This window comes from Anomalospiza imberbis, chromosome 3, assembly GCF_031753505.1.
Source record: "Anomalospiza imberbis isolate Cuckoo-Finch-1a 21T00152 chromosome 3, ASM3175350v1, whole genome shotgun sequence".
Classification (NCBI taxonomy): Eukaryota; Metazoa; Chordata; class Aves; order Passeriformes; family Viduidae; genus Anomalospiza; species Anomalospiza imberbis.
This window is the reverse complement of record NC_089683.1, coordinates 43729550-43873728: the sequence shown is the minus strand read 5'-3', so window position 1 is coordinate 43873728 and position 144179 is coordinate 43729550. Positions and strand designations below refer to the sequence as shown.

General features: G+C 40.3%; 2 protein-coding genes across 7 annotated transcripts in view; one reads left to right on the top strand and one right to left on the bottom strand.

The window, feature by feature from the left end:
* The window catches only part of BVES (blood vessel epicardial substance), a 21219-nt gene extending 5968 nt beyond the window's left edge, over window positions 1–15251 (top strand). Inside the window, exons 3-8 of one of the 4 annotated variants that reach the window (XM_068184160.1) lie at window positions 1673–1860; window positions 2773–2881; window positions 4856–5023; window positions 7189–7330; window positions 12373–12476; window positions 14940–15073. In XM_068184160.1, the coding sequence (XP_068040261.1) occupies window positions 1673–1860; window positions 2773–2881; window positions 4856–5023; window positions 7189–7330; window positions 12373–12440 (675 nt within the window). In that variant the 3' untranslated portion in view covers window positions 12441–12476; window positions 14940–15073. The other 3 variants (XM_068184159.1, XM_068184162.1, XM_068184161.1) reach the window with 3 other exon arrangements.
* A 15516-nt stretch (window positions 15252–30767) lies between these two features.
* Window positions 30768–130304, bottom strand: LIN28B (lin-28 homolog B). 3 transcript variants are annotated; one of them, XM_068184165.1, is made up of 5 exons: window positions 129862–130304; window positions 119917–119965; window positions 113074–113258; window positions 73463–73647; window positions 30768–35912 (listed from the first exon to the last, which is right to left on the bottom strand). In XM_068184165.1, exons 2-5 carry the CDS (start codon window positions 119948–119950, stop codon window positions 35543–35545), a joined length of 774 nt encoding a protein of 257 aa, XP_068040266.1. In that variant the 5' UTR covers window positions 119951–119965; window positions 129862–130304; the 3' UTR covers window positions 30768–35542. The 3 variants fall into 3 exon arrangements, with proteins under 3 accessions (XP_068040266.1, XP_068040267.1, XP_068040268.1); XM_068184166.1 differs by lacking the exons at window positions 119917–119965; window positions 129862–130304 and adding an exon at window positions 114217–114668 and having other exon boundaries at window positions 113074–113261; XM_068184167.1 differs by lacking the exons at window positions 119917–119965; window positions 129862–130304 and adding an exon at window positions 114217–114667.
* Between the last annotated feature and the right edge of the window lie 13875 nt (window positions 130305–144179).

The window sequence follows — 144179 nt, the reverse complement described above, 5'->3', positions numbered from 1 at the left end:
AGGAAGGATGGAGAGGGACATTTTATGTGGGCATGTAGTAACAGGACAGGAGGGAATGGTTTCAAATTGAGAGTAAGTTTAGATTAAATATTAGGAAGGAATTCTTTACTGTGAGGGGGGTGAGGCACTGGAACAGATTGCCCAGAGAAACTGTACGTGTGCAATCCCTAGAAGCGTTCAAGGTTAGGTTGAAGATCTGATGCTACCTGGTCTCATGGAGGATGTCCCTGCCCATGGCAGAGGGGTTGGGACTGGATGATCTTTAAGGTCCCTTCCAGCCCAAGCCATTCTATGATAACCTTCCACAATTAAATGACTGGCCAGATAGCTGAGAATGGTTAATATCCTCAACCTTAATTTTGGTAGGGTTTTCACCAGTGTCTTGTATAAAATCCTGATAGAGAATCTGTTGAAGTGTGGCCTGGATGAGGACACAGTGAGATGGATTGAAATCTGGCTGAATGGCACGTAATCAGAGGTAAGAAGTCCAGTTGGAGCTGTGCACTACACATATGTTAGTGTGTGGTGTGTAACCCTGGGGCCAGTGCTAGTCCCAGTGCTGTTTGACATCTTCATTCATGGTCTGGGTGGTGGGGCATATGTAAGCCCTGATGACACTAAACTGTGAGGAGTGGCTGATAGGCCAGAAGGTTGGGAAACCATCCTGAGGGTTCTCAGCAGGATGGAGAAATGGACCAACAGGAACCCCGTGGAGTTCAACAGAAAGTGTGGAGTACTACACCAGGGGAGGAATAAACCATGCATCAGCACATGCCATGGACTGACCAGCTGGAAAGCAGCTTTGTAGAAAAGGACCTGCAGGTCCTGGGGGAAGAGTTGAACATGAGTCAGAAACTTAGCTCTTTCTCTTCTTTTCTGCCATTCTTTCTTGGTTGTTTTTCCTTATTCTCTCTTCTATGCATATATTTTTTTCATTATCTGATGCTTACTGTTCTAATTTATCTTCCTCATGGCAAATATGCAGGCTTTATTCAGGCTGCCTCTGCTTTCAGGAAGGCTGTAATATTGTCTCATCCCCTGCTTCCTTCATTCAGGGAAGACTTCCAGGCTTAGGATTTCAGCCAAAATCCTTTCCCTCATTGCTGCTGCCTGAGTTTGGGTGGGCTCTTAGATGTGGGATGTTCAGATGGCAATGTTTTTGGGGTTTTTTTTTTCCCTCCCTCATCACATGTGGTTTCAATATAATTGGTTTGTTTTTCAGGACTTGCTTTCCTACTGCAAGTAAGCCAAGAAGCTCAGGGTTGAGAGGGGCTCCCAGGAGAGCCTGAGGGATAGCCACAGTGATGTGTGCATGTAGTGTGAAAGACAACCTCTTTTTTTTTTTTCTCTGCATAATTCTTGCCCAAGTCCTTCCTATTCACTACTGCATCAACAGACATCTCAGAGGGCTCCTTGTATGTGATTTAATGTGCCACTTGGATGGAACAGCACTCTAAAGCACCAGTGTGCCATCCTGGCTAATTTTAGATAAGGTTTTGGTCACCCTATCATAGGCAGTGTTTGTGTATAGACATCACACATTTACCACTTCTTTCCTTCCTTAAGCATACTGAAGCCAAAGATGTCCCTCAAGCTAAAGCATGTGTGCAGTTTTACCCGTTTTTAACTAATGCCTCTGTGTTTATTGATGTCTCTTGTTTTTCCAATCTAGATCAAGATAGAGAAGGAGCTTAGCAGCCTCTACAAGAGAATGTTTGAACCTCTCCATGTGCCTCCAGAGCTCTTCCAAAGACTAACTGGACAATTCTGCAACATTCAGACTTTGAAGACAGGTCAAGCCTATGCAGCAGAAGATAAAACATCAGTTGATGATAGGCTAAGCATCCTGCTGAAGGGGAAGTAGGTTCTATAAAAGCTTGGGGACAGTCATATGCTTTGTGTCATGGCTGAATAAATTAGAAAATAATTGAGTTTGCAATTGTTTGTAGTGTGTTATGGTCTCTAGTCAAATAGTCTATACTTACAGTCTATTTTGTGACATCATTTTCAGGTGACAGTGATATCTCTTACTGGGAACATATTGTGTATCCTCTTACATGTGCAGCTGCATGGATTTTAGTGGGAATTTTATTTGTGTAATACCAAAGGCAGTGTCTTGCAAAATAAGCAAGAGATTTGTTTGAGCCTTAGATATCCTGGTTTTCCCCTCAGTCCATTCTCAGGTTTTGAGGTTAAAAAACGTGGTACATAAGGGAAAAAGTATCTCTCCAGTAGGCTTTAAAACAGCAGGCCTTTGGAATTGATTCATTGCACCTGAACATGCAGCAGAGCGGGGCAGGTGCACTGCCCAGAGGCAGACAGAATCCAGGTGAGAAAGGGTAAAGTATATGCCAAGGCCAAGCTGTAATCTTGAAACTCATGCTAAATTCTGGCCAATATTTTAACCAGTTTCTGTTGACAGCAACAGCAATGTCAGGCTTCATTGCTTTTCTTACTCACTACCACAAAGCTACTTACCTAAGGGAAGCCTGATTCTGGTCTGGCTGTGTAACATGACCTTTCTCATATTGAATAACAATGTTTTGTGGATACATGCCACGTTCATCAATTCTCTATTTGTCTGGCAGCCTGTTCTGCTTGGAATCAGTTAGGCAGAAAACAGGGTAGCTCTGGGAGTGATGTTCCAGAAGATGAATGTATTTATTCCTGTTACCTACTGCTTTACCATTGTCAGTAGTCCTACCCAATTTTTGATTAAATTAATCAGCCTCCATGATTTTAAAATATTGTTTCATACATTTTTATTTCCAGAATGAAGGTGTCTTATCGAGGGCATTTTCTGCATAATATTTACCCCTGTGCCTTTATAGATTCTCCTGAATTCCGGTCGACGCAGATGAACCGGGGTGAGAAATTCCAGGTACATTTTGTTTTAAATGTCACTGAACATGAGCTGGTGAGACCATTAAAAAAATAGAGTATAAATTTGATCAACAGTGAACTGTTTGACTTGCATAATTTTGCTATCATTCTAGTATAGGTGTTTGAAGATGGACCATATCAAGAATAATTTTTAAATGCTGCAAAACAGTATTATTGTAGGTGTGTATTGAGCAGTCTGGCTTTTGCTATTTTGTTCTCTTTTACTGTTTCCAAGTTTTTGTGTTAAGAGATTGTTCAGGACAAGTAATTTAAGAGGCAGTTTTGATGGAAAAAGATGATATGAACAGGTCTCATGACTGGTTCAATAAAAAGGGAAAAAGAGCTACTGTAATAATGAAAGTCTAGAAGTTCTGGCACTGGTAATTAGAAGTTGGTATTTATAAAAGTGTATTAATACTTCTGTCATTTTACAATTTGTTAAAGAAACATAAGCTGAAAATTATCTCAGTATTTTGAATAAAAATATTCATATGGGGAACAATAAGGGCATATTTCTCTAGCAGTGTAACTATACTGGTATATTAAATATATTTTATTATAGTTTGGGGAGGTGGAATACTTTTAGAGAAGGGTGTTTTTTTTTCCCATAGAAATGGCTGTTTTGCTACCTCTTGCTTGATGTTCCTTAGCTAGGTGTGTATAATAATGACCAGACTGTGACTGACTGTTACATCCACACTGATACCGTGGCAGAAGGGGAGGGAGGCAGAGCAGTGCAGACTCTAAAATCAGTGATTGATGCCATATGTTCCAGTCAAACGCTGGCCTTGGCGCCAGGGGGAGAGACTTGTCCAGATGCGCTGCGAGGCCTCCCACAGCCCGGCTGCCCTCTTGGCACAGCCCCTTTCTCTTGGAAGCAGCTGGATAGGAATCGGTCCCTCCCAGGGGAGAAGGGTCATGCCTCAGCTTCTGCCTGCCTTAGAAGTTATTGTAATCTGGAGCAGTGTACATCCTTCGTTCGTGGGTTCTGCTTGTTACTGCCCTGTGAATACCAGCAGCCTTGCAAGAGCACACAGATCCGGTCTTAAGGACCCCATCTGCTGGCAATGCTGGAGAATACTTCCTCAGCCTGTGCCCACAGGCTGTATATATTACAGTCCGTGAGGTTAAAAATCCATGGATATATGACAGTATTTCATTGCTTCTAGGACTTAATAGATTTTTAATTTTTTTTTCGGGATGTAATGTTATCTTGTAAAAGCAGAGAGCACCTGATTTTGATTTATTCATAGATGCCTGACTTCCCCTTGCAAAACTGGCCCCTGGGTATGACCAGTGTGGGTTTTGGTGTGGCATTGCCCTCTGCTGGCACAGGGGGATGAAACCTGGCAAGTCCATCCTCCCATGAGATGAGAGATCCCCTGTGACTACCCATAATTGGCTTATCAATAACTGAGCAAACAGAGCCTTGGCTCAACTGCTACAAGGTTGTACTTGTGGGATCAGCAGGGCTGACAGTTATGAGAGGAAGATGGAAATATTTTTTTTAATCTAAAAACTAAAACTCTTTGATGGAGACCTTTAGGTGATACCAGTTGCTCCTATTTGGTGACAGTGATGTAAAATAAAACCAAGCTACATATGGGCCTACTGCAAATGCTTGTCATCACTATAGGACTGACTTAATATATAAATTTCCTCTTACATAAATGCTTTTATGGTTTGGGAACTCATGACATATTTTCCCCTGTTATTGTCCCCCAGGTTTTCTGTAAAACAAACTGGCTACACATATCAATTAAAAATACAATGATAATATATTGCTGAGAATTCTTACATTTGTAAATATCACATTCATAACAAAGGGATACCAACAAGCTTTATGGCTTTAAGAGTTATTTTAACTGGAATCACAAATAAAATGGTATCACTTCTTCTAAAGCATGTTTAAGTGTGCTCATCTTAAAACATTTTTAAATGTACTTATTCTGAGCGTTTTATTTTCTTTCAGGTCACCATTATTGCAGATGATAACTGCAAGTTCCTGTGCTGGTCCAGGGAACGGCTGACTTACTTTCTGGAGTCTGAGCCATTTCTTTATGAGATCTTTAAGTACCTTATTGGCAAAGATATTACAAATAAACTTTATTCATTGAATGACCCAACCTTAAATGACAAGGTAAGCAACTTCAAGTTTTGTTTGGGAATTTTCATCCTACATACAAATGTGTTTTTACTTCAGTTTTGAATGCTCTTAAAGCACCTTATTTTAACCTGCTGCCATCAGCTAATGAATGCACACTTGTGGCGTTTTAGTGCCAAGGTGTGAGTCAGTGCAACATTTCTGTCAGAAGCAACATTTGTTAAAGCTAGTACAGTAACGTACAAGAAAGATGAGTAACTGAGATTCAGAACTGATCAGCTTGTGGAAATATTTCTGCCTAACTATTAGACATGATGGCCAGTAGCTAAAAAGGTGCTTCTCCCTGGATATCCTTTCTCACTAACAAGTTAGTGCCTTGGTAAAAAGAAGCTTCAGAGTTTTTTTCTTTAAAAAAATTTCTTACTGAAGGCAAACTATTATGTAGTACTGATTGCTAGGAAGAATAATTTCAACATGTCTTTGAGGGTTGCAAGTGCAAAAAAAAAAAAAAAAAAGCAAACGTTGATATGATGCAATTAGTGGAAGGAATCAGAAAATACATATAAAATATAAATGAATATAATTAAAATATAATTTATATATTTATAAATATATAAAGCATTAAGTGGTCTGGGTGTACTCATGGATATATGAACTATCTTGCTTTAGTTTCATTTTGTCTCCTTACTTATTCCTTATCAAAAGTTTGAACAATTAAAAAATTCAACAAATTTTGCCTCTCTTTTGACTTAACATCTGCACACTAACTTCAGTTTGTACTGAGTCCTTGTTTGTTGTTGCAATAGTCACATAAATTTAAGATTATAGTAGCTGGTTTATTACATAGCTGGTAAGTTTTAAAAATGTATGTTTTAAAAATTGAATGAGCATTTGGGAAATTTGTAGTATCTTTTTATTCTTCCTAAAATAAAAATCCTGTTGCATGAGCTCTTCCTGCATAACTTGACATGAGAACTGTTAAATAAATTCTTAATTTTCCCATTGTCAGTGCTCTATGTACATATTACCTCTCACAAGCTTCATTTTCAAGTATAAACATTATATTTGATGTCTTTAAAACTTTGATGTCTTTGATGTCTTTAAATTGGTGTCAATCTCATCAAAAAATGTTTGGGTTAACTTCTGTACATAGGGGACTACGGAAATAAATTGAGTATTGATTATTCATATTCAATATGGTAATAAGGTAAAACTACCCAATAATTTTTTGTTGGAAAACAGAAAAATATATTTATTAAAATAAGTATATTTATATTTTAAAGTATGTTTATTTTACAAGTATATTTATTTTTTAAAGTATATTATATTTTATTAAAGTATAATTTATTTTGTAAGGAAACTTGTGATTTTCTCCTACCTAAGGAGACTTTCACTAGTGTTGGGAAAATAGTCATTCCTTTCTGTGTGAAATAGGATACTAGTTCCTGACTTGTAAAGTTTGGTGAAATGGAGTTATCCATTATAGTTTTGTCATTGATTGCTACCTTTCACATACAGCTAAAATAGCATTCTGACTTGCAGTAGTACCTTACAAGGTACAATGTATGGCTTTATATAAATGTTATAGTATAAAGGCTTCTCAGGAAGGCTACTCAAAGCAAAATGGAAGCTCCTCAGACCGATTGACAGGGAGAGGATAATGTTCACCTGATGCACTTAGTCTGCAGTAGAATCAAGAGCCAAATGGTCATCTACTGGGAAGGAATGATATTTGCCACTTTTCTAACATGATGAAATGAAAAGCCAGGAAAATGAACTTGCTTCTGTTAAGGTATAAATTGCTTCTGTGTGTAGCATGCTGTTTTGTTTAGCAAGGAGGACCAGCCTCATCATAAAGACTACATTTAATTGCAGAGCATCATATTTAAATAATGAATTACCAGATAATAAGCCCCAAGCTTCTGTAAGAAAATACATGGAAATTTCAGTACAAAAGCAATTTGAGATTGAATAATTAATGTGCAGTTTCATACTTGTCAATGTTCCAATTCCAGTATATTACTGTCATTTTCTATTGTCATTTAAATTGATTTACACTGCCTAGAATCTTCTCCTATAACAATTTTCTGGTATAATCATGGCTGAGACCAGAGCATCTATTAAAAGGGAAGTAGTAATTTTCCATTTTTATTTTAATTTGCTTGATGTCTTTTCTTAAGTATTCATTTTTTATTTTTTAGGCTTCAAAGAAGATTGACCGGCAGCCCAGCCTTTGCTCTCAGCTCTCCGTGATGCAGATGAGGAACAGCATGGCCAGCACCAGTGACAGCGAGGATGGCTTGCAGATGTTTCTTCGTGGGACTTCCTCTGCATCCTCTCTTCGTGAGTGCTCAGAAGAGTTTGTGCCAGTTTTGAACACAGCTCAGGTTGACCATTAGAGACCACTGCAGAGCTCCTGTTGGCCTCTCTGGGAGCAGACTGTAGCTTTTTGGGTGCTGCTGTATTGGCCAAAATGAAGGGACTTAACTATAGGGCAGTCATTAGATGCATGAGAGTTTGTGTTTTAAATGCAGATACCTCATGTACATACTGGCAAAACACCCAAACATGTGTAGTAATAATCTTTGGCATAATGTTTATGTTTAGGCATAATATGGAATGTTTATAGTAATGGGGCAAAACTGAAGATACAGTGCCGGTCACAGTAGTTTGTCCTTTGGTCCGTCACTGGTGCTTGTAGAAACTAAAAACCCGAACAAAACATTTTCCCTCAGCAACCTGGTGTCCTACTTTTCCTCCTGAGATAGTTTGTATTGGCAGGGTCTGGAGGAATGTGGTATACAACCGATATTTTGATGTCACCTGGAAAGTCACCAAGTATCCTGTCAGGGTCTCCTCTGCTGTGCTTTGTATGACAGGAGTAGTAGAGAACAGATAAAGTGAAAGAAGAAACCATGTCTGACCTTTTTACTTCTATTCTTTTAATTTATTCCTCTATGGAAACATTCTAAATTATTCTTTCTAGGCTTTTGCTGTCATTTGTTTTTAGATCATCTGAATCTAAAGGTCAACATTAGCCTGAATTCTGAAAGCAGTGTTTCAATAAAAAAGCCCCAGAGGATGCTCAATTTTTGCATTTGGCATAAGCTGTTAGTTTAACAGCATTTAAAAGGATCGTATAGGATTACTTCTTTTGATTTTTGAAATATTCTTTTTTAGTGATTAGAATTCAAATATATGAGGAAAAAAAAAAACACTGTTATTGTTATTTGTTATATGTTACTTATTATAGTTAAATTCTCTGCTAAGAAGAGGAAATATTTCCAAATATTTGCATCTTTCTGTTTAATTATCTGTTTTCCGTTGTGTTCCTCACAGTTCTCATCCAGTAACACCTTCAGACCTGGAGGGCCTATCTGATTTTACTCCTTAACATTGGTGTAGTCTGCATGCCCAGATAGATGAAAGAAAAAGCCCTACTAGTGCTTCACTCTAATAGAAGATCAAGGGTGACACCTGAGATATAGTTTGATGAAAATTCCAGCATTGTTTTATTTTTCTCCTCCATTCCCTGCAAGGACATTCAGAGGTAGTTGAGGTAGTAAGAGACCTCTCTACATTATCAGGTCCAGCTTCATGTCCAAAGCAATATCAGCTAGAGCAGGGCCATGTCCAACCAAGCATTGAATATTTCCAAGCTGGAAGATTTTCCAGCCTCCCTGGGCAACCTGCTCCAGGGACTTTACCACCTTCACGATGAAAAATTTTCCCTATTGCAACTCCTGCTGGTTTTCCTTCTTTCTTTAGTGCATGCCTCTGAGAAGAGTCTGGCTCTCTCTTCTGTGTTGCCTTCCATTAGGTAGCCAAAGACAAGAGTCAGATCCCCTGGGAGCCTTCTGTTCCTAAGGCTGAACACACCCAGCTGCTGCAGCCTTTCCATCACTGCTCCAGCCTCTGGCCATTTGGGTTGCACCTCCACTGCTCTTGCTCCACTATGTCCATGTCTTTCTTGTTCAGGGAGGCACAATACTGATGCAGCACTCCAGATCCCGTCTCACAATTGAGGGGATTAATCTCTTTCAGTGACCTGCTGGCTGTGCTCTTGCTTATGTGGCTCAATATATGCTGCTAATGTGGCCCAATACGTCGATGGCACACTTCACTGCAGGGGCACTCTGCTGACTCAAGTTCTATTTTGTGTCCACCAGGACGCCCAGGATTGTTTCTGCAAGGCTGCTTTCCAACCAGCTGGGGCCTAGGCTGTAATGCTGTGGAGGTGTGTCATGTCCCGGTTTAAGGATTTATGAACTTTCATGAACTTGTAGTTTTTATCAGTTCTTTTCTCTTTTTCCAATGGCTTCTCCAGACTCACTGCCCTACCCTTTGGCCTGTCAGCAGCTTCCCTCACTACCTGGCTCTTGTCTGTGAATTTGGCAGTAGTGCATTCCATCCCATCAACCAGGTCATTCATATCTTGAATTTTATAGGCCTTGGCCCTTGAGAACACTGCTGGTAACTAACCACCTGACAGCTGGATTTTGTACTGCTGTGGACCACCCTGTGAACTTGGCAGTACAGCACATTTTCCATTGAAGCTGTAGCCCATCTATCCAGTCTGTTTCCCATTTGTCTGGAAAGACTCAGTGGCAGATTGTGGAGGGCTGTGCTACCATCCATGTAAACAACATCCACTGTACTCCATTCATACACAAAGGCTGTCATCTCACCACCAAAGAGTGGTCAGATGCAATCAGCATCCATGATGGCTTTCCCAGTCACCTTCCCACCCCTTGTGTGCTTGTACATGGCTTCCAGGAAGACAAGTTCCATAATCTTCCTGGGAAATGAATTTAGACTACTAGGCTTGGGTGTTCCATCTTCCCCTTCATTAAAATGGATGTGATGTTGGTATTTCCATTTGTGTCCCCTGACTACAATCACCTTTCCAAGATGACAGAGTGGGCCTTGCAATTGTATCAGCCAATGCTTGGCACCCTTGGATGCAGCCCATGTGCTTCCACAATCTTGTGTTCACCCTGTGGACTTGAGGTGTTCCTAACTCAGTCCGGGTTTCCTGTCAGTCAAGCATCACACTCTGTCTCTACCACTGGATGCAGAGTCCTAGCAGGCCTCAGGACAAACCTCTAAAGAAAAAACTCATAACAAAAAAGTTCTTGAATATCTCAGGCTTTTTCATGTTCCTGTGTCCTGTGCATCACTGAACTCTTGCCTCACGGTTACCCTGCTCTTTCTTTTGTTGCTGATTTATTTGTAGATGCCTTTCTTGTTGCTCTTCACTAGATCCAGGTCTAGGTGAGGTTTGGCTTCCCTCATTTCATCACCACATGCTTGGGCCATGGTTCTGTGTTCCCTCCAAGGAGCTCATCCCCACTTAAACTTTGTGTTTGAGATCTGTCAGAACTTTCCTGTTCATCTATGCCAGCCTTCTGCCATACTTGCTCAGCTTTTTGTGCACTGGAATGGACTGTCCTTGTATTTTGAGGAAGGTGTCCTCAAAGATAACCATCTGTCCTTAGGTCCTTTTGCAGGCCTTGTCCTATGAGTTCCTGCCAAGTAAAACCCTGAGCAAGCCACAGTCCCCTGTCCTGTAAGGTTGTAATTCTTCTGTTTGTCTTGCACACCACTCAGTATCTTAAACTCCACCAGCTCCTGGACACGGCAGCCAAGATTACCAGCAGCCTTCACTCCCTGATGAGTTCTTCCTTGTTCATCAGTGACAGATCCAGCAGAGCGCCTTCCCTAGTTGACTCATCGATCACTTGCGCAAAGGAATTGTCGGCTACATTCCAGAGATCTCCTGGACTGCCTGCTCCCAGCCCTGTTGCCTTTCCACCAGATACCAGAGTGATTAAAATGCCCCACGAGCACCAAGGCCTGTGAACCAGCTGTTGAAAGAAGGCTCTCTTCTACTTGCTCTTCTTGATCAGGCAGCCTGTAGAGATTCCTGCCACGAAGTCTTCTGTGTTGGTCTGTTCTCTGATCTTAAAACCCTTGAGTGGCTTTTCACCTGTTCCACACGGCAAAGTTCCATGAAATTGAAGCCACTCCTTTGCAAAAAGAGCCTTTGGGTGAATTTGCACACTCAGAAATTGTAAAACTGTGTTTGTGCAATTAGTTAGAGTTAAAATGTCTCTTTCAGGCTTAACAGCAAAACTCTTGCACCAGTATTTCAGCTTTGGGAGAAAGTACTTGAAATGCATGACAAGTTCAGCTGTAATTATATAAATCTCCAAGATGCACTTGTGCTTAGCACATACTTGATAAATACACTTTTCTCTGTTGTACTTTTCCTTTGTGTACCTTTTTTTTTGGTATACAGGGTGTGCTTTACCCAAGAGAGAGGGGTTTATGTGTCTTATTTTCTGAATTTCCTCTGCCCAGCTGAGGCAGCAGCCTCCCAAGTCCAATGCTTTCCCTTACTTTTGGAGAGGCAGAGGGATTGCCCCTATACCAGTGCAACACACAACTCGGGAAGTATTGTTATTTATTTCTTACTTGTATTTTGATTGTGAAATTTCTGATTTCAGTGGAAGGTTTGTTCATCTCCTTGAACTGTAATGCTTCAACCTTTGTTTTTGCCAAGATAGCTTGTTAGTTATTCCTGGGTACTGTCATTGCAAAAATAGGGTTGCTACCAAGGTGAGCTCTGCTTAAAGATCTATATTCAGTGTTGATTTTGGCCATGTATGCACTTTTTTTCAGATCACAGGGAAAAGTGGAAAAAAAAAAACCTTCCATTTACCTTGCCACTGCTATGTTTTAAAAATCTTCTGCTGGGTCCTCTCAGTGCAACAGCTGGGGCATTTTTTGTCTGTTTTTTTTAAGATTTCATATAAGGCACATGCTGAGGCTTATAGTTCCAGTGCTGTTCCTTGGATCCTCCTTCTACAGGCATACATTTGTTTCTTAAGAACAAACAAACACATCCCAAAATCCTCAAAAGATTTTGTGAGAAACATATGGAAATGTCAAACTTTTTTTAAAAAAATTAGAATAAAAAATGAATTGAAGGGAACTTACATGTATGGGCACTCTACAGGAATACTATTTTTGTCATTGCTAGGTGATTGTTATGTGGACAAAAGCCTCCCACTACAAATATAAATTTTGACCACTATAATGCAAATAAGTTTTCTTCTCCTAATTGCTATATTCTTGAAAAAATGAGTGTTTATATTTTTTATAATCCCATCTTTTAAAATTACACTTTTTTCAGTGCTATAAATGATAAGCTTTGACTCATTTTCTCAAGAAATTAATATTAATCCTTTTGCCTTTTAAAATATTTAGTAATAAAGGTTAAAATTACTAATTAGAATGTCCCAAACTACAATTACTAATAAAAGTATGTTTTTAATTTAATTAATTAAGAAACCCAACTAACTGTTTGCTTTTATATTAAGGAAATAACCAACAAGAGTTCTATAATGCTTACGGAGTGAGTCGTTTGCAGCATGATGTTTTCTGTTGATAACATCACATTAACTCAGCAGGCATCCTCAAAAAGGTATTAAAGTGGGGTTTGTTTATCATGTGACACTTGTGCTTGACATCCGTGGTCCATCTGTATGTAATTCATTAGAAAGTGAAATAGAGGTATGTCTTTTTCCAAAATTTGAGTTAAGCAAAAATAGTTCAACCTGATCACAAGCCTAGTTTCACCTGAGTTTCAGTCCTTTAAATAATATTTTGGTATTAGTTTCTATTCTGTAATTCTGTTTGACAGCCATTCACGTATTTATTAGAGATACAGTCTTTTTCTGTGGTACTTGTTTTAGATATCTCAGATTTGCTGGTCTATGCATCTGTGTTTCTTAACTTCTAAGCTGAGCAGGAATGTAAAAAGGTTTTGGTTTGTTAATGCTTTTAGTGGTATTATCAAATTATATGGTCCCTGCTTGTGGTTAAAAGCAGGATTGGATTTCACAGGAATTTTAATATGTATTTTGGCTTAGGCCCTCAAGAAAGGGTAACAAAATGTAGTGAAAGGAAGGTCTGATTCAGTCACTTGAACATCTGTCCAACACTCAATAATGGCATCAGTAGACAAAATTTTGTGTTTGGAGCAAATAAGAGCATGTCTTTGAAACAAACAGGCTGAGTGAATTAGACTTTTTATTGGATCCTGTTGTACAAACTTATGACTGCTTACTTCTGTTTTCTGGAGAGAATTAAGTGGTTTTAAAGAGAAGAAAACCATTTTAAAAATTACAATAAACTACACTGAAACAAAGATCTAAAAAAGAAGCTGGAATTGTAACTCAGCATTTTCAGGCATCATTTTAACTTTGGGTATCTCACAGAAAAGCCACTTATATCCAAATGTACCCACAGACTTTGGGTGGGGCACATAAGCCAATTAATTGATCTAGTTATCCTTTCCTTAGGCCATAAAACATAGCTTTGTGGAAAGAAATGTTTAATAATTTCAGTATCTAAAAATGTGCTTGAGTAACCCTGTATTGTGGCAGTTTAAGTAGTTTTTGAATCTCAGAAGAAAATACTAATACATTTTTAACATAAAAAGTTCTGAAATGCCAATTCCAAACAGTGTCTTTGTGAATGTGACTTAAAAATGCATTCGTATTCTAACTTGCTGGTGCTGCCTGTGCCTGTATATTGTTCTCTGTGTGTAACACATACAGTGAAAATGAGTCTTTCCTCATAAGTGGACTTCCTTAACACAGCACTTTATATCTGATAAATGTTTTTTAAAAATAAGAGTGTGTTACAGCTATCAGTATTTTTTTCAAGAATATTTAAATTTTTAGCTTGTATGCAAACAGTCTGTTAACATGGCATTTATCTCTTGTTGTTTTCTTCTCAAATGGGGTTTCAAAGATTTCCATAATGTTTTTGGTCATCATATACTAGCTGTTTGCAACCTCATACTGTTGCAGTGGTCTAAGTCTACAAGAGGGTACTGAGAAAAATACATGTCCATGTGTAGATTCAATTTCAGAATAAACAATGGAAAACAGAATGGTTCAGCTGATGTCAAAGGAGTTCTCTGGTTTGACCCTCATACTGAAAATTTAACTGCAACAGAGGTAATTTGCAGTGGAAACTTGCACAAATACTCCATTTTATGTCTTGACACTGATAGCTGTGGGTGAGCTCTGCTCTGGCAGACAAGTTGCTGCCTTTCTAAAAGGTAGTTTTGTGGCAGTGAAATCACTGTCAGTTGAAAGTTATGTGGCCTTTGCCCGTAAATCTTGTTTTCTCTGTGGTTGTTTATGGGGATATAAATCTTGTATAAGTTTTACATTATCATGCTGCATAAAACTTACGAAGACATGTCAGAGGAGATTTAGGTCAGTTTTTCAGATAATGCTCTTCACCCAGGGCATGGTTCGGTAGGCTCCCCAGGGAAGTGGTCACAGCACCACACTTGGCAGAGTTAAATAGTGTTGTGTCTAAGCATCTGGACAATTCAGGCACATGGTGTGACTCTTGGGGTGTCCTGTGCAGGGCCAGGAGCTGGACTTGAGCCTGATGAGTTCCTTCCAACTCTGCATGTTCTATGAGTTTATGCTTTAAAGTTGTGGCTTTGATGATATGCCCATCCACGGTTTGCCCAGTGCACTGAGGAACCTTCCCTGCAGCCAGGCCAGTGTGCAGATGTACACACCCTTTGTACTTGGGGCAGCCACTCATGTTGCTGTAGTTGAATGGAGATGAGTCAGTGGGTGAGTGTAATGGTGAGAAAATGATCTCGGAGGAACAAGCGGTGGCACCCCGTGCAGTCGGGGTTTGCATTGAACTTGGGGAGAATGCTGTGTCTGTGGTTAGCAGCAGACATTGCTGGTTCGTAGCAGTGTGGCTGTTCCATGTCTAGAATAACAAAGAAACTTCACTTATGAAGCAGCTAGGGCAGGATCATCAGACTGTGTCCACTTTGTCACAAATAGGTCTATGTAGCAGGTGTATGTTGTTAAATTAACTGGTAATTCCTTTGTACCTGTGACAGGCCCAGGCCGCACATCTCCTTACCTGAGAACTTCAGCAAAGATGAAGCCCATAGAAGAAAGTGTTGAAGATGATGTCTTTGAAGCACCGTCTGCTGATAAGCTTGAACTCCAGCGCCTGCCTTAAACAGTCGTGTCCTCAGGTGTATCAGAGCTTGCACAAAGCTCCAGTGCAACAGGAAGGAGCTGAATTTGGGAGGAATCTGAAAGCAAAGCCCACCTGTCCATGTTTGAATTTACTGCAGCATATGCCAGTGGTTTCTAGATGAAAATATCATGTTTTATTTTACTTCTAAATAAAATAAATAAAAACTTTTGCGGGTTTTTTGTTGCTTCTTTTTGGTTGCTTTATTTCTACTTTGACTTTTGCCATTATAAATTTAGTATTGTGTTGCTGACTAGCCAGAAATTTCTAGATTTACTTGGTGGAGAATATCCCCAGTTTTATTTACCTGTGTTCCTTTGAAGCCTGTGTCTTAGCGTTTTCAGTGGGAGATTTTGAAACTGTTTCCAAAGCCATGTTTTTGTTATCAACCATCATTGTTGTGTCTGTCTCATGTGAAAAACACACTCAGTCTTCTGCCTCAATTTTTTTTTTTTTAAGCTATTTCCCTTCAGTGCTTCCCAGTCTCACTCTTGACTCCACAATTGTAATAATGACTTCAATTTTAGTTTTTCTTGGCCAAGGATTTAAACTTAATGCTGCCTTTTCAACCTTAACTTTTTCTTCTTTAGGTAACTGTATTATATTGAGCTTCACGATTTTCCTTAGCCTTATCCATGGACTGACTGAGCTGTTCTGAATTAACCTTCCCCCAAAGAGGCACACAAATGACACTTGATACAGGAAATTCTGCGTTGTTCAATTGTTCAAACCCCAAAACTGGGTAGCTGTAAGTTTAGTAAAGCCCAGTCTCATAAAGGGAGGCACTGGGAAGCTTTTATAGGAGGCACTTGTAGCAGTCCTGCCTGTGCTATGTGGAGACGTGTAGATGGTAGCTGTACTAGTTAGCTTTGACAACTCTTGAAAATCACGGAAACAAATAGTGTATTTTAACTAAGTATAACAGAAAATAGCTACTCCTCCATTTATTGAATTGCACAAAACTGATACATAGAATAATAGATGTTTGGTGACAACTCTCTAGCAATTAGAAGTGTCATAGTCTGGAGTTTTTTGTTTATATAATTCCATATTATTTTTAAAATTTTTCCTGACAGAGCTTCTTTGAATAAGCCTGCATCCAAGTTATACAACCCACTTCTTCCCTCCTGAAAACTTCATGCAATATCAAGACACACGTTAAGCATTTGGAGGTTTGACCTGTGTTGTCAGCATCCCTGCTTCTGGGAATTTAAATCTAGTGTGTAAGATTGCATCATTGTGTCTCGTGCTTCCGACAGTTTTGCATTATTATAAATGGCACACAGAGCTGAGACATACTCAAATAGATGCAAAATATCTTTAAACCACACACGTGCAAAAGGCAGCACAGTGACTCCTCGTGGAGGCGATGGAATAGTCTAAGAGCATCCTTAGGTCAGTGTCTCAGGGACAGAGGCCATATCTCTGAGGTTGCCCCTTGGCTACTGGGAGAGTAAGAGAGGAAATGGGAACTATTTTACTTTTGAGGAGATACAAAGAGTAATGTCTTTGCCCTCATGTCATTTTCCCAAACTTCTGCTAGAGTTCAAACTCCTTTAAAGAAGAAAACGAAGCTGGTGGAGTAGAACTTGTGCAGTTTAGCAATAACAAGAAGATGCAGAGTGTCTAAAGTAAAAATAGGAGCTCCTACATCTCCTTCTCCACCTGAATAATTTCTTGTGTTTGTTACCAAATCAATTAATATGCAGTGCCTGGAGAGACTGCATCTCCTGAATTATCATAGAATTTGTCTTAATAATCAGAGAGGGCCTGCAGGAGCTGAGCTCTGGGCACCCACTGCACACCCCTGGCTCAGGTCTGTGAACCCTTGTCTGGTGCCTGGGAGCATGAACTAAGTTATCACCAAAGCTAAGGATGCTACAGCAGTAACACTGCACATAATGATGAAGAACTATGTCAGTTTACCAAAAGGAATACATTTTATTACCTGAAAATTTTTAACTGAAAACTTTTAAATTCCTGATAAATGGGTAAAATTAATAGGAAATAAGATTACTTGATAAATACAACTTGCAGAGTCTGTCTGCTTCTGTCCCTTTATTTCAAATAGAGTTGTTCTCAGAAAACAGAAGTTAAGACAGACTGTAAACTGATTTTCTGTATTGAATAAGGTGTCCCTTTTCATTGCTGTTGCAGAAGGTAAAGGAAAGCATCATGTAATCATTCAGAGTTAAAGGATGGCTGGTGCAGAGGAGTAGAAGATGTGCTGTAAACACATGGTTCACTCATTTCAAGGTATAACTAATTTAAATTAGTAAATCAAACATAAAACATACGTTTTTAAATAAGAACACCATCTTCTGTTGATCATAACTGTACCTAAGTAGCCCATGTGAACTATACTGTCAGATTGTTGGCTTTGCTAACCAGAATGCCTGTGGGGAAAAAAATTAAATGTACTTCAATTTTTTTTTTGAGAATTCTGTGATTTCAATGAATTTGTATATATAAAAATGCATCTTGAATACCATGTGTGTCAGGGAGACCGAAGTAAAAGATATCCATTAGCTCTATCAAGGATTGTCTTAGAGATACAGTTAAGGCTCTGTCCCATTCTCATAGCAAAGAACTGTTTGTCTCAAATTTTGTGGAATGAACTTCATGTGGAGCTGACTGAGCTGCAACTCTCATGCAGAGGAGCCTGTGTGCTCCTACACCAGGAGGTAAATCTGCTTCAGAGGAACTGGCAAAAGCTGGAAAAAATTAATTTGAGCATTTAAAGAGGATTCAGAAAATCAGCTGTAGCCCAGCACTCAGGAAGTCAGATGTGTAGTGGCAGAGCTGGTGAACCACTAGACCTTAATTAATATAAAGAAACATGGTACCCATGATCCACATGATGTTTCTACAGGCTGAAAAACAGCTCTCTGGTTCTAGTCCGTGATGGACATTACAGTAAATGGCAAATTTAGAAAAGGTTAATTCAACAACCAAAACTCTTTCAATAATATGAATGTATTTTAGATAACCCTTGTTTTGAATAATTTTACAAACAAGTTAAATGTATTTAAATTAAAAAAAAATATCATGTGTTGAACTGGCATGCAAATACTAATGTCTTCTTTCTTTCCTATGCTATTACCCTCTAAGAAAATAGGACAACAGAATTATAATCTTATGGAAAATAGGCTACTTTACTTGATGTATGCATTAGTAAGCAAAACAAAGATCTATCAAATTGATTTGGTTAAAAAAAATAGTAATACTGATACAATTAAAAGGCAAGGGCTTTGTTCTTCAGCAAATTTTTGGCATCTAGGTAGAGCCTAATTGCAAAAGTACAGACTTGGAAAGTATCTCTGCAGACGGAAGGCAGCAATTTTTAGAGCAACATTTTGCATGACAGGCTATCGCATACACATTCACAAATCGTTTGGATGGAGTTTTGGGAAGTGAAATTGTGAAGACCTTTAATTTTAACCGTATTACTGGAATTACAACAACAATTACTTTAATTATTTTCTCAGAAATGTTGTAGTAAGTGCTTCTGAGTAAAATGCTGGCTTTGCATCTCTGATGCCATGTTGGTCACAGCTGCTCCTGCTCTAAGGGGAATGGGTTTTCAGTACTTAGGGGATTAATAAGGGAAGACAAACCATGCTAGTTAATTAGCCCTGACATGTAAACTTCCTGAGAGCATGCTGATGATAATATGAAAGTCATTAGAGAGCGCAGAGATGCAGTACAAAGCAAAAGTTGTGGGATCACTTGGTATTGATTGCAATATGGTCTCTGTACTGTTTTTTCAGTAGGGAGAGCAATGTGGACTTGCTCAACAACACTGCAAAAGTTGATGGGCTCTTTGTGGGCCATTTAACAGAACAAAATGCTTTTCAGTTGATAAAGTTATTATGACTACAGGTAGAACAAAGCATTTTCAGTGAGGTTAAATATTAGATGGATTTTAGTTCACAAGAATATTTACTTAGCATTTAATGCACATAAGTTCCAAACCTAAGTTACAGCGCTGCCATGTCACGCCTGTGTGTTTGCTAAATACCTCTAGAAGCCTTGAGAACTCTTTTTTCCAGAGAGCTCTTTAAGACCCCTAAGGCAGAGATAAAGTAGATATTAGTACCCCTTTGCACAGGGATGAGTGCAAGTATTACTAAAACCTCCAGTATTACACCTACTGTAGCTGAATACTGTTCAGTCACTGCAATTTACCATGCTTGAATTACTCCTTAGCTTTCTCCTGGGGGATTAATATCTGTTACAGCCACATCCTGATTTCCTGTGCAAAGTGCTTTTGGGATAACAACTCCCTGTCATCCTTCATAGCAAAGAAGAGATCAAAGGCAGTGTCTCTTGACATGCATCCACTTGTGTGCTATTCCATCAACACTCTTGTGTTCGCTGTCACTCAGCGCTCCATCCTGTTCCAGAAAACTAAGGAACTTAATAATAGTATAGACACCGTCTGCCAAAATACTGTGAAGAAATATGAATCTTCTAAGCTTTTAAATGCCTCTTCTTCTGCAGATTTTTCAAAATAATTTCCCTGCTTACACCACGCTTTGGAGATTTACTTTGTAAATTTTTTTATCCTTTAGTGTATTTGGGCTTCTCTTCAAATCTCTATGAAAAGCTTTCTCTATCAAAACTTTTTGTGGCCAAAAATTTCCAGGGTTTCATGACTCATGTCTGCAAGTACTTTGTTAGACTTTCAGGGACACTTTATGAGGACTACAACTTACTTAGAAAACCAAACAGTATGTTTTTCTCTGCATTTCCTCGTTGTTTAATTTTTCAAAAGCTGTCGTAGGTCCACAAACAGACAAGAGAGGAAGGAATCCTTTTCAAAAGGCTGTAAATTTCATCTTCCAGTCAAGTCCACAACCTGGTTCCTTAGTCTACTTCTCTATGCAGGTGTGCTCAGGAAAGCTGGCAGTGACACTGTTCTTTGGCTGGGTTGCTGGCTTAAGTCTTAGAAAGGGCAGGTAACATACCTGCTCCTGGCTAAACTGGACTTTTCCTGATCTCTAAGGGCTTTGGGATGAGTGTGGAGCATGAGGCATGCAGTCACTTTCAGGGGAGAGAGAAAGAAACCTGCTCAGAGGCAGGACTTCAGAGGCATCTTTTTAAATACAAGTTAAGACCACAGCATTACTGCTTTGTGGACATTTTCCCATCACACTTCCACCATTTCCCTTTCCTGAAGCACATCATTGGCCTGTGCCAAAGCACAGTCAGGACTGAGCTGCGAGGTGGATGGGGGAAACAGGCTTGTATCTCAGCACTGGGATTGTACTAGGACCAGTGGAACGGGGAAATCCAGGTGGAGATGGCTGGTTCATTTGGCTGGGTGTGAGAAAAGAGGAGTGAGAGTCAGCAGGATAAAATCAGCATACAGGTGTGTAAGAGGCAATCTCTGTTTTCTTGGAGTCGAGTGAGATCGTTCTCTGGGGTTGGGAAAATCCACTGAAATGCATTTCTGGGATGTGCTTAAGCTGCTGCAGTGGTGCCTGTGGTTGTCATCTGCCAGCTGAGGAGAGGTAAGTGGTCTTGAGTGCAAGGCAAAGAGTCTGCATGCTCCCTGCACCTTACACCTCCACAGGGGTTTGTTCTTCTGAGAATTAAGGCAGGTTTAGTCTTATGTTCCAGGTGGTATTTCATCTCTGTAAGCATATGGAGGAATGACACAATTTTGTCCAAAATACAAAGGTGTTTGTGGTGAGGATGCAAAATTGGAATTGCTCTTCTGAAAATCCCATAGAGAAATGAAGCTCATACAAGCATTGTGGGGATTATTTGGCTCCCTGTGTCTTTTCTGATGCCTTCCTTATTTCCTTCTTTGAACACATCTGGCAATAGAGACAGTTATCAAAGGAAACATCATTATGTTCATTTGTAGCTTTTATGTGCTCACCACTAAACTATACAATTAGCAACAGGAAAAAAAGACTTGTACTGACATAAATTATCATTATATTTGGAGGGCTAAGTGCCTAACAGATTACTGCTTCTTTGACTTAGAGTGCATTGAATAGAAAATGTTTTTTATGTGCACAGGGTATGCTGTAAAACATCCTACAGAATGTGAAAGTTTAAATACAAATCCTTACATAAATGTCATGTCAAAGGGGAAATCATAGTACTTATATAGAAAAAGCAAACAAAAGTAGTTTGTTAAGAAGTTGTGGGTTTCTTTTGGGAGAAAAAAGACTCCTTCCCTGGTATGTCTTGGACATCCTTTAATTGTTTAAACCTACTACTATGAGCTGTAGTACTATTTGAAGAGGGTGGGACAAGTAAAAGGCCAAGAAAATATGCTTCTAATGTGTGATTCCTGGAGAAGCTGGGATTCTTAACACTGCAGCAAATGTTTGCTCCCTCTGCTGCCTTTTCCTAGAAAAGGCAATCTGAAATTTTGCAGGTGAAGAAACAACAGACAAATAAAAGCCCTTAAAATAACCTGTGATAGCAAATCAGTAACAAAATTAGTGGGGTTTGTTTTCATGTTTTGTTTTAGTGGGCTGGGAACCATGGTTTTCTTTGTAGAGCAAACAATGTTTTGGGTTCAGCATATTTAGTTTGATGCTAAATGACACATGAACACACAGGTAGTATCTATTTGTAGGTTATCGCCACAGAATTTTTCTGTGACATTCATTTAAATCAGACAGTTGGAGCTAATCCAACTGTGTTGGAGTGGAGTCTGTCCACAAGTTGTTTTCATTGCAATCAGCTCAAACCAGCTTCTTTTTACATTGACTATCTTAATGGATGGAGCCTGCTTTTAAATCGTATCTCCACTCATCACAAACCTCTCAGGAAACTAATTGCTTTCTGAATGTTGCCTTAAAAACGGAAGGAGCAAAGAGAACTGGATTGGTACCTTTTGTCTGCTGCAGCTATCTCATCAGGGTCAGGGAAGGTGAAGTTGGGAGGCTGTATTGTGGCCAAGCCTGTCCCTGAACTGCTTCTGGAGTGCACTCAGCCAGCACAAGTGTTTCTTCCATTGCAGCCCAATGCAGATGAGCTGCATGAATGCAGATGAGCTCTGACTGACTGTCGGTCAGGGTCAGAAATTAGCTGTATGCTAGAGCACCCTGGAATTTGTGCTGTATTGATTATCAGAGGAGAAATCTTAAAAATTGCTCGTGTTGGAAGACAAGAATGCAGATAAATAGCAGCCTCTGCTGGGGAGAAACTTCCCGTGCTTTTTGCAATTGCTGTCAAAAAGTTAAAAAAAACCCCACTTAATTGGAAAGACATGGAATTGGCAGAGGCTGTGGTAGTGTATGCAAGCTTCAGGCTTGGGGATGAGCCAGATGAGCTTAAAGTGCTTTGGCTTCTGGTGCCAAAGTAAGCAATGGAGGCAACATTGCTCTAGGCTGGGGTGCTTAAGTATAGCTGTGATCACAGACTCTTGGGGGAAAATACTAAGGTGAACAGAATTGTGCTGATACGTGGAAGATCTGTGAGTTGCCCCTGCACAGCTTGCCCAGACACATGTTCCTATTCTGATTCTTGTCTCCCTGTCAGAGATGCTTTCTCTCCCTCTCGGAGATAGGTTCAGTAGAGCCTGCTGAGGAAAGACAAGGAGAAAAAAATCAATTGTGCACTAGCATAATCATGTCATGGAAAGAATGATCGCTCTGCTGTTTGTGTCTTGAAGCAGCTGATCTGAGTTCCGCTCTTGTCCAGCACCATATTTATCATGCTATACAGTGCATTTATAAGCACTAAAAAGTGCTGACTGCTGAAATTAATGGAAATCCCCAACAGAGTAAATCTGAATGAAAGGGAGATGCTGTATATAAATATTGTGGGAAATATTTTAATGGCTCCTGCAGTGAGGAAAAAATGATTCTTCTTTTCCAAAGGGGGAAATGTTTTGGAAGAATTTCCACAATCATCTGGCACTTCCAAGCCCTTCACACTGGAAAATCAAAGCCTCTTATATGCTTTCTTACTCTCCTTTTGTTCTGCTTACCAGCTCTGTTGACTGAATGATATGTACATCAGCTGTAATGCATTAATATCCAAGCCCAGCTCTGGGCTTTACTGTGAAAAGAAAGTGATAACATCTACTGAGCTGTTATTAGAGAAAATTTTGGCATCTGCAGCATAGCTCTTGCAGAGTGAGTGCTACCCTCATGGCCGGATAAATGGGATATTTCTCATCAAAACCTGCCTCATTAGGATTCTGTACACCGTGCAGGTGTAGGCAGCAGATTCTATTTTGCAGCTGCTACTGTGGCAGTCCTAAGGCATTCAAAAGTCCAGCTAGCTCTTCTCTTCCCTGACGGCCCCTATCCCTTCAGAATGGGACGGGGAAAGATAAAACCCTTTCTGCTGGTCTTGTCTGGCCCAACCCAGGGTTCCTTGTAAGGTTGGAGAGGTGGGTGTTTGCTCACCTACACCTGACCTGTTTAAAAGTGTCATTAAAGGAAACTAGGTTTGTTGTTTTGGGGTATTTCCCCTCTTCTTTGGACTCGGAGAACAACTGTTTGTTAATCCCTTTGAGCCAGCCTTCCCTGTAAAAGGAAACTGCTAAAAGAGAGACATTTTCTTCTTTCAGCGCAGCCCCACAGCTGTGTTTTTTTGCATTTATTGCTTGTACCAGAAGTTGTCACCTTATGGTGTGTGGTACCTTCAAGTAGAGAAGCGACTCCAGCTGGGTCCTTGGCACTGATGCCAGAACAGCGCAAATTCCCCCAGTTTTTGTTTTATGATGTTTTGATGTGCATCTTTTCAAACAAATAATCACAGGGTAATTGCACTTTTTCACTAAAGCCTGGGAGATCTTACCTGTACATTTCATATTAGAACTAGTACTTGACATGTACAGAGCTGTCTAACATCCTCTCTACCAACAACAGCAAAATTACACATTGAATTAAAAATAAAGATACAAACAAGGCAGCTGAGCAGATCTGAAACTTCACAAGGCAAGTACCTTGCTATGTAATCTGGAGAAATAAAGCAATGCACTATAAAGAGACTTGGGGTATATTAAGTGTTTTCCTGAGAACCTGAGCAAACCAATTGATGACCAGAGAATGAAGTGCAAGAGCAGGGATTTCCAGACCTGTGGTCTCCTCACCCTGTCACTGCAGGTGTGCTTCACCAAGCCCACTTTTTCAGAAGGGATTGGCACGTTCTGGAAGCTGCTGAAGCTGCACTTAAAACATTTCAATCCTTTTCAGGGAAGCCGGGGCTTGTCCTCCCTGCTGACCTTTGACCTGGCTGCCAAGGCCTTGCTGAGAGCCAGTGAATAGCAGACAGGGATGAGATGGAGTAATTACAGTGGGTGAATGGGGAAAATAAAGATGGACCCCTTTCTTCTTTTATCGCAAACAGAGGAGCTAATTTAGGGAACCTTTCCAACAAAAGCTCACAGTGACCCAAATCCTTCCCCCTTTGACTCAGTGGGGACAAAGCCAGGCTCAGAAGCAATAGGTTAGATGGACACTTAAGAGGCACCGGGTGATGAGTGCGGCCGGACCCGGGCAGTGCCGGCACGGGCCTGGGAAGCTCAGCTGGGGGCTTCGGGTGACCCCAGGAGCCCCTGTGGCTCTTGGGACCTGCCAGAGTCTCTCTGCAGCGAGAGAAAACCAATTGAAAGAGACTCTTGACCTTCTTTATTCTTCTACCAGCCCTTTCTTCTTGTATCCTGTCACTTCACTTAGGCTTTGTGCTAGTAGTGTTCCAGGAAATGGATGATTTTGTTTTGATTTTGAGTGAGTATAGCATGTCCCTGTGTGACTCATGAGGGTGAGAAGGATTTTCTGGTAACAGCTTGTAGCTCTTAGCTGCAAGCTAATAAATACCTTGTGCTACTTAGGGGCTCAAGATCTGTGCTGATTGGTGTATTTCTTCCATTACCTTCCCCGCTCCTGTGGTGTCTATTTCTTGCTGTAGTGCTTCAAATCCATGTAAAAAGAGGCAGGTGGGCTGTTTTCACTGAAAAAATTCACCTGAAAATCAGTCCTAATCCCTGCTGTGGAAAACACTGTCAGTGCTGTTGATTTGAAAAATTTCTTGTTTGTAGAGAAAAATACCTGTTCTAAGCCTCAGAAATAGAACAGCATATTGTCATTCCCAGTCCCAAAAACCTACCAGTTGCCAGAATGCTCAGAAAATATTCATCTTGCAGAAAAATTGTGAAGAACCCTAGGCCTACCTTTGCCACTTTGTCAAGCTGAAGAGCAGGAAATCATGAGCCGACAAAAGAAGGGAGGTTTTACACCACTACCTGTAGAGATGATGCTTTCTGTTCAAACAACTGGAATTTCAGCCCCTCCCTTGCGGTTTCTGGGAAGCTATGTGAGATTTCTAGAAACAAGCTTTTACCTTCCTCTTTGTGGTTCATGGCCTTCATCCAGCAGGACTGTGCTGACTCTTAAGCAGAGCGCAGCACCCAGAGGATGTTCTGCAGAGGTGGCTGTTTCTCACTAGTACTGGCTCAAGGTGAAATACTCTCAGCCTGTCTTGACTTGGGCAGTGTGGTGTGTTGACCCAGCTAGATACCAGATGCCCACCAAAGCTGCACTATTACTCCCTCTTCAGCTGGACAGGGAAGGGAGAATGTAATGAAAGATTGATAGGTTGAGATAAGGACAAGGAGAGATCAATCTCCAGCCACTGTAATAGGCAAAACAGACTCGACTTGGGGAAATGAGCATAATTTATTACCAAACAAATCAGAATAGGGTAATGAGAAATAAAATCTAAAACCAACTTCTTCCCTCCCACCCCTTCTTTCTGGGCTTAGTTTTATTCCCAAAATCTCTCTCTTTCCTGCCAGCAGTGCAGGGGAATTGACATTGTGGATTGTGGTAGGCTCATCACAGGTTTTCTCTGCTTCTCCTTTCTCCTCAGGGAGAGGACTCCTCATACTCTTCCCCTGCTCCAGAGTGGTGTCCCTCTCATGGAAGACAGTCCTTCATAAACTTCTCCAGTGAAATGAATCCTTCCCATAGGCTGCAGCTGTTCATGAACTGTTCCAGTGCGGGTCCCTTCCATGGGGAACAGGGTGGTCCAGTGTGGTTCCTTCATGGGGCCACAGATCCTGGAAGAAGCCTGCTCCAGTGTGGGCTTCTCATGAGGTCACAATGACCTCTGGGCATCCACCTGCTGCCCCATGGACTTCCATGGGCTGGAGGGGCACAGCTGCTTCACCATGGTCTTCACCAAGGGCTGCAGGAGAATCTCTCCACCAGACCTGGAGAATCTCCCCCTCCTTCTACACTGACCCTGGTGTCTGCAGAGCCCTTTCTCTCACATGTTCTCACTCCTTTCTCCAAATGCAGGTGTGAAGAGTATTTTTCCCATTCTTAAATCTGTTACCCCAGAGGTACCACCAGCACTGCTGGGCTCAGCCTTGGAGGTCTGCCTTGGAGCCGGCTGGCATTGGCTCTATCGGACATGGGGGCAGCTTAAAGCAGCTCCTCACAGAATACACCCCTGTAACCTCCCTGCCCCCACACCCCCAAACCTTGCCAGCAAACCCAATATGGGCAGGGAAACAAGGCTGTAGCTTTTATCATTCAGGTAAATTCAGCGCCATCAGTTCTTCATGAGTCATCAGGAGAAACAAACCCAATCCCTCATCTGAAAATTGAGCATTTACTGAAACAGATGGAAGGGCACCTGAACCTATTGCTGTTCTTTGAAGCCCCCTGATAGGCTGTCCTCAAACTCCAGGAGCTGCCACTAATCCTATTTTTTCCAGATTCTTTGGTCAGAGTGGCTAGCAAACCTTGCCTTCTTTTCTTTTCTTCTTTTCTTTTCTTTTCTTTTCCTTTTATTTTCTTTTTCTTTTCCTTTTCTTTTTTCCTTTTCTTTTTTTATTTTCTTCTTTTTTTTCTTCTTTTTTTTCTTCTTTTTTTTCTTCTTTTTTTTCTTCTTCTTTTTCTTTTTTTCTTTTATCACCTGGTGCTGAAACCATACGTCTGTTCCTGCAGTTCTTTTGCTTAAATTCCCCTTGGCTTTTGCTGACAGACAAACAGATCTTAGGGCTCAGGGACTGCTGGCATGGTGCTTGTTCCTGTCCCCCTGTCCCCTTCACTCTCCCACACCGCAGCAGCCGAGCAGAGGGTCTCTGTGGGGGCAGCCTCTGCTCCTCTCTGCGCAGCTTTATGCAAGACAGCTGCTTTTCAGAAACTCTCAGGCTTTAAACTCCAGAGAAGTTACGGTTCAGCAGGCTTGACTGTGACTTTTTGTCACAGCTGTCAGTGTAGGTCAAGGAGAGATGAAAGAAACAGGGGCTGAATGGAAAGGAACTTGCTGTGCTTCAAGCCCCCACCCTTGCTGTGCTGCCTTGGGGGAGAAATGGCATTGCTGCTTTCTTTCATAGGCAACTCCCAAAATACTTCCAAATGTAATTTATTATACATTATTCTAGTAACTTTCAACCAGTATTTCCCAAAATGTCTGATTAGTCTGATTGCCTCAAATATTTTGGATGCTCCAACTGAAGTGGGTTTGGTTGGTCTTTTTATTATTATTATTATTATTATTTTGTTTGATTTGGTTTTGGTGGGGCAGTTTTAGCTAATTGCTTTAAAGAACTCAGTGCATGATAATCCACCACATTTCTAAAAGGGAAAGAAGACAAAAGAACCAGTTTTCTAGGACACTGAAGACCAGCACTGGCAGCTCAATAAGGCTGATTTTAAAGCCAGAGCTGATATGCTATCCCAGCATAGAAGTGAAAGGATTCTGAATGAGGCAAGTAGCAGGTTTCTTAAAATCATGATAAAGGAGGAGGCAATTCTACATAAAATATATATATATATACTGGGTCTTGTCTATTATTTTAAAAACTAAAGAAAGAGGGCTGAATTTCCTTATAGGTGCACACAGGACTTTTCACTACAGTGGACAAAGAGCTGGAAGTTGAAGCCAGTGGAACTGGAAATGAGGCACTACTTGTTAGCAGAAGGTGATTAAAACAAGCTGTCATGGAGCAGAGTCTCTTTTTTTTTTCCTCAAAAGCACTCAGGCCTGATCTGAAGCCCTATCAGAAAATACGCTTAAAGCACCAAGCAAACATGGCTCCAGTTAAAGCCGAGTGCTAAAATTCAGTGCCCTAGTAACTGCCCTGAATTTAATAGCCTGGGTGGTCCAGCAGGTCAAACTAGATAAACAACTGGTACTTCCTGGCCTGGAATCCTGGATTATTTGGAAGTAAATGGGTTGTAAGCATCTAAACCTGGATGGGTACCTAAGCTTAGGGCTTGTCATTCTTTCTGCCTAGTTTGCCTTCTCCTGGCTGGCCCAACATTAGAAACACCACCGGTGTTAGTTTATAAACTGTTTAGCAGAACTAAACTGCTCTAGCCCTGAATATCTAGAATATCTAGGCTAAGAGCTGTGCAGCAAGTAATGCCCATGGCCAAATATTGAACAGCCAGCAAACAAAAATCGACCAGCTGCATGTTAACTGAGCATCAGCAGCCTGAAAAGGTGCCCGGGGCTCGATGGCAGCTACTCGGCAATCATGCAGGCCAATGACTGCAAAAAATAATAACTGGTGCCGAGTAACATGCTCTTGAGGGGACTGCTCATCCTAGAGGTCAACAGCATTGCAGGCAGCAGACAACACTAGAAACAGCAGAGCACTTTGCCGAAATGGTGCTTACATTAATTAATCGGGACATCACCTGAATTATACTAATATCGGGAGAATTTACGTCACATATTCATCCACAGAATGAATTCCCTCCTGTCCACCAAAGAGTGTCTTCCTGTGCAAGTACAGAGGAAGTACGAGGGCTAATTATGTAAATAACTTGAAAGTACGTGAAATGACTTGCATCTGGGATATTCTTGTTACTGGGAAAAAGTCATCTGGTGTTGAGGGAAGGAGATAGGTATGCTGAGTCTACTATAAATTAGGAGTAGTTTTGAAATAAATGGCTTGTGTAAATGTAATGGCTTGTGGGAGTTCTCCCAACAGATTGCAGGAAAAATGCAATTCTTTCAAAAATGGCTACATTTGTTTTGGCACTTAGGGTTACAGAAAGGCTGGAGATAGCTCGGAATCATGCGTCCCAGGACCCACAGAACAGGGAAGAAAATAAACATGCTACTTCTATTGTTATTTCAGAAGGCTTCTGTGATTTTGATGTTACTCTATTGACTAACTTAGAAGCTTCAACCCAAAGATTTCTTCTTGTTGGCACAGAGCAAGGTTGTTTTTAATGCTGTGTGGCAGTGATCACTTCTCTGCAAGGTTAGGAAGGGGGGCCTTGGCTTGCAGCAATGGATTTAGGTACTGCTGATGATCTGTCTTTACCTAATGCACAAGACAAGGCTTCCTGTCTATAATATGAAGACAATAGTTCTAAACTGTCCTGGCAGTTGCTAAAAGGATAAAAATACTGATTTGTAGTGGCTCTGGGAAGGAGGGCTGCTTGTCTGGGAGATGAGGTGGGAAGAATTAGGTGCTGCTGTTCTTCCAGGTGCTTGCTTTGGTCTCAGTCAACATTAGACACTGCTGGAGAGGAAACTTCATTTCACTTGTTCCAAGGATTTCCCACACCTGTACATGGCCAGAGCTGCTCAGTGCTCTCCAAGGTGGCTTCCTCCTTCCTGCCTGTGTTACCTTGCAGGGTGTTCCAGGAGTTAGGTGGTGGCATACCCAAGGTGTCCCCTCCCATACCCTGAAACACTGGGGTAAGGCTGGCCAGGAGCTCATGTAAGCACCTGGTGTGAACCATGCTCTTCACAGAGCACTCGTCAGGTGTTTCACAGAAAGCCTCACTCATGACTCACACCAGAAGTGGGACATGTGTGGGATCTTAGCCAGGGGGATTGAGAGTCACCTCTTCCACATTTCAGAAGAGTGATGAAACCATTTGGCTACAGGTTGGGAGTGAAGTGGGGACATGACTGGATGTGACTGGACATGTGACTGGGACACATCTTCATAGCTCACTCTTTTTTGAGAACATGTATTAGAGGGGTGAGGTGAGGGAAAGTAAATGGAAGTTTTCTGTGACAAGAAGAGTAGTAGACACCCCTTCATGCAGATGTCTGTACAATTGGGAAAAAAAAATTCTGCCTTGTATTAGCAGAGGTTGTTAAATACTGCTATTAATAACTGCATGCAGAGCCCTGTGTTAAAACAAAGCTGGCATATACGCATCCTCAAATATTTCGATACAGAATGATGAGCTAATGCTGTCCAAGTCACTAATAACACTATATGTAATTTAGAGAAGGAATTTCCAGGTAATGAAAAATGACAGCACTTTCCTTTCTAAAATGAAATCTCTCTTCAATTCAGTTTAAATTACCATGAAATAGATATATACAAGCTTACAGATTATGGAAGTAGTAATAAAGATGGGATGAGGCTTAAATACCAAAATCTTTTCAGGCGAGAGAATAACCTAAATGTCTAAATGTCTGATAGCTTTAATGTCCAGTGTATTCTCACAGAGAATAAGTACCAAAAGCTATAATCCTCCAGTTCAATTTCAATAGCTGAATAGGTTTTGGGGTACAATTTCTGCAGCACTGCAACTATGATTCAGGTATGAATGAATAATTTCCTTCTCCCTCCTCCCAACAATGACTTATATAACTAATTTTTTTTTCTGAAGGTAATATCCCAAAACTAAGTGAGCATAGGTGCAAAAGAAAACTCCCCAGTGACATGCAGTGTGTTTTTACCACGCAAATAAAGCAAATCTCAAATGCTCACTGTAAATGCCAATGTTATGTTTTATTTTTAATCAAGTAATTCTTTTAAACCTCACAATATCCATGACTGACAGGAAAAAAAAGACATTAGGCATGAAATGAGGATATAAAATACATGATATGTAGAAAGGCAATCAGTGCTTTAGTCCCTCAAGACAGTAAACAGGTGAAATGACCTTCAAAACTTCAACTCAAGGCTTTTTTTCTTACAACATAAAATTCAAGTGATTTTTCTTTTATTTCACCTTGTAAACAACATACAAGTCACAATGGACAATGAGGTAATCTATACTACAGAAGATAATTTAAAAACACTAGATAAGACACAGTATTAAAGACATATAGAAATCAGTGTTCACTTTGGTCTCTAGTATGGTTATTGTTATTATTATTACAAGCAACACATACTAGTTAAAGCCAGTCTGGTGATGTTTGTCAGACAGTTGTTGCTTAACTTAGTAATCCAAGAGGTAGTCAAAACCATTATCCTTTGTCAAGATATTCATACATTTGGTTCAATGACAATGGTAGCAAATACCTTGCTACTTTTCAACATTCTCAGAAAAATACTGCCACAGCTGCTGACACACAGCTCTGGTTTATACAAAAAAAAAAAAGGTGTGTGTTAATAGATCAACCTCTTATTATCAGTCAAAAGTTATAACAGGAATAATACAACCACTGGATCTTAAAGAGGCTGTTGATAAAACTAAGCAAAATAAGATTGATGCATTTAACAAGGCTCTGCTTGTTTCTAAAACAATACTCAAATCTTATTAAGACTTCTAGGAAATTAAAATCAGTGCATCTGCACCTGTACACATCTTCCCAATTACTTTTATATCTAGCACAGGGGAATACATATATATTTTTTACGATAAACATTTCTTACAGATAAATTAATTAAATTAAATTTAAGACTCCATGCAATTTCCCATGTTTTTTTATAATTCTTCTTACAAAGAATGGTACAAGATCTATAAGAACTTTTTTTAATGGGGTTCTATTAACAAAACTAAGTTAGTAGGAACCAAGCAGGAACTCCAAGATAACACTGGTGCAGAATAAAATGGCTGAAAAAAGGTGGCCTGCAATGGGAAGAGGTAGGATCCAAATGTGGTATTTGGCACTCCCTGAAAGCTGGCTAAAGGCAAAATATTGCAAATGGTATTACAATGCCAGATCTACCATTAACTGTAGCAAAAAGTTATTTGGCTCTTCCTCCAAATACAAGTCTTCCTCATGGCCTATCTTTTGTAATGTGTAATTAAATATCGTGACCTCTCCTTGGGGAAGAGTAAAAAAAATCTCACAATGTCCCTTACAATTAAATCACATTGAGCATTTTGGGGTGGGGGAAGGGGAGGGAGGGAGATTCTTGCTTCAGGTTTAACCTTATCTCCACTATTGTTAGGAGAAAAATACATCTGAGCAGATATTCAAACTATTTCTACTCAAACGAGTTTTATTGTGGAGTGCTCTGGCAAGGACAGGCTGGTGAATAGGGGGAAATCTAGCCTGAGCGAATGCTGCCAAATATTAATTTTGTCCTTAGGCATGAAGGAAAAATCCCAAACTCAGTCTGTGCCTCCTCCTTTTAAAGGTTCTTTGCTTATCTGGAGCAGCCAATTGAAGGAGTATAGCTAGATTTTCTCCTACTGCAGCCCAGTGCTAAGTAGTTACCTGCTGCAGCTTATGCTGCTATATGTTTAACTTAGGCATGTACATTTTTATCTCTTCTGGAGCTGTATTTATTCCCATGAACAGTGCCCATAATCCTTTGGACAGAAAAATAAAAACTTCCAAAGAAATGTTTGGAAAGGTCTCAAAATTTCAAATGGATGCTTCATTTTAAGTAAGTATTTACCATAATGTCTGTAATGGTGAACTAACAGTCACATATTTAGTACAGATAAAAAGTATGTACCATAGATCAACAGCCACCTTTAAGGCCACAGCAGCACAAAGGTGTGTTCATGCAGTAGATATGAGGTAGCCTTTTGCTGTAAACAGAATAATTTTATTGTCACCTATGTAAACAAAGTGGGCTTGATGCTTTTGTGTTTTTATTCTTCCCCCTCCACCCCCATCCCCCATCCCTCCCCTCCTAGAAAAGCCAAGCACCAGCAACTCCAACCGGAAGTCAGTGGGAGCTGTGGTTGCCCAGCATCTCTGAAAACAAAGACCCTGTGAATGTAAAGACACAAATGCTCACATAAGCAACCAGCACATAATACCACTTCATCATTTCACAGGAACTTATAATACAAAATGCTGATATCTGATTATCAGAAACGTAGGTCTACGTCAACTCAGAGGTAGTTACTAATATCAGTACATAATACTTATACAGAGATAAAAAGGTCTAAGACTATTTGGTTTGTTCTGAGTAAGCAGGTCTGTAGACTATTCTGTAAAGAAAAAACATTACATGGTATATTCCCTGAGCAAAGTTCTTTGTCCTGAGTATGTTATGTAACAGTGATAACATTCTAATATATAAAAATAAAACCTTAAGCTTTCAACAATAAGATAGGGTTTGGTATGTGCTCTTAGCAGTTCAGTCTGACTTTGGTGCACACAGTGATTTTGAACAGCACCAATAAAAATCCACATGTTGAAAACATTTCCTCATCTCAGCTCTGAACTTCTTACATATAAACAGGGAATGACCAGTTTTCAAATCCACAGTTGCCTATTTCTATAAGGAACTTTGGTGTAAATTTTCAAAGTGACCTAAGTTTTGCATCTTTGCTGTTTAACCTGGTTTTTACACCGACTAGAAGGTTAAGCAATGCCACTTTGATTTGTCTACATAATTTAAATAAGTTTACTATCCTTACGTAAGGCAAGGACGTTCTCTATAGATATATCACATTCAATATCGTCAAAGGTAAGCTTTGCATTAGCATTACTGAGAACTTCAGTACAAACCTTGAGATTCTTGCAAACACTGGCAAGGAATTCACACAAAATAATTCTCTCGAAATTGTGCCCTTCACTGAGGAGTTTGATGTCTACCTGTTCACTGAAGCAGCAGCAGCACCAGTAAAAGTCTCATCTGCCAGGACAAGTGGGAAGGGGAAAGGCCACGCACTGAGCCAGCTGCATACCTGTTGTAACCATCAGCTGCAGAGGAGTTACCATGCTAAGACTTTGGCTCGCTGTAGCCTTTCATGCAGGCTGTTTCTTTAGTTTGATTATCCGAGCTTAAACCTACCCGACACTTTCAAGCTTTAACAGCCTGTGTTTATTGCCAATGTTAAGGATTATACAGGTTTCTCTAATTAACTTACATCCACAATGGGATTTGTCAGAGTACGTTATCTTACGTATGACTTGGTAATTCAAAAGTTACAAATGGAAAGCGACTTGAAGTTTTGATAGGCTCCAACTCTATTAACCCCGAGCAAGGCCCGCAGCCCAGGGAGTCTCACTCTGAGGCCACCAATCTTCCTCCTCTTTCACACAGAAGCGTGTGGTCCTAGGGCACTCTGGACCAAGGCTGGTCAGCTGCAACCCCCAGTTCACAAGAAGTAGATGATGCCCAGGGCTTCTGGCAAATCTGCAGGTCCCTTCCCTCAGGCTGGTCTGCACCCATGCCGTATCATCATTGAGGGAGGATAGCTGAGCAACTCCAATGCCCATCAACCTTTTGTCTTAGGAAACTATTCAGCCCAGGATCTCATTAGCTTTGCATTTTGTTTTCTTTAAAACTCAAATGGACAAGAACAATAAAAATCCCTAGGGAGTTCTCTCCATGGTATTTCAACAAGAAATAAGGGGGAAAACCCTTCAAATTGAGGGACACTACTTGGGACCAAGAGAAATTGCTGCTGCTGTGGCTACTACTGCCACCAAGGTACCCTAAATGTTCACAGTATACAAATGGCTAACTAGGATGGCATCCTGGCACCACTCAAAAGGATCTGTTTGGTAACAACTTACACATTCTCCCCTACACAACAGACATCTAAATTACAGTTACAGTCATATTAATTTAACAAAACCTTTTGAGAAACCATCACAGAAACTACACATTCATTGTCTTTTCTGGAGCTTTAAACTCCTCACCAACAAAGGGTGGTGGCAATGAGAGTCTTCTTGAGTCATGAAACTGCCCTGCACTGGCATGGGGAGGGGAGGGGTTTTGGTACTTTGTGGAGTTGAAAAAGGAAGTAATTCAAATTGATGGTATGGGGGATGTCTTATTATCTTTAGTACCATATGGCAGCTTTGAAATAGGAAAGTATCCTTTGGTTCACAAGAGACGTAACAGTCTTGATCTCAGTTCTTTGTGTGGTTTACCAGGTTTGGTTTGTTTCTAAGTGAAATTTCAGAAAACTGGGTTTTCTTGTTTGCTTTCTGAACACTTCTGGAAACAGGTTCTAGGAATAAGTTCAGGAACATTGGGTACTGTGACTTTTGCTTCACAGTAATGTTTGGTGGGATCTGGAGAATGGTCTGATGGAAAAATATATATTTATAGATATGTACACATACACACACACGCATGCACACTCACACAGACACACAGAAAGGAAAATGTAATGCACCCTGCTCATATGTATTTTGTTTGGAGTGATTTGTCTATCAAAGGTAAAAAAAAACAAACAACAAAAAAAACGAAAAAAACCAACAACAACAAAACATTCACAGTTCCTCAACAGTAGTTAAAATTCCAGGTCAGCTACTGATAATGAATTATTTCCCCTGTATTTGCATGAGGTAGACATCCCAAGAGGGTAAAGAAAACGGAACATTATGAAAAATGCATTAAGTTTTTTTCCTTTTTTGAACAGAAGGCCCCTTTCTGTTTGGTTCTTCAGGTGATGCAGACAACTTACTCGACGACACTTCCTGTGGTGACCTGCCCGAGCGCTCCGAGATCTCCGACCTGCCTTCCTGAGAGTACGATGGAGACGAGAAGCCGTGCGTTCCTCCCCCTTCTCTCAGGAAGGCAGAAGTGGAAGGCTGTGGTTCGGCTTCATGTCTTCCCTGAGAACTAGTGGGCTGCTGCGAGACAGTTTTATGGGGGCAGTTAGCCACCATGTGCATGATGCTCTGACAGTAATGGCACTTCTTTGGCTGCGGAGGTAGACTACATTCTTTAGCGTGGTGGTCGAGGCCACCACAGTTGTAGCATCTAAAACCAAACAGAGACAGAGATGGAGTTATGCAATGCAGCGTCCAGCGGGAAGGTTTCCTGCGGGCCCGGGCCCGGGCCCACTAGAGGGCACCAGATCTCCAGCCATCGCCGCTCCGGTGTCCCTGCTCGCCCCGGGACCCGCGTCCCGCGGTCCCAGCGCGGCCGCGCCGAGCGGGGATGCTCCGGCTCGGCCGCTCCCGGAACCAGGTCCCGAGGGACGCGGTGCTTGCAGCCAGGGAAGCGCAAGCCCGAGGAGGGCGCGGTGCCCGCCACGAGCCAGGACTGGCTCTGCCCCAGGGCCCGGCTCTGCCCCAGGGCCCGGCTCTGCCCCAGGGCCCGGCTCTGCCCCAGGGCCCGGCTCTGCCCCAGGGCCGGCACCTCGGCTCCTCTGGCTCAGCCCAGGCACGGCGAGCAATGGCTTCGGGCCAGTGGGGACACGAGGTCTGTAATGGCACTTAGGGGTTCGATTCCAGATAAACTCAGTAAAGCCCCGGCAAGAGTCATGAATCTGTGTTGGTGTGTTTCCTCTCAAAACTCCCAGCCCACGTGCACGCGGTTGTGGCCGCGGTGCCGCTTTCCGTGGGATGCGCTGCCGGGAGCCGAGGGATACAGAGGCGCCCCTCCAGCCGCACGGACACGGCTTCTCCCACACTCCTCAGAAATGGCTGAAGCCCACAAAACCTCTTTATTTAACCTTGTTAGCCAGGGGAGTCCTGAAGAACTCTCCAGCAATTGCTTACTGAATCCTTTGTAACACACACCAGGAACACCAGTTATTGGATTACATTATTCTAACATACGATACAAAGAAATAATTACACGCCTTTGGTATGGTGACCTTATGTGCACCACTGAGTTTTCAACTTTGGCTGCTTTTGTATGGTTTCTGTTTCTTTGTTTTATAAAACTTGCACTGAATGCATAGACATTTCATTTCTAAAAACCAAACATTACTGGAAAGAACTAAACCTGTTTTTGTTTTTTTTTTTTCTTTTTGCATTCCCTTAACCAACTAATTAAAAATAATTATTTCACAAATACTTAGGTCTGTGGAGTCAATTTAAGGATTAAAAAAAAAAAGACTGGAACTGTAACTATGAACAAAATACTGCAACGTGCTCCAGATCAAGCCCACATAAAGATATGTTACATTTTCAGATGCCTGAAAAGTAACAAAGCACCGTTTGACTATTTCACCTCGTATTTAGTAGTGTCCCTACTAGTTTATACAATATCAAGATGTTTAATCCAAGCAAGGCTTATGTACAGCCAGATTCTCATCTACTGAATTTGCTTTACCTTGCAAAGAAATGCTATTGATAAAACCATATCTTCATTTCCACAGACAAATGAAAAAACAGTACAAGTTGCTCATGGCTTGCTGCATGTCATCATGTCCTACAAGACTGACCAATAATTTAAAGAAGTTAAATAATGAACAGAACTTCATTATCCTTTCAGAAATCATTGTGATTTATTGTTGTATCTTCCCTAAAAACAAGTAAGAAGAAACCAAGCCCAGTTTGGCTTGGCAATGAACTCTGCACTGTTACAACAACTGCAATAACATATTTTAGGTGAACTGGTTCCATTTTGATGTCACCACTGCACTGAAGTTTGATGTGATTTTTCAGTGGAATTTGAAGACAATGCTTACACTACTCTGCGTGCATATACTACAGACTAACCCATGAAGACAAACACAGTCTAACAAAGCTTCCCTTGAATCACAAAGAAAATAACATGCACCAGCCCCATTATCACTTAGTATTGATTTCCCTAGCACAAGAAGGGAAATGACATACTAAGTACATTGTAAAATCCAAACATCCTGATCTAAGACCAAAACATCAAGCTTTTTTCTCCTATGGTAAAAAAAATAATTTTCAAGTTATTAAACACTATCCCTCTGACTACTTTTTGCCAAATCATTGCAGTATTTTCAAATTAGTGACCCCCACTTGACAGTATGTTCAGCATTCAGTCTTCCTAACCGGCATTCAGCTGTGTTTCCACCACAAGCTTTCTACACACCTTCTGGAAAAATTAGTAAGGAAATAAGCCTTGCAATTAGAGAAATGAAACAACAGCAGGAAGTAAAAATCTTTTAAGTGTTTTACTTTCTTCCCTTCCAATAAATACATCTAAGGATTCACAGATGTGGTACTGGTTGTAGTTTAGGTTATATTAGAGAATTATGTTTATTATTAACTTTTTCATCAGTTTCTAGCAGTGTACTTGTTCCTGGGATAAACACATTATATAACATAGTATAGCACAGGAGTGTGCAGGCATTCTGGAAATTGTGTTTTTTATCTTCATTCAGAACATGGAATTTTATGGCTGTGAATGCATCAGCACATTTCTTCCTTAATATCACATCTGTTTAGAACAGTTAAGAAAAAAGTTTGAAAACAGGGCAAAGGGCCTCAGTAGCAGGATAGGCAATAGCCACGGACAAATCAATTTAATCAGTCACCATGGTACGCTCCGTGTTATCCAATTCAGCGGACCATTTCACCTCACCAACTGGCAAAGAACCTGCTGTCAGGGTCCCTGCTCTCACTCAAGCAGCCCCACTCACCCTTTACATATATACTCAATCAATATATTCTATTTGCAAAATATTGTAATTCCTTGCATTTATCTAAACTTTCACTGAAATGTCACTGTAAAAGAAAAACTCTGTCAGAAGCAGTTGTGATTAAACTGCTGTTTTGGCTTTTTGGGGATGTTTTTCATTACCAATCAATTCAAGCATCTGGGTAAAGTGACACATTAGAGTATATATGTGCCAGCCGGGGTGTGCCTGGACTTACAGAGGAGGGTGGTATTTATTCAGTTCTTTTAACTATTAATTCATTCCTTGTCAATCACTCTTACCAGGAGAACAGATCACACCTTCCTCTGAAATTCCTTCCATTTCCAAGGGATTTATCCCAAAATGGAAGTGGTCAGCCACCTCAGAGCTCACAAATGACAGCATGGCATCATCCCCAGGCATTAACCCTTTCCTGCCAGATGCTTCAGCCCTTTGCTCCTCTCTGCTGTGTGTACTTATGCTACATCACGAAAGCTGAGAGCATGATGTGCACATGGGAGCTCACACATTCACCTCTGCACCTACATACATATACAGAACAATACACAAGCTGACTCCTGCCATGAAAACTGACCAATTCTCATTTGACTCTGCTCTCAGAAACTCTAAATTACTGCAACCACAGCAAGTATCTCTTCTCTTCCGAAGCACCATGGAAATAATGTATGTTAGCTTAAATACAAGTTTATATGTAAATTCTACTGTGAGATGAATAAAACACAAAAAGCCCTTAAATGTGCAATTATAACAGAATCAGCATTTACAAAGAACAAAAGTAAGGATTTGTTAAAATAGGATTGTCTTTCTCACAGTAGGCTTCCATGATTTGCCAGCTAGCTTCAGGCTCAAAAATATAAAGAGATGGCAATTATCCTAATGGGAAATCCTTTCTTCTCTATAGAACTGACAGGAAGGTGAATCAGGGTGATTTTTTAATATAAAAAAAGATGAACATCTTAATAGAGGAACACCTTGAGGAACTTGTCTAGCATTGTATTTCAATACTCTCAAAAAACTGTAACAATAATACCTACTAATGAAGAAAGAAGAGAGCATATAGCAAGGTTAAGAAAACCTCCTAAATTCTCCTTCACTATGGATTTGTGATTGCATAAAACTATACGTATTAAAGGAAACATGAAGAAGCTTACAGATTCCAACATAAAATATGCTGTATTAATTGCAAAAAGCTGATGACTGAAATTGATTAGAAGTACTCAATTTCACAACTAAATAATACTATGTAGCTTTTAGCCTTTTTCCCTTGTTCCAGCAATCAGATACTCCTACTCAGGAAGCACACCCTAGCCCTAAACTTTTAAAATAACAATACCCTTGGCCTTGCAAATATGTTTTCAACAGTAACAACTCAGATGGGTTAAGCAGCACTAGTAAAACACAACTGCTTGCTTCCTGGAGCTGTTTTGCAATATAATTTAGATGATAATCCAATACATATGACAAGTAGAGAATAATATATGTAACCTACCAGACTGTTATCTGTTGAGAGGAAAAAACTGTAAAATTACCCTAGTGACTGACTTGGGGATGGGGGAACAGGGAATAAGGGGTTAACATCTATCAGGGATAGGAAAGGGAGGGAAGGGGGTACAGAGGAAGACTAAAATAAGGGGGAAGTCAGAGTAAGACTAAAATAATTCACCAGGATATACCCCACACCAATTCTTTTGTTATTCCTTTCTGAATGCCATTAGACTACAAAAAAATGATTCTTGGCTAACAATACTCCGTCTTGCAACATTAATGCCTTGAAAAATGGCATGGAATTCTGGTAGTGTGTGCATGTGAGATGCTGTTACAATACACTGAATGCAACTGTGCAGTTAAAGCACAAAGTAAATGTTTAAAATCGTACCTAAATGTTCTATCCTTTTCAGCCATTACTTTCACAACATACCTAAAGAAAGGCAGATAGAACAGGCAGCAGATCACTTAATTTATTCTATTTTGTAAATGGCTGTAAAGAGAAGTTAAACTATCCATGATCTAACAGAAAAATGGGTCTTAGACATAATTAAGATTTCCACTGTTTAAGGCTTCTGTGACTTGTCTTGAAAATAATGCCAGGAAATACTGCAAAGGGATGCTTCTCACTACCTGGATGTGACACTTTAAAAAGCTCAGATTGCTTGCTCAGGCACCACCTGGGACAAATGAGAAAGACCTCCAACACCTCAGCAGGTGTTGGAGGATCCTCAGAAAGGATCTTCTGGACTGTGGAGGATCTGCTGATTTCAAGTTGTCTTTGTTGCAGCTTGAAAAGCCAGGTTGGATGGGCCTCTGAGCAACCTGGTCTAGTGGAAAGTGTCCCTGCCCATGGCAAGGGAGGTCGGAACTATATGGTCTTTAAGGCTCCTTTCAACCCAAAGCATTTTGGTGAGCTAAGGAGACACACATAAAATGAGTGGAATGTGCACTCTGCTTGTGCTCTCTGACAGGGTAATGGATGGGATGTTTCTGCTCACACATGCATTGCTGGGGTTTACACCATTCTAGTTATCAACCTTTAATTCTTAAGCTGCAGCTGAATGCAGGAGAGAATACAGCTAACTTTGAAAACTCTCTAAACAGATATTAGAATTAAAAGTACTGAATACTGAAATACTACTGAAATAATAATTAAGGTCAAGTGAAATTATCTTGTTAACTAAACTAGAGAAAGGAATATTTACCATCTTCATCAGAGCATTTATGGCTTGTCCATCAAGCAGGCTCACAATGAGGCAGAAAACCTCACTAGCACCCACATTTACCAATCCATGGGAAAAAAATCAGTTTAATTTAAAAACTGTGAGTATTTTTAATCAAGGATGTTGTAAAACAGCATATTATCAATGCAGAAAATGGCACACTGGTGCCACATTTAGGTTTGTGTTGGTCCTGTGAGTATTTGCTACCCTGAACTTCTCATTCATGCAAAACACTGTGCAGAGGCGACATGCTGGGAAAGTTAATTGCAGGCTGGCATTCTTCAGTGAAATTCAGTTAGGAAATTTCCTGTGCTTTACTAGCTTTTTGAGATATTTAACAGAAATATAATTTAAAAAAGATAACCTCTTAAAGAAAAACAGGATGAAATACAATAAAAATGCTCATCCATCTATTCATCCTGTGACTCCTACGACTCATGATAACATACCAGAGATCCAAGACTTTCAATTTTGTGAGAAAAACAAGGACCATCCATTTTTTCAGCCTCGCCTTCTTTCATTTTACAGATAGCCCCATCACACTGACACAAACCCACACTGTCAGTGAAGCTTCCAATAACACAGGGTAGAATATTGATGATGTTTACTCTTGTTACAAATAAATAAATAAAAATGCTCTGTTGTAAACTCATCAGATCGACTAGTTTTCTGTGGTTAGTTCTAAATCAATCTATTTTCCCCAGTGTATCACAGAAGTAATATCAATAGGTTACGGTCTTTTGTTGCTCGGGTTTCCCCTCCCCCTTCCCCCCAACAAAGAAGCTGACAAACAACGTGAGGCATTTGCCTGATAAATCAGGCCTGTCAGGATACAATTCAGCTTAAGTTCAGGAGGAAATAAAATTGTTTAAAATCTGCTAATACAATTTTACTGCAAGATGACGGGGGTTTGTTTTGCTTTTCTTTACAACCAAGAACAACAATGAAACAGAAAGGTGGTTCAAAAAGCACAAAATGCAGCTTTTTCTCCATAAAAATGGAAAGGACTACAGAGAAAGCAGATCTTAAAAAATAACTTCAACAACGTAGTTTCCATTCTTCCTTTCCACAAAACCTCATCTCAACCATCCACTCAGCTCCCTTTACAGGCATGGAGGAAAATTATTTTTCACAAAGTCACTCAAAAATCCTTAGGAAATGCATCTTCATGGAGGAATTATTTGGATGCATTTTCATTTATTACAACAGAAAGGTTTTCTTTATATTAAGAGCTAAAAAGTCCTGAAATAACAATTTACAAGGTGAAGTTTTGTTTCTAAATAACATGAAAGATGGTTTTGCTCCTATAGTATCAATATAGCATGGAAAGAATGTGTATCTTTTAATGGCTTTAACCCATTCAGCTAAAGCAGATACAAAATCAGTGATGGTTTAAGGAAGTTATGTTTTAAACACTCATATATCACACACTTCAAACATGAGATGATTTCAAGTAAGTCTACTACTGTTAATTGTTTTGCACTATGAAACCACACACACAAATACTCTCAACCACAAATTTCCCTTGTAAGCTTTAATTTCTGTGGGAATAATAAAAGAACACAGTTTTTCAACAAGAACAGCTCTGTATGCAGTAATTTTTTTAAAAAGGACGTATTTTCCACAGTTCCTGCTGGTGGAAAGGCTGCCCGGGCTCTGCTCTGGGCATTGCTGCTGCGTGTAGCCACTGCGTGTAGAGCCAGCTGGGCTGCGGCGCTGGGCGGGCGCGGGGGTGGCCAGAGCTGAGCAGACCTCGGCTGCCTGTGTCTGAAAGCACTGCTCCGTGCCCCTGTTTACAGAAGCCTAGCTCGGTAACACTAGAAGCCTTTCACAGAGGTGGCTTGAGCCTCCTGGCCATGTGGATAAGGATGCACGCTGCATAAAACCGGCTCAACTCTTTCTGGGTCAGTGAGGTGCTGGTCATGAGCTAAGAGGCATGCCTGACCTTATCTGCCTCTCAGCAGAGCTGGTTCCAGGGTTTCCACATCCACTGATCAGTTAATCCACAGATGAGATAAAAAGGCAGTAGGGAATCAGTTGTTAAAAATTGCCTTTTCCATTTTGTTCCTTATTTCATCACTAATATTAACAGCAAATACAACAAATACAGCAAGCACAAGTGACGCCAACTCACAACAGCAGGAAACAGCAAATGGCATCCTGGCAGTAGGCTGGAGCACTGAAGCAAGCCGTGGTAGAGAAAGAGGAGGAAGAAGGTTGTTCTGGAAGTTCATAACCTATTCTTCCTCCCCAAATACCAGTTGTGAGTGGTATGACTTTAGGTACCTCATAGAAATCAGTTTCACGCACAGAGTTTCGGAAATATCTGGTGACAGGAGTATGGACTGACTTAGATGCTAGCCTTGAAATGGATTCTCCTGTTACATACACCAAATTAGATGACTTGCATGAATACAGGCTTCACGAATGTTAAGGATTGCAGGATTTAACCAACAGCTCACGTTTTCATTTCACTCTTCAGAAGCAAAGGGATGGTTACTGTCTCTATGACACACTCTCTATAAGGAGACCACGCCAGCTATCTCTATAGGGGTTCTTTCCAGAGCTAACGGCACTGATAAAGTCACGTCACATGAATCACATGGAGGGCTTCCTATCCCAAATGTGGAACAAAAGGGCATCAAACATGGTGTTTGGTTTTGCTTGAAATAGCATCTGTAAGTTCACACATTCAATACCCACAAGAACAATTAAGTAATTCAGATGCTCTGTAGCCACACTTTAATGGTAAGGAAAATCCACATCACTCTGATTGCACTGACTGAGAAAGGAAGCAGCCACCTTATTCACTTTTCTGAACTTGCGCCTTAAGATGTCCAAAATGGACTAGCTTCATGTATTGACATTATTACTAAATGCATGGGCCGAGCATTTTCTGTAACACATTTTTAAGAGGCTTTCAGTATCTTGGGGAAAAAAAAAAAAAAAAAATTTTGCAACTTTCACATTAAAATGCGGAAGCAACAGTAAAGCGTGAAAAGAGGATTTTGGCTGCAACAGGATTAAGTCTTATATGTTAAAGCTTTTAATTCCCACCTGAGGCAGGTATTCTTGTCTCACACTGCCTGATCCCTGAGCATTAAAAGAAAAATAATGCCATTTTTACTATTCTGCCCTATTTCGCAACCGGATTTATTCTCATCATTAATTCTCACTTTTAATTGTGTACATAAGAATAAAAAGCACATTTATGCATATAAAATTATTGTTAATTGAGAACTTGGTGTTCCTTTTTCCTTGTTTGGCCTCAGGATGGCAAATCACATGCACATGTTTAATACTTATTTCTTGGAATTTTGTTAATTCTGAGTACAGTTAAAAATAACGGAACATAAATAGTTTCCCTATATGTGGTAAACTAGATCACTTTATCCTCTTGGTTGGGATGAAGTGATATCATTGCAGTAAAATTATAACAATGAAGTTAATAAAAGTTTTCCTAAATATTGCTAGTTCCCAGAAACAGAGCATCTTAATGGTCTTAGTTCTGATCACAGTCACAAGGGTGTAGATCCAGAGCAATTTTGATGACTTCACTGAGCTTATTTTCTGTTATCTTTAATAATGTAACACAGAAAATTTCCCACTGTGTATGAATTCTGAAAAGTCGCACTGCAGTAGCCAAGGCTGGTTGCAGAGGTCAGGCTGATATAAGCTGTGAGGCCATGGAGCAATGTAGGCTGAAGCTCCTTCGTTCCACCTGCAAATCTGTATTTACTGGTTGATGTAACATTTGAAAGCAGAACACAGCATAAATCACAAAGAAAATAAAAGAATTGTGGCAAGACTAGAGGAGTGATATGTCTTCTGCCCATTTTTGCTCAGCCTTTCAGCCTAAGAAAGAAAGAATGATCTCAAAATTAAGGATATTTATAGGCCAAGGATCAGTTTTTCTAGCAGGACTGATGAACTCTGAATTAGGAGATTTGATAAAACAGGAACCCTACACTTAAATAAAATGTTTGAAAGCAAAGAACAATTCAGGTAAGAGCACCCCAGTTGTGATCATGGCAGGGGAAGAATAGATTACAAGGTGGACATCGAGTAAAGCTACCACAGGAAAACACAGTGGACATGCTCACTGAACACAGCACAACCAACTTCTGTAGTTTTGATCAGAAATTCACACCCAAGCCACAACTTCAACTATGAAAGCCCCGAATTTACAATGTTGAAAGCAGTCACAAACCAAAGGAATGATTAATGCCAGCATCATGTCTGTGTTTTAACAGTTCATTTATACTCTGAAACAGCCCTCCAGTTATCCACTAGCACTCACTGTGCAAGGCAGGAACACTGTACATTAAGAGTGGAAGTGCACAGAGGCAGAAAGGGCAACATATTTTAATGCAAACCCTCAAGTTGCTAGTGATAAATGAAGACCACTGGTGGGGGTGGAAGAAGACATGTGTCTCTGCAGTCACTCAGTGAAGTGTGCAAAGGCCACAGGAAGGAATTGGGGAATGGTTACAAGGGGATTGGCTACAAGTTCTTCCAATTTGGAAGGAAAATCTTGTCTTCCAGTGAAATAGAGGATTGATTACTCAGTTATGCTGGTAGCCTGTCTGCTCTCCTCAGATCCCAGGCTCTGGGGCACATCAGAAGACACAGAAAGGTGACTGTGACATACTGCAGAGGACAGGAATGGAATATATAACATGTCAAATCCATAGGACTTCATTAGCCCTGACTGAAACTCAGTTTTTTCCTGCTTTAATGATTATTTACCATACTGCTACAAGGTTATGGAGACAATTCTTACTATTCATTGAGCAGTTAATTATTCTAGTGACAGATCTACTGCAGGGAAAATTTAGAGTATCCTTCTGTCACAAGACCTTAAAATATCACAGCTAGGGCAGCAGATTTGAACTCATAGCTAGACAGCAAACCAAATTTATTCTTTTTTTCATTCTGGATAAACACTCAGTGCTTGAGGGAGAAGGGAGCTCACTGGCAGGCAGTGTGAGGGAGCACAGGTCCTCAGCATCAGGCTGGAGCAGGGCCCCTCCCATCCAGTCGGTGTCCTCCAGTGGCAGTGTCCTTTCTCACAGCTGCTCCTGAGGGGTGGCAACATGGGTGCCACAACCCTTAGTGAGCACAATAACTAATTGTACTGGGTGTTGGTGTTGGATATCTGTATCGCTGCACCACTGGAAAAACCAAATCACCAGTCTTAGGAGCTGCTTTGTAGCTGAACTCCTCACCCTCTGCACCTGATGGAATCCCAGAGCCTCCATCACTGCCTGTCCTCATCAGGTACGGTCTCCCCCATATCTTCTGCTGCTTCCATCATTGGGTATAATGCTCTTGCAACTGGTCCCTGACCAGTTCCCCAGAGAGTGAAGATGAGAAACCCGGGTGTCTTATCTACAACCTACTAATCCTCCTTCAAAAGCCTGAACAACCATCTGAAGATTACAGCAACCTCCTGATGGAGGGAAGATTTGCATCCAAACTTGTCTTTCGCACTGGGGGAGGTATGTGGTGAACTGGGGGACCTTTTGAGTAGAAATGTGCTCACTAGCTTGAGCCATACAAGTGAAGAGGAGAACTCTGAAGCCAACCTGGTAATTCCTGAGGGACTCAGCTCTAAAAACTAGAGCACAGAGTTGCTGCTGTCCAGTAAAAAACCCAGCTGACACAAAATGCAGACAGCAAGTTAAATTTGACATTTGAGTCTCTTGGTAGCACCTAAACATCATGTCTAGGAACCAAATGCCTTTTGTGAGCTTGGAAATAATCACACCTGAACAGTGTTAGCCATAGAAGACAAGGGACTGGACCTTTAGAAATCTGTCACTTCCTACAATATTCCTGGATACTTCCAGGAGCAAATCAATTGTTTATTAAACCAACCTTACTCTTGAAAACCTAAAAGGACTTTGCTCCTAATCAAGATCCCTTAGGTTCTCCTCCTTAGAACCCTTCTATTCAAAATATCCAAAATTCCTGGAAATACAAAATTCCACATAACCACAAAATGAAGGGAAACGGTGTCTGCCACCCAGGATTCTGGATTTCAAGCACAGTCCACAAACTTCCCTTATGAAAAGTCTCATCCTTCCCAGGCTCAGAAGCTGGTGATAAAAACTTCTTTCTCAGACATAGGCAGTCTGTGTGATACAGTTAGGTATAATCAAACATTTATGTATTTAAATTTAAATATTTATTATTTAAATTTCTAAGTCCCACTGACTTAGAGGTAAGCAAGGTCCTCATAGCTTAGAAGATCTGAGTCTGTACCCCTCAGGATTATACACCAGGAAAGTTATGGTAGAACACAGGACAACCATATGGTGATCAGGCCATTCACTGAACTAGTGCAGGAATCAAGCACATCCTGCAAAATACATAAAATTCCTGATTTTGAAACTGTTCTCTTTGTTACAGCTATTTTACCACTGTCCAATTATTATCATAAAAAGTCACAGACCAGTTGAGAAAGGTAATTTCAATTACATCAGAAACATTACACAGAAAATGAGCTTAATTGGACTTCACAAAAATGCTGAAATCCTCTCCACAAGTCTTTTATATTCCCTGTTGGCAGGCAGCACAAATTTGAGAATCAGATGAAGAATGCACACACTTTCTAAATGATGAAAAAATCTAAACTAGAATGTTCTCAATAAGCCACCATGCTTAGATTTCATTCCAGTTTCCTGCAAAGCTTTGCACAGTGAGTGCCATCGCTGCTTGCTGCCTTGGCAGCATCAGGAGCCGTTCCCAGGGTGCCCTTCTGTTTTCATACTCTGTACTGCAAAACAAGCCAGCAACAGTGTGCTGTGCCAGGCAGAATGCAGGGAGTGTCAGGGATCCCACTCCAATGCTGCAAACTGTCCAGAACCATCAGCAAGTGACCAGGGCTCCAGCTCAACTATTTTGCATTGCATTCACAGCATTTCCTTGGGTAATGTAAAAATAAATGGAATATAATTACTGAGTAAACAGCCCCCTTTCCAAGAAGAATTCTCCCAAAGGCATATGAACTGCTTTCAGAAACTGCTAAGGATGATCCCGGTGATGATCCTTGCAGTCACTAAAATGCTAGCCAATTCTCAAAGGAAAAAAATCAGTTAATTCACTTTTTTTTTTCCCAGTTTGTAGCATTTATTTAGCTTGCTTCGTATCACACCTCCATTTCTGAGACAAAATCATAAATCATTGCATCGGCACAACTGTGGGTGTGATAAACACTGTCAGGAGGTGGGAGGGAGTAGAATAAGCAATGCAATTCCCATTGTCCTCAAACACCCTTGCAGAGGAACTATAATGTGGAATGGGCACACTGTCTGGGATTTATCCCTGGTCACAGCACACACATGGCTTTCACACAAATCTATATTGGATTTCTATCTGGATTCATGAATTTGTCAATATCACAATATTCCATCTGATCTCCACTAGCAGGTCTGTGTATGTGAAGAGTGGATGAAAGAATCACACACACCAAGTCCAGGCAGAAGATGCAGATGTTCAAGTTAGTTTTGTGTGGCTGTGGCTGAATTTCCTTTCAGTTAGAGACAATGAACTGGAAAAGAACTTAACGGACAAAAAGTAGCTGAGCTGTGTGCTGTGAGTCAAATACACTCTAAATATAGTGCACAGAGATGCTTAACATCCCTCCTCTAAGGAAATAGGTTTTTACACCATTCTTTTACATATTCCCCATAAATCAACCAGCCCCATTTCAGGCTAACTAATGCTTTTTTAATGAACTGTCCCTCCACTCACACAGAGCATAGCTGGGGTATTTCCCACTTCATGCTCATGCAAGTTGCAGCTGCACATATGCTTGTACTTGCAGCCTGACTATCTTCCTTCTACCACTTCACAGGTTCTGCCTTGCTGTGTTACTCTTTCTTCATTTTCCCACCAGTGCAATGTTTCGTGTGGAAGCACTGCACCTGTCACGGCTCGGCCAAAATAGTTCTCTATTTTCCTTTTGAAGCTATTGTTAAGGTAGGGCTTGAGTCAAAAGCTGCTTATGGACAGACTAATGGACTCTCCTAAAAAGGGAAAGGAGAAAGGAATGTCAATGCTTTGTCACCAATTAGATGACTTCTCAGCTCAATTTATTTTGCCTGTAGTTACCTCAAATTCAGTGGGGGCAGGAAACCTTTGAGAGGAGGCAACTTGGCAATTTTGACATGCATGTCAAATATACAGTATTGTAAATTTGTAAAATTACTGCATGTTACGATAATCATAGCTACAATTACAGCTATTACAGACCGATGCAAATAGTCAGAAACTCAAGTGTCATGTTCAAGGATATTCCTGTCTTTGCAAAAGAAATGAAAAGGCAGCATGGAGGGGCCATAAGGGTGGGTCAGAAAGCTGAACAACTGCGTAAGAAGAGGAATAAACAAGAAGAGGGTCATCCACACCAAGCCCCTTATTAAAAGCAAGGGAGGCCATCATCAATAGCACTGTCTCACCTGCTGGAAAAGCCTGGAAGGCACAAAGCAACTGTTTAACCCTAGTGAGGCTGATGCCAACACTTCTGCAGCATGCTCAGGAGGAAGTGTGTCCCATCACAGCAGCACTGCACAGCTCACTAAGGAGGAAGCTCAGTATGGCACAAGCTAAAGGCCTTCCCATGTGAGACTACTGACACTGCCAGGATAACTGTGAGTACACGATGTCCACTGGTGTCACGGTATGCAAGTTCAGTTGTTTAACTTCAGGAGCAGTATTAAGTTCTGTTCCACTACTGAACTCACAATTCATGGTCAAAGGCAGCCAAGATGGCCAGGTCATCCAGGGCAACACTTGCTCCATTCTGAGGAATGCCTTGAACACCTCTGCAGCAACAATACTCTATCCCCACTCTGTAAATTACCTTAGCTCTTTACCATGGATTTAACTGCTCAAATGCTTGTCTTAGAGACAAAACAGCTTTAAAATTCAACTATCAACTTTATCAACTCATTCATTAACAAATTTTTTTTATTCAAGAATGGGACACCATAGAGAATGCTTGGGGGTTCCCTTAAATGTGTCAAAGCTGAGACAAAGAACCTGATTTCTGCAAAATGCTGGGATAATTCCCATGCCTTATTACACTCAATGGCATAGAAGTTAACAGGCCAACATACCTGTTGCCTCTCTAGAGCAAAAGTTTTTTAAAGGTTATTATCTGCCATGCTTAACTATGCTATTATCTAAGTACTTTGGTGGCTCTGAAAGAAGAATGCTTTACAACAGAATACACTTATATGTATTAATATCCCTTTTAGCTTCAAAGTGCAGTTTGATGTTTTGATGTTTTCATACCAGAAATGCTGATGTAAATATTTCTAGGGCCTCTAATAATTTATGCTGTTACTGAATCCAGCCTCTAATATTACTGTGCCTGTAAATTACTTGGAGTAAACAGTATTTTACTGCAATTCTAGACTGTTGACAGGATTTTTAAAAAATTATTTAGAAAAAAATTCTGCACTTGGAAATAGTACTTAAAAACGATCTAAAAGCTACCACTCTATATCTTTGAAAGAGTAGCAATACCAAATGTGCTTACCACACATCTTAGGTGACTCTTGCCGCGTGCGTTTAGAGTGGTGCTCCTTTCGGTCTGGCTCCAAAGTTAAAGCATCTGAAGTGTAAATTGTGTGTGACACAGCCAAGGAAACCCACTTTACTTTAACCTTGTTAATGGCGAGCCAGATGGAACCGCTGAGGCCACCCATTGTTCAGGTTTGCATTTTTTTGTAATGCCATGGTGTAGGTCCACAGGGCCTCATGAATTCCCCTCCTCTGAATATATACTGTGCTGCTAAAGACACTGAAAGGATCAAGCTCTGCTCTAAGAGCAGCTGGCTTTGTATTTTTTTAATGGTTGTTAGCAGCAGCAGCAGGTCCATTCTACTCCCCTATTCTTCCTCTGCCCTTCTTAAAATCCTGATCTGTTGGTTCTTGAGGGAAACCAAACCCTAACTCTGACCTATATAGCACATCACACATTACCTCAGGGTCATTACCCCAAAAATTCATCAAAAGCCTCAGATTCTCCCTCCCGTGCAGCCTCAGATCCTGCCCCAGCAGTTCTTAATCACTCAAGTAATCATCACTGACTTCATCAACAGCCAGGTTGTAATTTCTTTCCTACCAAACCCAGGTAACCTGTAACTTCAATAATTTTTGTTAATGACCATTGCCTTCCAAAAATTTGGTCAGATTTCCCTGTCTGGACCTCTTTTGTGCCTTTAAGATGAAAAAGGAAGTAAGAGGAGTTTGAGCAAAGACAGCGCACAGCAGATGACTCAGCCTGAGAAATAAGAGGATGCTTGCAAATTGTTAAATGCCATGACCCATTTGTACAGCGTTTGTGATGTAGAAGACGATACCTTGCAGTGCCTGTGCAATGATGCAGAATTGTCAAACATTTGCTGATGAAAAGCTGCAACACATGACTTAACAGAGGTAATAGAAAACCCACGAGACTACACCTGGCTGCTTATAAGGTTTCCAGTTGCTGTGCAAGATAACATAATTTTGGGAGAGGGAAGTACTGTACTGCACAGGATGAGAAAAGCACAAAGCCATCTCTCCAGCCTTTTCTACCCAATGGGCCTGCCATCAGGGAAGCAAACTGCATCTCAGGAAAAGCAGGCAGCAGCCAGGAATTACTGAATTGCACCACTGAGCACCAGACAGTGTGCCTCCCTCTTTGCAGAGGACTTGACAGTGCAGTTAGCACAACCTGTGAATGGCACTAGAGGGATGCTGCAAACTATTACCTGTTCTTACAGAAACTATGCAAAGGCTTTGGCAACACTGAGGCTGATCAGGCTATTAAAAGAGCTAAGAAACCATAATCAATGCTTTAGAGCAAATTTCCTGATCCGTTCAAAGTGGCTTGCTTTTGCACTACACTGGCAGAGTAAGGAAGGGAAGGAAAACCTGATTCCCAGGCCAATGGCTCATCTGGTATAGGAGACATCCTATTCATTGGAATCTATTATACCCCTGCCATTCCCAGTTAGTCTGTGTGCCTTTATGAAAGGGAGTCAGGAGGCACCTCAAGCTCAGCAGTGCTTAGCCTGCTGTAGGCATGAACTGGAGTAAAGAATCATGGACCTGATTGTTTATCCTCTTTCCCCAAACTGCTCTAGATGCTGTCAAAGAGCTGCTTCCACTGTTCTACAGGTTTTGCAAAACCAGCAAAATTCCAGCCAAACTCTTTCCTAGGGTTCATGTAACCTGACACAAAAACTTGGGGGCAGCCATGGCTGGCAGGAAAAGGAGAAGATCAATCTACCCCAATGACCAAGGGCAACCACAAGAGACACACCAGCAAGAAAGGCAGGATAGGCAGGACATGATAGCTTCTGCTTTCCCCCACAAATGTCATGTATGAATTCTGTCCCTTACCCCTTTATCTTTTACATAAATAGTAGTGTGCCACTTAGGAAAGTTATTTTTAACTGGAATATTTATTTAATATGGTTGTGTTTAAAGGCTATCTATGTGGTGGTGCTGCCATCAGTGGGAGATACTGCACAAGGCACAGAACTTTTATATCCACCGTGTTGTTAAAACCATTTCTATTTCTAAATAATAAATTACAGGGGAGGGTTTAAAATCAAGTAAAGCTCAGTAAGCTATTTTTCACCTATTTCAGAGTTTATGTATTGAACTTTCTTTTAACTAATAATTTTCCTTTGCACATTGTAACAGTTCATTTTTTAAGGCCAGACCACCTTTAGTGCATTTCCATTGTCTAAGAAAATTATCTAGTTAACAGAATAGAAATACTAGATAAAGTAAATAATAAAAATAAGGCACAATTTGGAGCTGATAAACTAACATTGCACTTCATCCACTTTTTCTAATTTTCCCATGTCTTCTCTATTAGCAGGATGCAAAGCTGTCATAAATATTTTGAGATTGGACAGGATTGATTGCCATTGCCTGCAGTTCTTATGTCCCTTTTTCATGAACATTCTTTAGTCCTAAGTCCATATCTCAAAGCAAAAGCTGTTAATAACCCTGGACTGATGTGACACTCAGTGCTTTAGCACCCTAGGATGGAGATTATGTGACCCCCTTGATTTCAGCATGTTAAGCTTCCTTGAAGCTTGTTTCTTTCAGAGGCAGCTGTCTGCATTTCCATACCTTACCCTTGCCTCTTGCCTCCAGAGCTTAAATCATATGCATATCAGTCAGAAAAAATAGCTGCAAAATTATTTTCCTATGAAATCTTGCAGAATTAATTAGTTCAGCTGGTAACTTTCCTCTGTTGATGATAATGACAACAAGAAAACCATAAGCTGTCTTATAGAAAGGAAAGTCATCAATAAATCAGGACTTTATTTGCCAGTAGCACATTCTTTGTACAAAAGGAACTCTGAATAACATTAGTATCACTCTAGAGCTTTACCACCAATTAATTTTTTTAAGTGAACTGGTTGTTTGATTGGAGTTTTTTAAGATACCTGTTCAATTTTCTTAGTAACTGGGGGTGATTGAAAGATTCACAATAATGCTGGTTTACTATCTCAACATCACAAAATAGCATTTTATAACTTACTTCTATACTTGAGCAGCACTTATGAATTCTTTGATAACTCACTGATTCCTAGCAATGACTAGGAAAATACACATACCTGGAAATACCAGGGAATATATATTTTCCTTTTTTTGGAAGCCTGGAAACCACAACATTGAGTGAATTGTAGACCGAGTTTCGCGAAGTTACTGACACTTAGGTCTGCCTTCCAGCATTACAGTACTACTAACTTCAAGTGCTGATTGTATATAATCCTTCCCATTTGGGGAGAAAACTTCTTTTGAAGATCTGTCATTAAGAAACCTAATATATTAACTTGTCCTGTATGACATAAAAACACTCTGTAATTGGTGAATGTGGTAAAATCAGATGGAAAGAATATGATTTTCTGTTACTGTATGTGAAATTTATGTTATTTTTTTCGTTGTCATGAAGAACGCAGGCTATAATTTTAGTACATTTAAGTTCCCAAGTGAACCTCTGAAACTGTAACACCCTTCACGTAATATGATTGATGTGAAATAGCATAACACTACAACAGGAAATGCTAGTTTTAGTACGTATCTCCAATTGTCTTCACATCGTTCACAGCACTTCAAACTAAATGCAACAAGAAGCAGAAAAAAATGAAACAGATTGTTTAGTGGAAGCTGGCAGGGAAGGAAGAGCTGTGATGACACCACACACTGACTCCTCCAAGCCTACTGCTTGCATTTTGCAAATTTTGAGGAGCGGCTGCTGAAAGGCAGGAAGGGAACTGAAAAATGACCACTGCATGCGTACTAAAACGCCAGCCTGGAAGTTAACAGTGAGTCAAGACTGCAGCTTTTAAAGGCTGCTCTCCGGCCCCACAGGGATGTCAGGCACAGAGCTGAGGAATGCCGCTTACCTTCCCAGTCAGCTGCCAACTTCCTGGTACTGTACAGTTTCACAGACAAGTTAATGGTGTGGTGGCACCAAAGCATCTAAAATAGGTAGGATTGCTTTTTGCATCCTGTCTTCATTCCCTGGCCAGGAAAACCACAAGCTGCAGCCCTGCTAAAAAGCATGGAGCATCGCTCTTGTGGGGAGCCGCGTGAAGCAGGATCTACTGGCAGTCTGACAGAGGAAGCTCAAATAGAAAAGACCTCGCCTGGGGCACTCCCCAAACCCTCTGCGAGGTCTTGCTGATGCCTAATTATACCTCTGGCCTTTTAGAGGCCAAACCCAACTCCCTGCTGGGTTTTGTGTTCCTGACACTTTCCTCCCATGAACCCTGCTGGCTCTTAAATCACCACCTGCCACCAGTGAGGGCAGACTTCCTATCGCTCCTACTGCAGAGGCCAAAAAGCTGCGGCCAGCAGGGAATGTCTCCGCCACGCTGAGCAGAGAGCACAACATGTTTCATGCCGAGCTGCCCGTAGGGCTTCTCGCTCCACATAAACCCACCGAGCGCCGAGCTGTTACCGAGAGGCGTCCCCCGCTCTGTCACCTCTCTACCCGTTTGCTGCTCGGTACCTCTTATTTTTGCAGGATTAGTTTTTTCTCAGTTACGCTCCCTGAAGTGGCTCTCAGAGGAATTAGATCGGCACCGGCGACCCTGCAGGCAGAGGACCACAAGGCTGCCTGTGGGTGCTGGGGGGCCATGGCAGCTGCCCAGCCACGGTAATTCAAAACTGCGCCCTGGCAGAGACCTGGCTTCAGAGTCACGGGCAGCATCCCTTTCTTTTAAAGTCACAGTTCCCCTTCACGAAAAAATAATAAATAGGGATTCAGTCTGTTAACGCAGTCCAGAACACTGGAGATTCCCATTACTTCAGCTTGTACAGCGCAGTGCAGAAAAAAATCAACAACAGCTAAAAAGCCTCCTATGTGGTATACGTAAAGAAGCATTGCTTTACAATGCTTCTATATACATAAATAAATAATAATATACATTATTTTCAACCTCATGGTGCCTTTCTAGCCGTTCTGGCTGAAGAATTCTGCTGCAGTTGTTGGGGAGAGTTTTGGCAAACGTAAATCAGACATAATTAAACACCAGCTGTGTGTCCCCAAGGAATGTCAACATGTGGCGAGGAGAGTCCCAAAACCCAACTATGTATTAATGGACACAGGCATGAGATACAGCACCAGTGGATAAAAGTTTACACACTAGATACTCCATATATATGATTTACAAGTACTTATAAAAAACCCCCCAAAAACTCAGAATGTTCAATGCCTACATTGACAATAACCTAGATATTCAAATTACTGCGCATTTAAGAACGCTTACTGATGCAAGGAATTTTAAGTTAACTCTAAAATCTGAAGGAATCTGTCTTTAATACCTCTGAAAAAGGGTATGGCCTAGGGTTGGGCATCTTCCCCATTTTTGTCTTTCTTTCAGAGCAGTTCTTTTCCCTTGTGGAAAGAGACTGTGGCATGTGCAGAATTATCTTACTGGCACATTCTGCCAAACAGGTCTCCAGGGCTGTGTCTATTACAGAATCCTCAGTAGAACTCTCCTGGCCACATTGCTTGACTAGCTCAGCAGTCTCAGCCTGTGTTTGCCATTGTCATGAGTGCTGTCTGAAAACCAAGAGGGGCAATTTTACCAAGCGCCTGTCTTGGCACAGAGAGCCCAGTGCAGCCCATCCCCTCCCAGCAGAGAGCACCCTGGGACTCCAGTCACTGCGCACCTACAGGGAGCCTGGTTCCTGGCACCACACCACTGCCCCACCAGATTTCAGTGCAGCCACAGCTGTGCCACACACTTTCATTGGTGCTGGTTTTCACAGACACTGTGCTTCCCCATAGACAGAGTGTCTGGGGCTCCTGGATGGCTACAAGGGGGTGAGCCCCCAGCCTGCCCCAGCAAAGAGCTGTACCCCAGCCAAGCAGAGCCCTGGCCAGCCATGCACCCGGGACCATGAGTGCAAAGCACTCGGCTACAATCTGTGCTGTCTTCTCTCTTGATCAGCTTGCAGCCAACCCATGTTTGGTACTCCCCTTCCTCTGCATCATACGAAACATGCACTTTACAGAAGCTTCTCTAGCTTTCTGCTGGGGAAATGGGGGGGTAAAAGGAAAGTGAGCACTACAGACAGCCTGCTTTGGGGCAAAGCATGCTGAAGACCAGTCTACAAGCACTGGGAGTCATCAGCCCACAGAAAGCATCAGATCAGAAGCAGCCCTGCTCTGTCTGTCACAAAAGGTGAACACTGCCCACTCACCACTTCTCTTTATTCAGTCAGCACCAGTCCCACAAACTACTAGCTCAAATCCAGTAATACCTGTTACCACATTTCCTTCCCATTTCCAGTTCTTCACACCCCTACCTTCACTTCCATCCTGATTTTGCTCATAATTTAGCTTTTATGTACTGATTTAGCCTTTACACACTGATTGAAATTAACCATTTCAGAGGTCACAGCTGGCTACTTCAAGGTAATAAGGATTTTAAACTGACAAACTTGAACTATCATTTAACAAAGCAGTGCTTTTTTAAGAAACATATTTGTTTTAACTAAGTAATAAATAATAATAATAATAGTAATAATAATGAACATAAACCTGTCTCTGTGGAATCTTCTTTCTTTGACTGAATGAGAATCTGCTTGAAGAAAACATTTCCAAGCTAAATGAAAATGGACTTATGTGCGCACACAAACTGTAGTACTCTACAATGTAACAAAATATGCAAGCTTAAGCAAATTTACCACCTGCTAACATAGCAAGGGAACATGGTGAAATCCTGTTCACAACACAGCATCTCATTATTGCAGCCAGATGTTTCACTACAGTGATTACTGTGCATACAGCGTCACAATTAATTCCCAATACTAATACCACCTTCATATAGTTTTTCACTTACAACTAGAATCTGTAATTCAAGAATTTTTTGCAGGTTTTTGGAAACTCTCAACTGATCATCTTACATAGGCAAGACTGCAGATAAAAGGGCATGTCACATTTTTACTTCTGTTGTTACCCGGCCTAATGAGAGCAAGCTAACACAGCTACATAATTATAGCTTCATTTTGTCTGATACTTTATAACTTATTAAGTCATCTTTTCTTTTGGCACCCATTTTCTTCAATGCAACTGAGGCAACCTTCCATTAATCTATTGTATAAACCATATACAATAAATCTACTGTATAAACCATATATGTGTGTACAACACATGTATACAACAGATTTAATAATTATTTTTTCCTCTTGACAATTAAAGTCAATTTTCTATAAACTACAACTTAACTTTACACTGGTGTAAAGACTTATTCTGACAAATTCAGAAGCTTTCAGATTTGACTAATTTTAATTTTATGCAAGAATTAAGCAAGAAATGTGGGTCATGAAGAAGATTTATATATACCATCTTAGATTTATTACCATATACTTCCAAAGATTTTATGGATAGCTATCACCTGAAGTATCTCTTAGACATTCATGTTCTCCTGGCAGTTGGAAACAACTTCAAACACTACTTAGAAACAAAACCAACATACTTTTTTGTTGGCTTCTCATTCAAATCAGCAGCTAGAAACAGATGAGGAACACAAACCTCAATAATCCTTTAAAAAAAGGCAATCAATAATCCAGTTTTCTGAAATCCTCTGAACTCAACTTTCTACAAAAAGTGTTTTCTGATGAGTTCTTATTTTGAAAAGGAGGGGGGCAGTGCAGGCTAAACCCTAGAAAGCAAAGCAGAAGTAATAATCTCTTTAAGGCAATTCATGGTAAGGAAGTGACTCAGCTGAGGAAAATTACAGAGTCCATTTGGAGACACTGATTCCAAGAGCACCAGGGTCTGCAGTCAGGAATCTGGCACAGCTGCACTGCCAGAAATTTCAACCTTCACAAACACATAAGACTTAAAAATACTATTTGCAGTAATTCTAAACATTTTTGAATATCTATACAGCTTTTTTTTTTGTTGTTGTTGTTGTTGTTGTTGTTGTTGTTGTGAAAAGAAGATGTGAGGGAACTGAGGATATATCCTCTAGCTATTTCTCAAAAAGACCAAGCAAAAACAAAGCACGGTTTCATCATAAGTAAGTCAAATTAATTTCTAAGTCATTCAAAAATTGCATTATAACTTTCTTGAGCTCTGAATTACCTTTCCACAAACTCAGCAAGCAGTCTACTCTGCCCCACACGCTATTGCACACAAAACTTCGAGGCAGTTGTTAGCACATTTAGAACTAATGCCACAATTGCTAAGGGATGAAAAACCTCCATCACTTTGAGAGTGTGCGCTAGAGTAGTTTTCGATCTGCAGATCCCAGGTATTTACAGATTACTTTAAAGGGTGGGTTAAGATATTAAGAAAAGCAGGCTTGTGGACAGAGTGCTTGAATCATCAAACATCATGAAACAAGAGGCTACACATATCCAGCAAAAATCCTGGGGAGCAGGCCTTCCAGATCAAAAAATGTGTCTGTATCACTGCTCACTAATAATTCAAACAGCCAAGAATCCAAATCAATTGTAATAAAAAACGACAGTGATTTTAAGTGTTGTATGGACTAAGAAGGATTGCATTGAAGAGTTTACTGGTAAACATAGAGAACAGAAGGAAGGTATAGAAATGGCTCAGGCAAACAAGAAAGCTATCTTTAGTCATTTCAGGCACAATATCTTTGTAGTTAACATTTTTTCTTTACTAATAACAAAGCCTCTGTTCCTTCACATGGATTCACAAGTTCTCACAAGTGGGTAACCAAAACCATTCTGTAAAACAGAGTTAGCTTTCCAACCATCCATTATTCAACTAGAGAATGCTGACAAGCAAAAATCCCAACATGGCTGATCAGAAGCTACCCCATTTTATCCCAAGTATTCAAACAATGAACAGGCCTCCAAGATGCAATAACTGAGAGGGTTGGTTCTGCCCCTTCAAATGCTCTCTGATTCCCAACGCCTGTGGCACTCCTAGGGATGCAGGCCACAGCCAGTTGTGGCAGCAACAGTGAGGATGCAGGACACATCCAGGAACGGCAGTGCCTCTGGGATGGCAGAGCACAGCTACCCCTGCAGCTGGCAGAGCTTCTCCGGCAACCCAGTGAAATGGCAGGAAGGAAACAAAGCAGTGCCTGTGCCCCTGGGAGAAGCCCATGGGCTGCTGCAGTCCACAACAGCTCCTCCTGCTTTCCCTTCTTTTCCCTTCATGAAAGAACAAGAAATTATGGTGATAATTTTGTTCAATTTCCCCTCAGGTGCAAATCAGGGCTGAAAGCTGCAAAAAGGAAGTTTTCACAGTTAGAGGAAGAGTTTGTAAAGTTGTAAGCTTGCAAAGGGGTTTAAATCTCACATCCTTCACTATCTGAAGAACAAAAAAAAAAAAAAAAAAAAAAAAAAAAAAAAAAAAAACAAAAAAACCACAAAAAAAAACCAAAAAAACAAAAAAAACCACGTGGAGGTTACACTGAGGTTTACAGATGGCTGTCTTCTTGAGTTTAACTGTATTATAGTACTTTAAATTAATTAGCAGCCATACCTATAGGAGAAGTACCATAATCCATACACTGTGAGTCAGAGCCTGGGCTGAGAGGTACCTGGAACTTTTGTGTTCTTTCCTGCTAGGTGAGTTTGCATGCTGAAACACTAGTCTGGCTTTTGCCTATGATACTGAAACCACTTTAATTTGCACTTTAAACAACCAAGAAGAAAATGTGATTGCTTACACAAATCCTTAAACTTGCATAATTGTTCAGATGTGGGAAGGTGTCTTCTTCCAGATAATAACATTTTTGAAGTCATTGCACAGATGAAAGATGAAGTTGTCACTCTTCTAAAAACACACACTAATGAATTTTGAACTATGTCAGACAAGAACAAAGAGACAATGGTGTCTTTTCTTGTAAGTCAATTTATAATCTATAAAAGAACATGTCTTGGTCACAAATTTGTATGGGAAAGAAATTCACATTTCAAAAACTAAAACAAGGAGAGATGCTTACAAATGAGTTTAAGCATTGGAGTTAGAAAATTTTAATTTGAGAATAATTTTTCCCTTGTACTGAGAGCACCTGCATTCTCCAATGACAGCAAGGGGTCTTCAGCAGACTACAAGCAAGTTTCAGGTTCCACAACACTTACTGTTGCTGTTTGTAAGCAATACAGCTAATTAAAACACACAGACTGTATGAGCAGATCCTGAATAATTATCTAAAAATGATGCACAAAAGCATTTAAAATACAAAATACGTAGTGCATTTATAATGAAAAGGCATTATGTTTCTCCAATAAAAAAAATTCTTCAGTGTTAATGTTCTCAAATAATATAAATTGCTTGCATCAACAAACACAGTACAATTAGCTTGTTACCCTTAAACTGAGTTTAAAATAAGCAAATTGTTTGATGACTTTGATGTTTTCCACCCAAAATGTGCTGGCTAATTTTTCCATTCCAGTTCCCATTCCAATCTTTTAACTGCCTTAATCTCCTGCCCTCAGATGTTGACCTCCTAAGAACAGAGGTCATAGGTTAGCACAGACAGACCTCAAAAGATCTGGACTATCAATTCATGCCTGAAAGATTTCTCTTCCACAAAAGAACTACTAAAAAAGCAAATTCCAAAATCCAACTCCACAGGCTGCATAAAATGTAAACTTGTCGATAAATTGCATTCATAAATATTCTAAAAAGATTGGATCTAAACAGTTTGAATTAATTTCTGTAGAATACAAAAATAAACCAAAGGCACAGACATGGAATAATGACGGAACTTCAAAGATAAAAAAGGAAAGCTCTAGACGGGAGAATTAAGAGTCGGCATCTTTAACCACAGATACTTATGTTTTAAATGTTTCTAATCTCTACATTTGAAAGTACCATTTTTCCACACCAGGCATTTTTAAACACCATTTGTTTTCTTGTAAGGGTGAAAGTATGAGATTAGCAGACTCAGAAAATGAAACAGCACCAGTTAATACAAATTTTAGTGATTATTAGTGAGACTACTACCTCATTTTCTTGCAATAATCAACCACACAACAGATTCCTTGCTGCTTGTTTGGTCAATGAGCGAACAGCTCTCATTAAAAAAAAAGCCAGATGTTTCTTTTCTATGTATAAGAGAAATGTATAAAATTGTAAAGGAGAAAGATAACTTCAAGGAGGCTCCAGGGAGGTAGAAATACAGAGACAGTAAGAAAGAACCATTTGATAAAACTATTTCTGGGATCCAAAGAAAATCTGTATGTTACACAATGACCATAAAGACAAAAATTCTAGAATTTCTCATTAGTGAAGTGAGTAATGATATTCCCACATTTAATAACATAAAATCACATTGAATTATTTACCAAGTAAATTAAATCCACTCTGAGGATTATTTTTTGACTTAGAAAAATAAAGTGCCTACACATTTTAAGTAATTATTACAAGGTGGTGTAGGCACATATTTCTAAAAATTATTATTTGACTGGCTAACCATTAGTCTTCCAAAAAATATATCAAAACATAAGAACTCAAAAAAATTAGTCTGATAAACAGGAGAAATTTTTCACTTACTAGAAAGAAGTGATTTATAAAAAGTGATTTGTATAGGGAAAAGAACGTAAATACAACAAAACCTGTAAAAAGGTAAATTAATAGGCTTACATCTGAGCTACATACAACTTCTAATCATATTGCAACTACTGATGGCTCCTTCTCATTGATGGAAGAAGTAACTGCAAAATTCTGTAGTACAACTCATCTCAGGCAGACACACACTGACACACACTCACTATCGTTTTGTTTTACAGTATTAGTTTAGCATAACAAAAAGGCAAAGTTACTAATTTTAAACATTAGCAAATCGGAAATTGAATTTGAAACACTGAACTATTTCAGCTTTTTATACTGGTGAGAATATATTCATTTATCATTAAAAAAAATCAAAGCATTCTGGTTAAACTTTGATGCAAACACTGTTGCAACATTAATTGAGCAGTCTGTAGTTAGCGGTTGTTTGCAGAGCTCTCTGAAGTAAATTAAGTGTTTAGCATTTAAACTATCCAACAGCTAAGAGGGTAAAATTCCAAGTGACTTCTAGAATAGAGGCAGCCATTCAACACAAGACCAGTACAATTTAAATCAATTTTTGTACTTTCAGCTATTCATTGTAAAAGCTCTAGTGCCAGGAGACTCAACATCATAAGATTATAAATTAATGGAGATCAAATAAAAGAAATGGTTTAGCTCACTCCGTATTTCATAGTGAACTTTCACAACTCTTTCCTCCTTAACCATTCCACTGTAACTGAGCAAACCCAGCTCCCTCTTCCCAATCAATAATGCCATTCTTGGCTTGCTATCCCTCCAGCTTGGCCAGAGCACCTTTGCTCTCTTGTGCAGTGTTCCACTTCCTCCCTGAAACTCTCTTCATCCTCATCCTACAGTTCCAAACAAAAACTAGTCCAAATGCCCAAACTAGTGAGAGGAGTATGCAGGCTAATTTCTGCAAATCATATTATCTACCAATTCAGTATTCGAAAGAGATGGAAATAATTTACACTGTAGTAACAGCCTGTGAACACACATGTGAGCTCTCCTTTTCTCATTTGCTGCATGAAATACAAATTATTGTATCCTTTTTCCTTACCCTACTGAATTCAGTGCTTGAACTCACCACTAAATCCAGCTAAATCGTGATTTTGGGGCTCTCACTAAAATCTCTTCATGCACTGCAACATTGATTACTTTGCAATGTCTCTACAAAATTGTGTGGTTTATTTGGTCTCAGAGAAATGCACAAGATTCTGGAGCACAAGAAAAAAAGCCAACATTATTTTCCAGAGGAGCATTATTCTAAGTGCCCAATTTGAAATACCAGTGCCCTTGGAGCACTTACTGTTTTATAGCACCTGATGCATTTAAGGCAAAGCTCAAACTGAGCAACTGTGAGGGCTGCATTTGGTGGTTCTGCAAAACAAACTCCAGAAATGTTACATTTGTCACCTGGTAATCAAGGAACACACAATAAGCAGAATATTGCAGAAAGTCCTATTTCAGGTCAACCCTCCCAGAACCACAGGAATCACCATAGCTGTTGCAAGGCGGCAGAGCAGGAGCTCACATGCCACCTGTACTTCAGCTCTTGACTTGCAGCAATTTTTCAAAGTGCACGAAAATTCAGTTGAACCCCTGACTCTCTGTGTAGGGAGATTCAGGTTTTTCTACAGTCCCTGAAGAGCAGCAGAACTACCAGTACTGAGGCAACCATTTGGAGCCTGGAAGAGATCTGGGCTTCTCACATTGACATTCTTTTCGGTGGACCACCTCCTCCCTCATCTTCCCTGTGTTTGTGTTCCTATTCCTGCTTCTTCCTAATCTTCACCCTACCTTTTATCTTTGAAATATCTTCCTATTACCCTGCCTGAGGGATTGTGGATACCACAGGAGCATTTCTATTTGAGCTCCACTGTCTCTTCACTGAGCAGCTTGTCATAACAAGAAGAAGCAATTGCAAAGTCCCACTCAGTCCTACTACTTCTGGATGGAGGATGCCACATTGCTGTGCAGGGGTGGTTTCATGGCTTCAACTGGTATGTTTTTCCTGAAATAAGTGTCCCTTTCCTTGTATAAATATGCCCTTACAGACTCATGACTTCTTTCAGGACACAGGCGTCCTGTGTGTCATTACCTGCTCGACAAATGCTCTGGCACAGGTGCACTTTTGGGGGTGAGGGATGCACAGTGGGAAGAGCAGCGTCGTGCCTGCACCACCACTATGGAGATGACTACCTCCGTGACACATTCCTCTTACATAATGAGCTGCTGAGCTTCTTGGCAAAATAAGATATTGAAGTAAATTCACATTTTAAATAATTCATATTTAAGTAGGTTTGATCTTTAAGTGTCAAGGACAGAAACATGAAGCCACAGCTAATAAAAGAAACAGCTGTAGTGATTTGGAATTACATTACTGCATAGTCTTTATTAATTTGAAGTTAAAGGGCTCCAGAACTTTTATTCCTTTTAAAGAGTATCAGATTCATCCACAGTGGTAAATTAGAGGCAATGTTTTGGGCATATCTGATTATGCTATAATCATATGCTATAATTCATTTTTCTCCAGCTTTCAAGTTTTTGGTATCTTTTTAACAGGCCAAACTATATGACAATTATTTCCATCATCTGTAATCACCATTATAATCTGTCCTCAGTGCAGTTTATTTCTTACATGTTTTGAATATGTTTGCTAGGTGATGCTGGAGTGCAACATATATTTAAAAAAAAAAAAAAAAGCAAGGCAATGCAATTGTTTTCCTAAAATAGAAGATTTGGGGTTTAATTACGCTGAATATTTCTGTCACAAAATACAGCACAAGCACTTTGCACCTTTTGAAAAGGTAGTTTATTTGGTGAGCAGGTCTGTTCCCAGTTCACTGACAGCTATGGCATGTCACATGTGCTGAAAGCAGCACAGTCTGTAGTCAGGATCAGTATCAGCTTAAAACAGAATTTTCACAATCGGGAAAATATCTTCAAATAATGCTCTGTTCCCTGCTATTTTCAAAGCACAAGATTAAGTATTTACTGATTTGGCCCCTGAAAATGTATGCACTTTTTTGTTTATTTTTGTCTATTAGAAAATAGTATAGTAGTAAGAAATTAAACACTGAGAGACAAATTTGAATTAAGGAAGAAGATGCCCATTGTATCAGGAAGATTTTTTAGAAACAGAATGATTTTTTGAAAATTATTTACTGAGATACTTTTAACATATACTCTACTGGATTTATGCATAATGTCTGTTAAATTGAGCAAAGTTCTCAGTTCTTCTATGCTTTTCATTTTCAATTCCTTCTGGTACGTGTAATCATTAGTACAGGTAAGAATGCAGTGGGATCATTAGGTGTATCAGGGCAGGCAAAGGCCTGAATATACACTGAGAGTTTACTCTAAGTGAGAAAGAGCTCACCCCTTGATGAAAGAGAGTGGAATAGTCAGAAAACATGAGGCCTAGAGAAGACATCCGATTAAAGAAAAATATTCTGCATTCCAAAAACAGTGTATGTACTTAAGAAACCCATCTGCTGTGCAGGGACAGCTTTACTCTACACGAGGCTGCATAAAAACGACACCTTCCTACTCACTTCATCTGTTCCTGGTATGTTTTCAGAATTGAATCTACTTACTTTAGCATCAAATTTGGATTTCTTATTATAAACACTGTGAAAAATCTGGGGCCTCTCTCTTCTTAACTGTACATGCATACAAACAGATACCAAAAAACTTTCTCCAGGCTCTACTCTGTTCTTAATACAAGCTTGCAATGATGAAAATCACACTTGGATATTGCTTAGCGGTATCATGGCTACCAGGTTCCAGGCTCTTCCCTTGGCACAGATATTTACATTTACTTGAAGCACATGAAAAGCCTCACCAGAAGACACATGATGGAAAGGCAGCACATATTTTTGCATGTTTGGATGAGTGCAAAGCCCAATTCCTGCTTGCACCCAAGTGAGCAGGCTGAAACACTGCATGGTCATGCAAGTCCACCAGCAATGGAGGATCTGAAAAGAGACCTTACTTTAAGTGGCCTTGTGATGAATTTAGTAGTTAAATTGTCTTAAACCAGAAAATGGCCTTTCAAATGAATGAGGAATTGCTTGTATAAGCATCCAGCACATTACAGTGTGCCAGGGTACCCCAAAATTTCTAGCTGACCTTGGATCAACTTAAGCTTTGTAGCCTGCATCTAACTGTGGGTACTTGGCTTTGCAAATCTAACCATGTTCTCTCCATTTGAAACTTTGAATGGGATTTCTTCCACATCTTCTGAAAAACAAAACCTTATATTCAAACATTATACATGCTGCTATTCACAACTGTAATCATTTCTACACTTTGCTCCAACATGCAAGCACTGATGTTTCAGCTCTGCATCCTGGCTCCTGACTGTTTGAGCTACAGAATTATGGAAGAGAAATCCAGTATCTTTTGAGAAAGGCAGCTCCCAGTTCTGTATGCTGAAGCTAGCCTAGCTGTGGGCTTGCTGTCTTCCAAGAGGTGAGATTTTCCTGCTTGTGCTCTCACTATGGAACACTTTCCCATAGTTCTACACCAGGCATTTCAGGAAGACTGGTTTAGTTACACCCTGTGCCAGAGAAGAAATCACGACACATAGTGTGTGGTCCATAGGTATTGGGAGCTATACACACCAGGTAGTGGCAGTTGTTTTCTCTTGTCTCGCTTAAGCTACTTTTCATTATTTTTTTCATGCCAAAAGTACTTCTTCTTGAAGATCTGCTTCTGTTCTTAGACTGGACAGACCAAGTCCTGGAAGCACACTGTGTGTTATGCAGGAGGGCTGTGACTGCTGAGCTCCCTTTAAACACAGATGGATGATGCAGATTTTAACAAGGGCTGTCTAATGAATATATGCAGTAACACTTTTCAGAGGCTTCTGACTTAAGACTTGGATGGGTCTGCACAAAGACGAGCAAAGATTAACCTCCTGCCCTAGAGATCTGCCTCCAAGACAGCTTTCAAGCCTACAATCCACAGCACCAAGTGGTAGCTATTTTTAAAAGTTACCTACTTTTTAACCCTATCAACAAGACCCCCTGGTTTTCTGGTTTTATCTCACTCCTGGAAAACCCTGAACTTCCAAAAAGTTGTCAGCCTGAGAAAAAGAGCAAGGATGAAAAACTTTGTCCCTAATGTTTGTAGTCCCATGAAGATAAAACCTTCTTAAAGTACCTAGAGTATTGCAAAGCTTTCAAGGTGTGGTGGGGTTTTTTTGTTTTGGTGTTTGGTTGGTTTTTTCTTTTTTTGTTTGTTTGTTTGTGGGGTTTAGATTTTTTTTTTAATTTAACTCATGTTCCCGTTACAAGCAGTTCTCGCCAGTTTAGTGGCTTATTATGGCACAGTCAGCAAATATCAATCCTAAAATTATGTAAGGAAGCATAACTCAGAGTGCTTTATCCTCATTCTAACCCATTGTCTAAACATGCAAATTGTTAACTCTATAGAACTCTGCACAAATAATACCAAACTTTGCTTGAGGATTCAAAAGGAAGTTGCATCCAGCAAATTCAGGTACTTAATACTTCATCTAATTGTATTGTGCAGATTAGTTGTCAATACTGAAGGAATGCTTAATAGCACTATTGCCAAAGATAGAAAGCTATACCTCCCTATATTTTACAGTCTCTGCTTAAATATGTGCCAGTGTTGGAAAGATGATAGTAGGCCAGAGGAACCTCATTTCATACGCCAATTTTCACTTAAGAGAACAAAATGATGGCCATCTTTCCATACTAATTTTAAAAGGTTGTCTCAGACATGACTGGAAAGAGCAGCTGAACTCCCAACACAATCATTATGATGGGGGGAAAGAGCAAACAGTCGAGAAAATGCCCTATGCTTGAAAAATGGGAAAAGCAAGTATTAAAATTGGAATGAAGAGATTCTTGCCATCTAATATCAGGTGCAAGGGAGCCAGGGAGGAGGTGTTCATGTTCTAATTGCTGAAACACCACCCCTGAGTAAGGTCCTTATGCAAGGTAGTATTTCTAAGAAACTGGTGTAAAACATGCAATTTTTGCATTACTTGTGTGTGAGCTTCCTCTTTAGAAAATGGCAGAACTGTGAATGCAATCTACATTGAAGAGGAGTAGGAAAATTTCACCGTTTGACAGTAACGTGCTGGCACCATTAATGCCAAAGGCGACAACTCCCTGAACTTGTTGTCCATTTCCCTGGTTGGATGACTCAGTTTGCCCATTACCCACTTCATCCCAGTGCTGTTCAGGACCCGCCCAAAGCGGGTCCCTGGGGCTGGCCAAGTGGACATATCCCCTTGGTTGTAGCTGTGTGTGGTGACAAGCAGCCTGGCCTTGCTTACTCTCAGGAGAAGGGACTGACAGGCTTTTCCCACCCATCTGCTGAGCAGAGGTTTTACATGCTTCTCCCACGTTGGTACTAGCTCAGGGTTCTCCCTCCCAGCCCATACCACTCCCATTATTCATATCTCCTTCACAAAAACCTGTTCAAGCCGTAGGAGGCTTTTCTATGAAATTTAGATTAGACACTTGAGTGTGATTCAATCAGTAGAGATGGAATTGATATAATATCAAGTTTGAAGTAACTTGGTATCATGTAATTTTGCTGTCCTAAACTAGCTCTCCTAGTCCATTTAATTCAATGTCCTCCATGGCATGCCACCATGTGTCATCCCTGCCTTCCTGCATCCCACCAGCCTAGTGGCTGATTGTGCAGATCACGAACTTTTAAAGAAGACCTTTAAGATTTTCTTAATATAGTCTGACTTCAGATCATCCACAAAATGTCTTTAGATATTAAAACCATTTTCAGTCTGACTCAGACACAAACTAGTTTTAAGTGACAGTTCACCCGGGGAGAATTATATTATTTAATTACAACTCCTCCTTCCCTAAGTGGCTTTATTTCCACCCTGCAGGTGGTTTAAAACTATGGTCTTCTTCATTTGAAAACTATGGTTTTGGTCATATTCAAGAGTTACTGGTGAACACCATTTATAACATTTTAACACAAAGCCACTTCTAATTGCTCCTCCTTCATATTTATCTATATTGGAATAAAGGTTTTCAAAGTGTTATATCCATGCTGCAGTACTCATTACTGTTTAGCCAGCTGAGCAACAAATACCCAGCTGTTTAACCAGCCATATCCCAGGGTGTAATCTGGCATTACCATTTATCCAGTGGCAATGGTTCTTTGATTGTTTAAGCAGCTCCCAAATACTTTCCTCAAAGCATACTTGCAGGGCTGCACTATAAACCAAGCCAGTGAAATGTTTTGTGTCAATCTCCAATCCCACAATGTAGTATTTATTTATTACGTGTTTAAATCTAAACCACTTACTGGTACAGGTCACCTGTACTAAAAAGTTTCCCTGCCACAAGTATGATGGTAGCAGAAGGTATCAGAGGACTGAAATGACACAAATTAGAACTGGGAGATGGAGTCATACCCTTAATTATTTCTTCCTTTTTCTCTTCTTCTTGCTTTATTTTATTGCTTCCATTTTGGTGTAAAGATTTCAAAACCAAAATAGGAAAAAAAAAAAAAAAAAGAAAGCTGTTAACCTCCCCATCTCCCTCAAAGCACTCCACATGAAGCAAGCACCAAGCTAAGCAAATACAGCATAACAGACACTCTACTGAAAAAGTATCCAAGTTTGAGCTCCTAGCAGAGGTATTTACAGACACTGGGTAATACCTCTAGGTCCCAAGGATAACTCTAGCTTCTAGTCCTGTGAGCATCATGCTCCTTTATTAATATTGTCCCAAAGGTCTGTGGGTCAAATTATTTAAATGTACACTGCACTAAAGAACACTCTCCCATCTATATAAATAATTACAACTTATAAAACAGTCCTTTACCTGGTTTCATTTTAGGTGACATAGAAACACTGGGAGTGCTTGTTAAAAAAAAAAAAGAAAAAGAAAGTAGTGTAATTTCTTCCTTCTTCCCTTTTTCTTCTCAACTTTATTCTGAGATGGTGGGTTAGGTTCTGATTTCATTTGTTCTACTCTAAACCATAGATGTGTCTACAAGTTACTAAGTACTTGGTTAAGTCTGATTTCAGACTTTATCTTTATCTTTATCTGAAGACTGACTTCATAGTACTTTATCTTTTCTCCATCAGATCCCCATGGTCATTCCTAGAGAGCAGCATAGCATACTTTTGTGTCAGCTCACTGCCAAAACTGAGCAAAGCACACTGTGTATGGAATGTGTTAAGAGCTCCTACAAAGCGAGCTGCAGCTGGTTACAATGCAGCTCCTCACAAATTCATCCCCTGGTTTAGCCAGGTAGGAAGAGAACAGCCCCTCCACTGTGCATCTCTGCCAGAAAACATCACTTCTGAACCCAGAACTTGCCAGATGAAAATCCCAGCTGAGCTTCATTTTGGAACCTCCCCTCTAGCCCAGATTTCTTAAAATACTGTGAAAAGGTACATACATGTATTACAATAAATTAAAGGGAGGTCTGAGAACCTGAAGCCTGCAGGCTGCTCAGAGCCACAGCTTCATTCCACATGGACCACAGATTTTTCCTTCCTCACACATGCATGTGCCAACAAGGTGACTGAGAAAGAATGACCAAGTGGCCACTACCACTCATGACAATTATAAATCCACTCATGTTATAAAACTAATGTGGCCCACAGCAATGACAAAGGAGAAATATTATCACAGCAAAGTCCCCACAGCAACAATACTTCAAATTACAGGGACCCTGAGTCTACCATGGAAGCCTCACAAAATCCACCAACGTTGGTAGTCTCAGTGTCAGGACTTTTTTTGCCTCCATGTCTGTATATATTGCTGCTTTTCCCTTTTCTCTCCCCCCATCTTTGCTATCTCTCTAACTTCTCTCAGTAATTACAATAACAGAATCCATTCAAATGGGATCCAGACAAAAAGATGCACTGAGGCTGGGCTCTCACATTCTTACACTGGTAACATAAAAAGAGATGAACACAAGAAGTTGGAATTAGCTTTCATAAATGGAGGCAGTTCTCAGTACAACAGCAATCTTCAAGAAACTTTTCACTAGACATGTTGGAGGTGCACCTTTTTTATTATTTAGGCATTCAAAACCAATTTTCCTTCAAGCAAAGACAGTGCTTTTCACTGAGTGATAATGTCAATGCTACTTCAAACATTTCAAATTTCAGCTTTTTTTGGTGTCTTATGACTTAAGTGTAAGAATTCTGAGACAGAAGTGGGTAGATGTTTTTGCCCACATTTTCACATTCAAATTAATTCAAATTAATTTTAAATTTTCCCTTTTCTAAAAGCAAGTGAACATTAGAGAGTACACTGTCTCATAGATCAGCCCCCCACACTGTTTTTCAGGGTATATCTGTTCAATTTTTTCTATGCTTCAGCTATGAATAAACATGACTGAAAGCAGAATTCATCTAATTTCATTTTAGAGACTTGTAAGGGAAGCATCTATAGGATTGGAGCTAGGGTCCCTTTGTAGTCCCCGAAGAGGAACAGCAGTAAGGTAAGATTCAACACCAAGATTTTATGTGCTTCCCTAGGATGAGATGAATTCCACTTGGAAAGTACTACTTCCCCCTGCATGTACTACACTGTGTACTACAGATTGTTCAAATCCCTGCCTCTTTCAATATGTAATGTTCCCTGACTGCCTACAACCAGCCCATTTAAATTTCAAGGTTTTTGAAGCAAGGACTGTCTTCCTTCATATACATGTGCAACAAATAGGTAAACAGGATCACACCAGCATGACTGTGGCCTTTATTTGCTGCCAAAGTATGAAACATCAAGAACAGTGGTAATGCTAATACCCTAAACAGATTAGCAATTAGAATTAATGAAAAAACCCCAATTATTTAAATAAGAATAATAATAAAAGTCTGTGGCAAAATAAAAAAAAAACAATAGCCCCACAAAACCAGCCATTGCATGCCACATGACTCTATAAGGCCAGACACGGAGAGCAATCAAAAAGAAAGCTTTGTCCAGCTTACAAAGTCTCTCCTTGTTGTGGTTATGGACTCTGATCTGTTACAGCAGCAATAAATTATGTTTATGGCTTTTAGCTTTTACCAAGAAAGTGAAAGAGGGACAAATATGTTGTCTTCAGTCCTTAACTAAAAATAATTTACAAATAGGGTGGGGGGGACTAAAAAAAAGGGCCTTTTGACAGAGGTGAGGATAAGTGGAGTTCATCTGTAGTTAGTAAAGGTTCCTGATCCCAAATTTCTCGAACCTGGGCTACATTACCTTTCCAGGTGACCCAATCTTTCCTAAGCTACTCTTTGCTTCAGAATGTGCAAAGGAAGAGAGCCATCACCTCTCAGTCAAGCCATACATTAAATACTGCAGGCAGAACCTGGCTGTTTAGATGTTCTTACTAGGATCTTCACAAAGTATGTATTCCCCTTGGCCTCAGTCATTATAGCTACTGGGCTGGGCAACAGCATGAGGAAAAAAGGGTAAATTCACCTAAACAAATAAATAAATAAATAAATACGCTTTTGAGCAGGAAGGCTGTCCTTGGTGAACTAGGTGCAGGTGGCTTTGTAGTGAAGAGGATTCAGAATTTCTTCAAGCCATCAGAAGTAGAAAATAAAGGGTAACAGTGCAGTGCAAGTCAGACTGCTGCACTTGTGTAGAGAGAAGTGCAGCAATCAAAATTAACGTGAAATTTGTAAAGCATTTTTACAACAGCTCTTCAGACCACCAGGAATTAAAACCTTTGGAAACACCTTATATTCTGTTCACTAAGTAAAAATATAATTAACCAAATTATATACATCTCAATCCTTACTGCAGCACCTACTTTTTTTTCTTCTATATAAAACTACTGATGCAGTTTAATGATAGTTTTGATTAGTCTGTTTAGCATGCACAATTCTCACCTAAACATGACATGATTTCACCTGTATTCAGACTGACCTCTCTCTCCAGTCTAACAGCAATATCTTCAAAATAATATTATATTCCTCTGCAGGCTCCCTCTAATTTAATAAAACCTTCTCAAGTAAAACTAATCAATGGGTGATTGATGTAGTTGTATAGACACAGCTTAACAAAATTACTAAGCTACATGTAAAAGCCAAATTTGCATAGAAGGGTTCCATTTCAAAAACAAACAAATAAATGCTGAAAAACAAACAAATAAATGCTGAAAACATAATTTCAAGAAAAAACTTGCAAAGAAAAAAAAAGGGGGAATAGCAAAATAAGGTAATTACCTATCTCCCTTTGGTTTTCTTTTTTGTACTGTCTTCCCTTTGGGTCGTCTTTCACTTCCTAAACAGGGGCTCCCACCAGGGCCTGTTACCCGTATTGATTCAAGGCCTTTGGAAGATTTCTTAAAAGTAAATTCCACAGGTTCTCCTTCTTTTAGGCTTCTAAATCCTTCCATGTAAAGCTTGCTCTGTAAATAGGAAAAATACTCTTGGTTACCATTGCCTTAAAAACAGGATTTACATTTATAATCAACAGGACAAATTACCCCATCTACCATCCTACAACACATACAAGTAGAGTAACAGTTTCCTCTGCATGAGCTGTAGCAGATGATACTACAAATTATAGTCCTGGATACACTGAAAACCCCATTCAACACCAAACAAGTAAAAAGAACTTATTTTCAGTATCAGCAAAACTGAAATCACATTTTTCTTTTCCATGATGAATGCTATAGAAGGAGCAAAAGAAATGCTGTATTCTCAAAACCCTTAAAAATTCTTAACAGGTCTCAGGAAGTGAAAAGGTCTGGAAAGAGAGCAAATGCTCACTTCAGAGCAAATAATTTATGACGGAAGTTTTAATAATTTGCATTCTTTATATCTGAGACGTGGGTCTCCTGCTCTGAAAAGAAATCAAAGATAAAGCAAGAATGAGAGGCAGGAGGAAGGCACTCTGAACAAAGTCTGCTGACATGGGCAATTCAAATATCCCTAGTGAGCTGCTGAATTTCTGTTGACTACACCAAAAATCTTATCTACCTAGCATGATTTATGTATGGGTTTGTATTTTCATTCACAAAAAAGGAAATTTTTATAATCAGGGCAAGTGAAATAAATACTGGTAAGTATTTTAATATTACACTGCAGTAGAAAAATCTTGGACAAGCTGAAGTCAACAGGAGCTTACCAGTGATTCTGATACAATGAAAATTTTCATCACAATTCCAAACAAATTATGTACAATAGTAAGTAAGCATTCAAGGATAAATCTGATTAATCAAACTCTTAAATAAAATGATCACCAAGTTAAATGACAGGGAGGCTTTTGGGGGTGGTGGAGATGAAGAGTTTGCACTACACTTTTATTTTAGAAATTACATGGTACGTGAATGAGATCAGTTGGACTCACAGAGAATATCACAAAATACCTCAATTTACACACATTTAGAGGTCCTTCAGGAGAGTTATAACACATATTTTCTTCCTTTGCTCATGAATTCCTCAGAGGAAAGAGAAAAAATGTATCCTGACTGATTCTCAGTCCATTCTCTAGCATTCACTTGGCTGAACCACAGAGTCAAGAAGGAAATCCTCACTGCAGGTGCCATCCCAAATCAGTCACATGTCAAAAAAAGCCAAGTGACACACAACTTGCAACTAGGAACATGTACAAATCAGATGGCAATCCCTGACATGGGGTCCCTGTAACCATTCATAGGAGGTCTGCAGCACCAAGACACTGTTTTAGCAGAGCACAAGAACTGACACCTACACAGTTCCTAGTTTCCACACAGAGAGGGAGCTGGTTTCTTTACCAGGATGCACAGAGAACAGGACCAAGAGCAATAGCAGTTCCCCATGAGCTGCTACAGAGCAAACTAGTTTCAGACAAAAGAAGAAATTACTCACTATAAAAAGAATTAAACAGAGAAGCCCAAAGTAATAGTTCCTTTAGTTAAGACTCATCTTACCAGGGCACTGAACAACCCAATCCAAAGCCCTGCTTTCAGCAAGTTGTTCAACCAGATGAAGTCAAGAGGAGCCTTCCAACCTAGGCTTTCCTGTGTTTCTGATATCTTAACCCAGTGCTGGTGACACTGGAGAACAGGATTACAGTTCCTGGCTCTGCAGCAGTGCTACCTTGGGGCACCTGTGTCACTTCTCCATATTTTTCTGAAGAGGGGTGCCACTGCAAAGTCTATTTTTCACAGCACTAATAGGCTAAATTACAAATTATAAAATAATTTGAAATACTTATTTTAATGAAATCATGTGAAAGCACATATGCCTCAGCTTCCTGAAACCCCAAGTTGTCAGTGCACCCAGCACAAGACACTACTGTTGCTGGTCTGACTGAGTGGCTCAGGTGCTTATAATTTTTCCAGCAGCCAAAAGTAACCAAGAACACAGCTTCACTAATTAGGACAAAGGCTGATTTTGCTTATCCAGTAGTGCAGCTCTAGTAGACACAGCTCTCGCACACAAATGTAACAGTATGAAACACAAGACAAATTGCTGATTTTATAGGCTAGAGGTTGAGCACTATTTAAAAGGTGGGGGGAATGGCATGGGAGGGCTGTGGGACATGTGAAAGAAGAAATATATAGTATCTGTTCCCTGAATCATTAGCTTGGCTTTTTTAAAAAGTAAAAATTTAAGGCATGAAAAAATAAATATGCAAATGTTCTTACTAATGCAACTGGAGAACAGTAATTGTACACAAACCAATTAAATAAACCACCAAGGAGGGCAGCATTGTTTCAAGCAAGCTCTCCACTTTGAAAAGCCTGTATAGCAATAAGGGGATCTTCGCCACAAAGAAGAAACATCCAAGTTCAGAATAGGCCAAAAGAAGACACCACCACTCCTCAACTGAAACAAAACACACTGCCTATGGCATGAGTCTGTCTCTAGGTCCATCCACAACTCTTCAGTCTTCTGTGGCCACCAGGGAAATCTTGATGAAAGAACCAAACAATGTGTATTCTGTCCTAAAATAAGCACACAGCTGAATGTTCCAAAATCAGACAATCAGTACAACACAGATGGGTGCTAATGACAAGGGAACCTCAGAGTAGCAAGCCCTTATTTTCCTGCAATACTCAACACAGCATGGATGCTTGTCTACTTGTTTAATTACAACTTAATGAAGATACAGTTAAGTCTCAGTAAGAGTTATTATGCATTTTTGCCTTTCACCATTGTTAAAAAATGTCAAAAGGTTAACATCTGATACACATAACACTGTCTTCTACTTTACCTCAAAAGAAATACTTGATTAAAATGTAACTTAAAGCAGGGCATTGTTAGTATTCTAGAATGTTTTTCTTTTTCTCATTTCACTGTTAGCAACAGAACTTGATTTCTAAACAAAGCGCTCTATTTACCACAGATTTTTAAACATTTAAAAGCCTAAGTAAAGCAACAATCTTGCTTTCATGAATCACATGTTATGCAGGTGTACATTTTTGCACGTGTTTTTTCAAGCACTTTTAACAACAAAAAACTTTGAAAAATCCCCACTTCAAATGACTTGCACAGTTCTCTCCTTGAATAGATCTCAACAGCTTTTCAATGCTAGAGATGGATTTGGTGCTGTTTCACTTACTGTGCAAATGTATAGCTCATGGTGAGATTCTCCGAGGGTGCAGTAACAATTTAAAGCCATTGTGAAAAAATGGCATTTGGAAACCAGCAAAACAAATCTAAAACCTGAATCCCTCTTAACTTGTCTAAAGAGTTGGACAAAAAATGTCTATAAAGTTGATAATTTAAAGTTGAGAGACCTAGCTCAGTATTTTTCCTCACATTACTTAAACAAATAAAACTGACACAATTAAAAGCAGCCAGAGTTTCAAGTCAGTGAACCATTTCTAGAGCCCTGAATGGGATGTATGGGCACACCGCCAACAAACAAAGAGGAAAAACTTAAAAGCAACATGCTTTTCCTCGTTTCTCTCTTTCAGCTGCCAGAGACTTTACTGTTATTTCTACCAGCAGTCAATACAGTGGTTTCAGTCTGGAGTTTTTTTTTTTCCTCTTTTTAAAATTGACAATTCAACAGGACCATTTATGGTGATTTGGGGTTTTCTTGTGTGGGGTTTTTTGTTTGTTTTTGTTTTTTGTTGTTGTTGTTTGTTTTTTTTTAACAGATACTCTAAATGTAAAATGTTATATATCTCTGTTACAAACAATGGCTTGGTCCAAAATGTGGCAGTCTTGTAGTAGTATTGGTAACAACAAATATGAATAGAAAACACCATGATCACAGGTTCGTGGAAAGCATTTCCTACTACAAATCAAAAATCAAAACTTAACAAGTACAAACTGTATTAGCAAAATGGTCCCCAAAGAAACGCACCAACTCCTGGGCAGTGTCAGGGAGTACTTACAGCTTTCACCAGGCTCTACAAAAGAAAGGAAGTTTGGAATTAAGGATCATTACAGGGGCCCTGATTGCCTCAGATATGTGTGCATTACTTTTAATAAGTGTGGGGACTAGGGCCCTCATCACAACTTTGTCATTTCTAGTCAGGGCTGTGAACGACTGATATTGCACACATTAAATCCTTTAGAGGGACCAGGGGAAAAAGTTATTTGGTGGCATTCTGCTTACCTCATTTATTTTCTGTATCTCTCATTTCTGACCCTTTTTATCTGGTGATTGATTGATTGCTTAGTACAATGACCAGACGCCACCAGTATACTGAGTTTTAAGTAAGAAAACTGAGTTTTAAGTAAGAAAACTGTTTTCCCTCCAAAATTATCTACAATTAAATCCAGACATGAAGGAAAGTATATTCTAAAGCCCAACCACAATAAAGACTGTAAGAAAATCTCTCCAAAACAACCTCGTACAGTTCCATCAAGAGCCATCAACATTTGAGTAAAGCAGGGGTACACAGTGAGAGGACCCAGAAGTAAAACAAGTTACACTTCCCACTAATGCAGGGAAGTGCCCTTCCCTGTGTTAGATCAAAACCCATGCAGAATAGTATCAGTTGCATGATACAAGTCCTGCTATGAGGACTTTTGCTGTTGACCAGAAGTTCATTATAGGAGGTTTGTGAAGACCATGTATTTCTGCAGGCAGAATGCTAAAGTACACAAAAAAAAATCACTACGCTGAACAACTGTCACTCCAAGGGCAATGTGCAGCTTTGCTGCACTAACACAGGATTTGAAGACTGGACACTCACAAAATACCTCAACACTGCTCCTGCTGACCCTCAAGGGCTTGTTCCTGCTCCTAGAGGCTTATCTTGCACCAAATCTGGCACTTCTTTTGGTCCTCCTCATAAACCAATTTAACTTGCTAATCTGACAGGAAACAAACTCAGTTTAAAAAGAAGGGGGGCGGATAAGAGGAAGAGGAAACACAGATAAATTTTTGTTTTTCCAGTGAGCTAAATCTATTCACAGAGAAGTTGAACAAGCTCTAGGGCATACACAGTGGAAACAGCAACTTTTTGAGATGAGAATGTGCTCCTTAATATTTTATGTAAAAAAGCAAACTGTACAGCATTACACATTTTTTTTCAAAGCTTAACATAACACAAAGTAACTTTCAAAAAGCTACAAAACACTATTTCTCAAAGATTTGAACTTTAGCTCTAAGACAAGGAAGAGCCATGCACACTTACATGTATAAAATATTTATGAGAAAGGGTGAGCTACTGCAAGTAACTTTACAGTAGGGAAAGAGCTGATATGTAGGCAGTAACCACATGCAGCTGGTACACTGCAATTTCACACCTTTATTTACTTGGAATTTGGTTTTGTCTTGAATTTCCACCATGACCGTAGTCATGTTCATAACCTTGTTTCCATTCATCATCCTGTCGCTGTCCCCACACTGTTATTTTTCTTACTGAGAAGTGTGCAAAGGTATTTATTTAACTTTTGAACAAAAGGCTCTGTCTAATTCAAAACCACCCTCCCTACACAACAGAAGCATTTCTTCTTTCTCAATCTATATATCTAAGATACTTCTATTAACTGCTTTAACTTTTAAGAAGTTTAAATGAATTCTAACTCAGCTTAATAATTACAGTTCTTGTTCCATCACAACTTCCAAGAAGTGATTTCTTCTGATAATCTATTCCTTTTTTGCATTACCTTTTCTCAAACCAATATCTATCCCAAGAAAAACATCTCTGCTAGAATGATTAGGTAATTTGCAACAATTCTCCTTTTCCTTTACTTGGGATTCAAGTTGAACCTTTTCTCTATTTAAGTCTCCAGTACTTCAACTCACCTATGTTTACTAAACCGTTCTCTTAAATTTAAAACATGTATCTTAAAAAATTACTGACTTTCTGTCATCTCATTTATCTTACACCAAGTAGCCACAGTTCATGTATTACCTTCATTTTTTAAACAAGCATGTTTTCTGTAGGGTCAGCAATTTCTTTCAAACCCAAAATAACAAAACTTCTATTCTGAATTACTCTTTTGGTAAGAAAAATAATGATGGTTGTGACAGAAAAAACACATTATTATATCATAGTATTAGACATGTTGTCTGTATATAAATCTAAGCTAGAGATCCACAACAAATCTCTCATAATTCCTTCACAAAGTGATTTTTGCCAAATAGATTCTACTGTGTCCATGCTACTCTTTGTTTTCAAGGTGCCAACTTCACTGACAAAACTTTACCAATTTTCTGCATAATTTTAAGTATTTGTCTTCAGGCCATGAATGAAATTTGGCCATATTCTTGCTGTCTCTGTATCTGGTTACACATTCAGCAGCGGCTGCTCTGATTTTGTATACTAATAGAAAGAGCCTGGATATTAAACATATCTTTTGCTTTTCCTCCTTGACCTAACCCTCTAACCCTCTTTTCTTGCTAGAGTAAGTATATTTTTTGTTAGTGTAGCACCTACACAACTCATGTTCTGCTGGCAATTTTCACCCTCTTCTCCTTTTCATAGATCATTTATGTTAATGCATATGCAATTCTCATTTACCCAGTTTTCCTTGTTGTGTGCTTTAATACCAGGCATGAAAATCAAACCAGTCTCTTCTCTCATTTCTTAGTTTAAGTATTTTCTCATCAGTCACCCTAGGCACAAGAGAGAATTGGCTCACTTCAGTCAGTTTCAAAAGGGAAGTTCCTCTTTTCCCACCAAAGCGTCACGGTGACTCAGGAAGAAAACCGTTTAGCTCTTCTTGGCATTGCCAGATTTCTGCTTTGTTTCTGCTCCCTGAATCAGTTCTATGCACTCAGAAAACCCACCAGCACACCTCAAAAGAAGCCTTGTGAATGTGCAGCCATGGCAGGTAAGGCTGTCCTATGCAGCACCTTGCCAACACTTATATCGCTTCAGTGATCTCCTGAAACCACACTATTCATCTCAGATAGTTTAATCTCACACTGTTAATCCCAGACCCTCGGAAGTTCCCCCACTGAGAAGCATCTTCTTCTCTTGATGGTCTCCCAATGGTCATAAATCCAAACTCTCTCCCCACAAGCACACCCTTGCTACCAGCTGACTGTAGTGCTTTTGGGAGCCCCACAGATAACTCAGGATGGGGGCCCTTTCCTTCCTTCACTCACCACTGAGCTATTCCACTCTCAGAAAGCACAGTCACTCCATGCAACTGAAACCACCTCTTTCTCTGTCCCAAATACTCATCTGCTGTAATGCAGTTTTGCAGAAACCCGAAGGCTCTTTTCTACAAAGATTAGGAACAGACAAACAGGACCTCGTATACAATCAATAAACAGGGCAGATTATCCTCTATTTTCATTAGAATGAGGTTCTTTCTTCCCCACCCGCCAATTTTTATTCTTCCAGGATATGAGGCCCTGATTTCCAGCTGACCAGACTCTCTAAGGCATCCTGATATTCAATCCATTTTAGTGATGCTTCCAAGTGGAAAACATCCCAAGAGGGAAGAAAACCATCATTAGACTCTTTGGTGTACCTCTTCCCCTGACAATGTGCAATGAACTGAAAAATTCATGAGCTGCATACTTTTGTACTGTCCACCTAGACATAGTATTTTTCAAACCTCCTCTCTGTTAAAAAACGCAAACTTCCGAGGCAGAGGTCAAAACAAGCCACTCCTGCAGCTCATCTGCTACATGAAGAAAGGAGGTATCATACAGAATCCTAGACCTTTTCTCTTTTTCTTCTGGGAGGAAGAAAAAAAAAGGAAAGAAAAACAGACTGGGCCACTAGAAAATCCATAAAATACCACCAAGTCCACTCCTCTAATTTCTTCCAGAATGGATACAAATACAGTGAAACCTGCAAGATGGATTTGGCTAAGAGTCTCCTGTCAGGTATCTCTCCTGTAAGTTGAATAGTGAGGATGGAACACAGCATGGCTATGCTTGACTCATTTTAAAAAACATGCTGAATATACTGAAACAGTTCTCTTCTAGCAGATCTAAAAATTAGCCAACTTCAGTGCACATCATTCCACAGATGTGAAATCAAAAGCACAGGAAGGCGCAATGTACAAGTTGCAGTCTGCTGCATTTTTCAAGTACTGAAAATGTACTCTGGTAGAAAGCAGAAAGTCAATGGCAGAGTTATGTCACCTAAACCACAGTTTCCTGCAGATATACTACACCTTTCTGGTGTCATTAACCATGTTTCCAGAAACAACTGCAGCACCTCTATTTTCCATGTCTGCCCTATGATGTCTGTGACCTTCATTTCTGTGCTCCTCTATACACCCACATGCACAAGAATGACAACCCCTGTGTCAAGAGATGTTTAAGCTATATAAAGGTTTCTTATCCACCTCCCTCACCACCTCCCACCATCCTAAGACACTGCATATAATTAAAAATAAATTAGGCCCAGATTGTGATCTGCTAATTCAGATGTAGCAGGATGTCTCTCTGCACATGCACCTTTCCCTTCCTCTGCATAAAAGTGGCCTGAGTGATGTTTTTCTTACAATAGATCCTTAACAGCCACCTCTGAGGAATCTGTTCTTAACTTTTAAATTGCATACCAGCTGCAAAATGGTACCAGGAAAATTCTGAGAAAGCAGTTCATCCACCTTTTTGTAACCCCTCACATAACAAAATTAAGTGGTTCACACTTGAGTGGCAAACAGAAGAATGGCTAACACTGTGGGCAGCTACAGGAGCCACAGGCTGACACTAAAAACCACCTGCATTGTATACAAATGAATCAGCAAATCAGCATACATAGAGAGTCCTGAACCTCCTATTCTCATGGCAAAACATAGCCCAGTTATCCTGACCTGTCTCTTTCTTCCTGAAGCGTAGTGTAACAGGTAGCCACCAACAATTCTGCAGCCCAAAAGGGAAACAGAAGACTAGGGCAAGGGTAGCAGGGTTATGTTCGTAGATACAGGCTAATAACCAGGACAAAATGAATCTTACTTGTGAGCAGTAAATTAAGGTAGGACTCTGGGGTGGTAAGGATGGAGGTAAGAGAGTGGATGGTTGTTGGATCCTGATGGAATGTAGCAACTGGACTTTCTCAACAGGCCAGGGACAGAGGGGTGGAAGGGCTGTATAATGCCAAAAATCCAGGGCTTGTACCTTACAGGGAATGGGCTAGGGCCTGGCTGTACACTGAAGCAAAAACTAAGCTGTGAAAAAGAAATGGTGGATAGTTACAGCATCTCAAGGTTCTCAAAGCCCCAGACAAACCAACTACGCCCTCTTCCCAGTCAAGTACTGAGAGCAGAAAGAAGGTTTACAGGCCAATCCTGACTTGGGTCAAGCTGGCAGTCCACCCCTGCCCTTACCTCTTTTTTTCTCTTCCTCTCCAGCTAACTATGGGCTGGAGTCTGAAAAACTGTCCTCATATCACTTCCACCCTCTCCAGGCACTGGGCTGAGAACAGGAGCCTGCCAGCCCAGCACAGCACTGTGACTACAACTTCACCTCAGAAACCCGAGATCATGCTGCAGAGAATGCTTTCTGAAAACTACCATCAGCTGCTTTAGTGCAAAGCTCCTCCATGCTTCAATGACCTCTTCTCATTCTTCAGGGAAAAAAGCTGTCTGCTTGAGAGTTCCTTTGAGCTAGGGAGTGAGGGAGTAAGGGAACATGCTTGGTATTTTAGCCAACTGAGAGTAAGCATGCCCTAAGCAATTCCAAGATAAAAATCCATTATCTTGTAAACAGACACCTCTCTTGAACTATTCACTAGCTTTTGGGCAAACATAGTTTTCACTTTTATGATACAGGTGTCCTTGCTTCCCACCAAGGTCTCTCGTTGCACTGTGCAAGGCCCTACACAAATGACAAAAGAAGCCATCCACAGGCAATACATCAATGCTGCTAAACCATTTGGAGGTCAGAACCTGTATTTACCATCTATTTTTTAATTTCATTTATTTAATATGCCAATATACAAGCAAAACACAAAAATAAAATACTGGTTAGAATATATGTTTACTAAAATCAAAGTCACCATGCACACAAAAATAAAACAAGATTATCTGACAAAATTGGTGGGGTTCAAATGTTGCCTATAAAACAAGCAATAAAAAGGCTGAAATTTTTATTGGGGATGATTAGTTTTTTTCACAACATTATCTGTACTGTAAAATGAAAACCCTTTCCCCTTTACAATAAAAAAAATTAACAGCAACATTTATACTATATTAACAATTCCTAATTTACAATTCAAGGTCCCTAGTACGTCTATGATTCCTTAATTATGGCTTCCTTAGCTATTCTTGCACAGCAGGTTATATACATTTACTCAACTTTTAATTTTTTTTTTGTTAGAACAAGATAATCTAGCATGGCATCAGTTCTGCCAACTTATAGGCAGCTGTATTTTCATTTGATACAATTTTATCAAAATTACAAATATCTATTAGGTATTCAGATATCTGAACAAAAGAACCCATTTGGTTTGGATGAAGAATGAGCACAAGGTTATTTTATACTTCAAACATTAATCACTTTTTCTTTTTGAGGGAAGGGAGTGGCTGATGATCTAAATACATGACAAGGTACTAGATTGCAGTGAAACTAGCAATAAAAGTCTAATTGGATGTAACAGGAAATGAGTGGCTGACTTCAAATTAAACTATTTTTAGAAATACACAGCAGTGGGAGGAGATATCATTGAGGATTCAAAAAGTAACTTGAACTTAGCAGCCCTTTTAACTTAGTATTTGGGAGAATACTTAATTTTTAACTTTACTGTGAACTAGTTCCCTAAACAGTTTTAAAAACTGACAGAAACTGTTGGTTTGGAGCCACTTCTGTTATCAAACTTATATTCTGTTACAAAAGACACAACCTGTGTTTCAATGAAACACCTCTGAATTTACAGTGATAAAAATGAGAAAACAGCATTTGAGGCAAAACCCTTCTTAAGTAAATGGAGGGCAGATTAAAGTGATTTTTATGGAAGAGGGCTAAGGATTTTAATTATAAATTATAAACTGTTTAATGTTAGCATAGGTATTAGAGAGGTACTAAGAAATGCTTGAAAAACTTTACTTTTAAAATACTGTTTTATTACTATGGTTATGATTGTGTTTATTTAGGTAGGAAGTAATTGTGAAATTGGACTATCATGCATGCAACTGCATCTATCAAATGACAATCATGTTGGCTTCAGCTCAGACTGCAGAGAATACAACACTACTTAAATATTATTTGAGACTCCATTATTGAATCCATCATTTTTATGTCCTAATTTTAGCATGCTCTGGCAAAGAATGTAAATGTTTTCTGAGGCCTCCTGAAAGAGGGTCAGACCAGCTGCAGCAGGAAGACACAAAGGGGTTCCTTAAGGACAAGTCCTTCCTCTTGCAGTGTGCTGACACAGCTCCCATCAACACTCATGGAAGAGAGCAGACCCAGAAGTATCACCCTGCTAATTCTGAACGTGTTTGTTTTGTGGGCTGATTACACCTCAGACACGCCAGACACATCTCATTATGAAACCCAGGCAATGACTAGTTCTGATGCAGTTGTAAGGCTAACAATCCATAGGAGAAATCCTTCCAAACACACGTATTTATGGTTTATCTGCCTCACCTAGTAATATCCTTTCAACATCTGTCCTTCTTTCAGTACTAGAAGCCTGTTGTTTCACAGGGGACTGGTGGCATGCATGGCACACTCAGATTCCCTCTGTCAGGGGCACAGATCCTGGCTGACAAAGGGAGCACAAACAATGATTGAGTATATTCTCTTCCAGATACCATTTTCAGGCCAAGGGATCACAAGACCAGGCTTTTGCAGTATTTACGTTTTCTTAATTTCCAAGATTTTTTTTTCTATTGTACCCATCTGCAGTAAGATTCAATCAATCATAATTGTATTATTCCTCCTAGTTCTGGCTGAAGACTTTTCTTCCTCATAACATTATACTTCATACTGGAGAAAAAAACCAGAACTAGATAAAACTAGTATTTTTTTCACCACAACATACTTATGTTTCCATTCAGTCTTTTTGCTGCATTAGTGTAATGGTCTGTTCTCACAGACAGCCATAACATCAGTGAAAGCTTCTAGCCCTCCCCTTCCCTACCCACACCAACAACTCAGTACTCCCAAAAACCTGAAATCCATAATAAACAAAATGCACCCTGAAATCTCTACCATCTGTATTACTCCTTTACAGGTCCAATAAAAGTGGCCTGCTCCCTGTGCTGTTTGCTTTTAATACCAGAAGTAAACAAATCGCAGGCTTCATTTTTATTGGACTGTTTGAAAGGAAAAGCCCCAAAGACTAAAATCAGAGCTACATCATATAGTAACTATAATGCAAGAAACCCAGCTGAGTTGTGGGAAACAAAAAATTCTGAGCGTTATTTTTTTTCTAGACTACTTTCAGTGACATATGACCATACAACATTTATTTTCTGGCTACTATGTAAGATGCAGCCATTTGTAGCTGAAGGCACAACACATTATGGAATGGAAGGGGGCAGGTAATAGGTAATCATAAAAATCAAGTGAGTACAAATTGAAGTGAGAGAAATAAAGACTTGTTAGGTGCGTGACTTTCAGCTTCATTGTCATCTGTGTGCTCCTCCCTGACTGTACAAACTCAGTACTCCCTTATCACAGTTCACATACACGTGTATGAGCACGTGAAAACACACATGTCATTTAAAGCCAACTCCATAATCTAGCTTCATCAAATTGATCAATCAAACAGCAACCAAATGAAACCTTAGGCCACATAAAGTGTCCATTACAAAGTATAATAAAGGTTAGCTGGAAAGCTCTTGCTGGCAGAAAATGAGACTTGTCAGTAACTTGAGTTCTGCAGATGTCTCTTGTATATACTACACTATGGCAGAACAGCTATGTTGCAGTATTTAACCACAAAGGTTTATTTAAATCCAGGCAGTACCTATACCAGATGCATGTGCCCAGCAGTTCTTGCAGCAGCAGCTCCCACAGAGATATCCATTGGGAGAGGAAGAGAGCAGGATCAGGAAGACTTCTGACCAAGTGCTCAAGCACTCATTAAATTAACTCTAATGATTAGCAGTAGATTCACCTGAGCATGGGCCAACATCCATTTGTGCAATCATTGACTCAGTTATAGCTATAAATAGCTGTGAAGATGCAGGGGAGTAAATCAGGAACAATCACCTATGTGTGGGAATGACTCAGGCATTGGTAAAAGATGGGAAGTGAAACTTTTATGTGAAATAGCTGTGCTCTATTTCCACCGGGTGTGGACAGCTGATGAAAGTTTTTAATCCAAGTAATCAGATTTTGCACACTCAGTCAAAGGCCATCTCCACCTTCAGGCGGGGATTCAAAGCTGCTACAGGTAAGAATGGGAATGATCAGGATATAACAGCTGTTGGTTCATTCAGGCTCCATGCACTAGGAGGGAGGAAATACAGATTCTGACTGTAGGTCCCACTCCTGCCGTGCAAGAGGAGCCTTGAGAGCCGCGTGGTTGTACAGAGGGTGCACAGGGATAAGCCAGTGAGCAGACTTGCCTGCCTTGGCCAGAAGGGAACGTGAACAACAGAGGGTCTCATTTTCTCTTATAGAACACATAAAGGACAAAAGGCATATACAGATGAGCAGCTAAGAATTTCACTAACCAAAAACAACGAAGGTATCAATGTGGTGCTATCATCTCCTCTGGAAAAATGTTTCAGCAATTTTGGATAACACAGTAAGTAGGACTAATTAGACAGGCACAGTCTAGGAAAATACTCTGTGGTAGAGCTCTTGCAAAAAATAATAATGGATTAGTAAACACTAACATAGTGCAATTCTGTTCACTATGCTGACAAATTGAACCTGATAAATTGGCTTTTTAGATATTTTGAAGGCTAAAAAATACATTACTGATGTCTGTATCCACAAAGAAGTAGGGCATTAATTCCAGAAGCTGACAACCACCTTACACAGCAGGAAGAGGACAAAGCTTTGTACTACCTCTTCCATGTCAGAGAACAGAATGATTCTCCAAGAGTGGCTATGGGGCTGCATAAAGAGCCGGCAGGCTGTGCAGCAATGTACCCACAGGCACTGTGACACAGCACAGCTGGTCAGGAGACTGGACACCGTGGGCATGAAGTGGAATGTGTTTCCACACCCTGGCAAAAAAACTAGCACAGAAAAGGAACCACAGACAAACAACCACCTCCTCCAAGAACAGTTAAGTATCACGGGCTACAGGACTATGTAGGTCTGGTAAACCCTCTACTCACCAGCAAAATGTGGTCACAGACAGAGACAGAGGAGAAAAAAACAAAACCAACCAAACAAAACAACACAACATTTAGGATAGTGAGTAATTTTGAGACCAATCTGACATAATTGATCTCACTTTCCTAAACAGTTGAATTCAACAGATCTTAAAGGACAACGAGCAAATCAGCTTTTTTTCTTTATAGCTACATGGTACTTTTGCACATCCCAGACCACTTAGGTGTGACTGCTATTTCATGCGAGTAATTATTTTAAGAAAGCATGGAAATCATATGATTTCACGATTAGTTACCTGTCAGGTTTCTGCGGATCATATAGCACGTGGGATTTCTTATGGCTGGCTTTGTTCTGTAAACATGGCAATATTTTTCAGAGTTTTACAGGTGCATAAACATCTGTTATATAGATAGGCAAGATACTTTTGAGATAAGAAATTGTAAACAAAAATGTTTACAAGAAAATAGAAAGTCTAGACTACAAAAATTTAAAGCCTTGATTGTTGTGGTTTTTTATCGTTAACACATATTAACTTGATTAATCACACTCAAGTATTTTCAGAGAAATAAGCCCCTGAAGCTAGCAACAAACATGGGAAACTTAAAACGTGAGAAAGGGGCAGCGCCAGGCAGTTAGGACATTTAAATACATAGAGAAGAGACACTATAAAAACAGATGCAGAGCTGGAAGATACATGATTTTCACAGACTCAACACCTCAGGTTTCCCTCCTGTGAGCAACTAAAACTAGAATACCTGAAGATGCAAGAATTAGTCCCATATCAGTAAAATATTTCTATTTTCAATTCAGCTGTTTAGAAGAGAGTTAAAAAAGTAAAAATCAAAGTGATAGCACAGCTTTAAGATCTGGTATTTTTTTCTCAAATGACATAATCTAATGTGAATGAGAAGCTTTCTTAGGGAGTAAAAATGGGGATTGACTGCTTTCCCATCAATGCAGCTTCTAAAAACTAAAAATCTTTCTGTCCTGTCTTCCAAAAGGCGCAGAAGAAAAACGAGCATCTAAAAACTTTTCTTTCTCGTCAAAAAATACTGTGAATGTACTCACAGATAATTAAGTCACAGGTGTCTCCCTGGGAAATAACACTCTTATCCAATCCATTTCTCATTGACTGATATGATAGAGAATGAAGGCTTATCACATATAAAATCAAAACCAGTAGCAAAGCCATTTGTTGTCTGGTGAAAAGGACTGGCTACGTATGATCAGTCAAGTAAGCACACAGCCAGGACAGCGACAGAGAGCTCTCCAGCAGTGCTCTCATAAGAACAGCCCAGCTAAGCCACAGGCAACAACTGGGACAAATCCTAGCATCCTGGATAAAGTAACATGGATCTTCTAGTTGGAAAAAGTAAAAATGAGCGCTGAAGAATGCCTAGGGTCGTTCTCAAAGGAAAGGGCAGGGTCCCTGCTCAGAAACTAGAAAGATGGACCAGCCCAAAGAGACTCCATTAAAGCCATCTGGAGAAAATGGGTGTTACTTAGCCCGGGAAATTACATAGCCCTGTTCTTCAGTCACGTGCTCTGTGGCTCGTGATTTTAAGATGCTTTTCCCTGTGTTTCTTTTCATTCTATTAAAATTATACTTCTGTTTGAAGGTCATTTCTGGTAACTGATTAACACATCATTGCTCTTAAGGGAAAAAATGGCAGTTATGAGCTCAGTTGCACTTGCTGAGCAGGAGCATCACAGGATCCTTTTACAAGAGACTGGATGACTCAGAGCCAGGAAGCAGCTGGGTCATGGATTCAGCCTGGGAGAGGCTGGACAGTTTACCAATGCAGCCTGCCTTAGTGCTCAGCTAACACATGATGCTTCTCTGCTTAGGGAGCAAAAATTTTGCTGCAGGGACAAGCTTTTAAGTATTGTTAAAAGTTTCTGTATTTACAGAGTATGCCTGCTGAAAGCAGGCACTTCAAATGCCACTAGCTTATTCCAACACACAGAGTCCCTTTCCGTGCCCCAGCAGGACATAAAAGAAACACTGGTTTTGTTTATACAAAGATTCACACGGGGCTTGGTCTCAATTACAGTTAATGGTGTTTGAACAACTATCTGAGCCCTTAAATTCAGAGAAAAAGGTATGTTTTTGGCTGGTCAAAATGGCTCCATGCTTCAAACCAGGATAAAACTCAGAGCAGCCAACAGGAGCGCCACTCACCAAATCTCATGGTGTAAACTATCACTACTAGATAGATGGCCATCCGTGCAGTTTTTCTGAAATCTGAAGAACTCTCACCCACCAGCATGCATTATTAATGACCTGATAGATATATCAAAACATTTGCTGCACCTGTTTCGTGTTTTTCTACATCAAATAGTAGCACTGCATCATTTCTGATACAGCCTACTCCCAAGTCTTGAACATCTTCTGACTCAGTCACCTAAACACCAAGACTATTTTTAGCTTCCTTAACATACTTCAACTTCAGGGCTTAACTGGAATTTCTAATAAAGAAATGGTAATATGCTTAATAATGTGCTTAGATTTATAAGCTATACTAACTGTATTTTATGCTGTAACAACCTGTAATCACAACTGTATGGAATATTGTGGGCTTGTCCCTGATACTTTTCTGCTCCTTTACAGTTAATATAAGAAGCTATCCAGGCAAGTTTTTTCACCAAATACGACATTTCGGTTCTTAAAAACAAACCAGCCAACCCACTGCAAATGAACTGATCATAAAATAAAAGTTGGGTCTTTAAACAGCAGCCTGAATCTAAAATATCTTACAAAATTCCATCAGTATGTGTAGACAGAGAGGGATGTGGATATCTATGTGTAAATACAGAATATCATATTTTCACAATATCCTGTTTTCAGAAACTATTTCTGAAAAGCCAACACAACTAAAACGATATAAACTCATTAATATAATTTTTAATTTAAACAATGGCCTTGTCAAGAAAAATGAGAAGCTCCTTTCTGCTCTTGCCTACTAAAAATGTAGATTCTTTCCTTCACCCACTGTACCAGTTTGGCAATCGTCTGAGTCATCACCAATTTAGGTAGCAATGTCCACAGAAATGTAATTAAAAAAAAAAAGTGGGGTTATATGTGTCTTGTTTTAAAACAAGTTTAACTTGCTGAACTGCTTGATGCTGGAGCCTGGGCCAGCACAGAAAGAGCAAAGAAAGTAAGACTGCTCCTTCTAATGCAGTGAATCTAAATGTGCTAAACTATGTCAAATCAGACCCTAAGAGTATCAGTTAAATTTAACTTTAAAAGATAAATAAAGTTTAGTAATTAACAGCAATTTCATAACATTTTCTTTGTGGGATGTTTCACCTAGGTATTCACACACTGTGGTCAGAACTCAGAGGGACACAGATGAACTCTGCATGGAAAATTTTGAATATGTCACAAAGCCTTTCTATCAATAATGACAAAGACCAGTTCAGGACCTCTAAAAAAAAATTCAAAGTTTACTTTGCACTTCACTGGGAAGCAAATTTGTTTGTATTAATGTAATATACCAAATCTATATAATTAAGATCTGGTAAGCTTAGTAACTGATGAGTCAGTCAAGACGCTAATTTTTTTTAACCCCTTATCCATATCATCTTCACACTTTTATTGCCTCTAAAATCATGAATTAGTAAGTGCTAACATACTGAACTAGAGATGGCAAGTACTGTTGGATTAAGTCTGAGTAAACAGTTGAGCTTCTCAGCAGCTAGGAACTAATATAAATCAGGAACGAAGAACATTTCTGAGAAAAGATCGAGTTTGTGGAGCAGTTGACCACAGGGCTTTAAAAATTATTGCCCTGAGACCCCCCAAAAAGCAATTAAGTGACAAGAAAAGACATTCTACTTCAGTATCAGAACCCAGCCTACACAGCAGCTGACAAATAAAATGGTGCTGAGCACACTGTGCTGATTCCTCCTGCTCTGCAAAAGGTGTATTATCGATAGCTCACACAGTATTTGGAAAATACATGCAAGAAAACATCTAGTTCTTCAGAAAACACAAACTACCATCCTAAGTTCCACTCAGACTGTGGATGGGGCTAAAGTTAAGCACATTCTTCATCTATGGTATTATGAAGAAAAATTTCAACCTCCAGCAAGAAACAGTAAACCTGACAATCATATATGTACTCACATTTTACACTTTAACTGCGGGCTCATCTTCACTACTGTTAAATCAATTGTACTTAACTCAATTACAGTGAGGTAATTACATTAACATGAGTCAGTGCATCCACACATGGCATTTGCACGTGTGCTGAGTGAATTGCTGTTACCTCCCACATGGCACAAGTAGTTTGCTCAATGACATTAAACGGGACACAGCTCAGGACACTTTCACCTGCAGTTCATGCCAGCACACCGCTGTCACATGCTTCTATCCCACCTCTGCAGGGGCAGACCTATTGCACAACTGCCCCTAACCAGGTACAGACTAGCCCTGGTGTGGGTTTACCTACCCACTGTAGCGCCTTTAATCTTCTAAAATTTACTATGTCCTACTCCTTTTGGAAAGGGAACAAAAATACCCATCTTTGCAATCTGTCATTATTAAACTTAAAGGTGATGAGAACATTAAATACACTTTTAACAAATCAACGAACCTGTGTGAGTTACAAAGATGTTACCACTACCACAAACATAGTGATTCACTAGCTTCTGCCAGCAGATACTGGCAGACATGTGTGTCCCCATCCCAAGTCTCTGCAGTCTCACACTACATACATGTCTCTACTTAACAGCTTGAGCATCATTCCCTGGCTCTGAAGCGAAGTGGAACAACATAATTCAACATTCATCTGGCAACATTATTTCCTTCTCCACTTCTGCCCCATTCCCAAGTCAGGGCGGCTGTGCTCGGACTGCTGATGGAGCAACGCTCTCCTCCGTGTGCCAAATGCAGTAAAAGTTGCTGTGGGGATGGGAAGAAATCAACACAGGGAACAATGTACAACCTCTCACATGATGGAGGATCACACTCACTGCCTCAGCCTGCCCCGACCCAGAGTTACTTATCACTAGATGCAGTCCTAAAGCCCACAGAGTGAGCAATACTGGTTTGTTAACTGGGAGACTTTCTGGTACTGGTCAGGCAGGTGCTTGCAGAAATTATGTACAGCTGGCCCATGCCTTAATTTAAGCAAGACCCTGTACTCTGGTATCTGTGAGCATAGCTCAGCAGTGCTTCTTGCTCATCTCTGGATCCTGAGAGAAATCTCTGCACTACTTTTTAATATAACTGACTATCAGTTGCCAAGAAACTGAATCCATAATCAGGCATGTAAAAATCAGACCCACAGGTAAGCAAAACAAAGCAATGCAGCATGTCCTTTCTCTTAAAAGACTTGCCCGAAGACACTGAACACAGTATTAAGGAGACTCCGTTATCAGATATTCACAAAAGTTGTGAATGCCTCTCCTGACTGTGAGAACCATGACTGATAAACATGGAAATGAAATACCAACTGCAGAACACCGTTCCCTGGTGTCCAGGTGTATGACAAGATTAACAAATGGAAGTGTTCAAATCCTATCAAAGGGAAGATGAAAATCAAACTCAAGGTGGGTATGACTTTGGAAATATAAGGACAAGAGGAATGAAAGTGTCGTATGCTTGTCTCAAGAAGCACTTCCTATAACACTTTTGAAGAGTTTCATCATGTGCTCACTAGGCAGGAATAAGCACACTATCACAAAAGTAGAAGTACCTTCTGCTTACATTCTGTATTTGGACACACTATTTTACAAAACATGGAACCTGGAATACTAATGCCAAGAAACAGGTTAAATATATTAATACAAGGTTCAAAAATATCGTTATTACAAAACACTAAGTTAAGGTCAACTTCTGGAAAAAAAGCATATTTATACACATCAGAGATGTCGTATCTTAGGAATAAATAACAGGCATTATTTTGCAAGAACAAATTAATATTTAAATTGTGTCACATGGTTGTCAAAGGTTTATTTTGGGGAAACTTGTTCGCAATGAAAAAATATAAAGAAAATAATCCTTCTATTTGGTGCTTGTTTGTCTTTTTAGACTGAGAGTGCTTATTCTTATTTCTCTAGTCTTACTTTTTCTGAATTGCAATAACAAATCACAAGAGAAAAACAGATCTTAATGAAATCTTTTTAGGGATTTTTCAAAAATAGTTGTGCTATCTTTCATAATTACATGTCAAACAATCTGTACAAAACTCAAGCCCTGCTTTAAGACTACTGCATTATTTTATAGGAAAAATCTGCAGACCTCCACTTTCCTTTTGCTGCCTTTGCAGACTCTTTCCTGACTTGTGCGCTCGTGTTTTAATCCGACGGTAGTGTTTTCTGATCTTGCCAGTGTCCTGTGTGGCTACAAGCTCACACAGTGAGGTCAAGAGAGAGCACAACCAGAAAACTTGTGAAAAAGGAAAACAAAATGGAGGAGGGGCACCCGCAGGAGATGAAGGAAAGCCAGCAGAAATGCCTACAGTGTACAACAGCATTTTTCTCAGCCCTCATGAAATAGCATGTCCTTATCACTATCTGAGAACTTAAAAAAAAAAGAAAGAAAAAAAAAAGATATTAAAGAAAAGCTCTCCCTAGCCAACCTCCACAAATTTCCAGCGACAAATTGGAAATTATTTATTTATTGCGGGTTATATCCTATTTGTAAAGAAATCAAGAGTTTGTTGTAAAATGCTGGCTCACAAATCTTAAGCTGATGGGACAGAAAATAAGTTTATACAGCTTCCTCTTGCAATTAGTGATTTATATATATATTTGCTCAGAAAGGGTAAACATAGTTTAATTTTGTTAAATAAAAAAACCTCTGTGCTATGCAAATACCTTTAAATGGCAAATAAATTTACATTTCATTGTAGTTTTCAAAGATTACTTTCACAACTGATATTCCTTTTTAAAATGTTTTCTCAACATAGCTTATTCTTCCTTACATTAAATTTTCCACTTGCTTGCAACATACCCTCCCCCAAGCCCTGGGGAAAAAAAAAATTGCTTACTTTTCATGTCAGTGTTGTAACTTATTATAACTATCTGAAATTTGAAAATCAATAATGATTTGAAGAACAACCTACAAATAAAGATAAATGGTATTTTGTTCACTTAACTTATTCTTTCCTAGAATCATTTGCCAAATAATTCAATTTGTTACAATATGCCTAATATTGATATTCTCCTGATTCTTATTTGTGTACCAGAAATATCCATACCTACTTTGGTCAGCCTTATGTTAAGGCAACGTGTGATCAGCCTAGATTGTGCATGTAGTATCAGTGCACAAGGCATACAGATTATTGTCTGCAAAAGAAAATTAATTTAATCAACTATTAATCTACTCAATAAATGAAGGTTAGTGAAAAATCTAATGATCTTCTCAGTTACATGTTGCACTTGAACAGAATTTTCTTAGTTTATCAGTTTTTCTTTCTACAATAAATGCCTAGGTGCATTTATAAGAAAAGTAGCTACAAATTCAAACCATCTGAAATTTTATAGATGAAAGACCATCTCAATGTGAGGATCCTGATCAAATGCGATTACACAGAGATTTGCTCCTGGACAGGCACCATTCATCAGTGGCAATCTCTCTCTATAGAAGAGAAGTATTTCCTAAAATGTCAGGACACACATTTTGCTCAATTAAAAACAGCTCCTACACTGCCCCTGCCAGCTGCCTGAGGACATTCACTTCGATAGAAATTACATATATATATATATATATATATGTATATATATATGTATTTGTATATGTATAAAACACATACATACAACAGAGAATATATTTATATAAATAAACAACAGAGAATATATTTACATAAATAAAGGTTCTTTCAATTAATTTACATCTGTATTACCTCCTCACTAATCTCCTTAGGGACAGGGGTGAACACTAACATAAGACTAAGTAGAACTACACTGTATCTGTAGTACAGTGCACCTTAGCCAGTTACAGAACAACTTGCGTCAATAAACATTCTCAGGACAACCATTCTTGCTTTTTGTTAAACACAACATCCTTCTGACTTCATGTTAAATTAGCAAGAAGCAGAACTCAATGTTTTAATGTATCTACTAAGTTTGCCCACATTACATGTATGTAGCACCCGGCATAATTTCATTGTCCCTGTACAGACAAAACTCAGTCCCACTTGCTCTCACACAAATTGAGGACTCCTCCTGCCACTTGTCACGCAAGGGAGTCCTGCACAGAGCTCACTTCCAGACTTCACTCCTCAGCAGCCAAATCCAATGAAATCTAAGTGACTTTGTAAGTGTGGCACAGTGCTTTGCAGCACTGGACTTACACCATGAATGACAAACGTGCATGCACATGAGAAGTATTTCTTTAAAAACATTTTTTATGTCATTCAGGATAATTTAGTGGTTTATTTCAGTGAAAATATTTTTTAAATGTCCTTACAAGAAAAATTTAAATTACTGCTTTGAAGCAGTTTGGACATCAGGAGAGAAGCTATTAGTGGCTGAACCTTAGTTGAAGTACCCACTGAGATCAATGTGCAGTCCCAGAGAGCACACACCAACAGAGGTGGCAGCTCCGTGTGATACAGTTGTGCAAAGTCTTCCTATGCCATTTTTCTCCTAGGTAGCATGTTAAATCAGTGAGAGCAACAAGAAGTTTGGGGAACAAGACCTCCCATTTTATTTTGGCTCAGTTCCTCAAAAACTGCACTCCATCACTGCGCTGATACCAAATGGAATGGTGTATTCTGCATTTCCTCAGGCTGCACGCCTCTACTGCTTTCCTCAAGTTAGCTCAATTTTTCATGCAGCAAAGCCTAAGTCCTATGAGTTTCATGACACAAATGAAACCCAAACACAGAAATTAAATTACTAGTTTGCAGCTTAAGGAGCAAAGTATTTTAACTCCTGCAGCTACAAAGCAGTGGAATTGGCACAGGAGTCTGCGTGGGAACATGAGGCCAGAGTGGAGGAAGGAGTGGGAAGGATTGCCTCTTCTGGCAGGAGACTACAGTTGGTTTAAGGAAGTAATGAAACTGCAGGGTTGTAATAAGCAAGGATTTCATCCAGAAGAAGAAAAAACAAAAAACCAAAACCCAAACCAAACAAGCGAGCACAAAAACAACAACAAAAAAACAAACTTAACCAAACCAAACAATCGCAAAAGCCTTGCTTGGATCATATCTTCAACAAACAGTTTTTTCTTCAAGATTAATAGAGATGCTTGCTTAATTTAAAAATAACCATGCAGAATAATTCAAGGGCTCACAACAACAGCAATGAAAAGTTTAACATCTATCAACCAAATCTAATTATGCACTGGTGTATGGAATGCCAATTACTGGGCACAAATTTGAGATTTATGAAAAGCATTTCTCCCATTTGGCATTGTAAAAGCAATATGTAACATTAACATTAAAAACAGACCAATAATTTTACATAGAAAGGTTAAAATAAGTAGCTAAGTTCATAAAAACATCATTTAAATATTCCAATTATCTAATGTGTATACTAAAACAACTGTACATTTGGTAAAACAACCCTATGTTTAGTTGAAAATATGTAAATATAAGGCACACATGGATTAATTAAAACTACAGAAAAACAACATACTTTGTACTGGAAACATTAAATACTCCTGCTTGAAAAACACTTTCTAAAAGCACGTGCCACCTACTTGAAGGCAGCAATAAAAGTAAAGCAGTCTTTAATCCCTGCACTATTTTGAAACAACCAAAGCAACCTTAGGCTTGTCTGTAAAAACTCCTTTCATAACACACACTTCTAAAAAAATCGTTTGCAAGTAGAAAATGTTATCAGGAAAAACCATGAGATTCCAGCAAGCAGGATGCTGATGGGGGAGGAAGGAGCAACTGACACAAATGTATTACAGTCAATGGCATTACACCAAAATCATCCCATAGGAGAGACTGTCCTAGAGGGGTGAATCATTAAACACTGCTGATAGCCTGGAAGTACCTTTTTTACTTAGGAATGTAAAAAATACTGGTTTTAATTATGCTGTTATAAACTACAACCAGAAAACTTGTAAAAGCTTTGCACAACTTACCCACAGAGACTGAAAAACCAGCATATTGTGACCTGCATTGGGAAAGATTGCTTGACATTATTCCCATTAGAGCAAAACTGTTGTTGTGAGGAAATACATATATTTCATCTATAGTATATAAAGTATGTATGTACATTATTTGATGAGTTTTTTATAAAGGAAAAATTTTGTAGACTATCAATTCTTTTTGCAAAAAAAGTATTTTTAAGTAGTAAAGCTATAGTCATAACACAAGGAAAAAACATCCCATCAAGTCCATGTGGAACTTCACCCAAGGACAGACTAATGCAGAAGACAATTTAGTTATAAAAGCTGCATATTTAAGGTCTTAATCTTGAAAGCTTTATTTACATGAACAGGTCTTACTTTAAAGAAAGTGTTTGCAAGATTGGAATCCAGCAATCATTAATCTTGTTGAAAGACTTTTTAGCATGGAGGACGTTGCTGTCCTTCCAAATAAACAAAAGCAGATAATTCTGCTGAATATTTTTCTAAAGTTCTGCCTTGTCACACTACAGAACTTAGAAGTGAAAAAGAAATTGTAAGATATGAGGTAAAACATCACTGAAGAGTTCTAACAATTCAAGGAGAATAATTTGTTGTTAAAATTTTATTCCTTTTCAAATATTTCTGTAAATATGACTGCTTCAAGGTGGTGTGTTATTCAGTAGTATGATTTGCTTGATCATTAGGAGGGCAAGCCCAAGAGGCCACAGAAAATTGTGGTGTGCCCAATTTTTTATCATCTTTGCTGAGCTGGTCAGAGCAGGGTGATGATAAAACCAAAGGCTGTGGGTTTGATCCCCATACAGGCCATTCACTGAAGAGCTGGACTCGATGACACCTGTGGATCCCTTCTGACTCAGAATACTCTGTGACTCTGTGACTACCCAAGTTTAATTCCTCCTCCGAGCATCAATGAAGCAAACAAAAGGCTCCTTAAAGGGAAGCTGCATTTACGTTCAAAGTTGTTCTTGATGTCACCCTGCCGACATCTTGGTGCGGCAGCTCCTGTGGGCCAGGCAGAGAAGCGCAGGGTGCGGGGGCTCAGTGAACCCCAGCTCAGCTTCTTCCACACCCCAGTATGGACAGTGCTGCCACAAACGGTGGCAAAGCTCCAGGGAAAAGTGTTTGCTTCACAATGCTTTTATCTGCATTGCCTGTGTATCAGTGTGCCCTGCGGCTGATGGCGGACTGGCCATGGCCAATGTAATACCCATCCCTGATCCAGAGATCAGGGGCACTGACCTCTTCTCTCTGGCACTCAGGGACAGGACCTGATGGAATGGCCTGAAGTTGTGCCAGGGGAGGTTCAGGTTGGTTATCAGAAGAAGGTTCTTCCCCCAGAGGGTGGTAGGGCACTGGAACAGGTTCCCCATGGAAGTAGTCATGGCACCAAGGCTGAGAGAGTTCAAGTGTTTGAACAAGGCTCTCCGGCACATGGCATGACTCTTGGGGATATCCTGTGCAAGGCTAAAAGTCGACTCAGTCCTTGTGGATCCCTTCCAACTCAGACTATTCCGTACTTCTGGTCCAAAATTCTTGCCCCACGCCAGCACCCCAGGGGAGGGCATGGCTGTGTGTTACTGCCAGGGAGATGCGCAGCACTAAATCCATTAGTTCCGCCAGTGCTGCCCTTCAGATAGTTTTGATCTACCTTTATTTTGATCCTCAAAGATATTAAGAAGCATTTCCAGTACTGCACTGTGTGCCAAATTAGTTTTTCTTTTTTTAAACAAAACAAACAAACCGAACATTTAAACCGTATTTAGAGAGTAATAAAATCTTTGAATCTCTCATATCAATCACTTCCTTGGACCACAGTCAGCTGCCCGGGGAGGACCAGGTTATAAATGGCCCGAGGAAGCGATAGGCAATGAATAGCCCTGACCCTCGCTTCCCCGGTTCGGTCGGGGCTTGCAACCTGAGCCGGGAGGGGGCAAATTCCTGCCGCTCCCGCTGCAGGGCAGGGCAGGGCAGGGGAGCGGAGGGCGCCGCAAAGGAGGCCCCGGCCCCTCCTCGGCGCCGCCGCGGCAGCCGCGCCCCCGGACACCCCCTGCCCACCCAAACTCAGCTCCATCCTACAGTGCCTCCATCACCGGAGCAGCCACGGGCAGCTTCTGCAGCAGAAGCAACCTGCCCTGCCTGCGGCATTACCGACCGATCGCACAATTAATGCCACATCCACGCCGGAGAAAAAGCAGCTCCGTGCCTCGCCAGAGCGGAGGTTTTGGTTTCCGCCCCCCGCGCCAACTGCAGCGCAGCGGAGAAGCCAACAGCTGACTGGCAAATCTTGCCAGCGAGCAGAAAAATTAAGGGCCAGAATCTTTTCCTTTGGCCCCTTCCAGATCTGTACTGATCCAGAAGGGAACTGGCAAATATAAAAACCGCGGTTAAAGTCGGCATCACTCCCTGCCATTCCTCCGCCCAGCAGAATCCAAACTGACCTACACTGTTAAACCTGTTTCCTGAAACACGCAGGAATGCTCTAGAAGATGAAAACAAGGCTTGTATGCAGATATCTCAGGGATCTTGTATTTCCTATATTAGCATCTATTAATAATGAATATTTCATTGTGGGTTTTCTGTATAATTTCTAAATTAATTTTTCTGATTCGACTCCTTAATGCTTGAATGTCGTTTCTTAATAGTAACATTTTAATAGCAGGATTGCTACCGGAAAACTTCTGATAAAATTTGTCAAATTAATGGAAACTTCACATTACAAAATCTTAACAGCTGCTTTTGACACAAAAGTATTTTGTTTAGCAGATGTATAAAAATTATGTTACAATAATGTAATCAGTATTTTTCAACAAACCAATTATTAAAGGAAGAAAGGATTAATGTCTTTCCTCTGTATTTACCATGTCCCTTATTGTTTGATAATTTACTTCCACACAGATTTAATAAAACAAAGTGATTTGCTCTTTTGTCTGTCATCTTTAAAACAGTGAGATGTTACTGTGCCTAGAACAATGTGCTCATAAGACATACAAATTCAGATTAAATTTGTTAAATCGCTGGAATTAAATTTCCTACATGTTCACTTAAGTGGAGAAAATCGTAGATCAGTACACATTTTTGTCTGCCAAGTCTTCTTTCAGACCTGAAATGCCAGGAATTTCAAACTTGTCCACAAAGTGGCACAGCTACACTTAAATTAATGAAGATCCTGCTGAATGTGCTGCAAGAAATTCAGATGAACATTCGTGTATGATAAGTTCATACAAATAAAACTGTTATATAATTAGTTGGGGGGCATTTCAGAGATTACAAAGCTGCTGCAAAGGTAGTAAAACACAAGTCCACTGAATGATTGATAGTTTATACATACAAAACCACCTTTCATTTATTTAATCAAGCTTTTCTGGTTTAAGTATCTAAGCTCCCAGATGAAACTATCACATAAAAAATCCTTGAGACAAACTGTGCATATGCACTGAAACTCCTTGACAGCTATTTCACTGACTTCAGCCACTGACTTCAGCTGGCTCAACATTTCATCTCTTAGTAACATTTGGTCCCTGAAATGTAGATAAAACATCCTGTACTTTCAAAATGCACATCAGATGGAGGGAGAAAACAGTAACTAAGCTAAGGTTTGCCAGTTTTAAAGAATTTAACAAATAGATTATAGTTATCATCCTAAAAACAGAAATACTGTAATGAAATCAACCATGTTATGCCATTAGCTCACTCAAGAGAATGTAGTATACTATAGGTGCATTTCATGATACCTATTGTGGTCAGTGCTGGCTTAGATCCTTTGTAATGGACATTCAAGTAAAAAGAAATCAAATTATAACTATAAAAATGTAGCAGTATTTTATTTTTTTAAAATATACTTACTTCCATTAAAAAGATATTAATATGTGGATCACAGAAAATCTTAAACATTGATTATACTATCTAATAATGAAGACTAAACATAATTCATCTTTTACCAAATGCTCCAACTGGAGCCACTTCAGCAGTCTAATCTTAGTCCATTTACAGCTGTCACCAGTTAAGGAATGATCATCCAAAGAAGTACTTTGTTAATATTAACAATAAACTCACACAAGCATGGAACGGGCTATCATTTCCCAATAAACTACTGATCATTATTGTCAGTAAAAAAGAAACTATACTACAATAACAAATGAATCTGCCATTTGAAGAAAATATGTAATTGCTCAATTAAAATAAATTAATGAAGACTAATGTGAAAATTCTTCAGGGAATCTGGATCTAACAATTACATTATCAAACATTAAGAGATGTTGCTCAAAGCAGACTGCAAATTTAAAATCATCTGCATTCTTGAAAAATGTAGTTACTAAATGTAAATAAATATAAAATGGAATATGCATTTTTATTTTTTATTAAAGTCTTTAATAATTTCTGCTGAAGACATTGTAGCCACAGATCAAATTAAAAGGAACCTTCCTAATCAGTGTCTTGAATTTATAAAATTTTAGACATTTTCAAATCAAACAGATTGTATTTTGGAATATTGTAAACTTATTATTTTAATTATTGAGGAAGAGAAGGCATTGCTAAGAAGAGAATCGGATAACCTACTTTCTTAGTGTAGATAATAGACTATAGTCCAGGATAATTAAGCACTCCTTAGTGAAGGATGTGGTAATTACTGCTCCATTTAGTGTTTGCAAAAGCAGAAACTAACACTAACAAAATCCTATTCTGCAAGTCTAAGCAAAAATTTTATCTTCAGATAAAATTACCTGTCTTTTATCTACTGTATTTCTGCCTAAAAATCTTGAATATTGTTTTCATCTTAACAATGCACCTTTAAAATCTTTTGCTCTCTTATCCTCTACAGTACAATCCCACAGTCCTCTCTTTGTGACTAGAGCTGTAAAGTCAATGGTGACATGTAAAGTTCTCTACAGTATCAGAAATAAAGAGTTTCTTGGTTTATTGGTTTGTTGGCATCTGCTTCACATCCAGATCAATCACCCTCAAGAAATGTCTGTCTTTAACAATTATCACGAATTCCTGAAGCCAATTAAACACACTTGTAGAAGTTATTTTATCTTTTTTTTTCCCAGATTGCAGCAGTTTCTATAACCAGAATCACACACTAAACAGGATGTCCTTAGATCAGCCTGCATGCTGGAGCCACACAGATCCTCTACACAAGAAACCACACATTCCTTACAGGGTTCACTTACACCCTACATTTCCCACCCAATAAACAGTTTCGGCAAAACATGCTACATGAAAACATTGAACAAATGTGATTTGACTCATGTGAAACAGCTATTACAAATGTAATGTTTGTAATATTACAAAAATAATGTCCTTAATTAACCCACACACGCAGGCACACAAACCTCCAAAACCAAACAACAAAGCAGGCAAACAAAGCAGATTTGGCACAGCCAAATGAGAACATATTCACTGCAGTGGAGACCCGTTGAGGACTGTGGTGAAATGGGAACTTTTTGACTAACTGCATTTACAAATATTTACATTCCTATATTATTTATTTATATTCCTATATTTACAAATATAGGAATATACTATGCCTCCAAATCCGTGAACTGTCCACTTGCTCCTGTCTGAGCAAAAGGTTCAGCTACTTCCTCTTCCCCACCAGCCAGTACTCTCCCTTATCTCTGAGTAGTATCTCTACATCCCTAACACCAGGGCCTGGGAAGAAGACAGATTCTAAAGGATTCAGCCAGTAGGACTGCCATCTTCCCCCCTGCCAACACAGATATGCAATATGGCAAGTTACAAGGTTTTCAAAAAAATTTCCCAATACCTACTGCATCCCATCAGCCCTGCCAGAAATCAAAGGCCCTGCACAGGACTCAGTAACTGTTCAACACCCCAAAGACACTTTCACTGCAAGGGTGAATTGCATTCACCCCCAAGAGAACCTGCCTGGGCTGACACTGAGGGTTCTTTCCCACACTGGGAGCATTTCACATACTTCTCCCACTTTCTCCTTACTGTGAGGAACTTATTTGGGACTGAGCAATTTTTCAACAGGAAGATGGAAAAAAACCCCTCATTATCAGCCTGATACACCTTAGCATCAGAGCAGACTGGTAGATGAGTGTCCAGGTGAATTTAGAGAAGACATTAAATATCATACATTCACAGTTGGAAAAAAGTAGCATACTATGAAAAGTACATACAAATTACATACATGACATAGTATGTATGCATGAACTTGACAAGTTGTATCACTTTTAGTCAACTTTTAATTAAGCAACAGCAACCCAAATCCTGTTTACTACCCTACATTTTAGGCGCTGTACAGGAACAACTCAGATCACTTACAGCCTTATGAGAACAAAAGCCTGTGAATCACATAGTTTCAGTAAAAACATTCATATAAGTCTTAACATCCACTTCTAAGTTTCACAGGTCAGTAAGACCACTTCACTTGCGAATACTGAGCAAAATCTGGCCCACAGATCTGTAATCAACAAGAAGGGAAGGGATGTCATAATTTCATTGCATTAAGGAAGAGGTTTTGTTCACTGTTGAAACAATTCTCAAATTTCCATTCACTTGATGTACTATTGTGTCTAGTATCTGGGGAAGAGGGCAGCAAACAAGTTTGTGAATAATTCTTGGATCTTATTTCACTTTAGTGTCAAAAATGGCTGATTCTCAGGATGTATAATCTGCATGTCCTAGACCAGGTAATTAAAAACTGGGTGAGATAACAGTATCTATTTCAAATACAGGATGCAGCTGGGGGTCTAATCCAACATCTAGAGAAGTCAGCGTGGGTCTATTAGATATGTTCAATACTACTACTTTTATATATTTCTAGTATTTCCACTACCATGAGTTTAAGAATATTCAGAAATTATTACACATGGTCAGCAGAGGCTTTTTAAACCCCCTAATTTCCCCTAAGATTGTATTATTACAAATGGCTCATAAAACTCACCAAGATTTTGATTACCACCTTGCAAAACACAGTTGTAAAATGAAATAAAGTATTTTTTAAATTATAGCACATGTGCACAATTAAGGGATTTTAAAGTCACCTGTACTTTGAAAAAAATACGAAATTATGCTTATTCTGGTCTTGTTAAAGAACACAGTGGCTATCACTTTTACTCTCAGTTTCAGGCCAGGATTTATTTCAGTTCATGTATTTATATGACCATAAACAGAGAGCTGTAACACAAATGTTAAAGTAGCCTCACGTGGCACTATAATAAAAACAATCAAGAAAAATAAATTCTCTCATCACTGCATACCTATAAATTAGCATGACTAATTAAAAGAAGGTCTCTCTGGGAACAGATTATCTTTGATGGGAAAGCCACTATCAGCTAAATTGATGAGAATTGCACATTTATGAATTTAGTAACAACATTAGCATTTTCTGAGAGTGCACAAGATCTGTTATAGTCATGAAATATTACTTTGATTTTGTAGATAAATTCATAAACTCCAAATATTGATTATATATGCTTTTCCTCAGATTTTACGTGTTAAACAATTTTAACCAGTGAAAATATTAACTTATGATACTAAAAAATGAATCCAAGCTTTTCAGCCTTCCTCCTTCCAAAAAATGCAATTTTAGTACCAGATCAGAATTTTGGAATAGAAACTGTGATTTTCTTGGCTCCTGCACTGATAATAGAATAAGACTATTCTATAAACTCTCAGACAAATAATCTCAAATGCTCTGATGTATTTAATTTGCAAAGTTGAAAATCCATACATATGGAATAATTAAGGAGCTGTACTTTCCAGATTATCAATTAATTTCACTAAGATCTCACCTATCTGCTAAAAAGATCTATCCAAATTATTATGAATATACCCTGTAAATATGCTTATTTTTGTTCTTTAGAAGAAAAAGCCCACATATTATTTACATGTATCAAAGTTTCCCTGATTTTTTTGTCTGCCTTATATATAGTGCTTTCACTATTTATAAATACTGCAAATCAATATATTTCAGTGCCACCGCTGAACTGCAATCACCAAACAAGAAAAAAAGAAACTGGAAGACTGAAGTGTGACACAAAGATTCCCGAAACATTTCACTTGCAAAGAGGGCTCAGATGCTTGTACTCATGCCAATACCCTCAAGTGCCCTTTTCCTTGAAAAGTCATTATCACTTTCGTTGTCTATCCATCCCCAGCTGAAGGTGGCAACGAAAGAACTCTTGCTATTTTGCACCAGGAGACTGCAGTTTCATTCATCACATTTCTGTGACAGTAGCTTCCAGCTCCTTCCTCCAGTACCTCCACCTCACCCTGGCTGCTGCTTGCTTGCACCCTTGGCCACACTTCCATGGTGCCAACACTGCCCACCCTTATTTGTGGGAATCATGGGGACTCTCTGCTATGAAAAATGATACAAAAATCAGATACAAACCCGAACACTTCCCCAGCTGAGCTTGCAATGCAGCCCCACAAGCACTTATCCTAGTCCAACATGAAGAGTGATACAAAAGCTCTTGAAACTTACTGAGGCAGCGGCACTGCTGCCAAATATAAAAGTCAAGCCATCTCCGTGGGATTCCCACCGAGAAGGGTGGCTGTAGGAGTTTAAACCTCCACCTATTCACCCCACACTGCTACTGCAAAGCCTTGTTTGGCTGCTTGCAGAGCAGCTGCTGAACCTGCTGCATGTTACAGCTTTGCATGTTCGGAAAAAATCAAATTCAGTGCCAGTTTTCCATAATACAGCAGACTGTGAAGCTTGCAGCAAGGTCCACAGCTGCTCCGCAAGCAGCCAAGCCGTCTCTGGAGCGAGGATGTGGCATTCCCTTTAGCCATCTCCCAAGCAGATAATTCCCCCTCCATTTTAAGTCAGAACCAGCCAGACTAATCTGAGGAAAAAAGCATGGACACCAGTTTCTTCAACTGAATAGGCTTAAGCAATTAGATGCACTTCCCCACCTTCCATGCAGAGGTGTTTACTGATACTCTGCTGATGTAAAAGCAATTTAAGGATTCACTGCTTTCACCAGTGATATCCATCAGGCAAAAGCCAGTCCAAATCTGCCCTGAAGAACTGTCCTTTAAAAAGAGCCAAGCATCACACAATACCTCTCTAACAGTCCTGCTTACTTTCAGTTAATTTTAAAAAAGGCAAAAAAAGCCCTCCTACATACAGGGAATTAAAAATTTAAACAGTATGAACTTATTTGTGTTGATTTTAAAAAGCATCATTAATGGTCTTTACCCTCTAGTTTCTAGTTCCTAGGATCATTCTTAAAGGACACTTTTACAGTCACTTTTATACACCTTCGTAGAAACTGGTGGGCCTAATTTTGCTTCTGTTGATAATTAGTGGGGAAATATGACAGGCCTTTACTGCAATGGGTTACTTAAGGAGGATGAATCAAACAATAATTACATGGGAATAACTTTGTAAAACAAAACTCAGGATGGTTCTAAATGTACGTACTACCTCGGTAATGTAGTTGCAAACCAGAACAAGCAACAATAACAACATTTTTCCCAATTTGACAATTCATTTCCTTTTAGCTTTGGTTCATATATCTGCTTTGATATCTTATGTTTGTGCCCCAGACAAAATATCCTCTTCCTTCCAGTATCCCAGCCCCTGTGCACAACTTCCTCAGTCTTGGAGAAAAGGAGGATAGCATGCTCTGGAGAGGGTGTGCTTACTACTCGGCCAAAGAGGGAAATACCTCTTAAAACAAATTTGTCCCACTGCAACCCTCTGCCTTTGGGCCACTTGTGATTTCTACTTGCCAACATACAAAGTTCAAATCTCTTCAGCCAAGTCTGATCTGATTAAACACCACTTAGGTTTAATGGTGTTGCCATTCACTTAAACACTACATAGGTTTACTAATAACAATTTACTACAGTGTTGGGGTTAGATGTAAAAAGATGAAATATGGAAGGTTAAGAAGATGGCAGCTCCATAATTCAAATATTGAAATTAAAAGTTTCTTCAGACAACCATCTTAAACCATCAAGCTGTCAGTGAAGTATTTTACCATCTATGTGTCCATACACTATGCTTACTTATACACTAATTAGTAGCCAAAACAAATGTTTAAAAAAAAAAAATCCCAACCCTGTAGCACTCCGCACCACAATCAGTGGTTTCATTTCTCCGCACCACAATCACCATCATTTCTCTGCATGCTGCAGCACAGCTGGTGAGTGCCAGAGCTTGGCTCCGGGTCTCGGGCAGCTCCATCCCTTTGGATGCTAAACGCGCTGAGGCTGCTGAGCAGACTTGGACACCCGCGGCTGATCCCTGCCGTATCTTCCCCACACATGCTCACTGCAGACACACATTCACTCCCCGTTCCTTCCTTCCTCAGCCTCCCTCCCTAAATCCTGCTAGCCACTTTTGTTTTGATTAGGACTGGGCTTGCCTGGTCCCCAGCAGAAGTCAAAGACGACAAGTCTCTAACAGCATACTTTGCGTGGGGACTTCTATACTCCAAACAGGCATGCCTATGTCATATAAGACATAATGAGCAATGAATACTCATCCCACTTGCCCAGGACTTCCAGTTATCCTGAGCAATTAAGTAGTTTTTAAAGGCTCCCAATAAAACAAAAATGAAAAAGGTATGCTAGATGAAAGAATGAATGCATCCTTGAAAAAGCACAGGATCACATGTGGTCACAATATAAGAAAGTCAGCACTGAGTGTGTAATGTCATGCCCTACTCCGTCATAGAAAAAGTAGTTTGACTGTGCCTAAAAACTAGGAATTCAAAGAACAGGCATCTGATTCATCATTTAAGAGGATAGTTGGTCACATTAAGTGGAAAAAACTGTTCAGATGCTGCTTGTATGTCTCATTTTCCATTTATTCTTCTGTTTTGCAGTCAAAATAGTCTCAGTAATTTTTCCTCCTTCTTTTGTTATAGGTACTTGAAAGAATAAGAGCAATCTTTATAATACACAAATGACAGTGCAGTGCAGAAGGACTCAATGCAAGAAAAAAGGCTGTTTTCCATTGTAATCAAATTTTGTAGTAACAGTAAGAAAGTACGGATGAAAGTGAAAAATTTCAAGCCAACTATGTTCCTTTTAATGCTTCTCATTAAAATACAAAATACACCAGCTCCTACATGCTGCTCCTCCCTTCCTTCCTCTCCCCATCTCATAAAAGAGGATCCCAAAGAATGATTGTGCTTAAGGTCCCAGTTCAGAAACATTGTATCAATCCCTTATTATGGTAAAAATTTTGGACTGAAGAGCCAGGTCCCAACGAACTTCATCTAAACTGAAAAATCCATTCCATCCTGAAAAAATATATTATTGAGAAACAGACATAAATTTTTAACCCTCGATACTCACAAACATGCACTTAATTGCATCTGTTTACATTCAGCACCCTACAGTTCACGATCATCTTTACCATCTGCGCTTCACGCTAAGCAAAGGAAAAAAAGACTTATTTCTAATTTAGTCTGTACTAAGTGTGTGTGAAAAAGAATATACAGCATTTTTGCCTTGCTGCCAGCATCCAAAGTTTGTTGTATATATTTAAGTTGTCTAATTTTGAATGTGCAAAAATAATTTAACAAATGTCATCCTTTTCTGATTCTATGAGAACTTCAGCTCTTCTGAGTTCTTTGCACTGAAGACCTTTATTCATGTGCACCACAAAAGGTTTCCCTCACTTCAGCTCTCCAGTCTACTTTACCCTTTGACAAATGGATCTTCTTCTAAAATTTAATAAGAGCCACTCACACATAATTAGGTCCAGAATTCACATCACAAAAGAGAAACAAGCTGTATTATTCATTCCATAGTAACTTATAAAGAGAACATATGACAATATTGAGCCAAATTCAGTAAGGTGCACAGTCCTTGGATTTAAAAACATTACAAAGGACTATCATTGCTACTCTCCCATTTTTTTTCAGAAGAAACAGAATTGACTTGGCACATTGCTGCACTGAGCATGGCATCTGTTCAAAAAATCAAATTGTTTTTAGTACTCATAATTTTTACATGACCCTGAATGACTCAAACACAAGACTTAAAGATATAAGCTATATCAGAATAGAGCTAAAAAGGAAAAGACAGTGGACATGTGTAAGTGTATCAAATTACACTGTAAACACACAGATGCACATATATAATGATTGATGTGTTTCTACCTTAAATAATGCATCCAGCTCTAGGTACTTCATTACCAGAAAGGTAACAACAGTCTGAAGGTAGTTCAGAGGAGATCAATCGAAATTATTAACACCAAAGGGGGGGACTTAAAAGGCAGGGTTAAAAACACAATACAGCAGCTGTTTTGTGAATAGAACTTTCATGGGGTGAAGGGGAAGAGAAGTACACACAAAAGCATGGTCCTCTAAAAATATGTCAATATATACAATTAGTAAAGCACTGACTTTAGAAAAATGTGACTATAATCCACACATAGCTAAGGGGGAACTCCAAGAAGAAAGCAAAATTATTTATTGCAAGCTCAAAAGTGTAGGTATAATGAGCTTAAACTATTACAGGAATTTTGACTTGACATACAGTAAGTTTTTGCTCATAGCAAGATCTCATAAACTGGGCATAACCTCACCAAAAAAGTGTAAGAAAGTAAAAATACTGTTGTGGGATTCAAGCTAGCTTTGACAGGACTTTGGCTAAGTAAACTAGGAGCTTGTCTCTCCTGCTCAAACTGCCGAATTCTATAAAATTATACTAGTAGCTACAAACACTGCAGAATGAGCGAATCAATACATGCAACACTACCTGCACACACTTAAATGATGAAGTGTTTTCAAAGCAGTTTTGAACAGTAGTATTTGTTTCAACAGATTAATAAACTAACATCTTTGCCTTGAAAAGGACCCTCCACATGACAATTTTTTTCAAATTAATGAAACTAACAGGAAGAGGGTCCAATCGATGCTCAGGCAACAGACTGTTGTACAAGCAGCAGTGTTAAACAACATTACACATTTAAAGACATTTTTATGCTCTGGCTGCTACTGCTAGAACTGCTCAGCTAGTTAGCTAACAAAGCATTCTGTGTAGCAATATCAATTATCTAAAATGTACTATGAAACACAACAGATAGTATTTCTCCCTGTTACACAGAAACTGATGGAAGGAAGATTCACGTCACAGTGAAGTTTATATATATATACACCTTAGATTTCATCAGAATGAAAATGATGAGAAACATACTTTCTTTGCTGCAAGAGCAATTCATTGGAGAATACTAATAATAACTTCACTCAGTAAGATGTATCTTTAAGCAAACTCAAAATGATTGAGGCACACAGTTAATATGGTATTTTTCACTGCATTTTACACTGTGATTGTCTTAGAAACCCAAGGGTATGGATAAGTTGTAGATTATTAAACTGCAATAAACAAACTTGTCTAACATTTCCTTCTCTTCCCCTCCTTTAGGGAACACAACTCAATAGAGACTTCCAAATTTACTACTACTTTATTATTTTCTATGACTACTTTCCATTATGAAACTGGAAACCTTGTCTAGTATTACTTAAATGTATCAGGTTATCTTGCAGTTCAATACTTCTCTATTTCCACAGCTCTAAGAATATCTTTGTTTCCAAATGTGTTTTTTATTAACAGCACTGCTATGTTTTAAATATTTGTCTTCTACTATTCAAGAAGCAAAAAAAATACACACATTAACACAAAATTACACTAAGAAAGAGGGGGTTTTATCTTTAAAGCAAATTTATAAAACTCTATAGAACAACTTCGTGACTTAAGATACAAAGAAGGGAAGGGGAAAAGGAGGAAGACTGCTCCTTCTTTGATAAGTGTTTCATTCATTCAGTTCTAAAGAGAAAAAGCAGTAGCAAAGAGGGGGCAGCTTATATGCCAGTACAAAGCAGGAAGTGTAGAAATTTAGTGAGTTCACTACTGGATTCTATGCTTTGTACATAATTTCGAATGCAAGCAGCTATATTGAAGTGCAGGCCCTTAGGTGCAAGGGCACATGTAAGGCAGCAAGACTAGAAAATCCATCCCACCCTGTACGCAAGGCAACAGGCCACAGCAGAAGTTTCTTCAGAAGTTTCAGCCACCTTTTTACTTACTAATCAAAGGTGTATGCTTTAAAAAAGCCTGGTAAAGTTACTGCAGAATAAAGCTGGGCAACTAAATGCAACATGAAAAGGGAGTCATGGAACACCCCCTTCACCGTCATTGCAAACGTCATAGAAAATGGACAGCCACGTAAAAAGATGCCTTTTGCCTCCCTAACATGGCCCTAGCCCACCCCAAAATGGTCTCTACCTGACACCTTTCTCCTCAGATCACAGAGGAGATGGGTGAAATTCGAAATAGCATTGTTGCAACTGGAGACTTGCAGAAGGACCACGGAAGGTCTTCTTCACAAAGCACAGCACAGGTCTCAAAAGAAGTTCCCTTACTATTTTGTACCTGTTTTGCATCTGTAACTCGTTCAACATGAAGGCATTCATACCAGTTTCCACGTTCAAAACACAAAACCAACCATGCTGCTTAAAATTAAAGCCCAAGGACTATACAGCCCTTGTCTCCCCAACAGCCTTACAGAGACACTGCTTTTGGTCTGAATACTTAATGATTACTTTTTTTTTCTCTCCCTAGAAAGGAATAATTAAAAATCAACCAACCAAACCACATACACGCTTCAGAGTATCACCACAGGGACACTCTCAGGTCTGAATTACTGCAAAATAACACCATAATTATGACTTAATTTCACTAACTAATCTCACATGAGCTTTTAAAAAGTAATTCGGGGTTTACAAGTAAACCATTTAAAACGGTACTCAAATGTTATCTGAATGAAACCCGACATTTATTTATCCTTTTTCCAGCTTAATTTTAAACAGTTTCCAAGGAAAGGCATATCTGCTCCTGATCAGTCTGGTGACAAATGATAAACCTTGTTAAAAAGTGTGACATTTGAAAATAAATAAAAACCACAGGAGACTTTTCTACCCAAGGAGGAAGATACGAAGAAACATTATACCCTTGCACAAATCACCAGCCACAGAGACTAAGCACAAACTAACGACCTTATTTACTCAAATTGTACACTGCCAACAAAACCACTACCTAAGGCAACTCTTTAACTACAGATGTACTTAAATACCTAGAAAAAATAGGTTACTTCTCTTCACTTAAAACCGGAGTCCCACTGAGCTCAACCAAATGTGGCAGGCTGAGATGGAAGACAAAAACGGATCTTACTTGGTGTACAAAGACATCAATTGGAGACTCCAAGGGGCTTCCCTCTCGGTTGCTCATGGAGATGAACCCGAATCCCATTCTCACATTGAACCATTTGCAATGGCCGGTTCCGTGCAAAACCTGGGATTCCTCTTCTTCTTCCTGCTCCGGCAACTTCCCGGGTTCGTCTCCACCTTTACTCGCCCCTGCTGAGGTAGAGGGAAAGGCGGGAGGTGTGGGGATGTGGTGGGGGGGGGAAGGGGGGAGAAAAAGAAGGAAGAGAGAGACAAGATGCAAAGGAAAGAGTTAAATTCTGGTAACATCCTTTTGCCGCTGTATAAAACAGTTACTACAAACGGAATGGGGTAAAAAAAAAAGGGGGGGGGGGCGAAGAAAACAAAATCAAAAAGCAAACGGTGAAAAGTGCGTATTTTTCCTAAATCCTAAAATAAACAACCTTCTCCCCAGCATACGTAAAAAAATTAAATCACCGGAGGTTACAGAGAGGAAACACTGCGCACGGAGGCTCTCCCTCTCTCTGAGCCCAGGGCAGCCCACGTTTCTGTACATACGTGTATTTTTCCATTTAACTCCATCTTTCAGCCACATTACAGCACGGAACGCGATACTTTACTTGAATATTGCTGGTTTAAGACCGATCCCATTTCTCAAGAGAAATTCTCAGCCCAATTAGTCTCTCCTCTCAAGGCGCAGGACCGGGGGGGCGAGGGGGCAGGCCGGCCGAGGAGGGGTGGAGGAGAGAGAATAAGCAAAATTTGGTAGATTGCACAACTGGTTATTGCACATGCAGCGCCGAAACCACTATTTTCCAACGTGTATCCATCCCTCCTTGGAATAAACTTTCGATTAAAGTTGGGACAGGTGTACGGCCGTTTTCTCATCCCACCACTGCAACTGTGCTTAATCAAACAGGAACAATTCAAACAATAGCCCCCTGAAAGCTTTTCAAGTTGTGAATCGGTGTGGGCGGTACGGAACAGTTTCTGAGCTGGGTAACAATGGGTTTGGAGAAAGCCCCCTTGCGCGAGCTGCTAAAAAAGGGTAATGCATAGTTGGGTTAAAAAGGGGTGGGGGGAGGGGGGGAGAGGGGGAGAGAGCGAGCGAGTGAAAATCATAGTAAAACAATAGAAAAAGAAAATTAACCTTCGGCCATGTTGCCCCACGGGCCCTCTGCTCCAAACTCGTGAGATGAAAACTTTCCCTGTGGATCGAAGTGGTCTTCTGCATTAATCTAACATCCTGATTTTGAACGATCGCAAATTTAGCTCGCATGGTCTAATGTGCTTTCCCTCTTTTGATTTTTCCCCGTCTCTCTCGCTCCGTTTCTGGCCCCCTGCGCACACGTGACTCGGTCAATTACATGCTTTCTTGCTACTAATTTCGCATCGGATCCTTAAGGGGTTGGCAGCAGGCAGGAGCAGCCAATCGCCATTTCAAGTAGCCTGACACACCAAAATAATTTATGAATGAACAAGAAATTTCCAACGCGGCGCTTTTTTTTTTTTTTTTCCCTTCCTTTTCGGACAGCTAATCTGCACGCTTCTTTACGGGAAATCGTGATGACGTATTATTCTGGGGGTTCTGCCCTCCCGTGCATGCAGAAATCCGTAGGAAGATCCGTGTGTTTCTAGATACAGCCCACTGAACAACAGCTGCACGCAGGGGCGGCCGTGCAGAGGAGATTATGGGGGTATCTGTGCCCACCGCAGGCGGGCTCCGCGTACGCACACGAAGGCGAGATGCTCCCGGACAGGGGACACACGTGTGTGCAGACATGGATAGGGGACACACGTGTGTGCAAACACGCACGGCGAGCGCCGGCAGGCATCTGCGGCACCCTCTGCGCGCTACGCGGGCAGACGCGCAACTGGATCGTTACTAATTTCGCATTCAAATTAGAAGCGCGCCGGAAACGCGGTATCACCTTAATATGCCCCAGAATGTGCGGAGATCTAGCGTTTCACAACATTTCTGGAGGGGGGATGGGGCGAGGAATTGTACTTCACAGGTTTCTCCGCCATCTCTTTCCGGGGGAGGGGATGTGATTAATGACTTCCTAAATAAGAGCCCAGTTTTCAAGCCGAGAATTGGAGTGAATCTCAATCAGCAGTTGGGAGAGGACTGACAGAGAGAGGGATTTACTGGAGAAGAGGGCGAGAAAAAAAAAAAAAAAAAAAAAAAAAAAAAGCCTCGGGGGAAGAGGACAAAGAGGGGAGAAATAACGGTGACCGGGAACTGCTGTTTTAAGTCTTCAGTGCCAGCGGGAGGGGGGATCCAATTCGGAGAAGAAAAGTGTGATGTGTAACGGGCTTGGTAACAGCCCCTTTGCAAAGGCACTCCCCTTCCGCGCTCACAGGTACACAGCTCTGGCCCTGCCCTCCAGCCCTTCCTGCGGCTGTACGCACACGGCCAAAAACAAAGGGTGAATTAGTTTTGTTTTTCCACCTGCCCATCTCCTTTAGTGTAAAGTTACAGATGAAAGTATTCTGTCCTCATCACCACCTACTCGCAATAACCATGCGGTATTTATACATACATATACATGCATATATATATGCGTGTGTGTGCTTTAAACGTTGCTCATACCTTGTAAAAACCTGGACTCCGACTTTCTTTTTAACCTCCCCCCTCCTCCCCCAGCATCCTCTCTTATCCCAAGGACACACAAACAAAAGCCAAGGCAACAAACTGATCGTGCAGAACCTGAATGCAAGGGGCTTATGCATTTGCAAAGCACTTGCTGTTGTTTGGGAAGTGGCGTCGATCAGTCTGCCCAATTAAGGGGAACGCCTTTGCCCCCATGGGCCTGTTTACTCCTTTTGTTGCCTTTCAGGAAAGCGTCAATTCCCCTGCTAGCGCCTCATTTCTGTGTGAAACACCAAGGTGGAGGCTCCGTGTGATCGTTTGCAAGAAAGAGGCGAGGGTGGGCAAGAGTGTACAAATACAAGCACCCTGACAAGTGGAGCAGAAGCTTTAAATCCTGAAATTCCTTTGCAGTCTTCAACCGTAAATTTCCTATAGGTTATTTCAACAGTCAGGTCGACTTCCTACACTGACCTGCCTTAAGCATTCGTGCAACATACTGCTGCTTTTGGCTCAAAACCTCTTTTCTCCCCTTACAATAGTGATTATTTTGCAATATTAAATCTCCAGTCATTTTATATGCTTGGATTTTATGACCCGGACGATATCTAATATATAATAAATGTACGCGATTTTAATACATGTGAAACCTCAGTTATAAACAAGAAATTAAGGTTACCGGAAGAAAACAATTCTGACACCTTTTACTTGAACTGCCCAAGACTACATATCTTGTGGCAGAATGACAAATTTATAAAATACAAGTTCCCTATGCCCCTCCCCTCAAAAAGACAGAAAATACCCCTTTAATAACGTTTCTAAAGTCTTTATTTTAAAATATTGATTTATTTTACCGATATTCGGTGTAAAAACCCAATTCCTTAGAGGCTAGAATATTGGTTAAAAAGACACAAACGAGTTGATTGAGTTCATTAAATGGACAAAATGTCTTGTTAGCAAATTTCAGTGAAAAGGAAATTCACTGTATGTTCTTCGGTGAACATAAATGAACTACTACAAAACTACGTAAATAAATGAATGTAAATATATTGGTTGCAAAGTTTTTCTTAGGTTGCAAAATAAGTGCAGATTTTGTAAAATGGAGGGGGGTGGGATTTGCAATGTGTCTTTACTGAGATTTTCAGGCCTCCAGTATTAGTGGAATTAAGGTTGGGGTCACTGGACTGGTCACTGGTGTCAGATGTTATCGACTCATTCATTTCCTGCAAGAGACATCAGCCTTTCAAGTTTTGTGGAAGGTAGAGAGCTGTTGCCAGCTGGGAACTCTCCGGGTAAAAGAAAAAAAAATTAAAAAGAAAAAAAAAATGAACCCCAACCAATACCCTTTCAAAATTCATTCCGAAAGGAGGGGGGAAAAGGTAAGACTATCCTACGGAACAAGACAGTTCGTGGAAAAAAACAGTTTAATGGTAATAGTTTACTTTTTAAAAAAATCTATTTCTATCCTTACATTTCGCCAAACAGATGCTAAATTTGGTAAAGACAATTATAGGAAGCTGGAATCATTGTCCTTCCACATGCACAGCAAGAGCTCGCTTGAAACTATGTAACCAAAACCAGTGGTGTTGGATTTCCTATTTGTCACTTTCCTAAAGCTTTTAAAGTCCTAACTTCGGTTTCTTCCATTCCCTTGAACAAAACCAAAACAAGGCAAAAACCGCACAACCTCCCCCCCGCACCAAAAATACTACTCGCTTTCTCAAAAAAAGACCCCCATCTCAAAAAAAAAAAAAAAAAGCGAGAAACCCCAAATCCTAAAGAAAACAGGGAAAAAACCAAACCAAACCACAAAAATCCAAACAAACGACGGAGCCGCGTGCATTTGTGCATTTGACACAGAACGCGTGTTTTACACTTGAAAGCAGAGCTCGGGGTGCTGCTACCACTTCCCATTTCAAAGCATAGCCAGCGCTCCTCGCCGACGGGCAGGCAGGAGGGGCAGGGACGGCGCCGCGGCGCCCCTGCCCCCTCTCCTCCGCTGCCCGGGCTGGGCTGCTCGGCGCCGCCCCGCCGATGTTGGACCGCCTAAGATGCCCGTCGTGTTTTTTCTACACGGTCTCTACCGACACCGGCTCTTCCTAGATGTGCGGGCGGAGGGGGGCCTTTCCCGCCGCTCCTACGGCCGGGAGGCTGTGCCGGTGCGGAGCTGTTCCCGCCAAAACCCTCTCACCTACATTTTGGGCGCCAAAGCCGCTTTCCCTTTCCGCCGCCGCGCAGCGCCCGGGTCGAGGCCGGGGGTGGCCACGGGCCCCGCTCCCGGCGCGGCCGTGCCGCTCGTGGCGACCAGAGGCCGCTTGCCACCGCTGCTCCTCCGCCGGCCAGGGCCAGAGTCGGGCGCCCGCCCGGCGCGGAGGCTCGGGTGTCTAGCGCCCGCGCTCCGTCAGGGCCCGGGAGGCGGCGGGTCTGTCTCCGCAAGCCTGCCCTAAAGCCGGGTTTTGACCTCGGGCTTTTGTTTAGCACTTCCCAGAAAACGCGGCTCCTTCCCAGCGGGGACGTGGCGGCGTGCCTTCCCGCGCCTTTGGGAGAGCAGCGTCGGACGCGCTCAGGACACCGCCAGGTCCCCTTGTCGGGCTTATTACCCTCACTTTAAATCGCGAGCATTAATAGCAGAAAACATGCAATTTGTAATTATTTTTTATTTTTCAAACAAAACACAGCGCCGGCCCAACTGCGCGCTGCCACGGCTCGGATCGAGCACGGACGGGATTTGCCCGACGTGCGACTGCGGGTATGAAGTTATAGGCTTTATGGAGGCGCCTTCGCACCGCGCCCGTCCCGAACCGCGGCTCTTTTCGGGAAATGCAGTTTCAGGGCGCCGAAAGTAGCTCTCTCCCTTCCCTCCCACCCGCCGCAGCAGCAGCTCGATTTTTTAGCTTCTCGGGCGCTCCTCAGCCGTCACACCCAAGGCGGGCGCTCTCGGATGCCCGGAGCCTGCCCTGCTCCCTCATGGGGACGGGGCAGCCCTCTCCGAGGTTCGCAATCGCCGCTGCTCGAACTGGGGGTCGTAGCGCGCTTCCAAGCGTGAGCTTTACGAACACGTTCTGTTGGAAGCAGAAGCGGCGGCCGTGGGTGCGGCGCGGGCCCGCCCTGCCGTCCGTGCATCTCTGCTGGGCGTGCCGGCGGTTTGCGGGGGACTCCGAAAAGTACTGTCAATTTTACTGTGATCCCGCGCGGGATCCGCGGGCAGGAGAACGCGGGAGGCGCTCACTCGGAGAGCTCGGATGCAGGATGTGGTCCCACGTACATTAATCGTCTCTCAGGTGCGGATTTGCAACTGACAGCGGCCGCTTCCCCGGGGGATTTAAGGAGGCTCTGGAAGTCGTCGCAGGAGACCGTCTGACAGGGCTAACGCCCCGCAGTGAACACCGGCCCCCGAGGTGGGACCGGCTGCACGGCCCGGTGTCACCTCTTCGCCTCCCGCTCGGCAGGCGCAGGACGATGAGCGGGCGGGTGCGCGCCTCGGGCGCTTTCGCTCCAGCTCGTCTCCTCAGGCGGACAGCGCGGCTTACCCCGCCTCATCCTCCCCGACGGGCAAGTGCCCAGGCGCTCTGCACTGCGGCATCCCGGCGGTGACACGGACAGCTCCCGCCCCAGCACAATACCCGGCGCCTGCCGCCGCCCGTCCCAGGCTGTCCACCGCTGCAGGGAGCGCGTCCCGCGGGGAGGGCTTACGAGTGTCCCCGGGACGCGCGTCCCTCCCTCAGGGGCGCAGCGCCGCTCCGCGGGGAGCTCCGCGCCCCGGGCCGCGCATGCGCCGCCCCGGGCGGGCACGGCGGGCGCCCGGGCAAGGGCATGGACGGGCGGGCAGGGGGCTGGGCAGACGGCACTGCTGAGGCGTCGCGATCGGAGGAGGTGCGTGGCGGTAGTGTGACTGCGGCACGGAAATAACTCCACGACTTTCAATTTTAGTCAGTGATTGAGGTGTGTGCGCCCACCGCCGCGTCTGCCGGGGTGGTGGTCCCGCAGCGCTCATACAAAGCCGTGGGCTTCCACCATTTGCGACAGGTATGTGACATAGGGTTACTGTAAATAAACTTTCCTTATGTAATTGTTTATTTTTCTTACAAAAGCAGAACCCTCAAAACTGCATCCAACAAGAACTCTGAAGCCTGTGCACAAAAATAGCGATTCTTCCCCATCCCACCCAATGATTACGTTCATGAGAGTCAGCGGGACAGAAGTGCTAAGTACCTCAGTTTTACACAATCAGCCACGTAAGACGCTGGAGAGAAGACTGACCTGAGCCTGAGGAGACCTTCTTGAATGACCTCATCGTCTTCTGAGGAACCTAAAATCAGAGAGCTGGAGTCAGTACCGCGTACACTGCCCCAGAGTACCGTATTTAATTACCTCATCTCCAGTTTAACGGCTCATTAGGAGGCCATAAAATGCCAGGGCATTGACTCTATGAAGTGACCTGTAAACCTACTGTTTGAGACTTACCTAGCTCATCAGAACCACAGTGAGATAACCAAGGTGTAAGAAGAAAAATCAAGTGCTGCTTTCCCCCCGGTCCCCAGCACCAGTAAAAGCACTGCCCCTTTCATTTATCTCTTATGAAAGCTACACAGTTGATGACAAGAGGGAAAAGACACAGATTTTCAGATATTGGAAGGTGTTATTTTCCTTTATCAATATTTAATTGCAGTAGGTAATCCAAGAACTAGTGAGTTGTCTTTACTATGCTTAAATTGTACATATTAAACAATCAAGTCATACCTCGTATAAGATTTAAGAAAAGCCAATAAAAATAATTTGGATTTTTTCATGGTCGAAATAGCAACTCAATGTCAACTTATGAGTATCAACAGAAAAATGCTTTTAGCATTTTAAAAGACTTAGACTTATAAAACTGCAGAGCACAGTATGTAGTAATATTAAATTCTAGGCCTCAATCTAAACAAAATCAATCATACAAATACAGATGTGTGACTTGTCTGAAACTTCATAAAAGGTGTACTTTTGCTCTAATTGAAAAAGACCATGCTTATTTTGTATAATGTCAACAAAAATATCACACAGAAAAATAACCGCTGCAGATGGCATGAAGCATTAAGGAGTTAATGCTCCTTTGTTTTGGAGTATACTTGTTACTTAGGCTGTCCAGTTTGCTTAATAAATGAAGGATGAATATATAGAAGCATGCACAAACCCACCTGCCACAAGCCTGTCCTCCTGTCACCCTCTACTGTCTTTTTGAATGATCTATGTTAACTAAAACCCATGCAAAAAGAAACAAAGAATTGCAGTATCAACTTGTTTAGATAAAAGTCCAATTCTCTTCTGTTTTGGAGAAATCTGAATTTTGTCTTTTTTCAAATTTAAGAGAACATCTGGACAGCTATCCTGCTCTCTTACTAAAAAGCAAAAAATAAAATTTGATATCCTACTAGGAGTGAGCAAAGTCAGAAGAATGAACAAAGACAAATGAGAACCATTTTTCTCTAACTTCTTTTCTCTTACAGTCAAATATCCTGAATCCTTTCCAACACCAGAAATAGGAAAGGGGGATGGTAGAATCATTATTTTCAGTGCAACCCTGGCAAGCTGATTCAGTCCCTCTTCTTTTGTAGTAACTAAGTTTTCCAATGGAATTGTGTGGACTTTTGTCTAGTATTAAACCTAACTCTGCTTTTACACCTTCAAGCACTGAAGCCCAATCTCTTGTATCTGCTTCATTGTTCTGCCAACCTGTGGCTATCTGGCTTTTGTGTCTTTCAGATTTACTTGCATTATTTATGCAACATAATGAAATATGCAAGCATAGAGTAAAGGATCTGTTCTTGGCTTTGGAACATAGCCTACTTCAGTTTATGAAGGGATTAAAAATAAGTATTTGGAGGAGTGGTGTTGGGATTCAAAGGAGGAAAGTACAGTTCTTAAAAACTGTAGCAGAAAACAGGACAAGTCCAAGTTGTTGTTTTCCGTATTGTCATTTCATAACACATTTTTAAGCATCACATATACTAGAGGGTCACATAATTGATTATTAAGCAGAAAAATGGTATCTAATTTTTTTTATAGTTATTATAAAAAGCTTCCTGATACAATACTTAAAGCTTGGCATAAGATGTGTTAGTGTAGAAGAGTTTGGTCATTTCAATTCTATGAACTCATGTAAATAGATAGTTTAAATGAGAAACTATTCTGGCATGTATTTTACTGTATCCTACTGAAAGACATACAAAATCAGTCCCTGATTTAAATGGAAACAGGTTTGGGCTCTGCAGTGGCTCATGGTGAACTCTCCTGTGCCTGCTTATGCCTGTACAAACCAAATAATTATTTTGGCATTTTACTTCTGAAACTATCTTGGTATTTACATGAACTTTGTAACTTCAAGTAAGTAAATAAATGCTGCTGAGGAACTGTGTACTAGACAGCAAGATGCTTTCAGAGAAAAAGTCACTAGCTTTGAAAGCAATCCTTATTTTAACTAGGCATTCACAGCTTGTGGAAGGATACTCTAACAGTAAGCATGAAAATTAATGGAAGAGAACACCATATGGAATTATTGCTGGAAAGGAAATACAATGAAAAGTGTAGTATCAGTTAAAGGCACACTGACCCAACAAATGTAATCCACTTTCCCTTACAAATAGCACATCATGTAATTCAACTAACTTTACAGCTTATATAATCCATTTTTGACAACTTACCAATCAGTAAAAAATAACAGCAAGTTTGCATCTATTTAAAAGTAATTATCTGAGATATGGATTGTTTTGAATTTGTTACCTTAAGCAGGTTTGCTGCCAAAAGATTTTGAAACATTGTTTGTTTGGAAGAAAGTAAAGCAGACATAAATAGTTACTCCACTTAGGTAAGACATATGCTTTCCTCCAATAGTAAACTGAAAAGAAAAATTAATATGTTAAACTTGTTTCTTTCACAGTGGTAGCCAGGGGACTGTTTTCTTCCAGAGTAAAGCCGGCAGTATTTTTTTAAAGAATGCTGGGTACTGTAAGTATGATTAGAGAGTAGAAGATCTAGAAAACAAAACCCACCAATCCTTTATTTAATAACAAACAAGGAAAATAGTGATGCAAAGGAATAGGGGAAAATATTCCAATGTTGAAAGGATCTTCTTTCAGTTAACTCATCAGGAGTGAAGACTTAAATGGATGAATGCTGCAAAATATACAAAATTTTAAAACTCTGTGGACAGAGTTTTAAAGAGCATAATAAGAGCATAAAACATGAGCTTTTAAAATGTATCTATATACACATACACACTCTCCAGTTAGATATAGTAACAAACTTTGCTGTCATTTGAACCAGTCAGTAAAAATTAACCTTATTTACTGTTTTGGATTGCTGATAGAAGCATTATGCACACAGTATTTTTATTTCAAATCTCACAAATGGAGTGTTGTCTGACACTCTGACTTGACATGTTTTACACAGATTCCTCAATGTGCAATTCTAAATATTGGATTTCCTCCTGAAATGTTTTGATTGTTTAAACTTTTTTTCCCCTTTTCACTTAATTCAGTTCAATATAGTTACTTTGAAACGCATATATAAGAAAATTAAGATTTCCTGAAAATGTATGCTCAAGTGTTAATGTCCTTATGTAATGACAGTGAAGATAAAGTTGAAAGCTCTCACAATTTTATTCTTTGTTTAGCCATAATTTTCTTTGCTTTTCTTCCACACTCCTGTTTATACACCATTACCAGTATTTTTCTAGCATGTGAAGATAAAAGCAAGCATGTGTGAGATATTTAAAAATATTTTCACAATGCTGATTTAAGAAAATTAATTGAACTACCAGCAAATGAAAACTTAGCTTTCTTTGCTAATTTCACTCACTTTTGTCACTATCTGAAGGAGGGTAACTACAGCTTCAAGTAAATAACACAGCTAGGCAATAGCCCAGATACGCTTTTTTTCTGATATAAAAGAGGATAAGCATATCTTAGTTTTTAGGAAGTTAACAAACCAACATCCAGTTATACACCTTCTAATTATGTGTAAGAATACAATTTGACTACAGTGAGAACTGGAACAAAGAAAGGTAAAATGTGTTTCCACCATTGTTAGGAATCTGATTCTTTTGGGCAATAAAAAAGCTAATGAACTCCACACAATATCAGAATGGGAGCCAATGAAAGTCTAACAACTCTAGGATCAGAGTTTCTCCTCAAAATTAAATGCGACTACTATATTGACAATTGTTTTAGCAATAAAAACTATTGAGCATTTATTTAGTTTAAAACATTAATGATGCTTAACAACGGAATATGCTGAACACGGTTATTTTTGTTTAAAGGATTGAAATTACTTATATACAATTCTCATATTTAGTGTATTTGATTTAGTAAAATCTACAATTTCTTATGGTCTGCATTTGAATATACATATACTAAACAATGATCATTATTTAATAAAAAGCAATGTAAACCAGGTATATTTCAAACAATATTTTGTGATTCAAACATGAATTTTTTTAAACACAATGGATCACTGCTGTTCTACTTCCTATATATTTAAAGTATTTTGTTCCTAGTTTACTGTTAGCAAAGGCATTTGAAATTGCTACCCACTGATTTGCTATACAGCAAATGAAACAATGAGAAAACTACCTTGTGATCTTATTACGTTTTCAGATGAATTTTTCTTTGTACTTCTTAAATTACTTCATGTCAGTACTTTGTAAGGAAAAGCACTTTAAAAGCCCTAATTCTCAAATCATAGGTATGCAACATTTTTCAGAGCTCGATCACTGATTTATTACATATAGAGAGTAAGATATTACTTCCCCACTTGTTAACTATTTGCAAATAAAACAATGCCAAATGAAGTACTGAAAAAAATACCTGCTAAAGGTCAACTTAAGAACGAATATTATGACAAGCTAAATTCAGTATTTGTATAACTTACAACTTTCACTCAGGTTATAAAAATACTACAGCCAAGTAGGATTTTAACATCACCCCATCAAAAGTGATGGCACTACAAGTTTATTTTAAAAAATGAATAATTTTTATTAACTTTTATAAAATTTTTATTATGGTTTGTTCAGATCCCCTGAGCTGTTTTACATCAACACTTGTTTTGATGAATTTACACATCTTCACATCTTTTCCTTTGCATAGAGCTTTTGTCTTATTTGCATATTCTATTTACCTACAAACCACAGAATCTTGTTTCTTCATTTTTATTGGGTTTTTTAATCACTGAATTATTACTTGAGAGCACTACTAATGGTGGATTTTATAATAATTTGTATTTTGCAATATGCGTATCAAGTACTGATATGGATAGTGTCCATTAAAATAATCAAATCAAACATTGTAGAAGTTAAAGAGCAGATGAGTGTCTGTATTTTAAACACCAATATCCACTTTCCTAGAAGAGTGGATAGTTCAAGGCACATCCTTCCCATTTCAACTGGAGTAGACATCAGTCCTGTATGTCAATGGCTTCTGACTGAGCTACTGATTAAAACAACCTAACAAATAAAGTAATGCAATGGTCACTTTTTATAAACTTTAGTGGAGAGAGGTTATTAATTCAAACCAGAAAAAAAAGTAAACAAGAACATCAGTGATACACAACTAAAATTCACAATCTCTAAAAGAAAATATGAAAACTTTAAAAACAATGTACACATCAGTAGCTGAAGTAGGTACAGGACATACAGTATCTGAAAAGAAAGCAAAAACCTAATATGTGATACAAAATTATTAATGAGTGAGGGTACAAAATTTAAAAGTTGAATTTCTAGTAGTTATCCTTAGGTGTTTCATTATTGCATGTGGTCAGCCTATAGAATATTTGTTAAATACCTTCAAAATATTTATGAAAACTTGGTTTAGTCTAAATTATAGATATATATATAACTGATATATATATTACTGATATAATCACTGAAACTTCAAATTGTTAGAATGCTGAATCTTAGTGCATATAATAAAATAATAATCACATACACATACTAGTATTAGGTCTCTCTAATTATTCCATATGGACATACAGAATCCTGCAGACTGGAAGTAGGATTATGGGGAAAGTGGTTTGCTAGAAACTATAAGTATGTGCATGAATGCCAAAATGAATGGACCTGCAATCTAACTTTATTGAAACAATAGCATAAGCAGGATTTTTTTTTTTTTTGCTAAAATCACTGGAAATCAGAAAATGGCTACACAACCCTCTCATCTCTGAAGTAGTAATATTAAGTATAGATGGTGGATTAATACATGTTAACTTAAGAAATGCATTTAAATATTTTAATTTAAGACAGACCCATTTTTGCATCAGTAACAGCACAAATAATTCCCTAATACAACTACATTCAGGAAAATAGGGAATTGTCTAAAACTACTCCTAGGTTTCTGTTAGAATTCACTAGTTAAATATTCCAGTCCTTACTCTTCTGTATAATTAAGCTTTTGTTAAACGATGAAAAAACTAGAAACTGATTGCTTGAAAATGAGCTGCATGACCTTTGTCCTGGTTTGTCACCTCTGACCTTTAATTTGAAGGTCAATTCATTCTGCATATCAATTAATTCTATTTTTAGAAGAACTTACGTTTTCAGAATGTGTATTTTTAAGTGTTATCCTCCCATATGAAACATACTATGTTGGTTTTGATTTTTTTTGTCAGCCTCTACACATCACACCAGAGGAGCATATTTGCTTTTTATTGTGCAGCTGTATTTGAAACATCCAGTGTGCAATTACAAAAAATGAATGCTTGTCTCTAAGGTGAAAAAAAGCTTTTAATTTTTTTTCATGTAGTAGAGATGTTGCAGCACATTAAAGTGAATAGCAAAAATCTGCGAGACAGCACACCTTTCTAAATTTGTCTTTTTTTAAATAGAGGAAAAAAGGAGAAAACCTTATGCCTGTGTTTGCCTTGCTGCTAATGGATACCTGCTTTTTCCTGAACCTTCCCTGTGCCATGAGTGGTTATTTCGTTCCCACTGATGACATGCTGTTTTGATATTCACTTTCAGAAGGTCCTTTCATAAACTGAACCTGTGGTTAAAAATAGCGAATACCAAGTTCTTGTCTAGTTGCTGGTTTCATCCGCACACTTCCATTTCACATAGGTAACGTTAAGCTTCCCAAGTTGGCTACAAAACAGTCTGCGTTGCTGGGAGAGTTGTGTTCCGAAGGAGAAAGCGCTGTAGTATTTGCCATTGATTTTGCTGTCAGCATCCGATTCTGGCGCGATGCAGCGTATTACATAAAGGCCGTGGGTGACAGCACTCCCGTGCCGTGACCCGTGCGGGGCAGCTCGCCCCCGGCAGTGCCCGGGACGGCGGGCACGGCAGTAACATGGCCGCGGGGTTCAGCACCGCGGACAGCGCCGCGCCCACGGAGGAGGGGCCGCGCCCGCCGCCGGCCCCCGGCGCGCCCCGCGGGTCACCGCGCTGGCTGCCCGCGAGCCCTCCGCCGGCCGCGGGGGATGCGCGGCTCCCCGCCCGGGGGAAAGCGGCTCCTTTGGAAGCCGCCTCCCGGCCCAGCGCCCTGCTCGGAGCAACGTGCGGTACCTCGCCTCCCCGCCCGAGGGTCGCGCAGCGGGCTTCAGCTGCCGCTCAAACAAAACGCGGCCACGGGCTTACAAAGCACAAAAACAGGAGGAACAAACGGCTTAACCACTTAGGCTTTAAAATTCACTTCTGCGCTCGGCGATGCAATACGAAACACTGCGTGTGACCTTACCACTGCATCCTGCAAATGGCCTACACTGCAGCTGTTCAGGCCTAGGAGGGAGAGCATGTGGGGTTTCCTTCTTCATTTACCCTCTCGTGAAATTCTCAGTACATGCCAGCTAATAAATTTTCAGATTAATTAAAATTAAAAAAAAAAGTTTTGATAAAACTGAGACAGCAGCACATGTCCTTTACAGAATGTGTTTTAAAATGATTGGAGTAGAAGGCAATTACTTTTGATCTACACACACAGGCAGAGAGGCAGAGTATTTAGTACAGCTGCATTTCTGTAACTACTGCAAGGGACAAACATCAGATATAATCACTACCTTGCCATTACACACATGATTCATTTGACTACAGCAAAGGAAACTTGACTTCCTGGTGTATTAATAATTTAGGTCATAATTTAATTCAACATAGATTCTTACTACTCTTATACCAAAGGGAAAAACAAATCATCATCCTTGGAAGAATTATGGCATTGCTGCATGTATCACAAATAATTTTTCAAACAAGTTTGTCCGTATTATCTCCTGTGAAGCTTTAAGAGTTTTTGTTTGTTTTTCTCAGTAGTGTGTTTTAAAAAATAAATGCGAAGCATACAAGTATCAATTGAAGAGTAAACATGCACTATTGCACTTCAGTACAATGTTATATCCAGATACCACTAAAAGTATACACAACTACATTTAAATTAACTATAACCAAACTTAGGTGTAACTGGTTCCTTAGTGTCTGATGACTTGTCCACGACAGGACACTTCTCCATATTTGCAATTTCTATGCAAGATGGGAGATTCCAAAACAGGTGGGGAAAAAACCACAGCCCTGTGAAGGGCCTATGTCAAAAGAACAGCAAGACCAGTTACATAAGGAAAATGAGTAAAATCTGCAAACAAATCGGTGTAGCATGCACTACCGTTTTGTCCCATCACTGCAAGATCATCGCACATCATTTACTCACCATCACTAACAAACTAATGACTGGTAAGAGAGAAACAAGTAAATGAATCAAATCTCTTTAGGTAATATGTTTATCAGATTAAAATGGGTAATACCCTCAATTTAAAGCTAAAAAGATTTAAAATTAAAATTAACTTAAGAGTTTTCAAATTTATTTAGATACGCCAATTGCATATTTTATAATAGCTTGGACAAAATGCGTGCATTGCTGCCGTTTACTTATTTTTAGGTTAAGGTTCTCATTCGATAGCTGGTTATCTGACCCGCTGTATGGTGTACTACAGTGACACAACAGCCGAGTGGAGCTGCCGGCGCTCAGACGCGGTCGCTGCCCGCGGAGCCCAGAGACACCACGGCCGTACCCTCAACCGCGGAGGCAGCGGCCACGCGGAACCGCGGGCGCGCAAACAGGGACAGGAGCAAGGCGTGTTGGAGGCATTTCGGCACTTTATTTGTTCTCCCCCGCACCGCGTCCCGCACCGTGCCTGGCGGGCACCTCAGAGCCAGCCGCGGGGCTACGTGTCACAGAGCCCTGGAGAGCCCGCCCGTCCCCTCGCCGGCAGGGACGCGCCCCCGGCTCCAGGGCGCCGCGGCCCCGGCGCCGTCCCCGCAGCCCCGCCGGGGGCGGGCAGCGCCCGGCCGCGACCCCGCGCTCCCCGCGCCGCGGCGGGAGCTATCCAAGATGGCGGCCCCGCCGCCACTCGCGTTAAACCGCCCGCACCGCGCACACGGCGCCGCGCGTGACACGCGGCCCCAGCCCGCCCCGCCGGTGGTTACCGCAGGGCGGTCGAGCCCCCCACCCTTCGGGGAGCGCCGCCTCCGCCCCATCCTTCGCTCCCCAGCCGCCTCGGAGCGGACGCGTCGCCCGGCGGGTCCCGTCCCGCCGTCAGTCCGCTCTCCTTCCCTGGCCTTCCCTTCCGCCGGCCGCGGGCGCCCCACGCCGGTCCTTGCCCGCCCCTCCCGGCCGCGGCCGCTCGGTCACCGCCATCCGGCGGCGGCTGTCGGCGGGGCGCGGGCCGCCCCCTGGCGTCGGGCTGTCGCACCGTCCCCGCGGCCGGTCCCTCGGCCCCGGCCGCTACCGGCTCTCGGCGGGCGCTGCGCCCCGCGCCCCGCTCGACGCGGGGGGCGGCTTCGTCCCTTCACCCCTTCCTCTACCGCGGCTGCCGTCGTCGTTCGCGTTTGACGGGCGGCGCGGCCCAGCGCCCCCTTCCCTGTGCCGGCGGCTCGGGCGCGGACAGCCGGGGCCGGAGCGGGCGGGCTCGGGGCAGCGGCGGCCGGCGGAGGAGGGGGCGCGGCGGCGGCGGCGAAGGGAGAAAGGTGCGAACCCGGAAGTACACCCGCCCCGCCGCCGCCCGCAGGGAGCACCCGCGCCCGCACACACAACAATGCGGCGCCGCTCCGCCTCCGCCCAGCGCAACTTTTCCGCCGGCACTGGAGGAAGCCCGCCGGCCGTCCCCTCCCCGCGGCCGCCCACCAGCGCCCCGGCAGGTGCGGCGCCGGCAGGAGGGCGAGACCCGCGAAGGGAGAGGTGAAGGGAGCTCGCTTACCTCCCGCACGCCATGGTGGCCGGGCTGAGCGGGGCTGTGCCGGCGGCTGCCGCGGTGGCGAGGCGAGCGCGGGGGCTGGGGGGCACGCACCCACCGACGGGCGCCCCCGGCGGGGGGGCTTTGCCTTCCCGAGCCACTGGGAGGACGGAACGGAGGAGGAGGAGGAGAAAGCGAGCTGCGGCGGCAGAGGGAACCGGTGCTCCCGGCGGGAAGGCGGCGGCAGTAGCAGCCAGCGAGGAGGGGCGGCGGCGGCGGGCGGACACGGCCCCGGCGCTGGCTCACGCCGCCGCAGCCACCGCGCACCTGCCCCGCCGCCCTCCCCGCGGGCGGGCGGGCGGGCGGCACCGGCGGCTGCGCGCGGGGGCGCTCCAGGGCAGCGGGAGCCGGCGGGCGGGGCGGGGCCGGCCGCGCCCCCGGGAGCCACCCGACGGCTCCGCCGGAGCCGCCGCTCGCGGAGGGCGAGGGCCCCGGTCGCGGCATCCAGCCAACAACCTCCTCCCCCAGGCGCCTCCTTGGCTGCATATCATGGAGGCCATTTGGCACCTGTGGTTGTGTCCGGCTCCGCCGCCCCGAGGACTGGACTCTCCAGCTGCGGTATCCTCTTGCGCTGCTGCTCGCCCTCAAATCTGCCGCTGGCAAGTGGGAGGGCATCGCTCCTGTGTGGAAGATCTTGCGCGTCTTAACCAGCTGCAGCCACGACCTGCGGGTGGAGGGTCTGCTGGTATGCAGTCCACATTCACAAAGCGGCAGGATTCCCACTGTACAACTGGTTTGTCCAGAACCTGTCTGTTCCCAGTCGTCTTACAGCATGATTGGTTTCCTTTACTGGCATATGAGACTTTAAAAATACCAAAGTTTTATTTTTCTAGCTTGTCCTGACTTAACTGTGGAACACCCCAATGGTAATTTACATTCTGTCATAAGCCAGCATCAACTTTACCCAAGGGTATATTGTTCGTTGTTCTAAAAATGTAAGGGTTAACAAAGTTTGGCTACCTATGGATCAATGTTCCACATCCTTTTGCTACCAATCCACTCTACACAGGCTCCAGTAGTCACCATTTATACATGCACTAGCAAAATGGATGTGGTTCCCAGCAGTGTGGTTCCTCAACATGTGCTGAGGATTAGCCAACTGATGAGTCAAACAGTAGGCAACTGATGAAGTCACACCATCGTCCATCTGGAGAGGACACTGATTAGCAGTCTCATTTTCCTGACTGCTGGTTTTCATCATGGCACGTAGTATTTCTGGGTCCTTTATGTTGAATTGGGCTGAAACTGTGAAAAGGGTTCAAACTTAGCCCGACAGCAAAGAGGTGGATAGCAAATGCAATTCCATTTCCTTAAGAGAACAAGATAAATCTGTGGTCTGTAGTGAGCCCAGTTCACATGTATTTTCTATCATTAGGCATTAGGATGCTTGCCTTGAACTTCCCATTCTTGGGCTTTCCTTTGTAGATTCAATTTTTGAGGGTACAGTAAGACATTCAAGAATTTATTAGCATTTTTTTGTGTAAGTAAGTGCAAAATCAGCACTAAAATTCTTATCATACATAGCTTTTTAACTTCCTTTCAACAGAAAAAGCTTTACACTTTTACTATGAATCTTAGCTATGAATTTTACTATGTGATCTTAGCCTGTGATTAAAGCAGCTGTGGAATGTCTCTATAGCCTTCAAATACTGTGCCTTACTTAGCTCAGACAGGTTTTGTGTGGAACAGAGATGTTTCCAAGGCTCAGGAGGGAATCTCCCAGGGACCAAATGACCAAACTGTTTCACTTCAAATTACTTAGGCACAGTCATAGAAAGCTACTTAATGTTTCACAGATGAGATTTTAAGTATCTGCATTTATCTAGAGTCCTAATATTTTACTCTATTACCTAAAATTTGGTGCATGCTCTGTGTGTATATATATATAAATCTAGCCTAGCACAGAGCTATATTACCTTAACACAACTTTAGGTGTATTTGGCTAATAGTTTGAGACTACGTGATCTTTTCTGAAAACAAGGAAACAAGGAAAACCAAATTATGGTCAGAAGTTGGTTTTTCACTTAATTTTTATTTCTTTCTTAAAGATGGGGAAGAGTTCCTTCCTGGTACCCGCTATTTCTGCTGAGGTATTTCTTTCTGCAGAAAAAGGAACTTCCCCATATGCTTTGTTTTGCTGTACCCTCAGAATACAATGTAACCTAATTTTATAGCAAGCTTGTATAAAACAAATTATATATGGAACATAAGCAGAATTGAACTCCTTCAATAAATCACAGCAAACAGGCTGTGAAAACACTGCACTTTTTTTTTTCCTATTACTTTCTCTTTTTTTCAGCTCTTTTCCCACTGATCTTGTTCATAGGGTTTCCCCCTGAGAACTTGCTGAAAAATTTGTTTCTTCCTATGCAGATTAAATGGTCCTAGGCATTTCCATGAGCCATGGCATTTCTTTCTAAGGTGACCTGTTAAAGTGGACTGCCATCCCAATCTGCATTTTGCAGGTGTGCTTCTAAATATTTTCCCGCTCCTCCACTGCATTCCCAGACCCCTTTCCTCTTCCTTCTTTTAGCCTATCCTATTTGCCCACTAACTTTCCATACTTTCCTCATGGTTTTCTAATCAGCCTCCCATGTCCTTGCACCTCACAACTAATTGGAGAGATGCTGCTGCTTCCTGAAGATATGTATGACAGCTCTTCCAGCCAACAGTAATGCTAATCTTCATAAAGTCCTTTTCACATATTGTGGACTAAGCTGTGCTGGCCAATGGACACACTGATATGACTAAGATGCTCTTGGTAGCAAGTCTCTACCTCTGCTCCCCAGTTTCCAGGCTTAGCTTTTTGCCCCTTGGAACAGCTCTTATCTCAGAAGACTATTCCTCTTAATCTATGGGTTTTTTCTCATTCTGGTCTTGCATTTGTCTTTTTTCCATTTGATTCATGTATTTAATTTTTAAAACCACATCAAGTCTACTATAAAACTAAACCAAAAGAAATTACTTCAGTTTTAAAGTTAAATGTTCCCGGCATGCTGGCAGCAAAAGGGATATGAAATGTGCTATAGAAGGATGCTGTTGAGGGTCTTGTTTTCTTTCCCCCAGAAATGCTCATGGTCCAAACTGTTTCTTAGCTGTCAATGGCTGTGTGTGGTTATATAACTATTTCTGTCCTCTTTTTAGCCATTAGTCTCCTTCTTTGCCTTTGGGTTTGTTTTAATTTTTTAATGATCCCATGAAAATATTAGTAACAGAGGAGTTTCCTATTTTCCATGTGTCTTCCTCCTATTTTATTTGCATTTGCCAGTGGGGCCAAAGAAAGGAAATGATTTCTTTAGAAGCTTGTTTGAAAAAGCTGTGCCAAAATATGCTGTTCTGCTTTATTTTGTGGCCTTATGAAAATTATGCAGCATTTTATGAAGCTTTAAATTTTAATGTGAGATTCTCAAGAATGTTCCATTTGCAAACCTAGGCAGATATCTAAGCACATGAACATTCAATATGGTAATCAGAGAAAATTATTTTATCAAAATGACTTTTTAGGCATTTAATTAGTTGCTGCAAAGTCAATTTATTACACAGGCGCACCCTGAGTGCTCTGCCAAACCAAGCCTTAACTGTTACTTCTCCACACCTTTTCTAAGCCAGTATTTACCAACCTTTACAAGTCTGCACTTAATTCCAAGCCAGCAGATATCTGGCCTTCTTCAAATGCTCAATAATTTCTGTCCTTGTTCAGGGGCTCAGATACAGTAATTTGAAAGCAGACATTATGCATCTTGTTTAAACTGGTGCAGCGGTGGATCTGTGTCCCTCCAGAAACTTGCCACAAGATCAACTGGAGATGGATTCATCAGGAAGACCAAACCAAAAAGGAAGATGTGAACCCTCACAGTGAAAGCAGATTCTGCTTTCTGCTTTTTAGGCCAAGGCCACACATGCAACTCCGTATAAAGCATTGGCTTTCCTATTAATGGGAATGAGCATGTCATGTATGTGTCACATAGATATTGGTTTTACATCAAGGAAGAAGACAAATATATGGCCCCAGCGACTACTGTTCTCAGTTTATCTGTTCCCCCTATCATGTTTTTTTCATGGATGGAAAATCCTGTGCCCAGGTCCTCACTGCTGGCTTGCTTGCTCAGGGATATGGAAACTCTCTGGCCATGTCTGTACAGGACCAAAATGAAATGCCAGAGCACTGGTTGTACATAGTCCATGAAGTGGCTTAGTGCCAACCAGAACAAAACAATAAAATAGGTGCCAAGCTGTGGCTGAGGAGCTATCATAGGAGAAACGTAAGCCCTAATGTGAAGATTCCTATTGGTCTGATTTTAGGAATAACTGGCTAAAACTCTTGTATGGTTGTGAGATATGGCAGGCTAGTTAGCCACAGCGTAGCAGAAAATGAGCCCTGGAATTTTATTCACTGGTAGAGACATGGCCTTGACCCCTCAATGAGTTTGGTGGGAGGAGGGGAAGTGGAGAAGGAGGGGAGCAGGGGTGTGTCCACTATGAGGGGTCCCTTTTTAAGAGCCAGCTTTAAAAATGAGACTCATAATTGAATGGTTTCTGCTCTGGATTTCTTCTGTATTTTACATTATACCACCATTAAAGAAAAAGATAGTAGGGAGAAAATAAGGACTCAGGTCTTCTTGTGTCTAGCTGATTACACAAAGTGGTAATTTTGACCAAGTTTTTAAATGTTTGTTCTATTTCTAATTTCAGGATTCAGGATCAGTTCAAACAGAATGGTTTCAGAATGCTCCTCTTCAGAATAATTAGAGAGTGGAGGTTATGGTACTTATTAAAAAGGAGAAGTAATATGGAGCTTTTCGTATAATGCTCATCTGTAGAGAGCGCGGGACTCCAGGACGGTTTGGATGGATGAGAGATCTCTGAAGTCAGGTCTTAGAAGATGTGGTTTATTAAAAGGGGTGAAAGGCCCTGCTTGGAGTTGCCAGCTGCAACTCGTGGCAGGCCCAGGGAGAGAGAGGGAGCGAGGGTTCCAGGTGAGGGTCACAGGGGGAAGATCCAAGAGAGCGTCCGGTCCCTTGGGCACACCTTATCAGGGGGCTTCAAGGTGGGCTGGAACAGGACTTGGGCCAATGGGGTCACAGATACATGATACTTCAGAGGAGGGTCACAGGTGTAGGATGAACCATACATTGGGGGTGAGACAGAGCATTCCATTTGACCCTTGGACCTATCTGTAGGTAAAGGGCATTGTTTAATCAGAAGGGGGGATTGCTTTCAACCTGGCTATACTATTGTTTTCTAGTTATTCAGTAGTCAAGGTTTGTTATTTCAAATCTAGTTCTCATCTCAATGTCTGTATTTTCCAAATCTTTTGCCAGGCAATCATATTTATAAGGTTTTCCTATTTCATCTTCCTGAACACTCATCAACAGCAGCAGCAAAGAGTCTGAGGCAGGATGAGGGATTTATGGTGAAGCTGAATTAGTGCACAAGATCTTCACACATAAACAATTTCTTCAAAACGACGACAGTCATATTCAAATAGTGTTTTAGGAATGCAGGGACATGGACTTGGTTAACTATTAATATTTAATGCTTTTTAAATCAATATGTGTAGCCTTTAAGAGTAACAACCATAAGAAAATGTTAACATTAGGAATAAATTTTACGTTATGGCTGAGACTGGTTTGTGAGTTTTATTGCATTACACTGGATGTGGTTTTCATCAGCTGAAACTGTCTGGCTCCTTACAGCAGCTTGATTTAAGGAGTTTGAACTAGTTTCCTTTGGGAACTGCAGGCTCAAAAAATTGAATTGTTAGCTGGTAGAAAAAAATTACAGAACATTTTTGAAAGTGTACAGTGGTGAAGAAAGGAAATGATTACTTGGAGTTGGGGGCGTAGAGTGAGAAAGTGCCTGCCTCATGCATCTGTGGGTGGAAAAGCACAGTTGGCTTATACATTTACTTTGTTTCTTCATCTACCATTGCTCCAATCACAAGAACTAATTACAGTCAGTTAGGTCAGCATTTCCCTATTCTCTTGAATATTGAAAAACCAAGCAGAGAAGTTAACATGATTTAGAAAGAGCTTCTCTACATTTCCACTGGACTAGAATAATATGCAACTAGAATAATAATGTCCAAGCTTTCATTTGCAGCATCACTCTTATTGTTACTCATGAATTTTAAGAATGAAACACTAATTGATAAGTAAGGCTTAAACTATTCAAAAATATTGTCTCAAAAGATTTTGTTTCACTCCTGGCTTACCTCTGCCACTTCAGTTTCAGTCAATCAGAATTCACCTATAGGTTAATTGCAGAAATAAACATTGCTAAAGGGTGAGCTGATTGAAAGTGACACTGATTCAAATGGAGACTGCTTTGATACAGGAGAGTCTTTCTTCATATTTCCCATACCCTTTTAAATAAATAAATAAATAAGACAATGGAAATAAAAGCATGGCTTTTAAATAAATTTTGAAGTTTTTTCTGACTAAAAGTCAATATAGTTTAAGTTCCATTGTACTTGCTATCAGAAGAAATTTGGAAAATTTCAATTAGGCATTTTAGCTTTAATCTAAGTTAAAACGTGAGTGGGGAAGGAAGCATTGAAGGGAGATCCTCACAAATCCTACTTATTTATTCTTGTAAAAAAGCAAGAAATGCAAAAAAAGCATGACAGATAACAGACAGAAATAAAAATTGCAGAGAAAAAGAAGGGCTCCTTGGCCAAAGTAAGAGCTCAGCTAGGAAGTGGAGAATCAGCTTTCTGTGGAAACAGAAAGATCTCACAACTTTTTCCAACAGATTCTGCAGTATAAATAACAAAGGCATGTCTGAGGCTCAAAATAAAGGGAACAAATTGGTTAGCTACAGAATGGCAGCAGAGGCAAAGATTCTCCATGCAATCAAGGAAGAAATACTGGTAATGAAAAGGAGGGCAGAGAAATTGGAGCGTCAAAAATTTGACTGTCACTGAAAGACCAACTATGTGAGTAGCAGTAATATTTGGCTGGTTAATGAAGCCACTGAAGAGAAGGGTCCATGCCAGAGCTAGGTGGACATGGAGGAAGAAGGAAGGCAGGACTGACACTCAGCAGCTGAAAAGTTCAGTGATGAACTATGAATATATTAAAAACATCTAAGTGTCTGACATTTTTCTCTCTCAGGGACAGAACACAGCATAAGCTGACTGAGACTCTGAAGTTATTAGGCTTAGTGATTTTGGCTAAATTCCTTGGTAGAAAACTCCACTGCAGGCACTGGGGGTATCAAAGAAATTATTCTCGACCTCCAGTGCTACAATTTATATAGACCAATATGTAATTAAGTAGCCAAGCATGTACCTTCTAGTTTTAAATACTGTCCTTTTCCCAAGCAGTTTATTTGTACTTCAGCAACATATCCTTAATGTAGGGAGCTGAAAGTTGCCATTTTTGCATGTTTCTTTAAGTACCATGCTTCAGTTTTCATGTGATAAAGTATCCCTTTCCTAATCCTAGCTCATTATTTTTTCAAAACATATGGACCCAAGTGTCCTGTTCCTCTCTTACTACCAGATGAAAAGAGATGAAAGTGGAAGTGACACAAATCAGTGGGGACAATTTTCCACCCTTACATACAAGATTGATTTTTCATACTGGGAAATTTTACCCAATGAGTAAATGTGGAAGAATCAAAATGTGAGTCATTTTGATGAAAGCACATTCCTATATAATTTTCAGGTTATTTGTAAGCAGTGTCTTCTTGTGACCCTAATTAAAGTAAGAGTTGCAGGTGACCCAACAGAAACAGAAGAATGATCATTTTCTGTGGCCCAGTTTAATGATTGCATTATCTTTAAACCTAGATTTCTGCATTGGGAACAATAACATACCAATGCTGTCTAATGAAATCAGCCTCAATTGTCATGACCTTTCGTTTACTTAACCTTTTTCTTACATCATTAATTATATGTGTTTTATAGTTAGTGTAGAGGGCATGATCATTAGCAAAATCTATCAAGCTTGCTTTCTTCAGAAGAAAGAGGAAAAGCTAACAAACAAGTCTTAACAAAGGGTTAAAGCATTCATGACAGAGAAGAAAACTGGACTGATAAACTCTCCAGTGGCAACATACAAAGCAAGAAGTGGATAAGACATTCTTGGAAAAAGCAGAAGACATTTGCCGCCATACGCATGGCTTGTACTTGTTTTGGTTTTTGCCTTGCATAATCAAGGGTTACACCAATAAAAGGTTATAAATTGACAATCCTCTGAAATTAAGTGTCACTCATCTGGACTAATTGCATATTTAAAATATTTGACCTGGTTTAGAGCTTGTAGTACTCTTCTTACCCTTTCAAACATACAGATATCCTTCATTGTTTCAGAACTTGCCATATATAGAAATCAAAGATTCTGCCTTTTCCAGCTTCTCTTCAAAAATTGATCTTTTCTAGAAAAAACTAAAAAACAGTGCAAATACCTCTTCCAAAGTCTTGATCTCTACCAAGACTTGGTCTCTTTGAACCTGCAGGACTCTTTTTAAAGATTCAGTTTAACTTTTGAAAGGGCATTTACTAAGACAAAAATTTTATTTCCTTGCATCACTTAGCTTTCCTGGGCAATGGAAAACCCTTGAAGGCGTTTTATGCTTGCAACAATCTTGTTTGAAGAATAGTCCATTCTAGGAGCATATCCCAGGATTGACAGGAGCTGTAAACTTGAGATGAATTCTACAAAAAGGGACAAACATGAAGAAAAGACCCAACAAAAATGCCTTTTCTCTTTAAAAGTAATGTTAGCTTTGATGTGGAGTTTTGCAGGGAGAGAGTTGAGTTGCTCCACACTTTCTATGAGATGAAACCCAGAAAGAACCTGCACAAAGACTAACAAGTGTCTTAGAGAATTTAGAGGCTTTTAAAAGATGAATTTCATAAATGAGGTATAAAAGCATTTTCCCTGCTCAAGTGCAAAACTGCAAGGAGTGATTGATAGATCAGACAGTCACGGTGCCATTCAGTGGGACCTGGATGGGCTAGAGCAATGGGTTGAGAGGCGTCCTTTAAATTCAACTAGGACAAGAGACAAGTTCTGCACCTAGGAAAGAACAATTCTATGCACCAGCAAATGGTGGAGGCTGCCTAGCTGGAAAACATCATGGCAGTAAATGAGATGGAGGTTCTGGTTGACGTCAAACTGAACAGGAAAGATAAGCTGGAGTGAGTCCTGCAATGGGCCACATAGATGATTAAGGGATTAGAGCATCTGCCATGTGAGAAGAGGCTGAGAGACCTGGAACTGTTTAGCCTGAAGAACAGAAGGCTCAGAGGGAACCTGATCAATAACAAATACCTAATGGAGAAGGAGAGAAGACAGAGCCAAGTTCTTCTCAGTGATGCTCAGTGAAAACACCAGAGGCAACGGATACAAGCAGAAATATTGGAAATTCCATTTAAACACGCTTTGAAGATGATCAAATGCTGGCATAGGTTGTGCAGAGAGGTTGTGGAATTTCCATCCTTAAAGATAATTAAATTTTGACTGGATCCAGCCTTGAACACCCTGCTGTAGGCAACCTTATTTTGAGCAGAGGATTGGATGATCTCCAGAGCTTTCTTTTTCAGTGACTCTTTGATTCTGTGACATGTGAAATAAGGCAAGCCATGTAAAAGATGTCACATTAGTTATGGTAAAAAATGCTAACCTAGGTGAAACCTATATCTCCAATTCATCTGGAGCTGTACAGAGCTGCATGGGCTCACTTGAGTGTAACAACTTGCAAGTTCAGTGCTCAAGTAAGGCCGTGTCAAAATTAAGGACTTTGAAAAAACTGTAGCTCTTCTTAATTTAGGACATGAACTCACCTGGTCAAATGCTTGGGTAATTCCAAGTATAATTTATTAGGGTGAAATAAGTGGGATAAGTGCATTGTGCAAATTGGAGCTGGTCAACAAAGAAATAAATTGCCTGCTGAATCCAGACAATGGCTTTAGACAGGTCTCTTAAATGTATTTTTGCAAGCAGAGATAACCAGTGTGGCGTCTTGTTCTCTGTCTCTCAGTTAAAAAAAAAAAAGGAAAATTGGAAAATCCTTTGTTTTCTGAGCATCTGCAATGTGCAGACCAGAGAATTTTCCCAAAAGTGATTGTTGTGGAATGGGAAATGTTTCCTTCCTCAAATCTGTTCACATAAAACAGTAATGCACTATATATTGTGGCATCCAGGTGTGATTTTATCACCAGGAAATGCACTCATCAGCTATGGACACTGAGAAAGTGCATCTAAGGACTAATTGGCTCCATGTCATTCTCTGCCTCTTGGCCAGTTGACTTGGGGTAACCAAGGTGTGTATTATTAAATTCTCTAAATTTCAAATAATTGCCAGGTACAACCTCATAATGGGAAATGGTGCCCCCTCTTTCTAACTTGTGAGTTGTGCCCTACATTGTTGAGAAAAAAATACCTAATTGGTTCAGTGTTTATGCAGATGAGTAAGTTCCTGTGTTCAGACCTGTCTTCTGTCACTGTTTAGTTTACTACTGTATGTGCATCTGTATGTTTTTCATCATATCATCATATCCCTCAGTATCTGAAGGCCTCATAGTCATTAATGAATTTTATTTCTTTTGACAACCATGAAAGAAATAGAAGTGTTCTCCTAATTTTACAGATAGGAAACATAGACTAAAATAATTTATTTTCTTGTTATTGCTGATGGCTATATGATTGACTTGAAAAGCAAGCTGCCATCACTCAATTTCAGCTTAGTAGTCTCTTCATTAGACTATTTTTCTTATAAAGTAAAATCCTAAAAATTTAAGTAAATTGGATTTGATTATACAAACATAGGGGTTAATTGGGCCATTAGCAAAGCTGAAGCAACTGAACTTTTAAAGATTTACTATAGATCATAGAGATCTGAGTAAATAAAATATCAGCTCTGAAAGCTTCTCTGAGAAAACATCTGAGAATGTCATGTGTAGAATTTTACATTTAAGGAAGTGTTCAGCTTTGCATTAAGTCAAAGGGAATCCCAGATCTGAGCTGATAAAATAAGCACAAGTATCCGCAGCTTTCATCACCTCTCAGTTAAAAAAAAAAGTGTGTACCTATCTTTAAATATTTTGTTGTAACTTCTACACCACAGATTTACTAAGTCAACATACAGTAGCTAGTTGAGATACTCTCAGATTATGATCTGATTTGAGGTAAAACCCCCTAACCATACAATATAAGTTTAAATGAATTGTAACATTTATAATGTAGATTGTAAATTTTGTAAACACAAACATATCTAACATAAGATGTGTTACTAGAACAGGAATGAACACCACTGTAATTATGTGAAATAAATATCCCACATCAAGGAAATCAGGGCAAATATTCAACCAGTTTTGAAGTAAAATGTAATTTTGAAAAAAGGAAGGTATTCCAAAGTTATAGATTAGGTGTAATATAATACATACATATATATTTACTTACTAAAAGTAGGTAAATTCATTACCCTAAGTTCATCTCAAATAGGTGTTAATTTAGAGTGTTTCATGACAGTAATTCAAGAGTCTTTGAATGCCTGAAGATTTTTTTTGATGGGCTAAGAAATGCTTTTCTGTTTATTGGTTACTGGTCAAAGATTATAATCAGGTAAGATCAGTGCTCTCCTAATTGTATGTGTTATGCAGCGTATCAGTGCTACTTCTCACTTAGCATACTTCCAGTGAGTTATTTTTAGTACTTGCAAATATATTAACCTCACTTTAAGGCTATAGAAATTAAGGCTGCTTTGTACAATGGAATTTGGGAAATCTAATCTGCCTGATAAAAATTCTTTCTCTAATGGGAATAAGATTCCCCCGTTTTCTGTTTTTACAGCACAAGAATGAAAACATCTCTTAATGAAAGACTTTAGAGAAAAGAATTTTCCACAAAATTTGTTAACCACAACTCTCACTGCCTTTCTAAAAAAACAATTAGCAATCTGAGGAAGAGTCAGAAAGCCTAGACAACTGTCTCCCTCAGCATGCCCTTGTCTTAATATAGGTGACAAATGGGATTCTTGCACTTCAGCTTGGTGACATGCAACCTATGTTACTTAAAAGTTAATAGTGGAACCCTTAGAGGAAAATTAAATGAAAACAAAACCACAACAAGGAATTTTCTGTAACTCCTTATTATAGATAGATAGATATAGATATAGATAGATATAGATAGATATAGATATAGATATAGATATAGATGATTAGATATAGATATAGATATAGATATAGATATAGATATAGATAGATATAGATATAGTTACAGAACACTTCCTTGTAGCCTTCATTATAGCCTTTTCTGGGTTTGGATAACTAATTGTCCTTAAAAATCCCTGTGCTATTCAGCTATAAACTGACACTTAATAAGGGGAGACAAGCCTCATTCAGCTCTGTAGAACATAGAACCATCCTATTGTATTTAGGCAGACCTAGGAACATGTAAATAAACAGATACGCTAACACAGCTGGAAGTCTGAAGTAAAAAAGGATTACATTTTTTTTCTTTTTTTTTTTTGTTTGAATAATCAGTCAGCAACTTTGAGGGAGTAAATAGCAAGAATGAGGAAAGGAGGAGATAAGGCATTTACCCCTTAATTATCTCTATGGTCAGAAAAAAAAGGATACTGTTAAAAGCAGGAGGGAATTTCAACTGAACTTGCATCATCTTGTGCTGGTTCACCCTCCAGGCTCTGTCTGTGAAAGCTGAACTGTAGCCATGCAAGTATACAACTTTTATTTACTGAAAGGCACCTAGATTTTAAAAAGTGAGTGAAGCAAGCAGAGAATAGGTGAATTAGATTATGTGGGGTGAATTCTTTTTCTTGCTTGCTTTTTTCTTACCTGACGTATGTTTTTTTAAGAATTCATGCAAGTAGCGAGGAAATAAATCTTCAGTAAAGAGTTTGCAATTCAAAATAAGAATGAAGATTGATAAGAAGGTATCAGAAATCAATGAGTTAACAGTAGTTACAGCACATCAGTAATCTAACTGTTGTCATATTTTCTGCAGGCATTACGGAAGAAATATAAAGAACCTACTTGAAAAAGGATAATGGAATAGCCAGGCAGTCGAGAGCTTTTAATAAGTGCAAGGAACAGTACAGGAAGAATCACAAAGTTGTGGTTTTGTTTGGTTTTGATGATTTCAACAAATAGACTGATTGGAGACAGGAACTGACATCTTGCTAACAAATTACTTCATCACCACAAATTGAGTTCAGTGGAAGCAATATGTGGAATGTTGGTTGGAGATGTGGCAGCACTGCCCCCTCCCAGAGCTTGCTGTCCTGTCACCTGCACTCTCCTGCATGAATGCTCCTGCTGAATCCCTGTTGACACAGAAGAAAGTAGACTGGGAGCAAATAAAACTCCTATAAATGAAGCTGCTCTTTCGTTTCTCTTTGCTCCCCCTTTCCAAGGCACTCCTGACATCGTCCAAATTTTGTATAAAGCTTATTGTCCCTTCTCTTGAGAGACTCCATTGAACAATGCTGCTATTCTCTCCACCTTCCAAAATGTCTACCCCAGGACTCGGCAAGGCAAGTGAAGAGCTACCCTTCAATATACTCGAAGAAATTAAATAATCTTTTATCCCCTTCCTACTTAGATTTTGTCTTAAATGAACTTGAACACTCCTACCAACTTGCACTGGTCCTAAGGAAATAAGTCTGTTCTTTGAAAAACCAGCAGGCCACTGTGTTACTGATATGCAAACTACATAGAGGCTGCTAATAAATTAATTTTGTCCAAAGAATTTTATCTAACCAGGAGAGATCTAGCAGCAGACCAATTCTCCTGTCCTTTTGGAGCCTCAAACAAAATCATAATAGAGCCTGAAGTAAATGAAACTTGGAACATACACATTTACTATGTGTATGAAAGACAACAAAGTATTTAGAGGCAAACTTTCATGGAGCAAACTACCATTGTTCTGCTGACTTCATGTGGCAAATGTGACCTACATTGCAGATTATGTCCTGACCTTTAGAGTACCACCACATCTGAACCCTTGGACAATTTAGTGCTCAGCTGAAGTAACTAAGGAAGGGCTGGGGACTCTACTTTCTCTGTGAAGGAAAGACAGAGATAGAGCAAGTTTCCAGAGAAGAGGATGATCTAGAGTAAAAAATGCCATCAGCCCTTCTCCCTAATGCCAGCGTTCCGTTTATTACACTGATCAAAGTGAATTTAAATAGGTTTTTTTTTTTTCAAAAGATTTTTTTTGTCCTGCTGTTCCCTAATAACTGTTTCACCTATCCATAATATACTACAGGAATTAGGCTTTCCAACTACCAAATTGTCAATGTGAACAGGAAAG

What these genes read in the sequence shown, in the direction of transcription:
- LIN28B (XM_068184165.1), bottom strand. Translation starts at nt 119,950, where the DNA reads ATGAGGTCATTCAAGAAGGTCTCCTCAGGCTCAG. An exon ending in GAAGGTCTCCTCAGGCTCAG is followed by an intron (nt 113,259 to 119,916) that starts GTCAGTCTTCTC and finishes CTACCTCAGCAG; the next exon opens with GGGCGAGTAAAGGTGGAGAC. An exon ending in TTGATGTCTTTGTACACCAA is followed by an intron (nt 73,648 to 113,073) that starts GTAAGATCCGTT and finishes TCCTATTTACAG; the next exon opens with AGCAAGCTTTACATGGAAGG.